Source organism: Vigna unguiculata, chromosome 5, assembly GCF_004118075.2.
Source record: "Vigna unguiculata cultivar IT97K-499-35 chromosome 5, ASM411807v1, whole genome shotgun sequence".
Lineage (NCBI taxonomy): Eukaryota > Viridiplantae > Streptophyta > Magnoliopsida > Fabales > Fabaceae > Vigna > Vigna unguiculata.
In genome coordinates, this window is record NC_040283.1 from 822,847 (window position 1) to 926,208 (window position 103,362).

Below are 103,362 nucleotides of genomic sequence, written 5' to 3' on the forward strand. Positions count from 1 at the left end.
CTTTCTCCTTTTACTTTGAGGCTTTCTTGTCCGAGATACCAATGAGGAAATTCCCATGAGGAATAAAAATATTAAACCATCAGCCGAAGGTGTTTATAGAATGGTTCTTGAAGTTTAGAATTACAAGGTTGAAGCTTTGAAGTATAAGAAGGTTAAAGCACAAGTGCATCAGTTCTTCGCTTTTCCCCCAAGAAAAACATTGGAAATTTGGCATTATAAAGAGCCTGTTTTCGTTTGAATTATTTTAAGGAGCTTATTTGAATCTATTATGGCCAAAATTTCACCACACAAAAAAAAAAGCACCATCAAATATTGTACTAGGAGACTAACACTCAAAGCAGTGATACAAATCTTTTAAATTTCAAACTAATCTTTATATCTAAAGATTAATACGGAAATGTGTTTTTAAAATGTAAAAATATTTTAGTAATAAACCATAAATTTAACATGGAAAGGTGTTTTTAAAATGTAAAAATATTTTAGTAATAAACCATAAATTTAATATATCAATGCTAGGCTTATCTCATTTATAAAAAAAACTAACTAGTTTTTAGATCCAACATTTCATTAATATTTGATAAATTGATTATTTATTCTTCAAAATTTAGAAAACTTAAGTACCTTTATGAGTAACATTCATTTTTTGCATGTGTGTTTGCTAACTTTTAAAAAAAATAGACTTATAACTCAAATTAAGTTTCTATAATGCTTAACCTATCTATTTTTCTCATGTGACATATTTTGAGTAAGAGTTTCAAAACGGAGTCATCTCGGTTTATAATGATTGATTTATTATCGGGTGAGTTAAAAGTGAATTAGTTCAATCCATTTTATTTTATAGTGAGTTAAAAATTTTGTATTCTAGTTTAATCCATCATGGTTTAATAGGTTAGTAGGTTGACTCACTTGATAATATTTTGTAATTTCAAATCATTCTATATATTTATTATAATGCAATCAAAGTGAATTGATTTGACTTATTATTTTATAAATTATTTATAGCATTACAGTTAAAGTCTTCATCTATTTTATTAAACATTATTACAAAGATACTGGTTGAAAATTAAAATATTAACTTACATAACTTGATAAACAAATAAATTAAAGGCTTAAATACCTTTTTTGTCCTCATTTTCGTAGTGTTTGTCTTCATTTTCACATAATGTTTAAATGGTCCTCATTTTTACTGAATGTTTAGAATGGTCCTCATTTTCGCAATTCGTGTTTTATCTGGTCCTTTTTTTGTAACGCCGTGTACAGGTGGCACGGTTTGTATTAGGGTGTGTTACGTGTACTGTACAGGTGGCTAATTAACGTTAATTTTTTAATTGAGGGGAAACTTTGCAATTAGGGAAATTTCTTTATCTTCGTCTTTCTTGAGTTCTTGTCATCCTCAAAGCAGCCATCTCTCTGCAACTACAAATCGGGGTTAATTCGTTTCTCGTTGAACCACCAATAATGCACGAAGTGATACAACACGGTTGCCTCCAACGATTACAACCAGAGGTAAAGGAAGAAGGAAGAAGATTGAGACCGTAACATACCTATATAATGGGATTGCAGGAAGAAGAAGATTGCAGCAATACCAATTGGGAATGGAGGAACAAGATTGTCAAAACTCACCAACTGCCCAAACATTCCCTACCAAAACCCTAGCTCACTTATTTATCCCCAAATATCTAATTAAGTCACCTGTACAGTACACGTAATACACCCTAATACAAATCGTGCCACATGTACAATGCTTCGTTAATGATTTAAACGACGTTACAGAAAAGGACCAAATAAAACACAAATTGCGAAAATGATGACCATTCTAAACATTCGGTAAAAATGAGGACCATTTTAAACATTATGTAAAAAATGAGGACCATTCGCAACAAACACTATGAAAACGAGGACCAAAAGGTATTTAAGCCTAAATTAAACATATAATTATTCAAACATTATTAAACATCATTCTAATATTTAAAAAGATTAAATTGTCAACCTAAACAATTAAAAATAGTAAATAGTTAAAAACTTGTGAAAATGGTAACAAAATTAATAAAGTATTATTGTTGGTGGGGTTGTGAGTCAACCCATATTCAATCTAGTTCAAATTTAAAATTAAACGACCTTCTCTAATTTGACTTATATTTTAAAAAATTAATTATTTTTTCAACCCAATATAAATTGAATCCGTAATAAATCACTTTAACTCACGAATTTGAATTCAAACTTTAATAAATGATAAGTTAAACTTAAAAAACTATAATATGTAAGAAATATAACTTCAATTTTACAAACCTGATATTCCTCAACCTATTTCCATTAAAAGTAAAATCCTATCTACATAAATTAGTTTGAAAAGTATATGTAAATTAAAAGAATAAATAGCATACGTAGTGTCGATATATAATTTTTTGGTTATATTTAATCTCAAACTTATCATATATTAAAATTTTACTTTCATAATATTATCTTAAAAATCGTTTCAAACAAAGTTTTTATTTTACCAAGTAAAAAGTATCAGGCTAACACTAATAAAAAATAAATAAATAGTTATCGAGGTACAAAAAGTAGTTTCTTTATTATTTCTTAATGTAAAATATGACTTTTAATAAAAGAAAAGTTTTAATTTGTCAAGGTGTGTGATCTTACTACACATACACATGCATAATAAACTCTAATCAGTAAAGGTGAAAAAGGAGGGTAAAGAAAAGTAAGTAGGCATGGGCATGCTTTGTTGGTATGTGCAATTGGAGTTGATGGAGACTTGGATCCGAAAACCCGTACCCGGTGATTACGTGACAAACTCATTCAGTCACACTCCGTCTCTCGCACACAACGGGTGCTGCGTTATGCAGTGGAAGTAATAGAAAGTGGTCAGCACCAACAAACAAACGCATTTCGTTACATATACATATTACAGACGATTCAGAGCGCGATTCCAAATTCCTTTCTCTCTCTCTCTTCAATGGCAGGAATCCGCTTGCAACCGGAGGACTCCGACGTCTCCCAACAGTCTCGAGCGGTGGCTGTCGCCGCCTCCGATCTGGTCTCCGACGACGACCGCTCCGTAGCCGCCGATTCCTGGTCAATCAAGAGCGAGTACGGAAGCACTCTGGACGATGACCAGCGCCACGCCGACGCTGCCGAAGCTCTCTCCAACGCCAACCTTCGACCTAACTCTGATTACAGGTTTTCCTCTCTCTTTCTCTCTCTCACTCACGCTCGCGCCTTGCTCTGAACTTTTAATGAACACGAGATTGTATCGAATTAATTGCAATTTGTGTTTTGTAAAGTGCTGCTCTGTGGACTGGACTGTGTCGGAGTTGATTTATAATTCATTGTTTGCATTACTTCTTCGGTACTTGTTATGCTTTGAGATTGCAAGTTCTTGAATACGCATAAGGTGAAACTAAAACACGTTGTTTAGCTCTAACCGAAATAATTTGAATTAATGTTAGGAGGAAGAGGACGTTAGTGAAGTAGAATGTTAAGATCTGGTTAGTTTGGTTTTTGGCATTTGATTTTAGGGGAGTGGCGGTGGTTTATATTTGATGTCCGCTGATAGTTTATGGATCGGATCTGAATCTTTGTAACCGTGTGGATTTTTGGAATTTGAGATTTTCTTTGAGGATTTACGGTTGGGAAATCGTGTTTGTATGATTGAATCGTCATTCTGGATTCACCGATACAGACGGCCTTTTCTTATTCCCTGTTCATTTTTCTGCGTGCAGTTCTGATAAGGATGAACCCGATTCTGAAGCGGTCTCATCCATGCTTGGATTTCAGAGTTATTGGGATGCTGCATATGCGGACGAGCTTACAAATTTTCGTGAACATGGTCATACTGGTGAAGTCTGGTAAATAAAACTTCGATTGCATAACGTGCTTTGCTGGTCTACATGACTTCGGTGTAGATGTTAACTATGCTTTTGAGTGGTGGAGAATTATAGTGATTTTTAATCTGATTTTGGATCACCAAGATTACATGTATTCTGATTTTATTTTTGTGTCTGAAAAGACGGATGAGCATTTTTAGGAACTTATGTATGGTAACAGAATTAGTTAGAAATATTATATAGCATCATTTACACACCTTGAATTTGATTCTCTGCTTCCCCTCAGTGAGGAAGAAATTTGTTTGTTCGGATCACTGCTTCATATTTTTCCAGTCTGGCCTATAATTCTGAGATTCTATACCTGTATTCCTTAATAATAAAGAACCGTGGCTTCCCTTTTGCTTTCTATTAAAGTTTATTTGAACTTGTCAACTTCTAGACACTGATGCATTTATATGCAATTTGTTGGAAGTGATGTATTCTCTGGGTTTTCATAGCAATAATGTTTAGTTATGTTTTTTTGTCCTTGTTTTTTCCATTTATGTAGGTTTGGAGTTGATGTGATGGAAGTTGTTGCATCTTGGACAAAAGCCTTGTGTGTTGAAATTTCTCAAGGTCGCATACCAAATGATGTTGATGCTGTTAAGGCTGAAGCTAGTGAACTAGATGATAAACTTTTGTCTAGTTGGAGCGTGTTAGATATTGGAACTGGCAATGGTTTACTTCTTCAAGAATTAGCTAAACAAGGGTATGGTTTCATGTTTGGCCATATTTTGGTGACAACTATACTAATATATGTGTGTGTAAATAAATGAAAATATATATTTCTAAATAACCACAAAGACCATTGTCTTTCTCTTTAATTTTGCAACAATATTTTACCATCCATCTTCTCTTCTATCGACAAAAATGTCTCAGCGCCTTGTTCTAATTGATGGACAGCAGAAGGGTTTACTATTTGTACCAAATAAATATGTGAACACTTTTTTAATGATAATTTCTCGGCGGCAAAGGTAATAAATGGTTTATATTAAGTAATTTATAAAAATATATGAAAATTTAATTAAATACTTGAATCAAATCAATCCATGTAATATAAGCTCATGATCTTGCATGCCATTGAAGCTATAAGGATGAGATTTTTCTATACCAAACTCGTTTAAAAATAATCTTATGTGTTTCATGATTATCTTTTTAAAGGAAATAAATTAAATGATTAAAAATGAAAATTTAGTTCGAAACCGTACTGGTTAGAAGAAAGTTTCTTGGAATGAAACCAAATCTTGCCTTCTTTTCAGGTTCTCTGATTTAACTGGAACTGATTATAGTGAGAGGGCTGTCAACCTTGCCCAAAGCCTTGCTGATCGTGATGGATTTTCCAACATCAAATTTTTGGTATGTTCTAGTTTTAGTGTTTATATGCATCTCTGAATGCACAGTTCTGCTTAATTGTTTCCTTGTGTATCCCAAAGGTAGTAGATTACTAGTATCTGAGATTGTCTGTTTAGCATGCTAAACATACTGCTGTACTGTTGATAAGTGAACATTACCCTATCCGGTTATTCCCCTTGATTCTCAATCCTAATACTGCGAGTATTTTTCAGCAAACTTATAAATGATGATATGCAATCCTTTAGTTTCACACAGGTTGAACCAGTAGTGTCTGATTTTAGCTTGCCATTTTTCCGATAATCTGACGGGTCTTCATGGGCTTTTGTAATGATTAACTTCCAACCTATTATTAGTATCCGTCTGTAGTTGACAGTCGCTGGCCTTCCATTTATAGACAGTAAATATAACGTGTTTAGTGGAAAATCAATACAGAGCTGACATAATAGGAGCTACTACTGTAAACCAAGTGCATGAGAAATATGAACCAGGTGGAAGAATTTATGTTACTAAACACGTTATCATCTAGTTCCAATATATTCTAATATATTCGTAACACTTTTATCACATTTCATTATGTTTTCTTGTATTTGATAAATTGCATTTGTGGTTGACCTTCCAAGTTGTATCTTGGCATCCCTGTTTTGCATACAAACTATCATATCATTACATTCTTGAAATGTCTTGTGCATAATGCATTGGGTTTAACTATTTTAAGGTTGACGATGTCCTTGAGACTAAGTTAGAACAAGAGTTTCAGCTTGTAATGGATAAAGGGACGCTCGATGCTATTGGATTGCATCCTGATGGTCCTGTCAAGAGGTAAAGAAAATAGTTAGTTCTGTTTTCCATGATTCTATCATAAGTCTATTGGAATGATGTTATTTTGCTTTATCAACCTGTGTTTAACATTTCTTTCTTGCTCGTACTTATTCGTTCTCCGAAAAAGAGTCTACTTTACATGGTACCGTGGAATTATATTATTGCTTTCTTAATTTCAGGATGATGTATTGGGATTCTGTTTCGAAGTTGGTTGCTCCTGGTGGAATCCTTGTAAGCACTTAAAAAATCATTCAAATCTGATATTGAATGTTTAAATTTACTACCAAGTTTTGTGGGTCATGGCATGGACTGTACCTGTTATTAAGTGGGATTATTTTTATTCATTAAACTATTATTGATCTTGATCTCTGTTTGTTCACTCACTATCTTTCTCCCAAATTCCTGTGTTCGTGATATAGTTGCAGCAGCTCTTGCTACTTAATAATACTTTCTGCTTGTTTGTTGTAAGGTGATCACATCATGTAACAGTACAAAGGATGAGTTGATACAAGAAGTGGAAAGTTTCAACCAACGAAAAATTTCTACTGCTCAAGAAATTGAGGCAAGCAAGGACGAGGAATCGTGCAGAGAGCCCCCATTTCAGTATGTTAGTCATGTACGCACATATCCGACATTCATGTTTGGTGGATCCGTAGGCTCCCGTGTTGCTACCGTGGCATTCCTTAGGAAATGAATAAGCCTGTCATTTTCACTTATGATTTAGGACTCTTGTCAAATGGATTTGAAGTTGTGTGTGCGTAATAGGTAGATGCATGTTCCTAACTTGTTTTTTGTCGAGGGGTAAATAGTTTTATAAGAATTATGTGAAGTTTACCTTGTTCCTTTCTTTTGGGTGGATAGTTGTTATCGTTCGGAGTTATACTTTTACATTAGAAAGGGGAAATACAACTGGTTCAGCGTGGCAAAATGTTATGTTACTGTGGTTCTTTGTTACTTAATTACAATGAGGTCGATGGAACAATATATAACGAAAAGTTCAAAAAACCCCCTAAATCATTTTACTGATTTTCTCGTTTCTAAAGCATTAATTGAATTCAATTTTTGTTTAACTCTTTTTTATTCAAAGAAGTAGGATTTGTAGAAAGATTGGTTAGAAAATATAGTATTTAGTTTTATTCAATGGGAGAGTTGTACTTCGCACCAATAAATTTGCAACAACTTATTTACAATCTTCAATTAGTTAAGCGTCAATTAATTAAGCCAGACTTTTTGAAAGAAGGTACGCCATTAATTGCAGAAGGATTTTATCTTTATGATGATTCATTTGGACAAGTTTCTTTGAAAGTGTCTATTTGAAAAAAAAAAAAACGTTGTTCTTCAATAAAAAAACTAGCTTCTATATGTAAATTAAAAGAAACTTTTTTAAAGAAGTCAAATCACTTTAACTTTGCATATATTGAAATAGTAATATCATTAAGTTTTGAGTTTTTTCTTAGATATTTTTAATTGATCTTTTAAAAAAAATATATTGAAATTTAAAACTTTTACATTCTTTTATTAAATTTTTGTTGTCTGATAAAAGAAATTATTATTAATTTTTTTAATAGTATTTAATTATAATTTTATTTATTTGTTCACACATGAAAATGTGAGAAAAAGGAATTAAAAAGAAGCAAGAACCGGAGCCTAATGAGAGGCAATAAACCTTAGGACGTATTCTCCTCCACTCACCACAACTCAATCTCAAAACCCAATTCATTCACTTCCCTCGACGCTTCTACATTCCTCTGTTATTTTATGGTTATGGCATCAATTTTGTCCTTATCTCTCACATCTCTTTCCCTCCCCAATTCTCAATCTCTGGTACGCTATTTCTTCATTCCTTTTCTAAATCTAACTCTGTTTTCTTTTTCCATTACCATACTCACCAACCATTGCGGTTTTTCCCAGGATCCCAAGAAAATCTCCGATTCTTCTTCCTCTGGTGCGCTCAGTTTCGTTACAGTTATTAAGATACTTTACTGTTCTCTACTCTCTCATTTATGCTACCTTTTCAGCAGGGAGAATCAACAGCAGGACTGAAAGTTGTTCTTGTGTGCCATCGTTCGAACGAAGAAAGATGCTTCTCTCTTCCGTCGCCATTGTTGCCGGAGCCTTGTGCAGCACTTCAGTTCGCCAAATCGCTTTGGCCGCTGAATTTGTCGATAGTAATAACGCTATAAAACTCAACCTACGTCTCAATTTTCAGTTTTGAATATGATGATGATATTTACTATTGCACGTTATGTTGTTGATGTTGCAATAATAGTAATAATAAGGTTAGACATATAATTTATTTGTATCAGCGAATTCTCCATTTGTCTCTATCCATACATAGACCTTTAGGAAACTGCTGTATTTGTAGAAACCAAATTGGGAATGTGCTATTCTAAAAATGTATGTGTATATAGGGACACTAAACAAAGAAAGCATAAAGTAACGGTGACCATAACCAAATCGATCATATTTTACACGAATCCTATTTAGTAAGTTTTAAGCAAAGAGACCAAATGGAGAGCTTGCTGTATTTTTAACCAAATAATAAATATGACATGTGCTGTGCTGAGCTACAAATTGATTTAGAAAGTGTAAAATAAGAACTATCAAGGCTACGAAGACTTGCAATGTGATCCAGAATTTGTGAATACAGTGCCAGCTCTTCGAGGGAAGGATTATGGCAAGACAAAAATGCGATACCCAGACTACACAGAAACTGAATCAGGACTCCAATATAAGGTGATGTAGTGGTAGTAGTAGTTGTATATACATTACTGGTTAATTAAGATGTTTTCTATTATTAATGTTTTTATTAATTTATGTACATTAAGAATACAGGACTTGCGACCGGGGAATGGCCCCAAACCCAAGATGGGAGAGACAGTAGTGGTAAGGCACTGAGACGTTCGGCATTTTTTTGTTTTAATTTTTTGTTGTAGTTGTTGGTTAGAAATTAGAAGTCTGATATAGCCTTTTATGAAAAAGTTAAAACTCTCTCAACATCAAAATTTCTTTGGTACTCTAGAGTCTAGTTAGCAAACTTTCTTGGTTCACTGAAATGATTTTGTTTGTATGGTATGGCTTTATGTCAGATTTGGCAACTTAAAGAAAATTAGAATGGCCTTGATTTCTTCGACTGTAGTTTGCGCACTTGTAAACCCTTAAAAAATTATTGGGTTCAATAAAATATGGGTAGAAAAAATGAAAATAGTGTTGATTAGTTTTGAATGGAAAGATTTACAACAGAACACCCTGCAATTATTTTTACAACTGCAAGGTATCTACATCATGTTCTAAAGAATTATTCTCCCTTCTGATTGAAATAATTGAAACAACTTTGGCTTTCTAACTCCATTCAGGTTGACTGGGATGGCTACACCATAGGTTATTATGGCCGCATATTTGAAGCACGGAATAAAACCAAGGGCGGTTCCTTTGAGGTATGAAATTTGCATTTTGTAAATCAATACTGTAGGTGTGATTGATTATTAGACACATTCTGCTATTTTTCTATCATGCAGGGTGATGACAAAGACTTCTTCAGATTCAAAATAGGTTATAATGAGGTGAGAGACATTATCATTTAATGATTAAACTGGTTCCTTGCAACTTGAATAGGATTTTTTTTATACATTTTGAATATTATTTCATGAACAATGTTTAGGCTTTTTGCTTCTAGGATATGGACCAAGTGATACAGGATGTGATAGGGTCATAATTAAACTGCTATTTCTTTTGTTAAATAGTTTATACTTTACATTCTTTTTAGTAATTTCGTATTTCCACAATTGGAAATAGTGGGGTTTAGGATTTTCTCCCAAGTAACTGCTAATGCAAAAGAAATATATTTATTGAAAACCCCTTTGTGCAAGTAAGTATCAGCTCCTTGTGTTTCTGGTGTTTTGGTACTCTTTTATGCATGCATTACGCTTGTACACCATCCTGTAATGCCATTGTTTGGTTCCACTCTTATAACAAAATTATGAGTAATATAATATGCTTTTTCAACAGACTGCAAGGTGTTCCCTTGCCGTTTGACTGTGGGACTAAATCCTTGTTGGGCATTGTCCACTAGATGCTTCCTGCGAGTGACATGCAACTTGTTTATGTATACTTGTTGAATGTTCAGGTGATACCTGCTTTTGAAGAGGCTGTTTCGGGCATGGCTCTTGGGGGCATTAGAAGGTGCTGCATCTATATTGCTAGAAATATTTGATGCATTCTATAGGCTTTTTATGAGCAAGTTCTTTCCTGCCATCACAATAGCCTGATCTTTATTTCTTTTGCAAAGAATAATATTTTGAAGTACATCTAATTGAAAAGTAGCGCCATGCATATCACGCCTATAATTAGCAGTTGCAAGTTCATGAAGTGTAATCTTATTTTATTAAATTGCAACTTTGTGAATTCTAACTCTAAATTTGTGGAACATCCTGACTTTCATTTTTTTAATTGAAATTATGAGTTAGTGGGACTGTTGAGTTTAAAATCTTCTATTTAAATCATTTTAGTCCATAAAAGATCTGAATACGAAAGAAAATGTTGCAAAAGTATTTTGGGTTCATTTTTGCGGAAAGAAACGTACAGGTAGAGAGATGCAAATTTCATTATGTTTGTCAACGATGTAGGATAATTGTGCCCCCGGAACTTGGATATCCTGAGAATGATTTCAACAAGGGTGCCCCAAGACCAACAACATTCTCGGTAAGAAGTGAATGTCTATGTTCATCCACTATCTGAATGGATTATGAAGAAGATGCAATGCAAATATATTTTACAGGGCCAACGAGCCTTGGCTTTTGTGTTGAGGAATCAAGGGCTGATAGACAAGACTCTCTTGTTTGATATTGAGCTGTTGAAGATTATTCCGAATTGATTGTCCGGATTATAAAATGACTCTCAAAATTCATCTTCAGAACATCGAGGTTAGATTCCCTTTCTTAAGCATAAAGATACACAATTGACTTAAATTTTTAAAGCCTTAGGCTATTTTTAGTAACTTGTGCTTTTATTGTAGGTCTACCTATTTAGAGAGGATGCATGCAAACAACTGTTCTGTCCTTTGGAAATTTTGTTAATATTGATACTTTATGCTTGTGTCAATTTGCCTCGGGAATAGATGTTGAGTTGTAAATATATATTATGGTCTTCCTTGTTGGTCTTCCTTGTTGGTCTCCCCAGCAACAGTAACATATGAAGCATCCAAACCAATTCTTCCCCCAAATATTGCAAACTTGAATCTACCGGATGGGACTGTAAGTACATGGGATGGATCATCATATGATCAAATAGAAATCAAAGAAAGGATTGCGTCACTGCAACATAATAGCTGTCGTGATAGCTCTTACAACTTCTATTTATATCCATTCTGCAATGCTTTCAAAAGCAGCAATAGTCATCCGAACCAAACACTATCCAATTATCACCATTTTTTCTCCTTGTTTTGGTCCTATACAACACTCTTTTTTATAGTTATTGTGCACTCTCATGTTGTGTGGTTGAGAAGAAGAATAGGATGAATGAAAATATGTAAAATAATAAATAAAGTGAAATTCACCGATGTGTTTGGAACAATAAAAGTAATCAGAAAGGACGATGGAAGTTTGTGGAAGAGAGTGAATTCCATCTGTTTGTTAACAATTAAAAAAGGTTAGGCTAAAGCTTCCTGCACTCTATCAAATTTCATCTTCTATCCCATCAAAAGTTTCCTAAAAATGTTTTTCTTAAAAGAGGGGGTGATTGATTTCAGGAAAAAAAAAAAAACTCTGGAATTGTTTATTGTATTCTTGAAATTAAATTCTGGAAGTGATAAGAGAAGTGATAGAGTGTAGAAAAAAAAATGATAGGTAGCATAAAGTAATTGCCAAAGGATTATTGCAAGATAAAATCACATGAAATTGGACTAGATTGTGTAGACCTGATAAAGTAATTTTAAAAAAAGTGATCAAAACAAGTGACTTTTGCAAAATTGGAATTAAAATATTTGGTTACCATTATGAAAGCTTTTCTTTTTAAGTAGAAAATTGTTCCATTATCTTGTTAAAATCAATAAATTTTATTATATTCTTTTATTCGTGTAACCTTAAAAGATACATAAAAGTAAATGATAGAATACACCCATGCTGAATTTGATTGCACTGCACTAAAAACATATATTCATATACTAATAGAAAAAAAAATGTAATTAATCTTTTCATATCATTTTTCCACAATACAACAACAAAAGTTGCAACTTAATTACAACTTAATAATAACTATAAGATCATATAAACAATAGTTGAAGATATTTTAAGTCATGGTAAATCACATAAATTTAATGTTTATTATTTTAATTATTGTTATTATTATTAAATCGGTTATTATTAACATATAATTAAAACATGTAAAAATAACTCGTCATAATTAGTCTAATTTTGAATTCAATTTATGAAAAAAAGAGTAAAAATTATAAGGATTCGGTAAGATCGAGAATGGGAATGAAGGGATGGATACATATAAAAACATGATAAACAGATTGAAGGATAATATTATTTATTTTTTTATTTGGAGGATAATATTTTTAATTTACTAAAGCATAGCTCCAAAATTTACGCGGTTCTGCTCGTGCACAATAACGTTAACCAATTCGTCTTTTTCAACAAATTCTGGATTAACTATTCAAAACCGACGCTGATCAGAAAAAAAAATAACTATTCAAAAACGACATGGGATTTGGATTTTGTGATAGAATTTGGTGAATCTACATCTCATAACAGATCTATCCCAAAATATATTTAAACAAAGTGATTGGACAATGTTTTGAAAACTAATAAAATCATAATTTTTTTATCCTTCTTTAAATAAATTAGGGTTTGAGAACTCATATGGATCAAAATAATTCCTTAAACTCCATAAATATTTGGAAAAATATTTTACAAACTCTATTCTTCTCTGTGAATCTATAACTTTTGTCTTTCCTAACGCTGTTTTCGTCACTGTTAACAAGAGCAAAATGACAAGAATACATTAACTTATTATTTTTTATGCATCATACTGACAAAGTTTAGATTTATAAATCTTATATAAACTATCAAAAAATTTCATTGCTAAATCGATCCTACTATATATCAAAATACATGAACTAAATAGTACATAATGATGAAATTATGTAATTTATTTATTCTTTTTTATTCACCTATAGTAAAGACATGAGGGCTTGGAATTAATCTGAAGTTGCCTATTGTTTTAAATGAGAACATTTATATATACATTATCATTTCAATGCAAGTTAGACTTTTCTCTAAAAAAAAAACATAATTTTGAGGAAATACATACTCAGATTTATTCCGACAGTGAATAATTTTAAAACAAAAATTTCTTGTACTATAAGATTTCTCTAATAATATATATTTTTTCAAATAAAAAGACTCACCTTACTGTGTGGAAAAAGAATAGAATTAAAATAAAATCTAGTTTTGGAGCAATCAAAGTTTTGTGATTGTGTTTGAGATATATAATGCATTATACGAACAAATGATGATCATAAATGGCTTAAATTTCGAAATGGCCAGTTGTTGGAGCCTAATAATTGGTTCGAATATTATGCAGTTATGTGTGGTGCATCAAGTGAAGACACCATAGTCACTTTTTTAAGGGAATTAGGGGCTTAAACTTCAAAGACAGCAAAGAACAAGAAATTATGAAACAAATATAATGTTTCGTCAACTTCAACAATTGGATTCGCGTTTGGTTAATATTGGTTGCTGCATGCAGCTAGGTACCAAGTGTGTCTGTCATCTTCAGACAAAACATCTTAGGCATAACAGTTGTTATTCTCATCTCATTCTCTACTGTTGCTAACTGTCATCGTATTATTATTTCATAGTTCACACCTACTTACACAAATATCTCTTATTATAAATGCCAAATACCTTAAACATTCATGAAAAAACTAATAATTAATCATATTATTTTTCTAAGTATTGATTTGGTCCCTACCAATGCATCTGTCATGTGAAATGAAAAAAAAAATCATATGTTTTTTAATTAGTCGAACTCTATATATTTTTATTTTAAAATCTTTAACTATTTTTAGATTTAGTTTTTGCAGCTTTTAAAGAAAGTTACTATTATTATTATTCCGAAAATGATAGTTTTCACTTTATAACAATCTTAATAACAAAGCTTGAAGAGAAAATAAGAGACATCGTAGGTTTCTTCCAAAAAATATGTGAAAACTATAAAGTTGAATTTATAACAAAATATTAATTTGACTAAATTATTAAGATTCATTTATAAGTCTGAAAATTGTATTTTATATAAAATAAAATGTGTTATCACTTCTGACTTGAAATTTTAAGATATTAAATTTATTAGTTTTTTTTTTTTAACTTTTTCATCGGTACAAAATGTATAATGGCGGATCTTAGAAAAAATAGATGAACCTTCTCCTCTTCTCACTTTAAAATTTTTAATATATATATATATATATATATATATATATAAAAGATATATTATATGAAAAGTGAAAGATGAAGAGATTTGATGTATGATAGAACGTAAAAGAAACAAAGAAAAAAAGATGAAAAATAGTGCTATGGAAGAAAGAAAATATGAAAAACCAAAACCCTAATTCCCATAAAGAATATAGCTAAAGTTACATTCGGTTGAGTATCTATTTCTTTGATTCTATCATATTCTCAACGTTAAGGTGATGCATGGAAATCTTCTTCCTTTTTTTTCTTTAATTTCTATGTCTTGTTAATTGGCAAGGGGTGATTAAAGAAGGGAACATTGTCGTTTATGTTGGGAGTAGCTACAATAAAAATAACACAAAATTGTCGTTTATATATGGCCATATATGTAAGTAAGCAAGAGCATTGCCTCCTCAAAGGAAAAGGGAAAAAGCTTCATTTGCATGATGCACGTTTTAAATTATGGCGTCTTTTCAAACTCGATTCACTTAATCTTCCAACTTTTGTCTTTAATTATACGTCATAGTATTAACTATATGTTTCGAGATACATAGGTTTTTTTTTTTTTAAATATAATAATTTCCTTTTTGAAGAAAACAAATCTCGTATTTTTGGTAAAACAAGATCATTCGAAAAGTTGAACATAACGTGAGGGGAAAACTGCTAAAAATATAAATTAATTATGGTTTGAGGGAGATAGTATTGTTGGAAGTGGCCCTTATTTTCATGAGAATCTAAAATAATGACAATATAGAAGCATTAACAACATTTTTTTTTTATGATGTTAGTCATCGTGATGATGTTGTTTTAATTATTTACATCAATGACGTTATCATTGTCTTATGAAGATAAATTTAGTATGTTGACGTTGTTTTAAAAATAAGTGAAATTAATTATATATTCCTATTCATTTATTTGGTTATGTTATGTTAGAACTTAATTGGAAAAGTTCTTCTTAATTAACAAAGATTTTAAAAGCCATTTTTTCATGACTTTTGAGATTTAATAATCTTTTATATATATATTGGTTTGCTAGCCTGCATCAAACTTTTGTATTATACTTGTTTTTGCTTTGTAACTTTTTTATTTGAATTTGAATTGGTTTTTGTAAGTTGTGCAAAGCACCGGCGATTGCTATAGTTTAAAGCAAAAGCTTAAGGAGATGAGAAAGAACTCTATGGAAAGAGAAATTCTTTTTTAAAAGTGTTAAAGACACTTTATTTTCTAAGTACCATGTGTACACTTTATTGGCAAAATATTATTAAGAATTCTAAAATTACGAACAAAAATTAATAGATAAGCATTTTAACTTAAAAATTTTTAATTTAAAAGGTCATCCAATAATAATAAAATATTTTGAAAGATCTATATTTGTAAAAGTATATTTACTATAACCTTTTCTAAAAACAGATAAATAAAACTTTCAAGTAGCCAACTATCATGTTCTTGAACGCAATTTCTTGTTTGTTTTTTTTTTTTTTACTTTTTAAGCAAGTAAATTTAGATTAATTAATAACTTTTTAGAAGACCTATTATATTTTTCTTCATTCATATGATCATTTTAGGCCTCTTGAGTATTTGGTCTCTAAATTATTTTCTTTTTTTATTAAAAAGAGATTTAAACATAGGTTACTTTTTATAAAATCTTTGACTTTAGATTTTCAGCATAATTTCCTACATACACCCTTACTAGGTATATACATTTGTGTATTAAACTAGATATTTGTGGGTATATCAACCTGGAAATGACACAATAAGTCTATATTAGTCAGATTTTGCTTTTTACCTCGCCTTATATGTCTCGGTTGACCAGGAACCGAAGCATATAATGGCACGGTGACACTTTTGCAATTTCAGACAATTTTTATGCCTCGGTTCAGCTAAAACCCGAAGCAAAAAAGGTTATATGCTTTGGTTCAAAAAAAACCGGTGTCAAAAGTGGCTCATATGCTTCGGTTGCACAAACCCGAAGCCAAAAACGTGGCTGGTTATTTCAAAAATGCAGTAGCCGTAACATCTTTGGCCTCAGGTGGCACTGAACCGAGGCCAAATAGGGCTATATGCCTCGGTTATTAATTGAATCGAGGCCATATAGTTTAATTAGGGCACAAAACTCGCGAGCCCCTTTTCTCCTTCCCTGCGCTGCGCATTTCTCCTCTCTCTTTCTCTCTGCAAGCTGCTGCGCGAAAACGAAGACGATGACGCCTCCACAGTGCGAAAACGAGAACCACCACTGGCGAGTTGCAGCAAATGCGAAGTGAGGATCCCAATGAAAATGAGGACAGAGGTGGAGGAAGTAAAGAGCGATACTGCATCTGCTATGATAAACAAAGTGAATATCTGGTCACGCAAGAAGATGGGTTCCCCGTCTTGGTTGTTTCCACCGGGAACAGTGAAAGTCGTTGCGAACATGATGGTGATTATAAGAGTACCCACGAGAGTGAATGAACTAGCAGTGTCTTTGGCCCATTTTTCACCAGCTTTCACCATCTCCACATGGCTTTCACTGAATATCTCACGGGGCTTCTAACCCAACCGTTGGAGTTGCAGCTCGAGCAGATGGAGACACTTCCATGGAGGCGAAAGAACAACACCTCCTCGTGCTGTAGGCACCATGACAGATCTGCAAAGAAAACCAAACTAGAACCTGGCACCGCTGTGACGCATTGTCGTTCCAGGCGCAAAAAGAAAACGACTCTATGGCCTCGGGTCCCACTACAACCGAGGCAGAAAACGACTCTATGGCCTCGGGTGATAACCGGGGCCAAAAGGTCTCCCATTTTGGCCTCACCCCAATATGTCTCCGTTCTAAAACTGAAACAGAATTACGAAAATAACCGGGGCCAAAAGTCCTTATTACACTAGTGCTATCAAGTCTCACTAAGATATACTTTGACATCACATAAAAAAATAAGTTAATTCATCTTTACAAAAGCAACTAATAAGATGATGATTGTCCATTCATATGTGTTTTAATTTGACCTCTTTTTTAGTTGATTATGAATCTTGATCGAGTCCAGATTCTCTATTGGTTTCTTAGATGTTGCTATCTAATGAGCATTAAAAAAATATTGTATTGGTACTTTAAAATATCTTTTTAATATATTTTAAAACGTTAAAATTAGTGATAATTAATTCATGTATTATAGAGGCACAATAGAAAAACAACACAGAAAGATCTAGTATAGAATCCAAATTCATCTTTACCATATTTTAAATAAGTATTTTCAAATCTCACTTCCGAAAGAAAATTACATAGTAAATATGATTATATAAAATCACAATAATGAACAACTCATGCATGAAAATTGTCACATATTTATATTATTACCGATATAATTTTACTTATAATAAAGTAAAGTAGCCTTATTTTCAATTAAATTTCATTCACATTATTAAGCATTTAACTCAAGGAATTAGGGATAAATCCTTATTATACAATACAATATTATTTATGTAGAGAGACAAAGCAATAATAAACTTTCAACTACATCTATAACTTCCTATCTTATATCAATGGTTTAATAATAAAATAAAATACAAATGATCAATACAAGAAATTATTTAATTACCAATGCAATTTTATCGTTGATAAAACATAATTTTTTGATAAATTTTATCGATAGAAATAAATATGCCAATAAAACTGGTCGATAAATTTAAATTAATGAAAGAATTATTTGTTGATAAATTTTGTCAGAATTCGTAGTAAAATTGTAAGTGTTGAATTTTTTGGTTGATAAAATGATATTACATTTTTTGGTAAATTTGTTTGTAATTTAATTTCTTAAAATTTGTTGATAAATGGAATACTAAATTTTTCTTCCAATACTGTGAAATATGTTTATAAATTAATTAAATATGTGTAAGAAAAATAAAAAATAAAAAAGTAAAAGGAGGAAAAATAGGAGAAGAAGGTGGAAAAGGAAAAGAAGAACAAGAAGAGTCAGAGCCAATGCGACGATGAAGAGGGGCTAGCGATGCAACAACGATTGCAACAGAGTGACATGGCAACAAAATGACAATGATGAAGGTGATGGTGGCAACAAAGGAGAAAAGGAAAGAGTTAGAGAAGAAGGAGAAAAAGGGGTGAGAGGAGCCAAGAGTGACCATAGCTAATAATAAGAGGAGGAGACGAAGAAAAAGGAAAAGAGCAAAAAATTTAAAAGTACAAAAAAAAAAGTAAGAAAGAGAGAGGAAGAAAAAAAGTAATATTTATCAATAAATTGTACTGATAAGAAAAATTCATCCGTTTTTACTTATGGACATTTTCTAATAAATTTTTTTCTCTGATAATTACCTATACAAAATTACCGATAGGTTTTAGGCATAAATAATATCAATTTTTATTATAGTGATTATTGATAACACCAAATAGATTAATCGGTCAATTGTTCGAATATTATTTCAATTTAGTTATAGTGTTATTACTTTTAATCTTTAAGTATGAAGTTGTCTTTTAATATATATATATATATATATATATATATATATATATATATTACTTTCTTTTACGAATAAATAAGAGCCTCGAGGCTGCATGGTTGTCCATCAATGAAAACCAGCGATACTTACGGATACTTACACTTCAATCAAATTTAAAAGGAAAATATTTGTTAACTACTAAATTTTGAACTTTCTCTTATAATCTTAGATGTCATCTTTTAATTGGTTTTTCATTTTTTTATCTTTTTCATTTTTAATATTTTAAAATTATTTAAAAGATGACACCTCGTATTATAAAATAAGGTTATCAAAATTTAATAGTCAAAATATCATTGCCAAATTTAAAATTCATTAAATAGGGTACCAATGACTAAAACAATTGTAATCCCCTCACAGTTTCCATCGCACGAAACAATCGATGGATGAAAGAAAAAACCAAAATATTGTTAAGCTCTGTACATTTACATATGATGGGGAAAAAAGAATAGTTGGAGATGAAGAAGTAGTGAAAGAAGGCAAATGAAGAATGTTCCAGCAAAGCAAGTGAGACCAAGAGTGCCACAAACCAAACCAATCAACTCAACTATGTTTAACTCTTTGTTTCCTCTGATTTTGTCGTTACACAGTGGGACATAATTCCAACCATGTTGAGATCTGCAACACCTTTCCAATCTCTCCTTCACCCTCACCATCTCTATCCTCTTCTTCAGAACATTCAAATCCCCATCTATGCTCGTCCATCTCTCTGTTCATTCATCATTCCAAATCATTAATCACAACAATGCAACAAAACTTCAAAGAGAGTACTGTGAGATCAGTATCGTAAATCTCACGTCGACCAGAAATAAGTCAATTTTATAATATATAAATGAGGTGTAATTCTCTATTGATTTTTCTCTGTGGTGTTTATCTGCTATGCTTTCAAAATACATTTATGGACACTCATTTCGATGTTTTACAATATATTAAAAGTACCAACAAGAGCACAACAAATGACAACACAAGAAAAACCAGTAGAGAATATGGATTCATGTAAATCTCATCTTACAAGTTGATTTTGTAAAATTGAGTTAGACTTAAACTGTTACCTTCATCTTGAAAATTCTGAACTTTGATTAGACGTGTATTGCTTCTCTTAAGATATGGCCTTCTTGGTCGAACGAAAAAGAAAGAAGGAAGAGAAGCAGCCATGGCAGTTTTTTGTTGCAGCAATAGCATTATCACTCACTCGCCAGTGTTGGAACGAAATGTAGGAGAAGGGTGTTTGTATAAGTATTGGTGTAGCTTAAATTGCGGAATATATTTAAGGGTTTGTTAGGGTTGTAGGTACCCTTTGAGTTCTCTTATACGACACTAGAAAAGGGTGTTTTAGGGGTCAAGAATATCATGATGCAAATGCCATGCTTTGAAGAGATAAATAAAAAATAAATAAAATTGATAACGCGTACGTGAAGAGGAAAGGGTGTGGGAAAAGTCATGGTTGCAATTAATAAATGGTTAGCACCCTCACTTTGGTGTTATCTATTCATGGATTACTTCAAGTGACCGGCTTAATTAACTAACTAATCATTTTTGTTTTCTTCTCTAAACTACATATTATCCCATAAACATACTTCATGCATGCACAATACTTTTTTTTAAATATATTTTTAATTTCTAATTTTTAACGTTAAATTAGAGTTAATATCTGTTTGGAACTTTAATATAATTAATTTTGTGTCGAAATTTAAAAAAAAAATGAATAGATATAATTTTTCAAACATTATCTTAAATTTGTATCACGTTTAAAGTTGAGATTTGAGATCATTTAACACATTTTAACTCGATATCAATCTCAATCTCAAAGACAGTTTACGATACATTGTTGGCAAGCTGTATTTCTTGCAAAGAAAATACTTTAATTACAATTTGTCTATGTTTTCTTTTTTATCTATTTGTCTGTCATATTTGAATTGGCATTGGTTTTACCAGGTCCAATTTGTACCACGTTGTCTATAATAAAAAAAAATGTATACCATTTACTAAGGTAGTACTCATCTAATCCATTCGCAACATTTTTTTTTTTCCTTTTAAAAAACAAACTTGTTTTCTTAAAAAAAAGTCAGCGTGTGTCGTTTTTGTCTTTATCAGCAACAAGATTCGTTGACATTATATTTTCCATCCTTTCCACTTTTTTTTTTATTCTTGAGAAAAGATATAATTGTTTTGATATTCTTTTGGATAGCAACCAAGGATCACACTATTAATTAATTAATTCAAACAGGTAATCTTCAAAATAATTCTTATTAAAAAATAAATTTATAAAATTAGTGATTTAAATTTAGACAGTATCATGAAATAAATTTATATTGTCAGTTAATTTAATGCTTATTCATGATTTATATCGATGTTGTGATAATAATCTATTGTGCTTCTGTTTCTAACTGTTGAAAATCAGTAGAATGAGAATGGGCCTTATTCAATTATCGGGTCAGGCCCAATTAATTCAAAATGATTTGCTGATGGAGAACATTTGTTGGGCTAACCCAAGCCCAGCCAAGTCATATTTAACTTGCTTCAACAGTTACGTTTATGACTTTCATGTTTTTTTAAGACAAATTCTTAATTCACCTCTATATTTTCGTTCTGCATCCCCTGAATATAAAAATTCTCATTTTTCTGTTTTTTAAATTGTGAAATCTGAAAATAAAAAATTATTTTCGAATTATATAATTTAGAAAGCTTTCAAATTATACAATGTAAAAGTTATTTTTTATTTTTAGATTACACGATCAAAATAAATAATAAATTTCAAATTATATGTTAAAAATGACTTTAAAAAAAGTTGAAGAGACTTAAGAACAGATAATTTCCAAAATATACAACCTATACATTTTTTTAATAATCTGAAAGTTATTTATAAGTTATAAATTGTATAATTTTTTCTTTCATTTTTAACGTCTAGATTACCTGGTTAAAAAAGATAAAAGAGTAATTTTAATATTCATGGTTGTAGAACAAAAATTATGGATTTGAAAATTATAGGCCGAACAAGTAGATGAACAAGTACAAAACCCATTATGATTTTTTTGAATATCGATCCCAAACAAATTTGAATTTAAACGTTGCAGATTATCTAAACCTATATCATACTTTACTTTGCTTTATTATTACAATAACAACAATAAATAATTATAACAATGAAAAAATAAGTTTCTAGTATATCTAAAATCCATCAATTTTGACTTTGGTCTTTATAACTTCTACTCATTATTTTACATTTATGCATTTTGAAATTGTTATTTATAGTTTTCACAAAATGCTTGAATTTCTTAGATGCTAAAATGGTATGTAATAAATATTACTACGTATCAATTAATATAATCACTTAACTTTTGTTGAACACATTATTAACCAGAGTCATTAGGATAAAAGTAGAACTTTTAATTTTAGATAAATATAAAATACTTTTGTAAAAATATCAAAATCAAAACTGTTAAAAGAAATATATAAGTGGACGGTGTTTGAAATATACTCTTGTAGGTTATGGTAATGTGATAAGAGAGAGAAGAAAACAAACTAATAATATTTTTCACGTATTTCTCTATTTTTATATTCAATCATTCAATTTTTTTCGCTGTACCAATAAATATTTTTGTATCCAAATTACAATACTATTTATTACAGGTTTGCTTATTTTTTTATTAATTTTAAATCCATTATCACGTCTTGTGTTTTATTTACACATTATTGTATATTTATAAGTAATTTAATAAAAGAACTTGTACGAAAGAGATAAAGATGACGCGTATTAGGTTTTTATGTTAAATTTATTTTCCAACATATGTTAACCTATTTTCGTTTAATATATATTTTCTTTTAACCGACGTAGTAATTTGGATGGGTGCGATGAGTTGTGATGAATGGCTACAAGTGGAGGTGCGCGAAAATCGTTGAAGAAGTTAACATGATGAAGGGCCAGGATTGAACCCTAGTGAAGATTATTGATGTGGTAACTTGGGTACCACAAAATATAAACCGGATCATAGCGCAACAACCAAACAGCACTGTATTTTAATTTTCATGTTATAAATATTAGAGAGAACAGAACACAGAAGGCACAGCGCCGCCTCAAGCTCTATCCCTAATCCCTATCTTATTCTCTCTGTGCTCGCAACACGCTCCTGCATCCGACCTAAGGTACATCGTTTCTCGATCTTTATTGTTGTGGTTGTTTCTTCTGATTCACTTGCATCTACATATGTTTTTTGTTTCATCATCGTGATTGTAATGTTAATCCAGATAGTAATGTTAGTAATAATCGACACTCATCGATCATGGCGCCACGCGTATTCTTTGTGGGGATTTCCATCGGAAGCACCACACATGTGATGACTCTTTTCCTTCTCGAATGTTCGAATGTTATTGTTGTGGCACTTCGATGTGTGTTTTCTAGGTTTCCGATGATTCTGTTATGTTTTTTATGATATTACGATAACGCTCAATAATTTGATTAAATTATTTTGCGTTTTAGGGTTAGGATGCTCATCTTTAGATAGATGTATGAAAACTTTGGGAATAATGATTTATGTTCTTGGTTTTTCATTGGCCTTGTATATGATTTGGTTGTTCGTGATGGGTTCTGGCTAGGTATTTGTTGTTGGTTTTCAATATATTGTTATTTATGATTAGGACTTGCCTTGAGTTTCGATGTTGTAATTTTAACAGTTGTTTTTTTTTTCTCGATTTGAATTTTAGGTGTTCTTGAAGGTTCATTTTGTTGGCTTGGTATCCGTGCAAGTTCTGCGGTGGCAGATTCCAAGGTGAAGGCGTGACGTCAAAGTTTCTTTCATGTTTGAACAGGCTACTATCCATTTGGGAGCAACTGAGCTGCTTGGAGAGTATTTTTCTTCTTCTAGAAAAAATTATAGACCCTCATCACCGCAGAGAGTTATCTGTATGCATCGCGAGACATACCAGAAATTCACTCAGTTTTGTGGTAGCGGTTGGCCACCTTCCATTATCCCTGAAGGAGATTCTTCCAGGCTACAAGCTACTTTAGAGGCCGAAGTTGCTGCTGCGTATAACTTGAATTCTTGTGTTTGCTGCCACTGAACATCTCTGAGACTTTGTCCGTCAACATGGCTTTACAGAACATTGGTGCTGCAAACAGCGATGATGCCTTCTATAGGTACAAGATGCCTAGGATGATTACCAAAATTGAGGGCAGAGGTAATGGCATCAAAACTAATGTCGTCAATATGGTTGATATTGCAAAGGCATTGGCAAGGCCAGCGTCTTACACGACAAAGTATTTTGGTTGTGAACTTGGGGCCCAGTCTAAGTTTGATGAGAAGACTGGGACTTCTCACGTCAATGGAGCCCATGATACTGCAAAGCTTGCTGGCCTTCTTGAGAATTTCATCAAGAAGTATGTCCAGTGTTATGGTTGTGGAAACCCTGAAACTGATATCCTAATTACCAAGAACCAGATGATCCAGCTGAAATGTGCTGCTTGTGGTTTTGTGTCTGATGTTGATATGAGAGACAAGCTGACTACCTTCATCGTTAAGAATCCTCCAGAAGTAAAGAAAGGTTCCAAAGACAAGAAGGCCATGCGGAGAGCTGAGAAGGAGAGACTCAAGGAAGGAGAAGCGGCTGATGAGGAACAGAAGAAAGTGAAAAAAGATGTCAAGAAGAAAGGTTCTTCATCTGCAAAGGATGGCACTGCAAAATCCACCATTTCAAAGAAGAAAGGAAGTGGCTCTGACGAAGACCGCACATCGCCTACTCACAGACAAATTGAAGAGAAAGAGGATGCTCATGACGAAGATGATGAGGATGATGGCGTGCAATGGCTGACAGATACGTCACTTGATGCTGCTCGTCAACGTATCCAAGAACAGTTAAGCGCTGTGACAGCCGATATGGTTATGCTTTCTACAGATGAACCAGAGAAGAAGAAAAAAGCAGCAAGTAATGAAAATGGTGGTTCTCAGAATGGTAACTCAATGAACTACGGGACTGTAGTCGCTGAAGTGAAAGCAAATTTGAAGAAAGGTCTTGGAGCAACCGAATTGCTTTCTCGTCTTGCAGCACTTTCTGCACCTGCTCAAGAAAAGATGAGTGCTCTGGTTGAAGCTCTGTTCGAGGGAACAGAGAAAGGTTTTGGTAAAGAAACTCTTAAGAAGAAGAACTATTTTGCTGCCTCTGTTACAGAGGAGGGATCCCAGATTTTATTGCTTAATGCTATTGAGGAATTCTGTTGCAAGTCTAATTCCAATGCTTTGAAGGAGGTTGCCCTGGTTCTGAAGACACTGTACGATGCTGATGTCTTGGAGGAAGAGCACATAGTTATGTGGTATCAAAAGGGACTGAAAGGCGATAACAAGAGCTCCAAGATTTGGAAGAATGCTCAACCTTTCATTGACTGGCTTCAGAACGCAGAATCGGAATCGGATGAAGAATAACATGTGATCATTATGTATCATGGAGGAAGAAAAACTCTTGGATTTTCCAGTACTTATGTTTGCTTGCTTGTGTCATGTCCTTTATTTCCAATAAAGGGTCTTGTTGGCCCCCTCTGTTGAACTGCTATGATCTTTCAAACTTGTTGCGAAGGGTGCATGCCTGTCTGGTCTTTTAGTATGTACGCGTCAGTGTTTGGTTCTTGAGTATTTTGGCTTTTTATGTTAATGTTTTGTGCTTATAATAAAACGTGGTGTTTTCTGTTGTGTCTAATGTTTTTATGTTAATGTTTTAATATGATGGTGTTTTCTTTACCCTTTTTACTTTTAGTTTTTGGTGGATTATTTGGGAAAGGTTTTGATTGGGGGAGGCTAGAACAACTCTTTTTATCATAATCGATCGAGTATATTTGAGTCAAACTGTATGTCATCTTAAAATATTTTGTTCTTTATCCATTTTAGCTTTGTTGGATAGTTGGGGGAGGTCTTTGTTGAGATGCTTCCGACAATATCTTCTTCTGTTATTGTGATTATCAATCGAGTAATCATATTCTAGGAAATCTGCATGTAATTGTATAATTTTAGTTTTCTTGGCTTGTTGGGTGAGGTTTTGATAGAGGATGAGTATGAATTGGGTAAGGTATATTTTGGGCCAATTGCGTGTGGTTCTTATTCAGATACTAATTCCTCTATTTCCGTATACCGGGATGCGGGGTGTGCTTGGTATATGGGCTCAAATCTAGCACTTCTCACGTAAACTTCATTTCAATACGAAAAAAAATGTAGTTGAACTTCTATTATTCTATAAGCTATCTATTATTTTATAAACAATGATATACATACTTTTTCATTTCATATATATTAAATATTTTTTTTCTTTTTTATTATATCATGTATCGTATAAATTTATCATTTCTATCTCCCCTTTCCGATTTATATATTTTTTTTTAATTTTATTATGAGAGCTTATAACTTATTTGAATCTGTTCAAAGTTATTTTTAAATGTTTTTTGAAAGTTAAAATTTGTGTGCTTTTAAGATGGATTTTAAAACTTTAATTTTATTTTAAAATTTATGTTTAAAATTTATACAGTTTTTTGTAATGATATATATTATGAATTTTTTTTACTTAATGATTAATGGTTTATAATTATTTGCATTAATATTATTTATTTTAAAATTTATATGATCAAATCTATCTTAATCTTACTTTTGCATTTTATTATTTAATTATACCATTAAGATACGATCGTAGGTTAAGAATTTCTGCTTGCTTCAACATTTTCGATATAAGGTTACGAAATAAAAAGAAAAAAAGTATTAACGTGTATAATAATATATAAAAATATCACAAATGAATAAATTGTATTTTAATATTTTCAGTTATGTATTTTCTTTTCTTTAATTCTTTACATTATATTATGTTTGTAACATAAATTTTCTGACTAAAAATGGATGGGTCAAGGATTTTACAGAATCCAAGAGATTAGTTTTTCTTTTTACATCTTGTCTTTCATGTCTCGCATCCTTATTTGTTCTCCTTCCAAAAATGAAGCTCTAATTTCAAAGAACAACAATTCAATTCAACCTTGTTTCTGTTTTACATCTTTACCTCTGAAGAATTACTCTACCAAAGAGTTTGTTTATAAAGTTTAATCGATTATTTTATTTTTGTTTTTTTATTATAGGAGATTATTTAGGTAATTTTATTAGGAAAATATATTTAATTTTTGTTAGCTTTTTTCTTCTCATTTTATTTAAATATTGAAAGAGGTATAGTGTAACCCTAATATTTTAAGGTTGATCTTAATCTATTGGGCTTAAGGGGCTGGCCCATAGGGTGCTAAAGCCCCTAAAGCTATTAGAGTCTCTCATTCAGCCTTCACTCTTGCAAATAATTCCTCAACCGTTGCCTTTCTTCTTTCCAGAGCTCTGCTAGGGTTAGCCGTCAACTCCCTCTAAGCAAACTCAAGCTCTTCCACTCCATGTAAGTGGCTTTTGAGCTCGTAGTAATCCTCCTCTAGTTTTATTTTAGCAGTTCCTCGAGGCTCATCCCAATGACCTCGTTCTGTTCTGTTCCGCTATTTTTTTCCAGCGTTTTATTTTGTTCCTAGAGTTTTTGCACTCCATTGTTCGGTGTCGAGGTCGCGTCGGGACATTCTGCTAGCTTATCTCCAGGTATAGGGAAGTTAGGGTTTACTGTTTTATTTTGTGTTCTCACATGCTTTGATTTTGTTTCATGAGTTGATGTTTGGTTGCCATCAAAAATGGCTTGGGAGCTGTTAAAAGCATGTTTTGGTCAGATTGGATGTATGTGTCTGCGCAAACAGTGACGAGTTCTAGTTTTCTCGCCCAAGCAAGTGTGTCTCGCCTAGGCGAGATTAATAGCAACTCGCCCAGGCTGCTTGCACGAGATGTCGCCTAGGCGACGAGCTCCTGTTTTGAGCGAGAGCCCATCTCACTCAAGCGAGGAGGTCTCGCCTAAGCGAGAGGGCGCGACAGTGCCACTGTTCCTAATTCGAGCCCTCGCCTGAGCGAGACTCTTTTGCCTGAACGAGAGGCTGAGCGAGGAACATGTTTGCTTTTTGGTTTCTTTGTTTTGGGATATTGAACACATGTTTGGACCGATTATGCCTTTTAAAGTATGAACTGAGTGACTTTGTGTGAATATAATGAATTATGGTTTGGAACTTATGAGCTTAACATGAGTTGTGAACGATGAAGTTGGATAATTCTTAACATGTAATGAACATGAAATGGTTGGTTATGAAAGTGGCATGATATTGATATGGGATATAATTCTATATTCATGGTTTGGGAAGGATGTGTTGGTATGGATTTCACATGTGATGCGAATGAGGATGGATTGTAAAGGTTGGCATGAGATTTATACATGCATGATAAACATTACTTGTTTGATTATGATTGGTTTGTAGTCAGTGCGTAATTCCTTGAAATCTCTAGGTGAGATTTCAGAGTCGTGCTTCAGTGGTCGGGGACGTAATTCCATGACCCCTGATAGTGGGAACTCATGGTGGTGCCTCATTTATATAGTCTGGTAAGGATTCAGTTGCATCCTGACACTCTAAGGAGTCAGTTAGTCTCACTTATAGCGGACTGACTTTTGTGGTGAGAGTAGCATGATGCCCGAAACTCATTAAGGGCTAACCTTGTGTGTGGGGATTGAGACATTGTAACACTTGTAACACTTAGCTCGGGGGTGGATCCGACTAGATTATATGTATCCGGATGAGTCGAGTCAGATTCTAGTGTATTGTTTGAGAAGTCATAACATGTTTGAATGAGATATACTGTTAGGATTGTGTAATGGCATGTGACTGCTTGATGAACTGTTTCTACTCTAGCTTATCATGTTTGCTTGTTTGGTTGTCTTGTATGTGGTTCTTCTCCTTTTGCGATGATCATCAATTTATTGATGTGAGCAGATGTGAGAGGTTCTAGCGGTCAACAGGGGAATGGTGACTCCGCTACTTAGCCCGTCTAGGCTGGATCCCGCTTAGTGGATTTTCTTTAGGACCACGGCCCATGTATTGACTGTCCTTTTAAACTCCCAATTTTATTACTGTTAATATTTGTATATGGTTCAGCTTGACATCGTTACGTACCTTGGATAATTGTATGAAATTACCTTTAAACTCTGAGACTACGCTACGATGTTATTTTAGTGTGATGCTTCCTTTAATTACGTTTATTAATTAAATGGAGTGTTAGTTTGGTAAATTAAAAGTAATAAATTGTACAATATTATGTACCACTAAATGTGTAGTTTAAGATGATTATTTTATGGGTTATTTTGTCTAATGGTCTAGAATTTTTAAACAAACTACTGACTATTGTTAAACCAAAGCTGAATTCCCAACTATACTTTGTAATATTTTATTTTTTATTTTATATTTTTGACCTAGATTAAAGTGTTTTTACTATATATTATTATGTCCTAATTTTCAACCCTAAGTATAAAAGGGAGTTTTTGACGTTTAATTCGAAATATACTCAATACCTTTGTTTTTTCTATTGTCGATAAAGTTAACAAAACCAAATTTTTCTAAAGACGTTTTAGAATAAAAAATTAACAATTTTCAAGTTAAAATTTATTTATACAAAAATTAATTTACATAATTTCTTTTCTAAATTTTTAATTTTATTTAAACATTAGTTTTAGCTTATATTTAATGTACATATATGACCTAATATCATTTATAGGCCTAAAAATAATAGTAGATCACTATTATAATGCTCCTTAAATTATTGAGAAATATTGTTATTATTTAAAAGATATGCATATTTCAATTATCATATAATCAGTTAATATGTAGATCCAAAAGATCAATAAATATAGCATCTTACCATATATAATATTCATTCAACACTTAATTATACTATCTATTCTCATACTATTCATTTATTGTTATTTTTATTGACTTAAACGTTAGATAATTTTTGAAAGTGGACTTTTCCTATCATTAAGTATCACACATATTTTTCTTCTAAAAAGAAATACAATTTATTGGAAATTCTACATTTAATATTCATTATTATTTTTCTTATACGTATGTTTATTTGATTTTTTTTATTAATTCTCATAAATTATAATTCGTCTGCTTTCACCATTCTTCCAAAAAGAATTATTGAAATGATTTATAATTAGTTTTGTATGGTCGATTTATTATTAATTGCTCGTGAATATTTTTCATTCATAATAGATGGATACTAAAATTAGAAAAAGCATAAAATAATTCACAAACTCAAGCTGCTAAAATGACCTAAAGAAAATGAAATAAACAGAAATAGCGAGGGAAAGAAAAGAATGGTCTAGACCTCATTAAAATATTACGTAAAAAAAGAAAAATAGAAGAGTAGTTTGAAGTTTACACATAATGAGGGCTTTCATTGGTTGGTATATATATAGACGTAAGGGCATTGGTTTTGCCCAGCCTCGTCTCCTTCACAAACTCTGAAGAGCCGCACCTTCTAATCACTTTCCTCTCTTTCGCTTCGCTCCGATTCTTCTTGCCTTCTGTTCCCTTCAACAACTTCTGCAGGTATCATCACCTCCATTCATCGTCTTTTGGTTTTTGTTTTTTGTTTTTTTGTCTCTTGACTTATCGGTTCCTTTTACATGATTATTTATTCTTTGTTTATATAATCGTTTATTTTCATTTCAAGTTTCACCTGGAAAAACCTAGATCCGTAATAACTTTTGTTTTAGCTATTTCTGTTATCGATGTAATTCATTTATTTATTGGCGATTTGTTGTTGTTGCTGCTGCTGCTGCTGCTGTTCTTCTTTTGTTAAGATTTTGATGCGATTAAGATCTGATAATTTGTTGACGGTAATTTTGTGCCGTGTGTAACGGTGCTCCGTCGTACGCTAGCATTTGGCTCTAAATATTTCCACGCTTGCTGTGTTATCGTCAAAATTATCTGTTATTATTGATGATTGATTGTTAAGATTGTGAATGTTTTATATTGTTTTGATTCATACTTAGAGTTTTTTTACTTTCTGTTTGGATTAACTGTTTTTGTTTTATCTTGATTAGAAAATTATTTGTATTGTGATGATTATTTGTTAGGATTGAATTTAATTTGTGTTATAATTTTGATATTAGGGTTTTCAGCTGCATGTATTATCCCGTTCTGGAATAATTATACCATTGTTTAAGGATGGTGTTGATATAACAATAGTGATTATTTCTGTAAAATATGTTGATGAAACCTACATGCCAAAGCCTGTTGGCTGTGCCTGAAATTTGTTTTAATTTGGATTTGTCTGCGTTGGATTTCGAATAGAGCCAAATAGATTCCATTAATCGATTTTACATATTCTTCTGCATTGGATTGGGCTTGATTTTGGTTGTTGTCGTTGTTCTTTCGCCCGATCTACTTGATGTTAGATAGAATTCTTCTCCATTATTTAAGTCATTTTGTAAGTTGTTTTTTTTTGGAGATTGACTTCAGGTATGTGAAATATGCAGAGTATGATTGCTACTATTTTTTATGCGGTGTGGTGGATTTAATTTTTTATTTTTATATTTTCCAATTGTAATTAATATGTCTTCCTTGTGTCTATGTTGTTATTTGATTTTGCGACTTATCCTGCGGTTATGTTGTCAAAGTTATGTACCTTTTACCTTTATAATATTGGCCCCTTTACAAAGTGCTTGAAGCTAGTGTTTCAGAATTGTAATTGAAATAATGTAGCTTGTAGTTTTTGACCCAGGTGTCCTGCAAGCAGATTTCAAGGTGAAGGTGTCACGTTGAAGTTTCTTTCATGTTTGAACGGGCTATTATCCATTTGGGAGCAATTGAGTTGCTTGGAGAGTGTTTTTCGTCTTCTAGAAAAAAGAACAGGCTGGTGCCGAGGAGGCTCGGCTGTATGCATCGTGCGCCTTACCAGGAACACACTGAGCTTTGTAGTTGCTGTTTGCAGCCCACGATTTCTCTAGGAGGATCTTTGTGATAACAATCTACTGATCAACATCATTATTGCTTCTGCGTTAACTTTGAATTTCAGTATCAGCCACCTGTGTCGTCTAGCGTGTTTCTTTGAGAATTTCAGGATTTGTGTCATCATGGCCTTACAAAACATTGGTGCTAGTAACAGTGATGATGCCTTCTATAGGTACAAGATGCCAAGAATGATCACCAAAATCGAGGGCAGAGGTAATGGCATCAAAACAAATATTGTCAATATGGTTGATATTGCGAAAGCCTTGGCAAGGCCAGCTGCCTACACAACAAAGTATTTCGGATGTGAGCTTGGAGCTCAATCAAAGTTTGATGAGAAAACTGGAACTTCCCATGTTAATGGCGCACATGATACTCCAAAACTTGCTGGCCTTCTTGAAATCTTCATCAAGAAATATGTCCAGTGTTATGGTTGTGGAAATCCTGAAACTGATATCTTAATTACTAAGAGCCAAATGATCCAGCTGAAATGTGCTGCTTGTGGGTTTGTGTCTGACGTTGACATGAGAGACAAGCTAACTACATTCATCATTAAGAACCCTCCAGAAGTTAAAAAGGGATCCAAAGACAAGAAGGCCATGAGGAGAGCTGAGAAAGAGAGACTGAAGGAAGGTGAAATGGCTGATGAGGAGCAGAAAAAACTGAAGAAAGAGGTTATTAAGAAGAAAGGAACTTCATCTTCTAAGGATGGTGCTCCGAAATCTACCTCTTCAAGGAAAAAGGCAAATGGCTCCGATGAAGACCGTGCATCACCTCCCCGCAGTCAAATTGATGAGAAGGATGAGGCTCGTGACAAGGAAGATGTGGATGACGATATAGAATGGCAAACCGATACATCACTGGAGGCTGCTCGTCAACGAATTCAGGAACAGCTGAGTGCTGTGACAGCTGATATGGTCATGCTCTCCACAGATGAACCAGAGAAGGAGGAGAAAGCCAGAACTAAGGTAAGTGCTAATTCTGAGAATGGTAACTCTTTGACCTATAGGACACTGGTTGCAGAAGTCAAAGCAAATTTGAATAAAGGTGTCAAGGCAAAGGAGTTGGTGTCCCATCTAGCAGCACTTCCGGCATCTGCTCAGGAGAAGATGAGTGCTCTGTATGAAGCCCTGTTTGAGGGCATTGAGAAAGGTTTTGCAAAAGAAGCAATTAAGAAGAAGAACTACCTTGCTGCCGCAGTTGCTGAGGAAGAGGGTTTGCAGTTGTTACTGCTGTGTGCAATTGAGGAATTTTCTTGCAAGTCTACTTCCAATGCGTTGAAGGAAGTTGCCCTGGTTCTGAAGGCACTCTACGACGCTGATGTGTTGGAGGAAGAACACATAGTGAAGTGGTATCAAAAGGGACTGAAGGGTGATAACAAGAACTCTCAGATTTGGAAGAATGCTCAGCCGTTCATTGAATGGCTTCAGAATGCAGAATCAGAATCGGATGAAGAATGAGACTGTGTGTGGAGTTTGTTACTTATGTTGCTGCTTTGCTTCTTTTATTTTTTGAATAAAGGGTCTGTTTTGCCCTTCAGGTTATTATTCGTTGTTTTAAAACTAGACATTATGATGTTTGCTTTTGTTTCGGGACTCTGTTACATTAACGAGGATGAGACTCTTAGTGTTGTTATATTTGTCTTTGGTTTTTTAGCTTGAGCTCTTCCGTCCACATTGGAAGAGCATTTGAAAACAAAGATCCACGTTCTGTTATGTCCTTGACTTTGCCTAATAAATGGTGATCGTGATAAAATGATTTTGAAAATGCTTTACCAAATATACGTTTTTCTTTTCCAAATTTAACCTTGATCTATACATTTGAAAGGTCATTTTTTTGGGTGGCCTTTAATTTAATATAAAGAGCATTCGTACGACTACTGTAGCCTTTGCTGTATTGAGAAGATTTATCTTTAGGTTTACGGATTTCACACTAACTAGGAATTTAGAAGTGAAATAATTCTAGGCTTTTAAAAGGGTATTGCACAGAACCTTTTTTTTTATTGGTACAATGGAAAATGATATATATATATATATATATATATATATATATATATATAAAATATTTGTTTATTTTTCATCATTTTAAATTTGCATTTTTTTAATCAATAGACTTTATTTTCACAAAATTTTATTTATAATCATTTTATTTTATATTTTGTTAAATTTTGAATTTAATACTCACTTATGAAATTTTAAAAGGCATATTAAAATATTAATAGGAATCATAATATAATTACAATATAAAATATTATAATAAAATATAAGAGATATAATATATGGTACAAAAGAAAATTGTTATTTTATTTTATTCTTATACTTTATTTATATATATATATATATATATATATATATATATATATATATATATATATATATTTTAAGAAAATCATTAAAAAATTGCAAATACCCTACCTAAACAAAATAAATAAAATATATGTGATGGGATTCGATTTGATTTAGTTTTAATTTAACATGAAATAGTATTAAAAAAATTCCAAATACCCTACCTAAACAAAATAAATAAAATATATGTGATGGGATTCGATTTGATTTAGTTTTAATTTAACATGAAATAGTATTAAAGTAAATAGTTTATATTTTAACGACAACTAGTAGTTAAAAGGCAATTTATTTTTATATAAAACTTAATAACTTGGATGTTATTATTATTGTAACTTATTTTACCATATTTAATTGATAACATTTATACCCTAAGTTTCAACAATTTTGTTAGTACAAAATAGTTTAGCATTTTTTATAATTTCGCAGTGTTTTGTAATAAAAACTTGTTGACCTATAATATTTTTAGTTATTATATTATTTATAATTTCAATGTTTTTAGTAATATGACCTATACTACTATTTTATAATTTCAATGTTTTTAGTAATAAGACCTATTTCAATGTTTTAATTTTAATTTTGAACTAAATTCTTTCGTTATAGAAAAGAAAATCAGAAAAAAGAAAAATAGATTATTTATTTTTTAAACAGGGCTTCACTTCTTTTTGACTATCTTTGAAACCCCGCTCAAAATAAAATTTATATCGCATTCTAAACATGAAAGCAATATGAGAATAACTTATAAGATTGATTCACGATGGTACATTAGACATGAAGCTGAATGCACTGTATAACAAACTAAATACAACTAAGATATTTTTTTGATATCTTAAGTTATGATTGTTTCTCATCCTGAAGTTACCATTTTATTTTTTTTTATAAAAATTGCTTAATTATTTGATATCAAATACAAATTACTTATTTTTCAGTGTACAAAGTGATCCTAAATCAATGGTGATGAGTAGTAAATGAAAAAAAAAATGTAAAAAAAAATGTAAATTAAAATTCAACCCATTTTATTTTGCTAGAAGCAATTGGTCATGGAACCATAATGTATAGTGTAGTACGTCTCTGCTTACCCATGTTTATGATCTTTCTCAACATTTTCCTTTTCCAGTAAAAGGGGTTATATATCGTATATACAACAACATCTAATTACACTAATGGCACTTCCAAAGGTTTTTTCTTCAATTTGTTCTGTTTTTTCCCTTAATTTTACATTAAAGATATCATTACTCCACTCTAAAGTTTACCACTGAATCATTTATATTGTTTTCCTAGTGTGCTTGCATAGGAGATTGCTCATGACCCTGTACAAAACAAGAAAAAAAAAAAAAACTAAGTACTTTGGAACTCTCATATAACTTGGTGAGAATGATGAAGAACAAGAATTGAGATTGCTAACCTGGTATTGAAACTGTTGGATTGAAATAATAGCTTTAACCATTATATAAAATGGTACAATCATTCCAATGTTTCTCAACACCACTGACTGCAAAGCATTGAAGAAAATAAATTTTCTTAGCTCACAAAATAGTCACTTCGTGTTACTATGTACACACACATATATGTGTTTTCTTACCATAAACACTGTGAATGAATGTGCTCTTGCTCCTCTGAGTATAAATATGATTGGAAGAGTATGGCGTAGAAGAAGAAGACCAATAAACTGAAATTGAAATTATTGCATCTCTAAGCTACAAGAATTAGATAATAATTCCTCACCTTATCAAACTCTTCTCATTTTTTAATTGCAAAACATACATGTTCAGAGAGAAAAAGGAAATTACAATAATGGTAACAATGCGGCAAAATATCAAGCTTCTTGTAGAGGGTGCTGCTGCATATTCAAAATCTAGGTCTAGGAATTCATGAAATGCTGTGAACTGATGGTTATGAAGTTCCCTTCTTGAAATCTCCCAGTTCCCTCTGACAATAATCTTGTATCATCATTTCATCACAGAAAGAGGAAATATATATATATATATATATATATAAAATTAGTGTTAAATATGTTTTTGTCCCTCAACTTTCAATGAAAATTGGAATTAGTCTCTCTTCGAAATTTTGGTCCAATTTAGTCTCTCAACTTCAGAATTGTATGAATTTAGTTCTTTTAAGCAAATTTTTGTTAAGTTTATTTAACGTTCAAACGTATTTCATGATAGCATTTAATATGTTTACACCGTTTGACACATTTTTTGCTTCAATATTAGCTAAGAAATTATTATGAAACACGTTTGAAACGTCAAATAAACTTAACAAAATTTGGTTAAAAGGACTAAAGCCACACAATTTTAAAGTTGAGAAACTAAATTAGACCAAAATTTTGAAGAGGAATATTTTCAATTTTTAGTGAAAGTTGAAAGATCAAGAACATATTTAAATCATAAAATTATGACCATGAATTCAATGACTATTTAACACGTACCCAAAATTTATTGGAGAAGAACCATAGTGTAATAGAGGAGGCAGTGGAGGTACAGTATACCCAGGCTTGAGTTGCTGCAGTTACCAAAGTGGGAAAAAACTCAAACACTTTCTCATTGAGTATGAATGAATTATGAGAAACACCAATGTATGAATAATAGTATTTTAGAACAAACCTGTTGGCAAATTTCACATGTAGTATCACCCTTCTCATTGCACCATCTTTGAACACAGTTTTGGTGTGCATACTACAATGATAAAAAGAAAAGGTGCCAAAAACTGAGTTCATTAAAAACAATCCAAACATCTGAACATCAATAACTATTGACAACCTTAAAGAAAATATCATGGTTTAGTAATAATCATTCTAATTTAAAAGCAATGAACAAGGTAAAATCTTACCTTCAATGTTCCACAGCAAGAACAGGGTGTGTCCATGTTTGAATCTTCATCCTCACTGTGACATATTCGACATTCCACCAATCTATTAGGAGATGACATAATATCTTCATCCATCTAAATCTAAATCTATCTCATGTGTCAACTAAGACCGTTCTTATTATAAAATCAACTTGTAAAATGAAATTTGTAGTATAATACTAACGTGTTCTCTGTATTCAGAAATTACAAGCACGTTATGAATCAGTTTCATGTATCTTTTGATGCAGTTCATTCTTATAATTATGAACATACAATTTTTTGTCTTCCAAGATTTCTGTGGTTTGCTTAAGGTGGTACGTTTGAGAAGAGATGAAATGAGAGAAGAAAAGAACTTCCACATACACACGGAAGGTATACTGTTAACAATCTGCAAAACAAACAAAATATTAATCTCAGACAAGTATATATGAATCTTGACATTGCTTACCAAACATGAACATTGGCGTTAGAAGATCAAGTTTTTTATATAGATGCTTCTCCAAATATGTTTTATTGCTCAAAAACCGTTCTCTCACTTTTCCTTCGCCTTTCTCCCTTCTAGGTATGTGTGAGAATATTTTTTTTATTATTAGTTTAATTATTTTACTCTTCTAAGAGGAAAATCAAGTCACCAAGATTTGACCACAGCTTATGAATTAAATTACTCAAATGATAGAAGGACATGAGTATGATAATAAATAAATTAAAGAAATAAAAACAAATGTATCAAAACAACAAAAAGTAATAAAATAAATTCAAGAAATTCAAGAACCATACATAAGAAAGTTGGTAATCATGTTTTTTGATGTTTAAAATGTAGGGTGACAAAAAAGATACTTGTTTCCCACTTGTCACCACTTGTGTCTTAAAAGAAGGGACAGAGTGGGGTACTAATATTTACAGTAATGTGAGAATTTCACTGTTAAATTTGTTTTAGAATTATTTTATATGTTTGATGTTGTTGGACACTTTCTATAATGCAAATTCATGTGTAGTAATTTTGAATGATCTTTGTGGCGGACAATTTTGAGGTGATTACAAAGTCAACTCTATTTTGTTTTATTTCATATTTTACAATTTATTTGTTGTTTTTGTTATCTATTTTTTGCTGGGTTAAGATGAGTTTTCTTTCTCTTCTTTAAATAACCACGACTTTATAATCTTTAAAACATGTTTTATTTCAAATCTCTCTTAGAAAAAAATGTTTATGAAAACAATGTTAAACACAAAGATAATCAGATAAATTGGATATTTCACTGTTCATAAAACGTCGAGAATAATAAATTCTTATTATTTATTATATTTACTAATATATATATATATATATATATATATATGAATTGCTGTGGTGTGTTTTGTTAGGTTTAACAAGTACACCACAATAATTAAAACCAACAAATTAAAGATAATTAGTATGGATATTAATTCATTTATATGAATTAGGTTTATGGGAATTCATTTTGTGACGTGATACACAAAAATGTTTTTTCTCCAACCAAATTGAGATAGAAAATTTTCTCTCAACAATTTTAGTAGAAAACTAAATTTGTAATGTAGTCAACCTGACATCAGTGAATTCAATTATTCAATTTTTGAAACGTTTCATCCAACAAATTAACATATTAATTTAAGTTTGAAGTTATATTTGAATCCGTAAATCAATTCAGTAAACTTTTAGGAATTAAGAAAAGTAATTCATGAATTAATTAATCATGTGTATTTTTTTTTTGTTAAAAATATCTTTGTATTTATTAAGCACATTTATATAGGAAATTGTACTTTTGTTTATTATTTTGTATTATAACTTTTTGTCATAATATTTGTTAACATTGTCAATAACTATTATATATGCATATTACTTATAAATTAATTTTAATTTCTCGGATTAAACAAATGGCTATTGATTTTAAAATAAAGTTCTATCTCATCTATCTTTTATAAAAATCGTTTTCTAATCTTCATGTCATTAACAAGTTTAAATTAAACTCTTGCACATAAATTAGAAAAATTTAAGTAGTATTTTCATTCTTATTTATACACACACACAGACACAATATATTTAATATTTCCAATGACTTAAAAATAATAATAAATATAGATTTCATTAAATGCTATTTAGACAAGTACATTTAAACACACTTGCAAGCATACTATTTATCAAAATTGTATAATTATTTTTAAATAGTTTTAGTTTAAAATAATAAAAATAATTAAATAAAACATGCACTAGTTTTCTTCAAAGAAAAAAAAAACCAAGCCACAGGAATTCCAGAAAATTTATCTCAAAGTTTTAAAGATTAAGTTGACTTTTGCAACCAAAAATGAAAAGTGGACTACTAATGTCGAGATACATTGGTTTTACCTATAGTTAGTGAAAAGACTTTTAAATATATTGAGAAATATGAGAATGTTAAAAACTTTAGTTGGGTGATTAATTTTGGGGGTTGAAATGGGAACGAACATGTAGGCCCATTTTTCAAGTTGAACATAAAATAAAATATAAAATAAAAGTGAAGTTATGAATACATCGTATGTAGGCCATTACAAATCTAACTTTTCCATTACAAGTCTTTTCAAAATTCACGATAAAGAGAAAACTAGAAATGGATCTCAATTAAATTTGTCATAAAAAAATTATGTCAGGATGTTGAAAACAAATAAATAACAAAAAAATTATTTTAATCAGTGAATGTTCAAATTAGCTAAAGGTAAAACTAATTTATAATATATAAATATAAATAACTTTTAACTTAATTTAGTATAGGGTTCATTTAGAGTATGAGATTCTTTTAGAGTTTATCATAATTAAGTTTTTGAAATTATTATATCATTTTTATCTGATCCTGATATATTATCCACAAAATACTAACAATCAAGTTATATTATAATGTAAATGGCGAAGTTCAATCTTATAAATTTAATTTTACGAAATTGAATTAGATCAGAATTCACTTCCTAATACTAATTTAATTAATTTTTAATTTTAAAAATAATTTCTTTCATAACACAAGTATATAGTTTTCTCTATCATGCTTAGGAATTTTTAATCTATTTAATCAATGATATATATTTATATATTATAAATTTAATTTGATTACCAATAGTTTTTAGAACCTATCAGTATGCTATATTAGGATTGAATTCGACATCAAACTAATATTAGGTAAAAAACATAAAATTAGATCAAATGACTTTGTTTCTAAAATTAATAATAGAAAACCGGTGTGGTTTTTGCCAGTTTTGTGTCGCTAATATGAAGTTTTTCGTTCAACAGTAATATTGATACGTTAATATAATTATCACGAGTTATTTTTATTAAGTTATATATATATATATATATATATATATATATATATATATATATATATTATCATTGTTTAAAATAATAAAATAATCTGGCCATAGAATTCTTATACAACAAGTTATTATCAAAGTGTGAAAATAAAAAGAGAGATGGATTGAAAAATGAATTTTAGAGAATAAATAGATCGAATAAAATATATTCTTACAAAATTTCATAAATCAGTATTCTAATATAATTTATATATGATGTATCTTAGATTTATAACTATCTCATTAAGATATTTCTTTCAAATTAAGTTTTTTTTAAATTAATATAAATCCTATTTATGATTTTAGAGATTTTTTGAATGAAATTAGTATAAATCTAATTATATTTTTCTTTAATATAATCCTACATTATAAAATGTTAAGATTTTGTATTTTTTGTTATATAAAACAAATTAGTTGAATAATTTTTAATTATAAAAATAATTAAAATCTAAAAAGTGTGAATTGGTGTACAAGTAAAAGATAAAAAAAGTTTTTTTTAAATGAAAAAGTTATATATAAAAAATGTAAATTGGCATTCTCCATTTTTGTTCCAAAGACATATATAAATGCCACGAATTTAAGAAATAAAAGGGAAGCAAACTGTTATATATGAGCTTTAAAGTTTTGGATTCTGCGTTTTGCTTGGGCTAATATTATTTTGTGATGCCGACAAAATTTAACATTGGCACTGCATGAGTTAAGAAAACACGTCTCAGAGTTGCAAGGCTCAGAACAAAGAAAGTTGTTTATAAATAGCTTAAACTGATATAAAAACTGTATAATTGTAATAATTGTTCATCACTTGATCTTCTCTTAATCTGTAATAATTGTAAACAAGTAATATATAGTGAAAGATTTCTCTTAGCCAAAGATAGAAAAGATGGTCTTTCCAATTTTGAAGGCAGAAAACAAAAGGGTTGCAGAAGAAATTGGAAGACTCAAAGCTACGAGTGTCACCATCCCTAATGCAAAACTGGGTCTTGTCTCCATCAAAAAACTCTGCAACAACCCAATTGCATTACAAACATCTTCATCATAGTGATCATAACACTGCTTCTCCCAATTCATCCACGTAGCAGGTGCCTCTCGATTCATCTCTAACATCTTCATCTTCTTTATACGCAGTCTCAGCACTATCATGCTCTCATCCACTACTTTACCCTCTTCGTTTCTTCCATAACTTCCTCTCACAACTCTAATTTTATGACCCTTTCTTCTGCTCTGAACAATGCCCTTGGGAAGAGTGGGTCTCAAAGATGAGAGATACGAAGAAGCCTCCATTTTTAGTTTCTTCCACAACTGGTTTTTTGTGTTGTTTTGGGATGTTCTATGAGAAATAATAAAGAAGAAAGGGTGATACTTATAGCTTATAAGAGATGTGCATTGTAACTGTTTGTAATAACGCCAACGATTAACATATTTTTCATGTTCTCCAAACTCGGAACAACGGCGCGCATGCGTTCATATACATGAAGCAAAGGAAGAAAGTTTTTTTTAACTTAAGGTGCCGTTTTTTCAATTAAATACGAATATAGACTGATTTTAAAAAATTATAAAAGGACAATGATACAATAACTTCCATTTTTTTACTCTCATCATTTATGTTTTGACATGATTTAATATAGATCATTATTAATGTATCATTAGTTGTTCTTTAAAGAATTAATTATCTATATTAAGTCACGTCAAGTCACGTCAGAAAATACATGTCAGAAAATACATGATGAAAGTAAAAAATAAAATCAAAGTATAATTTTTCTAAAAAATAAGTCATGCATCCAAAAACATTTTCATATACTAGAACTTGTGCCAAAGTTAGAAACTCCAGAACAAAAGTCGTCTAAGATTTGAAATCTTCGATCTTAAACGACTTTTGTAACGGGTCTTTATCCTCCAAAGATTTTTAATGCGTCACACTTTTACAAAGTCGTTTAAAGTTACAAAATTTGATAGGAAGTCGATAATTCTTGTATCCCTTAAAATTTTGTACTTATTCCTATTTAACTGGAAAAACGGATCCTTGAATAAAAAGTCCAGGGAGAAAGATTAAAAGCAAAAGTGTCATTGTTTTCGAATTTATGCCATATTGTGTATCTTTTAAAGAAAATTTCTGTGTATCGGTGTCTTTAATTTTTATTCCTCCTATTGTTTTCATTTTTGTTAGATAAATTTTGAAGCTTTACTTAGTAAAAACAAGGTTAAATAAAAGTAGATGGAACTGTGGAAATAAATAAGAAATAATAGAAATGGTAAATTCTGAAATTTTATTTTTTACCATGTTTTCAAATTCATTATTTTTTATATATCGAAATGGACGCTTCCATCATTTATAATTGAAAAGAATATTTATAAGAGGTTTTTGTAACATATCTTTATCTTTTTTTTTCTTTTTTTAGAAATTTTATTGCTTTGTTTACTTTCTAATACTAATAGTTTTTTATTAAAAAAGGGGAGAGGTGTTCTTCCTAAATAATATAAACAGGTAACAAATAAGAAAACAGCAAAGATTTTAAACATATAATTTCTAAATTCTGACAGAATGTCTTTTTTTGATTTTTGATTGAATACGGACATTAAATTTAATCCAATTATTTTGCTGTATGCAGATTAATAAAAATTCAATCCATTTTATAAAAAAAGTATGATCTATTATCCAACCAATAAAACTACTTGTTAAAAATAGTTTGAAAAGGAAAAAAAGAACGCCGTTGAGAAAAAAACGTGTTTGAAATGGTGTTGAAACATGAAATGAGGGAGTGTTAATAAGTTGTTTCCCGATTGGGAAAGTGTGCATCGAAACACACCAGAATTGGTATGTGTGGATGTATGAAGAAGAAAAACCAAAGCAACTTTGTCTGTCAATTCATTTTAGCGTTTTAAATCATTTTCTCTAAACTTACTCAATAACGTGAGGTGTAGCTTCTTTGACTTACTCTATTTCTTTAACAACAAAATTTAGTATTCGATTCTTATAATAGGCATAAATTTGTCGAAAACACAACCATTAGAGTACATAAGTTGTTAATATTATTTTTTTAATAGATAAACATTTTATTGTATCTCCAAATAATTAGAAAAGATAAAGTTTAATTAATTGATAACTAATGTTAGAACCTAATTTAAACTGATTTGTAAATCAATTATAATATTTTATTAATAATATATATTATTTTAAATATCAACAATTTTTAGTTTATAAAATAATATTTTAGTGAATATAATGAATAGTTATTTTTTCATCAAAATTTGATTGATATTTAATAATTTTCTTATAACTTTAATCTTCTAGAGACTATAAAACGATTCATTATTATCGTTTCAATATAAGTTAATTAATTTTTTGCTTTTAAATTATAATGAAAAGTTATATTGTGCATATATTTTCTTAAAGTCATATAAAACATCTTTTACAAGAAGTTGTATTATAATCTAATGTGAAATCTTATTTACCATATGAAAAACACTTCAAAATATCATTTGTTGAAAAAAAAATAATTATATTTGATGAAAACACATATTTTTATCGTCTCAACAAATTCCACCAAAATTTCATTATCATTAAAATAGACACATCTTTATTGTCTTCCACCATAATAGAGTATATTCATTTGGAATAAAATCATCTCAAGAATTTTCATGCACCCTACATTAGTGTTAACTAATGTCCATGTATAATTATCACACACCTTGCATCAATATTAGACGATGCTCATACATACAATTACCGTTAGAAAACTCTTCCTAACACTCACAGTTTGTCCAACCAGGAGTTACCACGTTTATAATAGCCCTCTACTTTCAAATCTGGCCAACCAGGATCTATCATGTCATCTCCTTCTTCCTCAATCAAATATGCAACATAACCAACATTATTCACCACACAGCCAACGCAAGAACAACACAAGACCCTGCAACAGTAGCCTTTGCTGGAGAACCAACCACCATCGCACTGCCATGCAACATTCTGCCAACCATGTAGCATTGGCACGCAAGCCATGAAATATCGTTTTTGCATTGGACCTCCATCACATCACGCATGAGTACACTGGTTCATATATCAAAATTTTTTCTAACAAGGATTCCGAGTAAGTGTGTCTCATAAAAAAGAATAACAGTACAAAAAAGGACATTCCTGATTGAAAATATTTTCGGTGAAGGAAAAGTGTATCAATGTAAAAGAAACTAGTTAAAAAATACTTCACCCAACATTTTATCGTAATTTAAAATGCAAACCCATAAATGTATGGCTTGGCTACTTTAAATAACATCACTTTTCCCAGATTCATCTCAACTAGTATTGGCAAAAGGACGGCAAGTTTAGGAAAAAAGAAAATTGAACATGTAAAGATGTAATCTAAAACATTGACGAATAGCATTTTCAATGCGTTACGCTTTTCCAAGGAAAAAGCATGTCTGTAAGGGAAAAGAGATTTGGTGGGTGCCAGACTTTGATACCCTGTGTTTATTCTAATTCTAATTATTTACTATTTATCATTAATTATTTACTATAATTATTTATTCATGTTTTATCAGTTGATTCTTAATTATAAGTTATTAATTAGTTATTATTTATTATTAACTAATAATTATGAAGAAAGTAAAGTCGCATACGGCGGAGCAACATTTTACTGTAAAATGACATCATAACTTGTTTTCATTAACATTGACGATTCGTTTTGCTTAGAAAGCAAAATGAAGAAAAGGAGCAAAGTGTTATATTTCAACACAAATTCTTCTTCTAACACGGGATCCTGTCCTACCTTACAATCTTTAACTATTATTTTAATATATAGTGTGATTGCTCAACAAAAAAAAAAAAAAAGTAAAAAAATATAATTGTTTTAGTCTTTTCAAAAACATGTGTTTCACTTCATTTTTTCCTTTCATGCTTTAATCAAACAAAAAACTTATTAATGTTTTATTTAATATAAATAAAATAGTTATATATATATATATATATATATATATATATATATATATATATATATATATATTTCAACTAATAATTTTCTTTCTAACATTATGTTTTTATCAAAATAGACATTTATACTTTATTTTTTTATTAATAAAATTATGGTAACAAAGTTATTAAAAATTTATTTTTCATCAAATTTTTTTAAGTGTATCTGTTATTTGCTTTTGTGTTTTCTTAATCTCAACATACGATACATACGATGATGAGCGAGAGATTTCATATTTATTATAAATAAGATTAATTTACATTATATAAATAAAGATAGTAATATTTTATGAAGTTTAATTAAACTTAAATTCAAGTAATTTTTTTTTAAGTCTATTATGTTACTTGCTTTTGTGTTTTCTTAATCTCTACGTATCGTATCATCATGTGAGTAAGATAAGATTAATTTATGAAGTTTGTTTAATTAAACTTAAATTCAAGTATATTGGTGTTTATGCCTAATAAATTTTGATATTACAAATTTGATTGTAAAATTATTTATTTTCTATTATATCGTAAATAATATTTTTCTAAAGATAAAAAACTTATGTAATTAAAATTAATCTAATTGTTTCAATTAATATTTTATATTTTTGGTACTAAATTAATTGCACCTAATAACAAAGAATGAAAATAAGTACAAAAAGTAAAAGTAGGTAAGATGATATTTACAGAAATTTAAAATGTATTTAAGACAGTTATTTGATATTAATTCCAAACTGTGTGAGGATAAAGAAAATAGAACAAGAAGAGAAAACTAATTATTTTTTATATTACATATAATGGTAATGAATTATAATTATTAATTCTAGATTATAAAACATAATTTATTCTTATTAGTTTTATTTAGACACAAAGTTCGTGGTTATCATATATTTAAAAAAAATTTTACAATTATTGAATATCATAATACCAAAATTAATGTATAATGAATAAGAAATAATAACTTCGATGAAACAAAATTGTTTTAAATAAAAATTCAATTTCAAATGAAAACAAAAATAATGCGTATGCATGTAATTTAAATATATTATATATTATATATCTGGAAATATGATTATTGTAATTTAAAATATTATATATTATAGCATTAAGTTAACTAATTGATAATAAAGACGGAAAGATAACGTACGAAATGTTATTAATTTAAAACTAATGCTAACGGAGTCGTATTTAAATATAATTTTGTTAATAAATACACAAACGATCTCGTGATCTCTTGTTTCTCTATTGATTCTTATATTTGACGGTGAAATGCATTAGTGTTATATTGTAAAAGTGGTTATATATTAAAGGTTAATAATTATGACTAATGATGTGATTATGGTCAAAAACGGAGGCTAATCAATCATTTTTGTTCTCTCAAATATAAGTTGGCGGCGAATCAAAATACCTCTAATCACATTAATTCTAAATATTCCTCATAGACAACGATAGAATTTAGAAAGGTTCAAGTAATGCCTTCATCTATTTAAATAACAGAGAGAAATTCTGTAAGAAATTCTCCAAGACACATTTTAAGCATTTCTTTTATTATTATTATTTTTAATTTTACATAAATAGTGTGAAAATGAATTTTTATTTGTGCTCTTCCTAATTTTGATAAAATTTGACAATACAAAAAATATTATTAACACTTCTTTTTGAAATTAATGTACAAATAAAAACAACTTTCTTATTCCATTTGATGAAATTGGCTAGATAGATCAGAGCCTCAAAATCAACCATTTTTTGTAGAGGGATATCACATATTTGTATTAATATTCATACGTTTTTGTCTCTATCTTTTTAAAATCTATGTTGAACATGAGAGGGTTCACATTACGATTTTATTTCATTTTTAGTTAAAAAAGTCGCTCAAATAAAATATTAAAAAATTATGGATCAAATAAATCCAATCTTTTACCCTTTAATTTCGACTGTTGAGCGATTTGTAATTCTTACGCAACTTTCAAAATTAATTTTAATTTCACAAGTAATGAAATGAATTGACTTAATATAGAATGTAGTAATTGAAAATGAGATCATGCTAAATTATAAGGGTTAGAACTACATATATCCCAAACATGTAGCTGATTGAAACGAAATATAAATTTCATAATATACTTATGATCTACAATAAAATAAAAAAAGTTCAAATAACATATAAAATGATATACTATATACATTGTTATCAAAGTTGAATTGTGGGTTAAATGTTAATGAGAAATTATTGTAAGAGAGTATAAAAGAAAAATTATAAAAAGTATAATTCCAAGTTTTGAATTGTTTATTTTTTTCATAATAGGAATCAAAACCCAAAAAAAAAAAAAACCCGTGACTTTTCAATTTTCAATTTGACAATTTTTAGTAGTTTTGTTATTCATATGTGATGATGTATTGTTCAAAAAAAAATGCTTAATTAGAATTTTTCATGCAAACTTTCATCTTATATATAAAGTTTTGTATATCACAATGCATACTAGAAAGAAAATACATAGTTTTACAACCCTAAAGTGCATGCAAACAATTATATGACAACCCCTTCCACAAATCGTCTATATAACCTAACACAAAGGAGTATATGAAATTCAACTTTCTAGGTTTATTATTTAGTTGAAACTACTAATCTTTTCAAGATGTTCTATATCTCGGGTTCACCATGATGAACCAAAGCAAGATACGAGGTTGTTTGGTGCGTGGAGGGCAAGACATAAGCCAAACCCAGAAAACATGAACAACATGGCTAATGCCACACTTGGTCTCAGACCAATAAAATAAGACTGCAACACTTCCGTTGCATGAAGAACATGGTGGTTATAATCAGCACAATACTGTTCCTCCCCCACCCATCACTGGATTCACACCTTCTTCTAACCATACGCTTCTGTGTTCCTTTCTTCTTACAAACTCAACCTGCACCATCCAAGATGATCAAAAAAACTTTCTTAATATTATTTATTTTACACAAATCACAAGTTGAAACCAGATAAAGGAAAATATTTGAACTTAAACCATGCAGTGGAATCTTAAACCTAATACACACGTTAATGTTAATGTTGTTGGAAATAATATGTTTGATGATGATCGAGTAAAACGTGCATGTTTTGTATACTGTGCTGATATACGCGGATGCACCGCGTGTGTTCTTCTTATTGTTAGTATTCAGTGCTTAGCAGAGTGGGAGTTTGAAGTCAAAAGAGATGTGGACAACAACAGTTTGATGATGATAATGATGATGATGAAAACACCAGATTTCAACACAACAGATAATATACTTTTCAAAATGTTGAAATTTTGAGTTTGTTTTACTGCGCCTAATTGCAGTTAAAGTACTAAATTCTGCTTGTTCAGTTTAGTGGACCCGAATCATTCATTTCATTTTACGATTACCAGAAACATTAATTAATTATATAACATTAATTAATTATATGGTCTATGTTATCGAGTAGAGATAAGGTCAATTCGTGATATATAAATTGTTTTGTGGGATTGAGTTAAACTTAAAGTTTATTTGCTATCAGAATCAAGTTAAAGTCTATCGTAATGAACTTTCTTGAATTTATTCCATCCGATCGGCCGGCTAAGAGAACAGCCCTTGAATCAGATGAATGAGAATTATTACACATGTAGTTGCCGAAACCTTAACCTGAAATTACCGGCACCGACCAACGACACCATATTCAAGAACAAAACAGTGGATTTTGAGCATATATTCTAGTATAGTTAGAAGCATCTTTGTTCTAAGTATTTCGTAATAATAGTTATCGTCGGAAAGAATTCAAGTATCACATTAAATAAAAATACTTAAGTTAAACACTACTGTATAAAAAAATCCTAAATTTAGTGTCGTTGATATTGGTACGGTATATTTATATGAATTTAGGTAATTTACGGATAATTTGCCACTGCTTAGTGTTTAGAATTTTAACTTTACGCGTATATTTTAAAGAATTTATATATTAAATTAGTAATTGTATTTTAATTTAAATATGAACAATATAATTTTTATATAGTAATTACTATGAATAACTGATTTGATTAATTACAAAATTTAATATAGAATGATAACAAATTCATGTCAAACGTATAATGAAAACGTAACAGCTGTACTTTTTGATGTCAATGACTAATTTTATAGGATGCTTACTAGTTAAATTTTTAGTTGGAAACTGAGAACAATCTAGGGATTAAGTCTTAAATTAGTTTTTTCTTCATTAATGTAATGAATCAATTTAAAGAAATAAAAAAAATGGTAAGGCAAGATTAAAACAGTTTGTTATTATATTTAAATGGATTTCCAACCAGAAAAGAAATAATTTTTTTTCACAAATATACTTTTAAAATTAAGATTAACTTATATATAAAATAAAGGTAACTTAAAAAGAGTAATAAGAAAACATTTTTTTTATTTAATTTGTTGAGAAGTTAGTTTTGACAAACCTCTTCCCATCCTCAACTTTACCCATAATATCAAGTTATAAAAATATTATGTCATTTTTTTGTTGACATTAATATACGTTTACAAATCCTTATAATTATTGTTACTTGATAGAATCAACTCTGTAAATAGAATATCATTATATTACTCTCAAGCTTCCTTTTTTTCTTTCCTCCTCTTCTGATTACTTGATTACTGAGTAGAATGGACTCCAATGTGATAAATTTTAAGTCTTCATACAGAACAACAGCACTACAAGAAAATTATACCCTTTGGGTGCCAGATTATTAGATATGTAGTCACAAACTTTGTTTTGCATCTGAGCAACATTTAAATTTTCCAAAATTATTCAGGGAATCTAAAATTTATACAAGAGTTTAGAATATTCCATATATAGCTACAAGAAAAATAAATGGAAGAAGTGAATTTGATTCATGGATGACGATGATGAATCAATCATCATATGAGGTATGAGGAGAAGATGTGCAACCAGGATCAAATGGATCTTCAGAACCACAGCAATGCCAATACTGAAAAACTTTGCCAGAGTCAGGTGTACTCATGGTGCCCCCTTCATACACACTCTCAAACTTTCTCTTAGTTTCTCCTGCGCTAGAGACATGAATCATTAAATCCAAACACTAATGCAAATGAATAACATACATAATATTGAAATCTGGAATGCACAATTTTTCATCAATGTAATGGTTAGACCAAATTCCTAAGGTTAACATTTTGCCCCAATTAGGATTACACAAGATTTGCTTCCCCTTTGGACTCACTAGCTAAACCTTTCATTAAAATTTGAGGTTCCTTTAACTACATCTTGTTCCTTCTGATTAGTGAATGGTTCTAATGTATCAAGGACCTCAACGCTAAGAATGGTTTTGAACTCTATGTTCTTCATATCTATTTGTTTGTTCCCTCTTACATCACGAAAAATGTTCTAAAGACACCCAAATTATTGTCAAGTTCTCATAAGAAACAGAATTATGTTCATGGTACGAGTTTCATCATCTCCTCAGTAAATTGATTAAGACCGCAGAGAGTAAATATCTAAAATTTAGGAACACATCTCTCAACAATAATTTGGGGGCATGTCGATACAATATTCCCTTTTCTTTTCAAACCATAAATTTCACAAGTAAAACCTAAAGTTAGAGAAGCAAATAAGCATGAAGTTGGTGAGAAACGAAGTGGGTACCTCCAAAATGGGCAGTGTGAAATCGACAAGCAAGAGGGTGATTGAGAGAAGGGTCGAATTGGGTTTTGCAGTTCTTGCAAGTTCTGAGGTTGATGCTGCTTTTTTGGTTCAAACTTGAGCAACACCGAATAGAAGGGTACGTGAATATGTTTGCGTTGTTGGGGTTTGATGAAGTGATGCATTGAAATTGCAGAGTAAAAGGTGTTTTGTTTCCATGGAGAAGAGCGTGGTGAGAAAAGGAAAGAGCCATGAATGAACCAATCACAAAACACAGATAAGAAATGTATGCTACTACGTTTCACTCGATTAGGTTTTGATTCTCTGAACACTGTCTTCAACATTTTCGTTTGTATTACCTTAAACTATTTTTTTGTCGGTGTCTTTCTGAAAAAAAAAAAAAAAAAACAACCAAAGAACAAATAATTTATTTAATCGCTAAAAAAATTATTCAATGAACTGAAATAATTTATCTTGCTCTATTTCTTTTATCATTCAGAATTTATCACATAAAAAAGTTTACAATTTTAAAACGGATTTAATTCTATGAATAGGTCTGAAAAAACAGTAAAACGAATTACGGAAATAACAACCAATTAAGTAGTGAACTGACACCTCTATTTATAAAAGCATATATTTTATTTATCCAAATTACGTATATAAATTTGGTTATAGAAAAATAGAACACTTTAAACTTCATGGTCATTGTGCATTTCAATTTCAAATGAAAATAAGATATTCAATAGCTTGGGAATGAATTTTCTTACACTTTTTTTTTTTAAACTTTAAATTTGCTAAATACTTTTATGATAAGAAAATTAAAAAAAATGTAAAATTTATGCATGAGTTAAAAGTTAAATATAAATATTATATTTCAACATGATAGTATGAGAAGTGCGGAAAATAGATTTTTGAGAAAACAATTTAAAAACTAATTTCCCAAATACAGGGAAATGTGAAAAAGAAAGAATCTGGAAATAATTGGGCCGGAAGAGGAAGAATGTAGCCCAAATCTAGGCCCAAATCAACATGTACCAAAAACAAAATAAAAATAAGGGGGAGAGGGAGTGAAGAGAAGAGAAGAGAAAAGAAAGAAAAAGAAGAGAAGAAGATGGAATTGAGTTTATCTTCAACATCGTGTATACCCATAAGCTCCAAGCTGAAGCATAAGCATGTCCTTTTCCACTCTCAATTTCCCACTTCCACAGCTTCAACCAAAACCAGAAAAACCAAACCTTTGTTTATCGTTAACGCCTCCAGACCAACCCTGTCCTCTAACTGGCTCGTTTCTCCAGACGATTTATCTGCATCCACCGCTTCCCCATGGCTTCCCAGAATCGAAGAGCTCGATACCACAAACATGCTTCTCCGTCAAAGAATTATCTTTCTGGGTTCTCAGGTTCTCTCTCTACGTATAAATATTTGGGGGTGGATTTTGTTGTTTCCTTATTTTTTTGAATACCCTTTGTCTCTCTGATTATGTTTTTAAGGGAAATTTGCGAACTTGTTCATGTGGGTTTATTCTAAAGGACGCTCACTATAACGTAAGAATGAACAGACTTTAGAGAGAGAGAGAGAGAGAGAGAGAGAGAGAGAGAGAGTGCAAACGGGAAAATTGACATGATAGTGTCAAATTGGTGAAGAGATGTTGTTTTGTGTTCTGTTAATTTGCGAGAAAATTTTGACGTGTTAACGTGAGTTCATCCTGAACTGGGGTGCCCCAATGTAACAAAATAAAAATAAAGCACAGAAGGTAATGCAACTGAAGAGAGTGAGACAGTATTTGATGGAGTGTTTTTGAATTGCTTTGCTTGATCAGGTGGATGATATGACTGCAGATTTTATCATTAGCCAGCTTTTGCTTTTGGACGCTGAAGACTCAAAGAAAGACATCAAGTTATTTATAAATTCACCCGGTGGTTCTGTGACTGCTGGTATGTGTGTTTTTTACGTGTTTATTTTTATCCACCAGAGACTAACGGATGCAAATGACTCGTGAGCTCAATTTTGTGATTAGATGTTAAATTTCTTAGTCCCTGGTACGAGCTATCATGTCTTAATAGCTCAGTTTAGTGTTTTGCTGCTTGCGTTAACATAAACAGACATTTGGCTTAGAGAGAATTGACTGCATCATTCTTATATATCTGCTGATATAATATAACTCAGAAACTACTGAGTTGTTGGTCTTTTTGCACCCTGCTTTAAGACAAGAAGTTTACCGTGCTGATTCACAAGTCAACTTGTATCTATGAAATTTTGAATCTTGTTAGTGAAGACAAAAGATTGAATGTATTGAAGGAACCTTCTGTTGATGAAGTTTGTGTTTTGTTAAGTATAATGATTGTACTTCAGTGTAATGAATCTGAAATATGTATGTGGTATGGTAATTGTTCTTTGTTTATCGTTTCATGCAGGGATGGGAATTTATGATGCCATGAAGTTGTGCAAAGCAGATGTGTCAACTGTTTGCCTTGGGCTTGCTGCGTCCATGGGTGCATTTATCCTTGCTTCTGGTACAAAAGGGAAGAGGTATTGTATGCCGAATTCAAGAGTTATGATCCATCAGCCACTTGGAACTGCTGGTGGAAAAGTAAGATTTGCCCTCTTGTATCTTTTGGCTTTGATGATTGTCAATATGAAGTAGGTCTGAAGTTTTTCATTATTATCTTCATTTTTCTTAAAATGATCATGTTAAAAGTAAAGCTAATTTAGATTTCAAGCATGTTAGAGAAGTGTAGGATGTGGAAGGAATACAATTCCCTTTACTGCAATTATCTATGTTAACTCAATTCCAAGTTAATATGGGTAAAAAAACCTGTTTTTAAAAGCAAGCTTAAATATAACTATGAAACTTATTAGCTGACATTATTTGATTTGTGTTTATGCTGATAACAAACTTTTTTCTCGCATGCTCTATCAAGTAAATGAGACAAGTGGTTTATTACAAATAAATTTCAGTCACCAAACATGCTAATGATAAGCTATTTGTCATTCTGAACTAACAACTGGTTTCTGTTTTTTTGATGCGGGTCATGAATTGTTTCATGTTTTTGTTTTGTGCTATTCTTATAAAAGGGTTAAGAATATGTTTTCTAATTTCAACCACATATTACATATCATATAATGTGGTACAGAAACGATACATAACTCTTAAAATGCATATTAAGTTCTTCTCTTAATGTCTTTGAGCAAAACTTTATTGATATATGATGAAATCTACTTGTAGGCTACTGATATGAGCATTCGTATAAGAGAAATGGCATACCACAAGATTAAGATCAACAAGATACTATCAAGAATTACAGGGAAGCCTGAAGAGCAGGTTAGATATTTAGATGCATCCCCTTTTATCTAAATATTTCACATTAGTTTGCTAAGCAATATAATGCATACTATTTACCTCTTCAATTTATTTTATTCAGATTGATCTGGACACTGATCGCGACAATTTTATGAATCCATGGGAAGCCAAGGAGTATGGTTTAGTTGATGGCGTTATTGATGATGGAAAACCAGGATTAGTTGCACCAGTTGTAGATGCAACACCACCACCAAAAACTCGTGTGTGGGATCTATGGAAAATTGAAGGAAGCAGAAAAGCGAAGAAAAATCTGCCCTCAGAGCACAAGCTTTTGCAGAAAGTTTCTAAAGGAAGTGATGGTGATAAAGGCAGTGGAAAAGAAGGAGAAGCGCCCGTTGCAGTATGAGTTAGGGGAAGAGTGATTGTTTTTGCTTCTTTCTATACTCAGGAGATCTGTTTATTTTAATTTGTTAATCATAAAAAAGATGTTTTTTTTTTTCTCACTTAGACATATAGGGTCGTATTTCTACGTAATATTCATACTGTATATTAGTTATCTTAAATTTCTTTAAATGCTTCGAGTATTTGATGAATATAATGTTTTCTCCTCCATGGAATAGTAGAAATGGAAAGATTGAACAAATTTGAAAATAAATAAGCTTCACATGATTTTCTTACAAGTTGGCGACAGAATGAGTCAATTGCAACTAAAAATGCATCGTGGATTGCTATTTTTCAAGCGTTATAACAATAAGTCTTGTCCTCGTGTAATATTGTGAAAGTTCTAATGTCATCTACCCAACTGATATGTGATCAAATATCAATTCATCTGATCATACAAAACAAAAATAATTAGTTTTAGATTTTCTTATCCTTGAAAGTTTTGATAAAGGGTCTTGCATACACAATCATCCATAACCCCAGTGTTCGGCAACGGGAATACATTAATTTTTCCCGGAAGATCGTAAGTAAAGTGCTCTGTTAAGAAACATACAAACAGATTTCTTGAGGAAAATAGATACGGAAAATAGAGAATACAGATTCCTGAAGGGTTGGCTATGGCTCGTAATGTAGTGTATATTCACTGCATAAATTAAATAATACATCTGTCTCAGTTGCTGTAAACGGACGTAAAACATCTATACATCATCAAAAATTGAGATCAAACACAGCTAAGTTGTAAACTCTGAGCATTTTGATGCTCATCTTAAGACAACATTCAATTTGTTCTGCACTTGTTCTCTTACTTTCCACTGCATTGACAAGGGGGAAACGAGTGTTGGTAGCTTTCAAAATAAAATATCACAAACCAAGATCTTGTTGCACTAGTATTTTAATTATATTTAATACCTGCAGATTGTTAATTTCCTCGTCAGTAAGAGAACGTTCCATAGACCTATATGCAATCCTATAACAGTGGCTGGTCATTCCTTTCTTGTTGGTAAAATTGTCTATTAATTGCACCTGCAATTTGAGAAGTGAAACAGAAAAATGGACCAAACTTAGTACAGACTCATAGGGGAAAAGTATACTATAGCCATGTTAAGATAGCTAAATGATTAATCTAAGAAAAAGAGGAGAAAAGAATGAATACGAGGTAAACAGTTGCAAAGCCAAGTAAGGAAAAGAAAACAAAAGCCCACTTTTTGCTCAAGATTTTCTTACTGGTAATAATATTACAGAGAACCTCAAACAACAATGGCCAGCCACGAATATTGACATGTGTGTCCACGTGAAAAACAATGGAATGTGTATGGTGGTTCCATCAGATCCATCTGAGGACTCACTGAAGGATTATTGTATGAAGCAAAAAGACTAAAACACAGGTGGATAGGTTATAGTATTACAGATTGGCAAAGTTTACTTTAAATAAATGTTCTAAGCAACCAGATGCCAGTCCAGAAGTAGAATATTGAGCTATGACCTTAAAAATGGATCTAGTTTGTTGTAATCAAGCAGCAATGCATATTGTCTCTACAATGAACTTTTCCATTACAAACTTTCTGGATGCATTGCTATTGGAATGTTGAATCAACAAACTCATGGACATATTCACTAAGTCTTTTAGAATGTGTTTGGGAGGGAGATTTACTAGTTTTGCAGGGCAGGGGAAGGGAGGAACATTTATGAAGATAAACAAAATATTATGACATGAAGTTTATGCTAATCTATCATTTTCTTCCGTTGAGTTTACAAAATTAGCAGATTAGAGAATATTTACAAGAATCGAAAAATCCATCCTCCCTCCCTTTTCCTCCAAAATCCAGCTCCCAAACATGCCCCTCGATATTCTCAGATTCACTATATAGCAACCTTGTTACATAGAACATCTATGATGTTCCAATCTAAGGAGAAGTTTTAATATTCTACATGGTAATGCACATTAGCTTCAGCTTCAATAATCACTATACAGTAGTATAATCCTCTTAATAAAACTATACAGTAGTATAATGAATGTCCAAATCACTTTGGTTATTCCACTTGTAAGATTCCGAGTTAAAACCAATTGTCATCAAGTAAAGTAGGTCGACAGATATGTAAGTAAAAATCAATATTTTTCCTACAATTTACACTATTTTAAGTAGAATGGGTATCCAACGTACAACAATACCTGCTAGCCAAAACTTCTGGTATCCGTTCTTTTATCAAGCACCATAGTGAAATATAAGTTTGCTGCTTAATTTAATGATTCAGAAAAATTTTATACATTCCATTATGAAAACAATTCCAAGATCTATTTCTCTGCTCGCAACGTAATTGAGACTAGGAGTAGGAACTAATATCCAACATACCCAAGCCTATTCAAAACGTGATCTTAAAATAATGAACGTCAACTACCTGCGCAGAAAGGAATTATGTTCTACGTGCCTCTATATTCAGTTGCTTCCTTTAAGACAGGAGGAATCTATTTTACAGATCACATGAGATCAAGCATATGAACTTAGATTAATAGTAAACATAAGGAATAATAAAAAGAAGAAAAACAAAATTCGTAATTTATATTAAAATGCAAAAAGGGACAAAGCTCTCAGACAAGAACAACAAGAGCTATACTCCTCAAAAAGGAATAATCCTCTCTGCCCATCCATGAGGATTCTAACTGAAAAGATACGTAATAATCCTCCCCACTCCTTCACCCTCTCCCTATAATCATTCTTAAATGCCACATCAGCAGCTCCTTAATTATCTTCCTTCTTCTTTCTTTTTTTGCTTAAGGCCTACTAAGGAATCTCCATCCGATCCAGCAGTATAGCCGCTGCCGCTATGTAATTTATCATCGAATTAAGATACATGTTATGGCCTTTGTCCGTCAAGATGTTGATTGCACAGGCCATTTCTAGTGTTTTGATTTGGCAACTTATTCCCTAGAGCAGAACTCGGTTTTTCCTTTTCAGATTAAATTTCGGCCAATAAAATAGTGTGGCAAGTGAAGTTTTAATCTTCTGGTTGAATGATTTTAGTAGGTTTATAAGATGGGTATGGTAATTTGATGATTTATTGCAAAGCCAAAAATGCAGCGTTCAAAAATATTGTCAACACTGCTCAACGACACTAGATCAGCTAATTTCATACGCACTTTGTTGCCATTGAACACAAAGAAAGCCGTTAATTACAAATGCAAACAAATGTTTTAATGTCGCTAAGAAGTTCTGCCAAATTATTCAAAAGATGTACCTCCTCTACGAGATCCCCTGCTATCCCTCTGACCACTTCACACAGATTGTTTTCGGTAAATGATTCACTGATCCAGAAACTCATGTCCTTGTAACAAGGAGGATACTTCAAAGATAAACATAAAAGAATTAGAATGTTCTCACAAGATTTTAGCAAGGTGTCCATTGAAATAAAAATATAAATTCTTCAACACTAAAGTTAAAAATCAAGACAGTCAGACATGCTGAGAACATAAATGACAAGATCTTGAAAGATTACTTAGTTAAATGCCTTATTGGCTGAGTTTTACATAGAAGATGGGTATCATTTCACGACAATAAATTTGTTAGTATAAACTAACTAACTATCCAAATTTAATCATTACAAGGCTTTTAACCATTACAGCTAACTGTAGACCATCTTAACTTTCAATCACACGAATATTTCTCATCTAGCTTTCAAGTTTCAATTGCAGGACACATTAAGGACTAAGAATAAGAGATATTCCTAGACGTGAACATACTCAGAAAAAAGTTATTACAAATGAGCCTAGGCAGGCATTTAGACATATAGCTGTTACCTTTGAAAATGGCTTAAATTTGACTCCCAATTGACCCTTGGAAAACTGTATATAGAAAAAATAAAAAAGCAAACAATACATTAGAGACGAGATTACAAAAAGAACTAAACAAATAACATTGTGAATCTCAAGATGACTACATCATAAATTTGTGTGGTCACAGCACATGGTAACCAGGAAAAAGAATAGACAACATTAAAGGATGCCTGTTGAACATATCCGTGAAATACCTGGGAAGTAAATCGTTCATCATTTGACCAAAACAGACGAATATCAGGTATGTCAAACAGAACCATAGCCAATCTCTCCAACCCTAGGCCGAAAGCCCAAGCAACATTATTAGGTTTCCCATTTCTTTTCAGAATCTCTTGTTCTGTCACTCCACAACCCAAAACTTCCAACCAGTTTTCCTGCAATAAAAGATATATTAAACTAGAATAAGAATCGAGTGCAAAAAAGAGAAATAAGTACAGAATGCGTAGGAATAGATAACTTATAGTGTATCATACAGGTGTAACAAACACCTGCTTTTGAAAGCATAACTTTAATTGGCGTCATGATTAGTAACAGGAATCATATAAACACGTTATTTGAAGAGACAAAAATGCATAGCATACCTTGAAATATATTTCAAGTTCAAACGATGGATTAGTAAATGGGAAATAAGTATCCACCCAGCGCATTTCCACAGCACCTGAAACAGGAAAGGGGAAAAAGTATTAATAAGCAGTTATACTCGGCTTCAAAAGAATATCACAAACTCATAACTAGGCCCCTCGTGTACATAATTTATTGTAAAAACAACTTAAGCACTTCAGCATCAAAATGAGAAAATCATCATAAAATACTCCTCCGTCCTATTTACAAGAAACAAATTATTAAATCATCAAAAAACCAATAAAAACAGTTAGATTTGTTAGTCATAAATTTATTCAAAAAATACTCTTAAATAGTTTTAATGAACAGATAGTGGCTCTTTTAAATTAGATTAATTGTGATTCTAAGTATCTGAAAAATTTAATTGAAAGCAAATGGTAAAATTGAAGTAATAAAATCCTAGAGATCATCTTTTTCCCACCAAAAATGCACTAAATGGAAAAATTAATCTAGTCAAGAATGTGTATCAATTTATTTTAGTATCCTAATGCAAGTAAATTTTTCTTTAAATAAAAAGAATAGCAAGGTTGATCCATGCCTCCACTTCCATGGGAAACTATTATTTGTCTTGTAAATAGATTTTGCAATAAATAAAAGGTACAAAAATAATTTAATAATTAATGTAGGCAATTATTTCTTATATTCAGGACCAAGCAAACAACCGCGTTTCTTTCTAGTAAATAGGAATGGAGGGAGTATTAATATTCCCACTATCCTGTTACATAGCTTTTATTTTTATCAAGACTCATGCAAAATAATTCCAATTTCATAATAACTTGCAGTTGAAGGATTGCAAACTCCTGCAATTTAATGAGTTCAACCACAAGTTTGATAACCATACCTCTAAACATTGCTTTAAGTGTAAAGAATCTATTTAAAAAAAACAATCATTTACATAATGTTTGGTTAGAAGGAGATGAAGGGGAGGCGGCTAAAATCTCCCCTCCTTCAATTTTGGCTACCCACAAAATTGGAGAATGTGGAAGGGAGAGAAAGTTTTAGTCAAATTAGAACAAATTACTCTTAAACTAATAGCTTCATTTGACTCTTCTATGTATATACTAGTAAAATTTCTTCACTAACACACTCATGCTTTCCATTAGAATCCCTCTTCTCCTGCCCTTTGTATCCAAATACTGCACTAGAGAAGACTACAAATTATGCACATGTATTTTTGTTTTGTATATTATCGTACACAATTTTTAATACATTTTGGGACAGGTTAAAACATAAAGGGAAGCTCAGAACTCCTATCAATGTCAGGTCTAGAGAGGTCAAACATATACAACCTTACCCTGGAAGTGAATGTTTCCAGAACTTGAGTCCATCACCACTAAGTCAAAAGTCAAATATCTACACTAAAGATGAAGTATCTACAAGATTTAAAATGATTAGTTTCTTCGCTTTAACTAATTCATCTTACAAAGCCTCGCTAATATTAAAATGCAGCAACTAATAATGAAGTATGTCTACCGGCCATTTCAAAATACCAAATAAATGACTTGCTAGGCCCTCAAGGCATTTCTTTAAGTCTGTTGCTGCAAATAATGTGGCATCCATTCCTGATGCCTCCCAATCTTCTGGAGAAAAAACCCGAAAGCCTTCCATCTGCATGACAAAAAGGAGGAAATTATATTAAGTTCATTTTTATTAGATTAAACTGGTTACTGCACATGGAGACATACTTGATGGAACACAGGATAATGAGTTGAATCAATTGAATCCCTACGATAAACATCTCCTGTAACAAGGAAATGAGTGTGACCACTTCTCAATAATTTTGCCTGATGAGCACTTGTGTGGCATCTTAAAACAGTCTGAGGGTCTACATAGTAAGTGTCATTATAGCTCCTACTTACATGGTCTTCAGGAACCAAAACATCATCAAAATTCTGCAACAAGAAAAAGATCTAAGTAGCCTAGACCTCATTAAAATTCTGCAACAAGAAGATTGAAATAAAGAAACCCAACCACATACTTCAAAACACTGTGTCAACCATAACAAGCAATACGATAATCAATAAAAAAACAATGGTAAGAAGTACCATTTTAGCAGTGCTGAGGAGGCACATTTACTTGTGCTGAAAATGTAACATTGACATAGCAGATGTAATATTGAAAATGTACGAGGTTTCAATGATTAATTTTATGAGTTGAAATGGATATGATTGTGAAACCTATATATATATATATATATATGGTAGATGCATCACAAACAAAGTAAAATTATACTCAAAAGCTACCATTAATATTTCTTTCATACATGCAGTCTTCTACAAACAATGTTACCATAGTCACCTTTTTTAATAGCATTGTTTCTTTAATCCCCTTTTCCCTCAATTTTATACAACCTTCCAAAATGAAAGGATTGAAGAATCTGCAGATACCGGTTAAATAGAATCATAAAAACAACTGAAGAATGAAGTCATTTGATCAAAGGCAAAACCACGTACAAGAAAATACAGAAAAATGCTACAAGCCACCAAAAGCAGTGTCATGAAAGGGACGGAAGAGTCATTTGATCAAAGGCCCCCAAGCATGTTACAAGCCAGACAAACCCAAACAACAGCTGCAACATGTTTTAAACAAGCGTTGCAAAAAAACGAAAAAAAATACAAGGTAAATGACTCGATCATTTGTGAATAGACCATCCACTAATGCCAATGTAAAAGCATTGTTTCCTTTACTGGTCAGCTTTGTAAGTTCATATCGCAGAAATAATATATAATATGAATTATAAACAAACGTAATTCATAAAAAAAATCCAAAACTAAAATAGTATGAATTACTTTCGAAGTACTTTTTTCTCCTTTTTTTAGAGGCCTTTTTGAGGATTTAAACTCAAGTATACTGATCTTAAAAACTGAAATTTATAATCTGATAATCTACGAATAATTTTTACATACAGAAGAAAATCAACTTGCGAATACTCAAATAACATCAGATAACAAACAGAGAACTTCAATGGTATGAAATACTCAAAATAAAAATCAGCATATATCTAGAAGGAACTAAATGCAGAAGTAGCAAATAGTGTGTTAACAATCGTGAAACAAAGAAACAGTTAATAATATAAATGCATCATATAGGAGAAATGGACAACTAATTCCTTAATTTATTTTTCATACCTCCTTCACTGAAACAATAGGGCAAAGATCATCAAACTTTTCAAACTTATTTGAATAATTTGTGTCAAAATACTCATATATTGCATTCTTCAATATCCCTAGAGGGTGTTCATCCCTCCTGTGAAGCTGCACTCCAAGTTTTGAAAATATATTGTCTGGCACATTATTTGTAGGATCATCCCTCACCACATCTAGAAGACCACAAATCAGAAATTATGAGATTTTAATATTGTATGAACCAAAGAACAATTTTCAACTAAAGCAGAGCAGCAGCACAAATGTTAAGGCATGTAGAAAGTAAAAATGTAAAGAAATAAACCAAGTTATACACAGCACAAAATATGCCAGTCACTTAAACGGCAGCAGTTATATCCAATTGTGAAAATTAAATAAAATGACTTCAATGTCATTGACCAGCAGAAAGTGTGCAAATAGGTAAACAGTCAAGGACATTCTCCTTAAAAATTACCACACAATTAGTGATTCAAAACAATGAAAAAAAAGGGAATATTAGTGCGTAAATCAAGTTTGAAGGTTTTCTGTGGATCATACTATGTGATTACAACTCAAATAAGCATTATGAGACAGTAAATATTCAAATATAAAACAAAACCAAAAGGAAATACCCAAAGTACCTTCTCTGCTTATCTTGACTCCACCGACATCCAACACTGACAACACTGGCTGCCTCCATTTCTTCTGTGAATGATTGTGAGTGGAAACGGAAGCAGCTGAAGATGAGAAAGGTAAACACGATCTAAAGCTTCTTAGGCCATTACTTTGGCAAAAGAAAGAGGCCCTAGCAAATAATGTGGCATGAACAGAAGAGATCGCCATTGCCATGTGCTTTAGAATCTTAACCAGCGATATTTGAAGCACTTGACAGTAGACAGAAACAGATTTTATGAGGAAGCTCCTATCTTGATAAGCTCTTATCCTCCAGAATCCGGTGCCTCACTGGAGGCAGGCTAAGTAGAGAAAACTGAGTTCAGCCAAAAATAAATCAAGATGGACAATATAGTCACTTGGCTATACCACAATTTAAGAGAAAAACGGCCACAACTCAACCTCTTTTCTATTGAAAACTGACCACTGTTGTTTTCTGAGAGATTAGCAACAAATAGAGACCATAGACCAACAACCCCAACATTATGCCATCAACATGTATGCTTTCCGAATAAATAGAATGAAAAGAAATCACCCAATAACACAGTATAGCACAAAGCACAGCAATTAATTTTAATCCCATAAACTCAAATGGTGTTCATCTTTATAATGGTATTTGGTCCAGAACATCTTCAAAACGTATAGATAAGCATCAACTTTATCACACACAATGCACTGTAAACAAACTAAAATTGCTCAGATATTAGAATTGACACTAACTGAAACACTTAAAAAAAACAAAAAGCAATTATAAATATCTTAATGAAAGAAAACAAAAAGTTAATAATGATTCAACTTTATTTGCGTTTTTCACTTGGGGCCTGATCAATTTCAGGAAACTTCTGTTAGAAATTCAAGTTAAAACCCTTCTACTTTTTATTCTGTAATAATTATTTCAAGTTATCCTTTGACACATCATCAAAGAAAGGTTCTCTCCTTTCGCTAAACATCTACGATACATGAACGGCTTTAGTCCTCCATTCAACTTCCTTTTATTAGCTATAAAAAACAAAACAACCAACCAAGCAAAATCTACATTTCAGAAATATTTGAAAAATTGCAACAAACCGCATTACCCATTTTAGGATAAGGATAAATATTAACATGCCCAACCCGTTTCTTACACAATACAATACAACGAGCACACAAAGGTATAAATACCTAATCAAAGAGTTAAAACCTCACCAGCAATGAATTGTGTTTTGCAGGTTCGAGAAAGACGAATAGAGGATATGCCGGAGAGGACTGCGGCTGCGCCTGTTTGTTCAATTGATTGAGAGTTAGGGTTCCACTGAACATCTATTCTTTATATGAATACAATAATTTGTGACAAAATGTCGCAAAAATCGACTTCTGAATGAAAAACTTTGATGACGTGAAGCTACTGAGTAGACGTTTGGTTTGGGAGTAGAATCGGTTTAGACGAAATTATATTTTGAGCATAAAACAGATAAGAGCGTAACGTTGAAGAGGAAAAGCGCCGGAAAACTCACCTCACCGTTGAAATGGTGGTCGTTGAGCAAAGTGGCAAGTGCAGTGTGTAATGTAAGAGTAGTTATGGTTCAGAGCTCAGGACCCGTTTTTTTATCGGGTCTTCTTTGCCCCCACCCACTTCTCTTATTTTCGGATAAATTGGCTATTTTATTTATTTATTTTATCCACACACTCCTAACTCTCTGTGTCTCTTTCTCTCTCAGCCTTTCCTGTTTAATTTGCTGTTGTAATTTTCATAAATTATCTGATATTTGATTTAGAAATATTAAATGAAAAAATCATGTTTAACATTTCAACAAATTAAATGGAAATTATAACAGCAAAAAAGGGAAATTTATAATAGAAAATGTTTTGATAAAGAATTTTTTATTACCAATATTTATATCAAGTTTGATTAATTAGGGTAACGAACTAAACAAATTATTTTTAAATAGACATATCAAAAGGGGAAAAAATCATAGATGAATGATTTGAATTTGGAATAAATATATCATTAAAGGAATGACTGTGATGAGATTAACAAAAAATTACGCAAAAACAAGAATAGCAAAAATGCATTACTTAGATGAGTAAAAAACATAAATAAAAGAAATACATAAATAATATACCAAAACCTTTTACGATAATAGAAAAAAAAAATCATACATTCTACTACTATATATGTTCAAAATAAAAGTATATATTTTACTGTATCCTTTTAATATTATATTAATGTTATTTAATACAAAAGAAGTGCTTCTGTATGGAAAGGGAAAATGACTGTCATATAAATTATTCTTTTTCCAACAATAACAACAAGAAAATTAAGAAAAAAATATTAATAATTTTATTTTGTATATTTTATTAAAAAAAGAAAAGAAATGCACATGTATGGAGAGGGAAAAGGAGTGATGAAAATTGAAAATTTGGAAGGAATGAATGTGAGAGAAGAACAACGAAAAGCAGAAAAGTGTTCCAAGTGAATATAATGCTTTTCTTCTTTTTGCCCTATTTTTTTAGGGTTTGAAAGGTAAAGCCACTTTGCACTTTAGGTTGGTCAATTATTCTTCTCTTCCATTGGAGGAAAAATAATATAACTAACTTTGGCAATTTAATTTTTACTCGATATACAATTTTAATACAATGTATATTACATTCCAATAATATAGTGTCTCTATCACATCTATCATCCAATTTACACACATGTAAGTTTTGTTATCGAAATTTGTTGTTAAGTATGTGTGCTATCGAAAAAATTTCTTTAATTAATTATGTAATATATATATATATATATATTTATTATAAAGCATATTTAGAGTATATATATGATTGTTGTAAGATTATTATGTCTTTATCTTCTTCAACAATAATAAGAAAAAGGGTTAGGGTTAAATACGTTTTTGTCCTTCAATTTTTAGTGAAAATTAAAATTAATCTCTTTTAGAAATCATGAACCAATTTAGTTCCTCAATTATGTAAATGTGTGGATTTAATCTTTTAATAAAATTTTATTAAATTTATTTCATGTTTTAAACACATTTTATTATAATATTTTAGTTTGTTTATACTGTTTGACACATTTTTGTTTCGATGTTAGCTGAGAAACGCGTTTTTGAAACGTCAAATAAACTTAAAGAAAAGATTTAAAAGAATAAATCCACAACTTTTACATATGAGAGATTAAATTGTTTCAAGATTTTTAAGAAAGATTAATTTCAATTTTCACTAAAAATTTAAGGATCATAACCATACTTAACTCGTAATAAGGTAGTGTTGGACATATTATTTGATTTGTTTTTAGCAACTTTTTTTCTCTTTATGATAAATACTTTTTATCTTTCTCATAAGAGTTGTCATGGAGAGCATATTAAGAAAGGTACTTCGTTATATTTGTAATGGGAGGTGTGTCTTTTAAGACAACGAGTACTCAAGATATATATCCACATGTTTTACACCATTGCAAAGTATTATTTATAGTAATTTCATTAATTTTTAGAATAATCATTTAAAAATTATATTTACAATACTTTTTTTATGAAAATATAAAACATTTTACACTAATAATGTGAAACTAGTGTAACATAATCTTAAGACCATACCATTTATAGTTTTTTTTTATTGAATTTTCTTAGTAATGTGAAAAACTAACTAGTCGCTCGCACTTGAGTTGTCAACAGATACTTTAGTCTAAAAGTTATTTTTATTATAATAGATATATTTATTATTATTTTAATATTTTAGGATGCGTTGCGAAAAAAAAAATGGCAACGTATAAGTTAGAATGGATGTATGGAATGTTGGAAAGCAAGGCATTGTTATCATTGAGAGAAAAGGAAGATAGCCAAAAATCACTTTTTATAATTCTGCGTAGATTTTAAACAAGTGTTTTATATTTTTCCAATGGAACATGGCACCACAACACCAATTTTAAAGCATATTTCTTCCATGTTCTTATAAACCACTAATCTACCTTTATGAGCACCGATGTCCACTACATTATTTTTTTTTTGTTATTATAATAATTTAATGTTCTAAACACTGTTTTCGAAGTTCAACCTTCTCTTTGTTATCTGAATTTAGATTCTTTCCTGATTTTTTTGTGTATTATTTATTTACTGTACTTTCATAATATACTGATTACCATTAATTTTAATGTTTTAAAATATATTAAAAAGATATTTAAAATATCAATACAATGTATTTTTAATACCCGACTGAAGACAACACAAAAAAATCAATAAAAAATATGGACTCGGTCTCTATAGCTGTGAATCTTTAGCTTCCTATATAAACACCACAGCCTCATCTTTGATTTGTGCATGTCTTCTCTCTCACTCATATTCTCTCACTCACTCTCACCATCTTTGCCCTTTACTTTCTCTTTTGGAAAGGAAAAAATGGGTGCACTTACTTACATCATCTCAAACTTTTGCACAGTTCCAGCCTCAAAGACCAAAACAATACAGGTAGGAACTTCTTTCATTTTCACATGCCACAACACCATTTTCCTTTACACTCTCTTCTTCCCACCACACTTTTCTAACTTTCATTCCTCTAACCTTAGCAGCTACTCATATATGTGTTGGTTTTCGTTTTAGACAGTTGAGATCAAAGTCAAAATGGATTGTGATGGCTGTGAACGAAAAGTCAGAAATGCAGTAGCCACAATGAAAGGTTCTAACTTCTAACCCAACTTTTGTCATACCTTCAATAGTCCTACATCGCTAAGAAGTCATATTCAATAACCGTTTATATACTTCTTCTTCCTCTGATCTTCTTAGATACATTTTAAAGATAAAATCATAATGAAATTTCAGACTGATGTTATCTCATTAAACTTGAAATTGGATCATTAAGACGATTTTCCTTAATCTTCACCGAGAGATGAACGCTCATTTTTCTTAGACCTCGACTAGAAGCTTATGCTACCGCATGTTAAAACATGCATTATGCAAGACAAATATGACTAGAAGGTTAATGATTGTGTGTGGAAGTGTTGCAGGAGTAAAATCTGTGGAGATAAACCGAAAGCAAAGCAGGGTGATCGTGAACGGTTGTGTTGATCCAAACAAGGTGTTGAATAGGGTAAAAAGAACTGGGAAAAAAAGAGCTGAATTTTGGCCCTATGTTCCACAACATGTGGTGACATACCCTCATGCCTCCGGCATCTATGACAAAAGGGCACCCTCCGGCTATGTTCGAAACGCGCAAACATTCACACCTTCTGCTGAGACAGAAGAGAAATTCATGTCCCTTTTCAGTGAAGACAACGTAAATGCATGTTCCATCATGTAAAACATATAATGTAAGCAACATAAAAGAGAAACTATATTAGATGATGTTATGATTTTATATTATAATTTTATTACATATAAAAATTTATGATCTCACACGGCTCTTGTAGTGGAAGAAGATCTAGCAGCTTTTTCTTGTGGTGCTTCGAAGTGTGATGGAGAAGGGTCAATGAATGTGTATCTATATATCCTTTTTTCTACTTTTTGTTGATGTGTTTCGGGACAAAACTCTGAATTGTCATAGCGTCAATTATTGAAACTTCGTGAAAACTGAAAAACGCTGAAGCGCAATCAAACTTTAAAAGGTATAAATAAATAAAATAGCAGAAATCATTTTCGAAAGGTGTTGAAGGGAATTTGATTCTTTCTGCCTACCACAGACAAATCGAATAACGTAAAGGACCATTGTTACTCCTAACTCCTTCGTTAACCCAATGTGTATTCAGTTAAACTATAATTAACTCTCTTTTTTTACAACACTGTATATAAAGCATCATCGATAACATAACATGTCAGGTAAAGAACGATTATAAGGGACTTGTATCAACAAACATGGATTGGTCATTCGACACTAAAAATGTATTACGTCTGCGATTTTATGTCTGAACAACCAGAATCACACATAAAAAATGACCGATAACAAACTTGTAATGAAATTATTAATTGTTTAAGTCTGACGTCTAAAGGTTAGACATAAATTTACGTTGACTACAATGCGTCATACGTAAATGTTGAAACTTAAATTCCTAACATTTTTCTCCGCATCGCAATTTTTTTTATGTTAGTGGTTATATATTAGTATTATTGTACCATGCTTTTGGAATAAGACAACATTTAACTTTTATGAAAAATAAAAAACAGATATTTATTTCACTTTTTTGTAGCGACTTACATGCTGCCCGTACTCGAAATATGTATTTTCTTACATTATATTTCATATACACTACATATTTTTATTTGCTTTTTACTTGGTTTTTATGTTTCACATATACACTGTTCATAATTACTGTATAAAAGATATTACTCATTACTCTCTATGTTTTAGTATGGTGTTTTTTTAATGATTGTTGTAGACTATTACATGTTCCTACGGTTTTGTACATAACAATCATTGTTGTTTTTTGCAATGCATATCTTGTAGTGATAAAGTTGTTATCATGTTGTAATTTGCAAAAATGTTTGCAAGTGGACTTATTCTATGTTTTGGGATCACTTTATTCGTTGAATCACAGAAGGTTTCTTTTCTCTTTCACTTTCTTTTTTTCCCAGCTATCAACACCTTAATTATTCTCCTTTCTCTCCAAAAGTCTTTTTTTTTTCAGGGATGATTAACTTTTGAGCATAAAACAGATAAGAGCGTAACGTTGAAGAGAAAAAGCGCCGGAAAACTCACCTCACCGTTGAAATGGTGGTCGTTGAGCAAAGTGGCAAGTGCAGTGTGTAATGTAAGAGTAGTTATGGTTCAGAGCTCAGGACCCGTTTTTTTAATCGGGTCTTCTTTGCCCCCACCCACTTCTCTTATTTTCGGATAAATTAGCGATTTTGATGTTTTAAAATATATTATAAAAATATTTAAAATTAAATATTTTTATAATATATTTTAAAACATCAAAATCAGTAATACTCAGTATTATAAAGAAACAAAAGAACAACAAAAAGAAAAACAGCAAAGAATCCAAATTCCTCCTAACTCTCCGTGTGTCTCTTTTTCTCTCGGCCTTTCCTGTTTAATTTGCTTTTGTAATTTTTATAAATTATCTGATATTTGATTTAGAAATATTAAATGAAAAAATCATGTTTAACATTTCAACAAATTAAATGGAAACTATAACAGCAAAAAAGGGAAATTTATAATAGAAAATATTTTGATAAAGAATTTTTTATTACCAATATTTATATCAAGTTTGATTAATTAGGGTAACGAACTAAACAAAGTATTTTTTAAATAGACATATCAAAAGGGGGAAAAAATCATAGATGAATGATTGGAATTTGGAATAAATATATCATTAAAGGAATGACTGTGATGAGATTAACAAAAAATTACGCAAAAACAAGAAGAACAAAAATGCATTACTTAGATGAGTAAAAAACATAAATAAAAGAAATACATAAATAATATACCAAAACCTTTTACGATAATAGAAAAAAAAATCATACATTCTACTACTATATATGTTCAAAATAAAAGTATATATTTTACTTTATCCTTTTAATATTATATAAATGTTATTTAATACAAAAGAAATGCTTGTGTATGGAAAGGGAAAATGACTGTCATATAAATTATTCTTTTTCCAACAATAACAACAAGAAAATTAAGAAAAAATATTAATAATTTTATTTTGAATATTTTATTAAAAAAAAAAAGAAATGCACATGTATGGAGAGGGAAAAAGAGTGATGAAAATTGAAAATTTGGAAGGAATGAATGTGAGAGAAGAACAACGAAAAGCAGAAAAGTGTTCCAAGTGAGCAGAGAATTTTGATCCTTGGGCGGTGGTTTTGTTCTGTTAAGTATGTGGGGTTGAATATAATGCTTTTCTTCTTTTTCCCTATTTTTTTAGGGTTTGAAAGGTAAAGCCACTTTGCACCTTAGGTTGGTCAATTATTCTTCTCTTCCATTGGAGGAAAAATAATATAACTAACTTTGGCAATTTAATTTTGACTCAATATACAATTTTAATACAATGTATATTACATTCCAATAATATTGTGTCTCTATCACATCTATCATCCAATTTACACACATGTAAGTTTTGTTATCGAAATTTGTTGTTAAGTATGTGTGTTATTGAAATTTATTTTTAATTAATTATGTTATATATATATATATATATATATATATATATATATATGATTGTTGTAAGATTATTGTTTTTATCTTCTTCAACAATAATAATAAAACGAGATTGTTTTTGTAAAAATTAGAATTAATCTCTCTTATAAATCATGAACCAATTTAGTCCATCAATCATGTAAATGCGTAGATTTAGTCATTTTAACAAAATTTTATTAAGTTTATTTAATGTTTCAAACATATTTCATTATAGTATTTCAGTTTGTTTATACTGTTTGACACATTTTCGCTTCGATGTTAGCTAAGAAACACGTTTGAAACGTCAAATAAACTTAAAAAAATTAATTTAAAGGACTAAATTCACACATTTCAGAAACTAAATTGTTTTAAAAATTTTAAAAGAGACTAATTTTAATTTTCACTGAAAATTGAAGGATAAAAACACACTTAATTCATAATAAAAATATTTAGTGTTGGACATATTATTTGATATGTTTTTAGCAACTTTTTTTTTGCTTTATGATAAATACTTTTTATCATCGTTTTCTCATACCAGTTGTCATGGAGAACATACTTATGTTAAGGTACTTCGTTGTACTTGTATGGAAGGTGTGTCTTTTAAAACAACGAGTACTCAGGATATGTATCCACATGTAACACACTTTTACACTAATAATGTGAAACTAGTGTAACATAATCTTAAGACCATACCACTTATAGTTCTATTTATTGAATTTTCTTAGTAATGTGAAAAACTAACTTGTCAACAAATACTTTAGTCTAAAAGTTATATTTATTACAATACATATATTTATTATTATTTTAATATTTTAGGATGCGTTGCGAAAAAAAATGGCAACGTATAAGTTTGAATGGATGTATGGAATGTTGGAAAGCAAGGCATTGTTATCATTGAGAAAAAAGGAAGACAGCCAAAAATCACTTTTTATAATTCTGCGTAGATTTTAAACAAGTGTTTTATATTTTTCCAATGGAACATGGCACCACAACACCAATTTTAAAGCATATTTCTTCCATGTTCTTATAAACCACTAATCTACCTTTACGAGCACCAATGTCCACTACATTATTATTTTTTGTTTATTATAATAATTTAATGTTCTAGACACCATTTTCGAAATTCAACCTTCTCTCTATCTAGATGTGAATCTTAGCTTTCTATATAAACACCACGCCTTCATCTTTGATTTGTGCGTGTCTTCTCTCTCACTCATATTCACTCTCACCATCTTTACCCTTTAGTTTCTTCTGGAAAGGAAAAAATGGGTGCACTTACCTACATCATCTCAAACTTTTGCACACTTCCAGCCTCAAAGACCAAAACAATGCAGGTAGGAACTTCTTTCATTTACACATGCCACAACACCATTTTCCTTTACACTCTTTTCTTCCCACCTCACTTTTCTAACTTTCATTCCTCCAACCATAGCAGCTTCTCATATATGTGTTGGTTTTCGTTTTAGACAGTTGAGATCAAAGTCAAAATGGACTGTGATGGCTGTGAACGAAAAGTCAGAAATGCAGTAGCCACGATGAAAGGTTCTAACTTCTAACCCAACTTTTATTACACGTTCAATAATTATACATCGCTGAGAAGTCATACTCCACGACACATTAAATACTTCCTCCTCCTCTAATCTTCTTAGATATTTTTTAAAGACAAAATCATAACGAAATTTCAGACTCCGAGCAATACTTCTATAATGATGGTATCTCATTGAACTTGAAATCGGATCATTAAACTGTATGTACAGAAAACGTTCATTTAGATCTCGACTAGAAGCTTATGTTAAAACATGCATTATGCAAGATAAATATGACTAGAAGGTTAATGATTGTGTGTGGAAGTGTTGCAGGAGTAAAATCTGTGGAGATAAACCGAAAGCAAAGCAGGGTGACAGTGAACGGTTGTGTTGATCCAAACAAGGTGTTGAATAGGGTAAAAGGAACTGGGAAAAAAAGAGCTGAATTTTGGCCCTATGTTCCACAACATGTGGTGAGCTATCCTCATGCCTCCGGTGTCTATGACAAAAGGGCACCCTCCGGCTATGTTCGAAACGCGCAAACATTCACACCTTCTGTTGAGACAGAAGAGAAATTTATGTCCCTTTTCAGTGAAGACAACGTAAATGCATGTTCCATCATGTAAAACATATAATGTAAGCAACATAAAGTAGAAACTATGTTAATTAGATGATGTTATGATTTTATTACATATAAAAATTTCTGATCTCACACGACTCTTGAAGTGGAAGAAGATTTAGCAGCTTTTTCTTGTGGTGCTTCGAAGTGTGATGGGGAAGGGTCAATGAATGTATATAGTACACATATATCTATATATCTTTTTTTTCTACTTTTTGTTAATGTGCTTCGGGACAAAACTCTGAATTAACATAGCGTCAATTATTGAAACTTCGTGAAAACTAAAAAACGCTGGAGTGCAATCAAATTTTAGAAGATATAAATAAATAAAATAGCAGAAATCATTTTCAAAAGGTATTAAGTGGAATTTGATTCTTTCTGCCTACCACAGACAAATCGAATAACGCAAAAGACCATTGTTACTCCTAACTCTATTCACTTAAACTATAATTAACTCTCTTTTTTTACAACAATGTATATAAAAGCATCATCAATAACATGTCGGGTAAATAACGATTATGAGGGACTTGTATCAACAAATAGAGATCGGTCATTCACTTATATATATTAATATTATTGTACCATGCTTTTGGAATAAGACAACATTTAACTTTTATGAAAAATAAAAAAGACAGATTTTTATTTCACTTCTTTGTAGGGACTTGCATGCTGCCCTTACTCGAAATATGTATTTTCGTACATTATATATTTCATATACAATATATATTTTTATTTGCTTTTTACTTGGTTTTTATGTTTCATATATAATTACTGTACAAAAGATATTACTCTCTTTGTTTTAGTATTTTTACTTTTTGTTTTAGTATCGTGTTTTTTTAATGATTGTTGTAGACTATATTACATGTTCCTACGGTCTTGTACAGAACAATCATTGTTGTTTTTTGCAATGCATATCTTGCAGTGATAAAGTTGTTATCATGTTGTAATTTGCAATATGTTTTGGGATCACTTTATCCGTTGAATCACAGAAGGTTCCTTTTCTCTTTCACTTTCTTTTTTTTTTCCCAGCTATCAACACCTTAATTATTCTCCTTTCTCTCCAAAAGTCTTTTTTTTTTCAGGGATGATTAACTTTGCCCTGATTTAATTAAAATATTTTCACTTTATTACTATCCTTTTCAGCACATAACGCATATATATTAACTTTTAAAATAGCACTAAATATTCATGACTTAAAGACTCTGAGCAAGTAAAAATTTATATATAGAAGTTTGCGAAGGTGTAAGTTTTTGTTTAATTACTTCCGCAATAAAACTACTTAAAACATACTTATGATGGATAACTCAATTATTTAATTTATTTAATATAATGAACATTATTATTTTTGTTGTTGTAAGTAGAAATATTTTAAAATAAGCATGACAAATATGAATTTACTACTTAAGGTATCACTGGCATGATTTCTGATTTTTTAGAGTTTTTCTCTCTAGCACAAGGTAAATGACTTTGTCAAATGGTTATAATAAATTGTCTTACTAAGATTTGTGTAATCTAAAATGTAGACAATTAAATAATTATTAAGGAGTTATTTATTTTCAAGTAAACATCAATGCTTTTTTCATAAAAATACTACGGAATATGCGGTCACACTATACCTTAGAGTTTATATGTTAGGTATTACTTAGTTACGTAGGTAAGAAGTATGTTGCATGTTCGGGAAAGAGAATATTGTAGAAATAATCCATTTTTAATGTTATAAAAATTGAAAAAAAAAAACTATCGACTCCTACACAAATTAATGCAAAAGTGGCTGAGCATGTTCTAGAGAATCGTTTTTTCTAGAAAATAGAAAATCATTTTAGATAGAAAAGGTTTAAAAGCATTGATAGAGGCTACGTGATATGTATTATATTAATTAAGTAAATAGGTTTAAGCTTTAAATTTTCTTCCTATTCCTCATGACAATTATATAGGATCTACACCAGAATTAGGAAATATAGTAACTGTATGAATTCTAATCACTTATCAAATTAGGAAAAGAGAATGAATAATGAAATTGGTATTAATATAACATCATTTATATTTGACAATATTGAAACTGATGCACAGTTCCAGAAGAAACTAGAAGAAACAAGATTGATCTAATATACTGTAACTTACTGTGCCAAACCAATGATTCACATCCATTCCTTGCAGCTCACACCTGAAGTAGATAGTTTTATGTACTCTAATAAATAATCTTATATCTCACAATATTGTAGAACACAGATCCCTCTATGATTGAAATTTTACTTTAATGATACTGGAATATGAGTTAGATAATTTTTTTTAATCTTCTGGTATCTTCCATTTCAATTTTACGACACCAATAAGACATGAGTCTAATCCACATGATAATATCTGGTATTTTCCTTTTCAATTTTACGATACCAATGCGATTTGAGACTAATCTACACATAAGGTATTGGCACTACTTTTAATCCAAAATTTCAAGACGATCAGTTTATGAGTCTTTATTTTTATATGGTGTTCAACTCTTTTATTTTTACTCAATGTGAGACTTAAACTTACACTTAAATTCCTAATAGTGCAGAGACATAAATAAAAAGAGTACTGTAGTTGAATGTAATGGTAATCTTATCTTATGGGGGCATTTAATTGATAAGGACCAGCCAAATGCAAAAGAGAAGGTAAAGAAAGCTTTATTTAATGCTTTGCTTTGGTAGCTACTAAGCAAATATATTCGAGCTTTTTTATACATATAGCATTGGCACAATCAACCAAAGCCGCTGAGCATGACCATAAATATATATTCCAACTTAATCACTCTCCCTTTTGACCATTTTTTGTTCTCTCTACCGTATCCCCTCTTGCATTATTGCATCATAATAAAGAGCCACGCATGATTTTTATTCATAAGTAATGCCAAAAGGTAACTCATCATAAAATGCTCAACCCTTCAAAATGGAGGCATTTTTCCAAAAGAACCTTCTTCTGCATGCTAAAAGAACCTCTTCTACTGCACTTTTCCATAACATGTTTTTATTGACGTATAAGTTAGACTTAAAATCCAGCTTTTGACATAATATATATTAGAACTTTGTGTCGGAGCCTATCATAATAAAACTTTGTTGGATTCATTATTGCACTCATTATTGGACCGTTATTTGATCATTTGTTAATATCTAGTCTTACGTTCGATATGTATATACCTCGTCGTGAAAGAGTGTGTTGGAATCCTCGTCGGTGTTTTATCGAAAGACAGTGTATTTGAAAGTGATACAAGTGATGTATATACATAGACAAGAAGAAAAGTGTTCCTTGCTATTTGTGGGAACACTGTTACATTGTGATATGACAGGGAACATATAGAAATCAGTGATTGGAGCAAATCCTTGACTGGTTCTTGTAATATAGAGTTGGAGCATAAGAATTGGGACTTAGACAGAATAATAAGCTGTAGTCTCCTTCAAGCTGCACTTGTGATAACAGACAAAGATTGCGTATTTAAACTGATATTCTTTGCCTCCCTCAAACTGATAAATTTTGCATTAATTTGTTCTAAAATAATCATGGCTAGTACTTTTGGTGGAAACATTAATTGCTAATTATGGATGATGTGAAGAAATTAACATTTGATTTAGAATCTTGAGTTGAAACTTATAATGCATGGACAAAATGATGACTTTGTGTTTTTGGTTGTTAAATGATGAAAAGCTTCATTGATTTTGAAACTGTTGAAAACTTATCCTAATTTCAAACTGAAAAATTTTAAGAACTTGTTCTTTTAGAAAACAGTTTCGCAGAATAGCGATGCAGTCAAGTTCACGTAACCTCGTAAAGATTTGCTTCTTTTATTAGAATGGAGAAAGAATAACCGTAAATAAAGAAAGGGATTCAGTAAACAATTAAACCAAGTAAAACAAGAATAAAAATAATAATCATAACAAAAAAATATTAAAATTAAATTATGAGACATTTAAACTATTTAGATGTATTTATAGCCTCTAATATAATTTCTCCTTACATTTTTTTTTAATAATTAACGGCATCTCCAGCAGTTGTATCGAGTTGCTTGCAAGTAATTTTACCATTAAAACTGTTGTTAACGATAAATGTTTTACGAAATTTAAACTCCATAAATTTTATTAGAATAAATAATGATATTATATTAAAGAGTAATTTTAAGTCTATAACTCGTCTTATTTTAAGATAACAAATATTATAAATTGATCTTATTTTTAATAATAATAAAATCTCCAACATTAAGAGAATAAAATATTGCCAAAGCTGAATATTATCATGCACAATAATTAAATATAAATTAAAAAAGTATGCACTTCCAAATATTTATTTCCACATCTTATACATAAAAAAAAAATTGTTCTTTATGAATTGAACAATTTGAAAATCAAATTACACATGAAAGTAAAAAATAATTTCTGAATTATATAATTTATAAGTCATTTTTTCCTTAAAAAAATAGATTACATAGTCTGAAAATAAATAATAACTTTAAATTACATAATTCAAAAGTTATAAATTACATTAATGTAATTCAGAATTCAAATTACTTATGATTATCCCATGTGGAAAGTAGTCATTTTTCACTTTTAGATCGGCTAATGGAAAGTCAATTTTGTCAAAATGAAGAATTTTTTATATGAGGGTGCTAGAAGAAACTTGTGAAGGTGCAGGAAGAAGCTGCCTGATATGGGCTTTTTTCTTCCAGGCCCATAGGTAACTCTTGATCCAGGTGATTTTATGACAGTTTTTGGACCCTCGTCTTATTTAGTATGTGGGCTTTTGGCTTCAACTCATATGGGCTGGGACTGAGGGAGTAAGCTAGGCTGTATTAACAGCTCCCGGTCCGTATTACATCAAATTTATGTAAACAATTGAATTTCTCTAATGTTTTACTATTTTTCTATTTTTGCTCATATTATTTTAATACAAATTTATTTTATCTATCCTTAATTCAAAAATAAAAAATTTCACACACTACTGTAAATAGCCAAAAATAAAGTTGTATCACAATGAGTATTATTCATTCTAAATTCAAAAATATAAAAAAAAAGGTATTTCTTTATCATCAATTTAAATTATAACACAATTTATGTATTAAAATTGAATATTATAAATTTTCAATTATACAAAAATAATATTCAATACATAAATTAAAATAATATTTATGTTTGAGATGTTCTACTTGTACTCTTATGTAACTATCACATTGAATATTTGATTTGTTGAACATGCATGCTGTCATGAATCTATGTAGCAGGTGTTGTTGTGTTTGTTTTAACTTATAATATAACAATAATTTCTTATCACCTGTTCAACATTTGACATAACATGCTTATGTGTGTTCCATGAAAATATACTCTATTCTTAAACCTCTGCTAATTATTTTATTAATCATACTGTACTAAGGGGTTGTGTTTGTTATATGCGGACAAGTCCACACTGTGTCAGAAGTTTCATGTTGACAAAAAATAAAATTATTTTATAATATATAAAGCCTAATTTTATGAAATTAAATTAGATTTAAAATTTACTTCTCGATAGAAACACATTTTATATATTGTGTTTATACATATAATATATTAGAAGTCTCACATTAACAAGAGATAAAATCAATTTATAATATATAAGTAAGTTTTGTGAAATTAAATTAGATTTAAAGTTCATTTCTTAACACAATCACATTAGTACGTTGAGACTACCCTGTTAGGTTTGATCGGTGAAGACAATTCGGTGAAGACAATGTTGATGTTGTTTTATTAGGTGTGAAGGGAAAAGTTGGAATCTTTGAGAAGTGGTCCAAGTGTTGTATATCTGCCAAGTGTCCTTTGTTGCTTCCACAAGGATCTGTCATGCTTATAAATACATGCTCCAATTTACACAGTTCATGGGAGAGACAGTGAGGATTCATACCAAGAAGATGCTTTGTGTCCCCAACCTATAGGGTAGGTCCTTCAATTCTTCATCAACTATTAATGATAAGCCAATGAATATGGTGGTGCCTAAACACATGTGATGTGTCTTTATGGCCACTCTATATGTCTTCTTTAAATCATTTCTTAATGTCATCTTTCATAATTGTTATTCTTCTTATGTCCAAATTTTTAACTATTTTAGTATATGTATTAATTATATAGTGTTTACATAAGAAAAAAAAAAAACCATTTACTGTACGAGTATGCAGAAATAGGTTTTATCAGCAGATTATTTGGGTTATTTGCAATCCACGTTGTTTGGTCTAAAATATATTTTCTTTGTCTACATATAATAAATTTACATGATACAAATAAATGTTAAAAAAAAATATAAATATATCTTTGTGGGTGTCATTCGATTCTTATAAAATATCAATGATATGAATGATTTTTTTTTTTTCATAATATGAGGTTATAAAATATTTTTATACTTCAGATTGCCTATAGTGTCATTCTTAATCACATTTCCTTTGACAACTCTCACTCAAAATATTACTTTAAGAAAGATTGGGATTCAGAACCACTCATACTAATAATTTATAGTAAAAATATATTTAAGTTGGAATTTTATTAATGAGACAAATATGAACATGAATAATTTTCAATGGAAGTGATAAAACAAAAATTCTTTAAGTTTTCAAGGACAGGACAAAGAATAATGAAAAATGATGATTTTGATTTGAAGAATTGTTACATTGTTGCTTTTGCATGTACTATTGTCTTCACTAAATTCCAACCATAAACTTTAATTTCATTCTTTATATATATATATATATATATATATATATATATATATATATATATATATATATATATATATATATATATATCCCACTTAATGCATTCCCTTCCTCTTCACCTATATTCTTTATTTGTCACTCTAAATGTAAAATTTTAATTCTTGTTACTTAATTTTTATCCAATTTTTTGTTCGTAATTTCTATTACGTCAATTTGATCCTTCAAGATCTTAATTATTATGAAATATTTTCCTACTTTTGTTATAATTTTATATTTTATTTAAACAAATAAATTTGACCCCGGATTAAATGTTAAAAATATATAGAGTGATTTAAGAAAAAAATGAGAATATAAATTGAAAATCTTAAAACACAAGTTCTCTTAAGTGTATATAAGGTTATTTTTGTTTCAAATCATGAATTTGATGAAAGCTGAATCGATGGATGTGAAAGAGTAGAAATAGAATTATAGTGTTATTTGTTTTAAAAGAAAAAAAAAGTAAAGACGAAAAGATTTAAAAGAAAAAGTTATAAATAATTTAATAAATGTAATAGATAAAAAGATATTTTAAAAAATTAAATAAAATATAATTATTTTGAACAACCCACATCTTCAACAACCTTCTTTCACACCTCCATATCCACCCACAACTACCTACCACCCCACACTTTGTTTAGTTTCTTGATTTTCAACCACTTTCACCACCAGAACTCGTTTGGAAGTGAATTAGTTCTCAATTCATATTCTCATATTGTAATTTTCTATTTTCATGCATGAGATAAAAGAAACCATCATTTCTTCAAATCTACATAATTTGATAGAAAGAAACAAGCTAACCCATTTTTTTCTTCCTCGCCAATAATATTTATTTAGGAAAAAATATATATATTACTACTAAAAAAATTCATATTTCTTGTCAATTTTGTTTTAATTTTTTTTTTAGAAAATACTTACACATTTTATTGAGAAAAAAGTTTACAAAAAAATTGCTACTAATTTTCTTGCAAAATATTTTCTATAAAACACTTTTCGTAATAAATTTTGTAAAAAATATTTGAAAATTTTATAATTTTGTTGAAATTGATTACCTACGAAAGAATTACCTGCCAATTAAAATTATTAAAAAAGTTGCAGAAAAATATTTTTTTTACAAAATTTTTTTTAACAAATTTATAAAAAAAATCTCATGTAATATAAGAATTTTTAGTAATTTATATATATATATATATATATATATATATATATATATATATATATATATATATATATATATATATATATATATAATCATTCTTACCTAACTGCTTAACTTTTATTTATTTGAAATATCAAACATGCATTACAAGAAAATGTCTTGTTAGTAACTTATTTTAGTGATCAAAAGTGTTAGTCACTATAATAATTAATTTTGATATCAATTTATAAAATAAAAAATTATTGGTTACTAAAATAGTTCTTATTATGTGAAGAGAAAAGAAATGCATTAAGTGGGATATATATATATATATATATATATATATATATATATATATATATATATATATATATATATAATATTTGAACGATTTTTTTCTTTTTGGTGTGCACATCTCTTTTACTTTTATTCTTTAAATACTTATTTTTAAATTAAAATGATTGATTTACTGATTTTATTCTTTAGGTAACCATTTTTTAAATTTAATTATTTTTTATTTGATTTTTTAAATTTAACCATTTTTTTAAACTAAACTAACTTTCTAAAATAAATTTATGAAAATTATTTATATTTAATTTTATAATTACAATAATAATAAAATGGACACACAAAACATGTATTTTTATTAGTATCTCTACTTATATATTTATAAGTGAATTCCATTTTTAGTGTTCACATTTATTTTTTAGTTTTTCGCTTTAAATAATTTTTTTATCTTTTAATTGATTATTTATTTAAATTTAATATTTTTTTATTTAACATTTTTAATCATTAAATTATTTATGAAATAAATAAAAATTACTTATAGTAAAATCACAAAAAATATTTTAATTTTGTAATTATAATAATATTAACTTTATTATTTTTTATTGTCATAAGAAATAAAAAATGTGAATACATGTACCGTTTTCACTTGTATTATTAAAATAAATCGTCATTGCTTGTGATTTTATTATTATAATAAAATGGTATTATTGATAAAACTAATATTTGAAAAAAAAAACATAAAGCACGTTTCACATTAATTTATATTAATAATTATATATCAATAAATATTCATTCAATTATTGTAGTTTACGTCTATTTTAATTCATTATATAAAGAAATGTTTATACATATAATTTTGGTTACAAACCTAAGGTATTTCTTAATAGTACAAACTTTTTTCAACTCCTAAGTACATAAAATAATTTCTTTTATATACTTCCACTACTTAACATAAATATTTCCCATAATTATCCAGAAACATAAGGTAGAAAAAATGGGTTATGAATAGTGATATAACTGATTTTTTTTACTATAATATCTCTATCCAAACTTTATTAAAATATAATTAAGTCATCTTTCCCTACCATTTTAATTTAATTTTCATTATAAAAATATAGTTAGATGTGTTTTTGATTTAGTTCAGTTTTAATTTAATATAAAATTTGAACCAAACCAATATTTTTTTTTTTGGTTTTAGTTAGATTAGTTGTTTTAAATTTATGTCATTTAAACAATATTATGTTTTACTGTAATAAACATTTGAAAGTAACATTAAATTTTTATTAATTTTATTTAAAAATAAACATCGTTCAAAATAGGTATAAAAACATATTAATAGTCAATAATATTTATAATAATTTTATTATTATTTTAATTAATTATAATAAAAATTATATTCACTGTATTCATAAATAAATTTAAAGCATTGTATTTTGTTAATAACGGCTTTTAATGATATGTTATGACGTGTTACATATATTAGAAATTATTTATTTATTATTAAAAATACAAAACTTAATCTAATACAAAATGAAAATAAAAATATTTCAGAAATAATTTAATACTTTTCATTGATACAAATTTAAAATGATCTATATTCATTACTAATATTATTATAAAATAGCGAAAACTATCACCAAACTATGTTATTCTATTTTATTTGATCTCATATAATAAATAAACAAAATTTTACAAGCTCCTGTACAACTTACAATTGCCTTTTTTTTATTGTTAATTTACATTTGGATTTAATTTATACCTATATAAAAATATATAAAAAGAGATTTATCTTTTTATGTTCATATTTATATTTATTTTTACTTTTAATTGTTTTTTAAATTAAAATAAATATTTTATTAATTTTAAATTTAAGTGAATGTTTATTTTAATTTAATAATTTTTTCGATTTTATTTTTTGAAATTTAACTACTTTTTTAATTATAAAACCACTTACAAGATTACTAAAATAAATCGTCATAGCATATCATTTTATTATTAGTAATAAAATGGTATTATTGATAAAATTAATATTTGAAAACAATAATAAAACACGTTTTACATTAATTTAAATCTCCTAAAACATCATAGTTTTCCATCCCAAAAATTTAAATATATTTTCTAAATCAATGATAATAAAAAAATATATAAAATATGCAGGAATAACTTTCGTAACGAAACGTAAAAACGTTTTATTCATTTTTTATTTCTTTAAAAATTATATATTTATAGTAATATTTTTCTAAATACAATATATACAATATATAATGATATATAATGATGGGTATGCAACAGCCCGAACAAGAATCTTAGTTTAGCTATATTTTTTAATGTCAAAAACTCGTGTAAATTATGATGGTGATTGATTATTAAATTCAAAATAAAAAAGTTGTATCAACACACTCATTATACTCAATTAAGTTATAGTTTTTTTTTTTTCTAAAAGAAAAGTATATTTTTATTTTAGGTGTTCCTTCTTATGTCACATATAAAGTTGAATATCCTTAAACATAAATAAATATAAGAATGCATGGTTGGCATAGCAGACGTAGTTGATTTTTGGGTGCTGTCCTAACATATTTTTTAAACGTTTACGTGTTTTCTCACATGATTATATAATTAAACACAATTCTTTTTTATTTATTTTTTTATAATAATTTAGTTACTGGAAGTTGACAAAGTCAACTCTTTGGGTTGAACAAGAACCATGACTTTTACTTTGACAAAAAGTGATTGTGTACTTTAGCCGCGTAGGTTCGCTTTAAGATAATTCCTGTACCTAAATGTATTAATGTTAATGTTGGTTATCATAATTATTTTAATGTTAACAAAAAGATATGTGAATTAATCACATGTGTAAATGTTGATCAACATGATAAAATTAATTACTTCCTCCTTTGAAATATATTATTATTATTATTATTACTAATAATAATATTTTTGCAATATAAGATTTATTTTTATATTGCATAGACTAAAATACTAGATAGCATCCCTTAAGCATGAAAGTTGTGACTAAAGAAAATTTTATGGGTTTTAAAAAAATATTTTTTACAGTTTACGGGTTCTCCTTTTACTAGTTTATTAACTAGGATGTGTGATTAATTCTTTTTTGTATAATTAATTGTTTATAATATTACACCATCAACATATAAAAAACAAAATATTCAATCTACCGTTTAATATAGTTAATATATATGAAGTCATTTTAAAAATTTGAATTAAAAAAACACGTTTGGTCGTAATATAATAATTATATAACTTATATCATAGTAATTTACAAGTAACGAATGTTTTTAAAAATAATATAATTTCATATTTTTGGCAGTGTACGTTTTTTGTTTTAATTTAATAGTTTGATTATCATTTTGGTATATTTGAAAAATATACAATTTTGGCTTTCCATGGTTTTAATTGTCCAATTTTCTATTCACATATTATAAAAATGGACAATTTGGTATTCCACAAATTTAATAATTCCATTTTTGTTTATATATTTTAAATATGGACAATTATAATTTTACTATTAAACTATCACAAAGTTGTGAATATTTGAACGATGGTCAATTTAATTTGCTAATTGCTTCAAATTATTAGATAATGTTTTACATAATTTAACTTTTAAAGTATTCATAATTTATTTATATTTAATGAATAAAAAAAATAATGTCACCTAGATATTTATAATCATTTTGCATCATCACCTCACTTTTTTTTTAATATGTAGACTAAGTCAAAGAGTTAAAAAAATAAAGACTAACAATATTTTTTAGACGCATAGAGTAAAATTGAATAATTACAACTATATGAAAAAATTAACCACCTACCAAAACTATAATTAAAAATTTTATATTTAAATTTTACATGATATCAATACAAAAAATATTTCTATTGTATAAAAAGACATCTAAAGCAGTAATTATTTTATTACATCATCTCATTATCGGTATATATAAATTAAAGTATCTTTCTTAATTTTTGTAATTTTATAAAGTTAGTTGATTAAGATTCAAGTTGCAGTATTTTATTTATTTTGACATATGAAAAGTACAGTTAAAGAAACTAATTACAATATTAAGAATTGATCAATTTGATGTGTGAAATAAACTAAGCATTATTTAATTAAATTTTGTGATACGAAAGAAACAGAAACAATAAACGTAACCTCCCTCTCCAAGTCACATCGAAAGGGGCAAAATGGTCATTCGATGTCAGCTACGCCTTTTATATCGTCTTCTTTCTCCGACGAACTCGCCTTCCAATCTTTTGGGTTTTCATTTGCAAAGGAAGAATCTTCCATTTGCCAATCGACTTTGTTCATCCCTTCAGATCGAAAGGCCAATTTCTTTTATTTTTATTTTTTTATTTATATTTCTTCTCATTCCGATTCTTCAAAATTCTTGGAGAGTTAAAACACGAAATCAAACATTTAGCAATTTTTGATCGACATTCGTTTCTTAATAAAGGAAAGAAAACGCAAAAGAAATCGAAATTTTGATCCGTTTTAGCGAATTGGACCTCGTGTTCAATTGGATTGTGAAATTAAAGGTACAGAAATTGTGAATTTAGGACGAATTTTGATTCTGTGTTTTGTTGTTGTGCCTCGGTGGTGATTGTCTGAAACGGTGTCGTTTTCGGACTTAAGTGGTCTGAACGACGTCGCTGACATCGGATGGACTGCAGGGTTTGTATGGCCCCCGACTCCGATTTGTGGGCTAGAGTTGGCGGAGGCGACAGCGAGATTGAAGGTGGTTTCAGCCACGAGAGTGAACACGATTTGGCGCTTATGGTTAGTGATTTCTTAGAGAATGGAAGTAGTGGCGCTGAGTCTTGGTGTAGCAGTGACAGCGATTCAGGTCTCTCTGATTTTGCTCAACTCGCTGAGAGGATTCAGGTAATTGCCAAGAACCTCTCGCTATTGAGTAATGATAGTGCAGAATCATTTTGTCTGTGTTTGAGGGACAGTAATTAAATACAAAATTACACTGTTAGCATGATTGTATTTGCATTACAAAAGCTCTGTTTCTCAATTGAAACTCAACAAATTGATACATAACATAGCAATTTGATGATGTCAATTGATTTATGCTCTATTTTTTTTACTATGTGTTAGTGATGATAAATCTGTTAGCTAATTTCAACTTTTAATTACTTATCTATCATCTGAATTTTTATTGAATTTGATTGGAGGGTCTTCATAAGCATTGGTGTGTTAAAAATCTTTGGTAGTTTTTTCTTGATTGGATGTGATATCGTACACAGGATTTTATTTAATTTTCATGGATTATATAAATAGCTGAATGAAGCTATGATTAAGTGAGAACTTATTGATTAGCTTAATTGTGAAAGTTTGTGAAATAAGCTAAAAAGAAAGTATTGGAGGGCCATGGGTCACTTACATAGGCTCTTTCAGAGCTTTATAAGAACACTTAAGTATTGTCGTTGGACCATGTCATACGTGAACCCAACAAGAGACAAGTATTCATGATCAATGTTTCTTGAAAAGTGTGAAGCAGCTTAAGCAAACACATCCTAAAGCACTATGGCTTTAGTTTGGACATGCATTTCAAATCTCTGATTTTCATTTTAGTTTTGGGTTTTTGATTAAGAAATTGCCACGCGTAATATCTTATTTTCCATGGGTAGGGTTGGAAACAGTTTCTAGTCCTTTCTCAATAACTTGAAACTCGAGCATTGCCAAATTGGATTTTTACATGGAAACAGAATAAAGAAAAAACAGAAATAGGTACAAAAGAAATAGAATGGCCATTTTATAGTTTACTCTACAAGTAAATGTTTTCCTACCAATGTACTTTGGATAAAAGATATGGTTGAAAATAATGACATTTTATGTACTTGGAAATAATATGTTGAGGTATCTCACGTTTCAGTGTATTTATGGTATGTTTGTTTGAGAAGATGAGAAAGGATGGAATTAATTTAAGTTGTTTGGTAGGAGAGAAACAAAGGATAAATAATTCTAGAAATGCTGAGATCCACTGCACTAATTCTCATGTATTTTTACTCTTTTTTTTTTTTCTATATCTCTTTTCATATCTTCTATTTCTCTTGAACTAAACATATTTAACTTTTACTTCTTTTTTTCACTTCCAGTTATTCAATTTATTTTCATCCTACTTATTCTTACTCTTTCGTGTGTATTAGTTTGTAGGCAGTTGAATCGCCTTTTATTATTATCTTAGGGAATAATCTCTGCTAAATCTATCAAGATTCTATACACATGGAGAGTCTATACATATGGATGATAATCAGAACCTATTACCTATGTTCTACAGATTCTATAGAATTATGCATTCTTGTTCTCTAAAATATTCTGCTTTATCTTCCCCTAAATCCCCCTTTTTAAAATCAACAGATATTCTGACAACTTCCCTGACTATCTTTCATGTCTATGAAACAGATCTGTAAGCTATCGGTGGCCCAACATGAGAGTGAGCTGCTTTCAGTTGTACATTCCTTCATACGGTCAATGAATGAGACCAACCTTAAAGTTATGAATTCTGGTCCATGTTATGCTAGCTGTATCAGGTTTTATCTGGTGAACTTGATGAGACTTTCTGGCTATGATGCTGGAGTTTGTGCATCTAAATGGCCGGGTAGAGGCAAGGTCCCTGGAGGTATACCATAGTGTGTGTAACATTTCACCAAAATTACAATTCTACTTTTGCTTCATGCATATCCATTGCTAAGCTGCTACCATTGGCTTGCTTGTGGTAGTATATATGAAATTTCATGTATTGTTTGCATCAAGTGCTTTTTACCATGTTAGGACAGTAAAATGGCATATTCTATCATACCATAGTATCTCAAATGTTGTGTTGTTCCATGATTCTACTTGCTTAATATGCACATGTTTTTGCATATGCTTTAATTCCAGCTGATGTTCATTTGCTGAAACTTGTGGCACAGGTGATCATGAATATATCGATGTTGTGGTTGACGATCATTCGGGAAGCATAGAACGATTGATTGTTGATATTGATTTCCGAAGCCACTTTGAAATAGCTAGAGCTGTTGATTCGTATGATAGGATACTGCATTCGCTTCCTGCTATCTATGTGGGTTCCTTTGCAAGGCTGAAGCAGTTTCTTGGAATAATGGAGGAAGCTAGTAGATCTTCTTTAAAACAGAACTCCATGCCACTTCCTCCATGGAGATCCTTAGCATACTTGCAAGCCAAGTGGCAGTCACCATGCGAAAGATACGTGCATGGAGGCAGTAACATTGACGACGACCATTGCTTTGACCACAAGCAATGCCGTGGACATCTGAAGAGACTACAATCTTGTATTCAATCAGGAATGGAAATAGAGAGAATGTTGAAGCCCAGAAACGGTGACAGTAACTGGCGGATCAAGCCTGAGAGATGGAGACACGCCATGTTCAGACCAATTTGAGGACATGTACAGGTTTTGGCTCTGAAATTGTGAAGAGACTGAAAGAAAATGAATACATAATTTTGCGGCTATTTTCCTTGCTCAATGAAATCTTCATCTTTTGCTACCTAATAAGTCTGATCAACAAACAAGAGATTCATATAGGCAGCAGTCTTAGAAACAACAATAAGCCATTTTTCAATACGATGGTTCTTTGTTACTTGTCCATGTTTGAGGTGTCGCAATTTCAGAATCAAAGGTTTTGGTCGGTGTCCAGTGACAATCACAATTCTGTCTCATAAAACTTCCTTGCCTCGTTTATTTGTTGGGTCTGGGAATTTTTGGTACCATACTCTCTTTTACCATCTTTCAATACAAATATATATAGTATTGTTATGATTATTCTTTAGTGATCAACAATAGTAGTCTTTAGAATTTCATATATCTTCATTTACAGAGTGGTAGGTTTTGGATCTAAGTCTCTTAAGATTTTACTTGACCATATTAACATAACATAAAATTTAATATTTTTTATTTTAAATAAGACTCTAAGCTATCAAAGAAACATTTTTTCTTCTAAAAAGTTGAAAAAAAGTATATTATTAAAAGTGAAGGTTTTAAAAAATTCTTGTACCAGATTAAAAGGCTATCATTGGATTCTAAAAGTAATGTAGTATAATGAGATTGAATAAAGATTTATACAATGACTATTGTAGTGAGGATGATGAAACTATCTATCTGGATATAATGATTGATTTTGAATTTTGATTTAGCTTGGAATATGGAAGCAACACAATTATGGAACTTGCCACATGTGCACTAACTTCTGAACTTATGTGCTTGAATATTGATTTAAAGGTTGTTCCTTTCAATTTCTTTAGGAGTATATTTATGATATATTTAGTGAAAATTTATAATAGGATAAAAAGAAGGTAGGAATGAACAATAGACAATTTTTTTATTCTATTCAATTTTACTCCATTTTTTTAATTCTATACTGAATACTTTGCACTTGATTTACCTTTTATACAGTAATCATTATGAATCTTTTAATTATTAGTTTATTTTTTAAAGTGGAGATATTAATGAATTTAATATTTTACTTTAATATTCATTTTGTCTTCATAGTAATAATGACTAACTATAAACTCGATGCCCATCTTCCTTTATGATAAAAAAAAAAAAAACTTTGTTAGATTGGTTTTGATAAACCCATTGGGCTTTTGAGTCTTCGCACGATCCAGTTATTTTTTATCTTATGTCAAATTTTCTATTCAATACATGTTAAATTTATCAGACTTTAAAGCTAGTTGATAAATAATTTGAATCATTGATATAAAAAAATTATTGCAAGGCTTTCGATGGTTTCTAGAATTTATTAAAATTTAAATTAGTTTACCTAGGACGGTTTGTAGAAAGACATAAAGAAAGAGTTTGAACTAAAAAAATGTGGGATTTTTATTCGAGTGAAACAATCTGATGACTTGACTAATCAAATTAAATAAATTAAATCGTTTTTACTTTTTAAACCCGAATGAATTCAATTTAAACTCGATTATAATAGGTTTAATATTTGGGTTTGTGTTTTCCAAAACTATAGAATTTGTTTTTTTTTTCTGCATAAAAAATAAACTTTTATTGCTATTAAACATAGGGATTGTAATTAGTTTTCTACAATATTTTATTAATTTTATGACATTTATGATTTATTTCATATTTTTTTGAATTAGATATATAATATATTTATATTTTCTAGTCTTTATATATTTAAAAATATATATATTAAAACCTTAGCTGTTATACCAAAGATTAATTTGGTATTATGAACAAACTTTTATTATAAGTTGCTACGAGTTTTTGTGATATCTCTAAAACATACACATAATATACAATTTTTAATTCTCTTTAGTTGTTTTTTTTTTCAAGAAAAATTACACTTATGACTCAATTTTAGAATAGACATTAATTATTTGATATTTTAATAAAATAACATTTATGCCTTATAATTTTTTAATATACATCCACATTTCTTATGTTTTTAATACATAACAGTCATTTTCTTATATATATATATATATATATATATATATATATATATATATATATATATATATATATATATATATATATACACATCAGTAGACATACCCACTGTCTTGTGTTGTTCATGAATCATCTCATTATGGTTTGGAACAAATTTTTTTAGTCTGTTCAGTTGGAATATCCACACTATTACAAAGAAAAAAAAAACAATTTATTAAATTTTATTTTCAATATGTATAGTTCATTATCAAATAGTTAATTTATATTTATTATAAACTTGAAAACTTTATTAAATAACAAACAAGGTCTTTAAAATATGTCAAATAGTATATAATTATTATTTTGTTATTGTAATTACAACTGAAGCCGAGATGAAAGCTATGAAAAGAAAAGAAATAAAAATGATAGAGTTAAGAGATAAATTAATTAAATATAACATATGATTAATTACCAAATGAATATAAACAAAAATCTAACAGAAGTGGAAGTAATTTTCACTACAAAGAATTTTCGATTACACGAAATTTTTGTTGTAAATTTGTTTAAAATATTTATGAAAAAAGACTCTTTTTTTTTACTATTTTTTCTAAAAATTTTAATTAACAAGTAATTCTTTCGTGAATAATTATTTTCTACAAAATTATAAAATTTACAAGTATTTTTTATAAAATTTGTTACAAAAAATGTTTTATACAAAATATTTTACAAAAAAATTGGTAATAATTTTCTACAATTTTTTTCATAACAAAATTTATAATTATTTCTTGCAAAAATAATTTCAAAATAAAATTGACAAAAAATATGAGTTTTTTTAATATATTCATTTAAATGATCAAATGAAAGAAAAAAAATATATAAATGAAGATATAACTAATATTTTGTATCGGTTACAAATTATTTAAATCGTTGTTTTATTCTTTCTTATCATAAAATTATTCATTTTTACTGTTGATGTGTTACATTTTATTATTTCTATTCATTTCTAAACATAGGACAAAAGTGTTTTAAAATTTCGTACTTAAACAAATTTTAAATTGGTATCAAAATTTATCGCTAAAATCAAAATTAAAAAAAAAAAACTCCTCCTTCTTATATTTTTTTGATATTTTTTATTTTACTTCTCCAAGTGTAACGTTCACTTATAATTATGGAGACTCTTTATTTCCATGCTAATTGATTTAACTTATTTTTAAAGGAGTAAGTTATAACGCAAATGATTAATAATTTCAAACCTTTCTTGGCAATAGAAAGCAACTAAACCTATCATCATCGTCTCAAGTTATTGTAATACCTTTCTATTTTCTAAAAATATATTAATGTTTTTTTTTTCTCAGCAATATTAAAGTAATACGTTTTAACAATACAAAAGTTTAAATTTCTTTTCACTTACCAGTCACAAGACATTTCACACAAAACCCTCTTATTAAAACACACAAATTCAGTTATGGTATTCAAAATTTTCTCCAACAATTCCATTTTCACGCCAGAAAAATAATTCAAGACTCAATCTATTCCACTTTCAAAGTATATTAATTTTTAATATATTTTAAAATATTATATCTTATAAACATCATTAAAGAATGCAAAATCAAATTCTATTATTATTAGCATAAATACATACGTTATCGCATCTGTGTACGCATATTTTAAAAATGTGTGATATTATATTAGTAGATGATGATATTATAATGTTATTGAGTTAATAAATAAAATAAAATTATATTTATTAAAATTAAAGTAAAATATATGAGAAAAAATGAGAGAATAACCGATAATAAATAAAAAAAAAAGAAATAGAAATAGAAAATTTTATAAAAAATTTGTAAAATAATAGTCAATTTTAAAATTTAAAGATTAAAATTAATATTTTAAAATGTGGATACAAAGATAATCTTCTTTATCTTTATTTATCTTTATATTGTTATAGATTTTTGTGCGTAAATTAATTGTAACTGCAAGTCTTAGAGTTTATTTTAATAACTTTTTCATTCTTATTCAACGTTAACTTCGTTGCAAACTTGATCAAACTTTTCTCCCCAAATTGGGCATGCATTTATAAATGAAGGAAGAAGAACCCAAAATAGCAAAACAGAAACACTGTTTTCTTGTACCATCTTTCAATCAGCTTCAAACACACCTTTTGTCGGTTCAATTTTCAGTTACAACTTCGATATTTGTTTAAGTTAATATATTTTTAGTCTTTAAAGTTAGATTTAAATTAAAATTTGTTATTTTTATAATTTTTATATATTTTGGTTGTCAAATGAAAAATAATAAATATAATTTTTTTAACTTATTTGTGTTAGTTTATTTTTTTGTTTATTAAATGGTGTTTGTGATACATTTAAGTTGAAATATGTAAAATAAGTTTAAATAATCATCACAATAAGAAAATACTTTATTAATAATTAATTTTAGTGAGTTAACATGACCAATTTAGATACTAATTTATAAAATTAAAAATTATTGATTATAAAAATAGTCATTGTTATAGATAAAAAGTTATAATTGGTAACTAATTAATTAAAGACTAATTTAATAACTAAGTCTTTTTAGTAGGCAAAACTTAGGTAGCTAATTTGTAGTGACTAATTTCTTTTGATAGCAAAGATCATGATAACTAATTTTAAAAACCAATTTAGTAACCAATTATATTTTTTTATTCATAATAAGGACTATTTAGTAACCAATAATTTTTTATTTTATAAGTTGATATCAAAATTAATCACTATAGTGACTAACAACTTTTGATCATTAAAATAGATTATTAATGATGCATTTTCTTGTAGTACGTGTTTGATATTTCAAATAAATAAAAGTTAAGCAGTTAAATAAAAAGGATTATATATATATATATATATATATATATATATATATATTATTATTAAAGTTTGATGACTCTATCAAAGTTTGGGACATCAAAGTTTAATTTTACGTCAAAATTTAGGAACAAAATCACACTTAACGGTATTTTTTTTTTCTTACTTCTACTTTTCTTTATTCTTTATCTATATTTCCTTAAGTGTCTCCCTTATAATTTTGTTGTAGTTCAAACATTTAGTGTGTTTGAATATACCCAATCTGTTTGAATATATCCAAAATAATTAATAGTATTCTAATTAAGATTTAACTTTCTTTAGTCACTAAATCTCTTTGAATTGGGAAACTAATGCAATATAGTTTGTTACTAAATCTTTGTTTTTTAGATTTAGTGTATAAGGGTTTACTCGGAATTAAATATGTACTAATGTAATGTGTGTAATAGATTTACGTAATTGAACACATATAAGAAAATAATATACTATTACTATTTTTATATAAGAAAAATTTACGTTCTCACTATTAATAATAGTAAGTAAACAAACACAAGGGCAACAAGTGTAAACAATGTTAAGAAAAAAATGAAGTCATGATTTTGTAACTTCTAATAAATTTCAAAGAATATGTTCAGCCCATATAAAAATAAAAGATTACTTTTACAAAAATATTGTAGTTGAAAGTGTGAGATGAGAAGTTTATATATGAGAGTTCTAGTTTGATAGTTAATTATTTTTGTTATAACAATACAATATTTTTTAAAAGTAAAATATATTAGAATTATAATATTATTTTGGGTTATATATGTTTTTTATTTCTAAATTATCATAAAAAATTTTATCTCTAAACTAAATTATAAAATATTTAACTTTTACATTTTGTAAAATTTTGTGAAAATTATTAAAATATTATTTCCAACAAATAATATGTGGAAGTTATATGACTTTTACAAAGTGCAGGAACTAAATACTTTTTAATTTAGTTGAGGGACAAAACACAATTTTGTATGATCGTTTGAGACAAAAGACATATTTAAACATTTTTTTAATGTTATGTAAGAGAAAAATTAAGAGAAGAAAAAACATCTCATTCTTTAATAGCTATATCTTTTTATTTATATAAAGGATGTTATTTTTTTTCTTATCAAACTTACAAAAGAGATGTTTTAACTATCATTCGCTTAATAAGATTACAAAATTGTTTATTATCAATTTTCTTTCTCACTTTGTTTGTATTTTTAGTCGTGTGTCATTAAGTTGTTATTTTAGTATCTAACAATGATACAAGAGTTTGGTCGTTGACAATATTATGTCACTTTGGTTGTGGAATAATGAGGTAGAAAAATGTTACTATGTTTTGTGATTATGATTAGCATAACTTTCACATAAAAAAAAGAACTATTTGTATTATTGAATACACAATGTAGGATTATAAAAGTGCATGATTAGGAAGATATAGACAAATGAAAGACTTAATAATAATAATAATAATAATAATAATAATAATAATAATAATAATAATAATAATAATGTTATTACAAATCTATTTACAAATGACAAAGATGCAATATTAAGTGACTTTATATATTCTTAAAGATAAAATTTAACTTTTTTTAAGTAGGTGATTTCACATCAATGAAAAATCATGTAAATAACTTAAATACTTTATTTTATTAATCTTTAACAACAAATTTCAATGTACAAGAAAGTAAGCATGTAGAGATTCTATGTTAGAGTTTACCTTATTCATATAATCAAGTCAATATCCATGTAAAAAAATTAATAATATTGATACATATTAATTCTTTGAGGATGATAACAAAGTTATGCTTTAAGAAGTCGGTAGAACATTAAGTTATAAAAATAATGGAAAGTTCAAAGCATATAGAAACTTTATTGATGATGAGAGTTAGGTCAAGAAAATGTGACTTTAGAGGAAGTAAAAATTATGGTAGATTAAAGTCTCACATATGGAAGAATTTTAAATGCAACCATTGTGGTATTATAGAGAATTGAGCATTCATTAAAGTAAAGTAGATAATGGAAAATGTATCTATTATTTTGGGAGATATACATGCAGGATACTATTGCATTAGTTATTGCAACAAGTTAAGAAGTAGCGATAAAATGTAATCTTACTAAAAATTAAAGGGATTAGTTTACCTTTATGTGGATATTTTGGAATAAGCAAGCAAAATAAATTAAAGTTCGTTAGAATTATTACTAGAAAAGAAACATATTGGACTTTATTCATTACGCTAGGTAGGAATTTTAACATCCCTGGCCTAGCCAGCAGCATGTCAGGTCTGCAGCCCAATACACCCCAACCCTTCATCCCGGGATTCCCTCATTGTAGGTGCGCAACTGGTGACATCTTTGGTTTGGCCAGGATGTTAAAGGTCAGGTTTGGGGTTCGATTCCCACTGACAACAACCCACCTGCGATGAGGGAATCCCGGGGTGAGGGGTTGGGGTGTATTGGGTTGCAGACCTGACATGCTGTTGGCTAGGCCAGGGAAGAGCGTAACTCTTCTTGATAGAGGAAAAGTGTTATGTGTCAAAAATAAATTATCGTCAATTACAATTGGTTTGAAGTCACCAAAGGAGATATAAAAAAATAAACTACTTAATTATTTTCCTTGCATGTTTGGTTGTCAAATGTACATGATATGTAACTCCCGTCAATTACAATTTGTTTGAAGTCACCAAAGGAGATATAGAAAGATAAACTACTTAATTATTTTTCCTTCCATGTTTGGTTGTCAAGTGTACATGATATATAACTTCCGGTAAAGAACTAAGTTGGACCTAAAATCTAGTAAACATATATTATTGGGTTATGATGACAAAATGATTGAGTATTGTTCATAGATCTCACATCGACAAGGTTGTTAACATAGATGTAGTCTTTGTAGAAAATGGATCATAAGAAAGAAAATCTTTCAACTTTTCATGAGGATAAAAATGATTCATATTCTTCTTTGTGGATGACAACGATACATAAAAAATTGAGATCTCTTCGTAGAAACAAACCATGAAAATTTGTTGAACTTCTAGAAGGTAAAAAACTAATGGTTACAAATGGGATTATAAGATCAGGTGCAAGAACCAATTGGAACAAAAAATATGTTGTATATTATCACAATTATAGTGCTTTACATGTTACAAAAAGTCTTGTATTTCATTTGAGGACAAAACATATAAGTATGCAAAAGATTTACATTAGTAATAAGAGGGAGTCAATACAATTTTGGGTTTTGTTTGTAATTTTTGAGGTTAAATATGTTTTTGATCCCTTAACTTTCAGTGAATTTTGAAATTAGTCTATTTTAAAACTTTGGACCAATTTAGTCCTTCATCTTTCGAAATACGTGGATTTAGTTTTTTTAATCAAATTTTATTAAGTTTATTTGACATTTTAAGTGTGTTTCATAATAGTATTTGACTTAACATTAAAACAAAAATGTGTCAAACAGTATAAACAACTCAAGTACAATCTTGAAATGTTCAAAGTTTTAAAATTGACTAATTCTAGAATTTACTGAAAATTAAGGGACAAAAACATATTTAACCCGATTTTTATTATGTTTTTAATTATGATGTTGAATAGTCATGCGGGAAGACAAAAGTTATAAGATGAATCATTCATGTTCTCATGATGAGAAATAATGATGTATTTAGTGAGAATTAAAGGTAGCATTAGTGGTCATTAAAGACCACTCTTAGTAAGAATTTATGTGAAATTTAAAGAGTTTTACATAATTTTCTTATAAAAAACAATCTACTTGTAAGAATCCCAAATTTGATTTACCATACATGTGACAATCAACTTTATAACTTATTACTCACTTTATTTTTTTTAGTGTGGTTATAACAAAGTTAATATCAACAAATTTATATTAGATTTATTCTATTATGACCTATTGAAATGATCAAGAATAAAACATGACATGAAAATAATGTGAGAAAAAAAGTCTCATATCAAGAAAACTTTACTCTAATATTTACTTTTTTTTATTATAAAAGAGGTATGCTATTTTCTTCGAAAAACACACAAGTTTTATAATTACTTTATTTTTTAAATCAATTGTATTTTCTTATTTCTAATAAAGGGCGTTGTTATTTTCAAAAAAAAAAGTTTTGATTTTCTTAACCTAAATCGTTGAAGAGATACAACACTAATGAAACACAAGTCTAATCCACACATGAGAATAACATTACTTTTAACCCAAAACCTTAGAGAAATAGTGTTTAACTTTCTCATTCTTTACTTACTGTAAAACTTAGACTCACAATTAAATTTTTAACTTTCGTTATTCTTATTAATTAATAACAAAAACATTTAAACATTTTTCCCGATAAAAAAGCAAAAAACAAAAACATTTTTCTCCATAAAAAAGCAAAAAACGAAACATTTTTTTAAACAGACTTCTCTATACATAATTTTGTCACCCTCTATCATTCAAAAGACAAGAGGGCCACTAACACAAAAAAGTCTTTTAACGTCCGATATTTTCGACCTTTGACGTCTGCCCAAACACCGACGTCGTACTGGGTGACGTTAAAATAACGTCGGAAAACAAAGCAGACGTCACTTAACGTCGGGGCAAAAGGGGTCCGACGTTATCCAACGTCGGGGCCAAAAGCAGCAGACGTCAATTTTCGCGCTAAATGGAACCAAAAAACAGAGCAATTTGACTTCTGTTGGACTCTGACAGACGTTAAATAACGTCGGCCACAGTAAGCTCAGACGTTAAATAACGTCTGTCAGAGCACCACCAGACGTCAATCTGCTCTGTTTTTTTTTTAATTTGGTTGTTTTTACAACATTTCCACACCTGAAAATCAGCAAATTCCCAGAACAGTTTCATAATAATTTTAGCACAATTATGGAGTTACAGTTATATCTAATAACACTTAAGTTTCAACATATATTCTAAACTAATATACACAATTCCCATTAATCTTCTTGCTTGTTACACTAAACATTACAAATAAAATAAACACATATCAAAGTCATAAGTTGACATACAAAAATTAATAACTTTAAACTAAATGAGTTCTAACCTTTGAATATAATACTTTAAGTTGTTGGCCTCTGGGCTTACTCACAATTCTAATGAAATTTTGGAAACATAAAACATATGTTAGTTTTTATAACTAAGTAGATACATAAGTTATTGAAAAAAATTAATACTTACTCTTGTAACATATTTTTCAAAGCAGATGGAATCTTCCTATGGCATAAATAAAACCATACAACCGTGCATTGTCTTGGAATGATGACACATAGTTGCCAATGATACCTACCGTCAATCACAAGTACTTAGCAGAAATAATTAATAATACTTCATAAAATATTACTAGAAAAAAAACATACGCATCAATGTATGGCGCAAAGTAGATCTCTCTATTTGACTCAACCATCCATGTTTGCAAATAAAATTTGATTTGGTCATATGAGTTTCCCGAAGGTTGAATGGTTTGAGGTTCAATGAATCCATATACGGCAGATCGACCTTGGTCCACAATGAATCTATAATAAATCTACATACATAAAATACAAATTAATGCAACAATAATATTAAAAAATCAAATACAATTAGTCCAATTTTACAAATAACAATAAATATAATTTTATTTCGTAATTTTACAAATATTATTATAAAAATTCAATTAAAAAAAGAAATAGGCCAAAAAAACTAAAAAAAAATAGTCTAAGATAAAAATTATAATTGCAAATAAAAAAATACAACAAATTACATACATACAATGAAAAAGAGATAACAAGCAAAATAATCTCAAAACGATGCAAATGTGGATGAAAACGCATAATATTCTGTTGAAAACGCTTAAAATCAATCCACAATCAAATACCAACTAGTTTGGTGGTGAAAAATGTTCGAAACTCACCTAGAGGAGGTCGGAATAATGGTCATCGACGGGAAGGATCGCAAAACACTGCAAATGAGGATGAAAACGGAAAATATTCGGTTCAAAACGCCTAAAATCAATCCATAATCAAATCCCAACAAGTTTGGTGGTGAAAAACGTTCAAAAATTACCTGGAGGAGCTCGGAATGGTGGTTGCCGACGAAGAAGCTTCGCGAAAAATTGGTGGCGCGACGAAACAATTAGGGTTTATGCGTTTCGCGTAGAGAAAACCCAAAAATTGACGTCGGGGCTGCGTGGTCAGACGTTACTTAACGTCGGTGCAGAGGGGGTCATACGTTAAATTAAGTCGGGGCAGAGTGGGTCAGACGTTAAATTAAGTCAGGGCAGAGTGGGTCAAACGTTAAATTAAGTCAGGGGCAGAGAGCTCAGACGTTAATTTTTACATAACGTCGGGGTACTGTGGGTCAGACGTTAAATTACGTCTGTGTTGGAATGGGCAACGTTAAAAAAGTCAAATAATTTACAAAAATGCCACTGGTCATTTTTAACGTGGGACTTTTTCTAGACAGATGTTATATGGGTGACGTTATAGGGCTTTTCTAAATCGTTGAAGAGATACAACACTAATGAAACACAAGTCTAATCCACACATGAGAATAACATTACTTTTAACCCAAAACCTTAGAGAAATAGTGTTTAACTTTCTCCTTCTTTACTTACTGTAAAACTTAGACTCACAATTAAATTTTTAACTTTCGTTATTCTTATTAATTAATAACAAAAACATTTAAACATTTTTCCCGATAAAAAAGCAAAAAACAAAAACATTTTTCTCCATAAAAAAGCAAAAAACGAAACATTTTTTTAAACAGACTTCTCTATACATAATTTTGTCACCCTCTATCACTCTATCATTCAAAAGACAAGAGGGCCTTTGTTGTATTTTGAAATCACAAATATACTTGAACAGATACAACATGTCGACAAAGAAGTGTAGTGTTGAATTGAATGCAATTAAAAGAAGCGTTCATCAACCAATCTCGTCTAAAGGATTGTTTCATAATCAATTATTTTATCTTTTATAATTTTTTGGGTCCATTGTTATTTATTAGGAAGTGAACCTTTTATTTATATATATATATATATATATATATATATATATATATATATATATATATATATATAAATATAAAGATAAGTATGTTTTTATTTCCTAAACTTTGATCTAAAATTGGAATTTGTCTCTGTCCAAAACTCCAATATATTATAATTCTTAAACTTTAGAAATGAATGAAAATAGTTATTTTAATCTAATTACATTTACTTTTTCTTACGTGTCAGGATGTGTTTCATGTTAGTATTGGAGTTGTTTATATTATTTGAGACATTCCCGATTCAATATCTGTTGAGAGATGTGTTTAACACGTAAAAAAAAAGTTAACGTATTTGGGTTAAAAGAACTATATTCATTTATTTTTAAAGTTTAGAGACCAAAATGTATCGAAGTTTTGGACATGAACAAGTTCCAATTTTAGATCAAAATTTGGAGACTAAAAACATACTTAACTCGTATATATTATCATCATCATATCGGTGCGATGGGATCCTTAGTGTATGAAAGGGGAAAAATTAAGTACGCAAGGAAATTAAAGAACATAAACTGAGAGAAAATTACGAAGGAATTGAGAAAATAGCCATTAACATTGAAGAACAATGAGCACAAAACAACGAAAAAAACAAGAACAACAACAAACGAAGACATTATTAATTTAAACTAAAGGGTCCCCGTCCGAGTCTGGCTTGCCACAACAAGTACTCCTAAGAGTGCAACACAAAGATCTGCGAAAAAAACAAAAAGGGAATTTCGTCAACGCAAGATCTTAAGATCAAAAGCGCGATCTACGTGCATGCAGAAAAATCATAAAGCAAAAGCAGTTCAACCTCTGAGATCTAAGTGTCAAGAACGATTATTCCCCATAATCGCTCCAGGAACTCCAACACCTTTTGTTGGCTCTCGTAAAACGATCCATTCGGGTCGTAGTAGTACTGCATGCACAAAATTCAACAAAATTACAATTTAACGAAGCAACAACAGTGACAGAAAATAACCCTTATGAGTGAAAGTAGAATAAGAAGAAGAAGGAAGTTTACCCTGTAGATTCTTCCACTCTGGACTCGGCGTTCCTCGGCTACCCAACCCGGAAGAAGCCAGCCGTAACCTGCGGCGGTGCAGTCATGGTAGGTCACGGTTGTGCCGTGGCGGAGACGCTCTCGCGCGTTTGAAAAGTGGATTTTGTTGATGGTGGCATGGGTCATTGCTTCGATTTGTTCTAAGGATAGCTTCCTGGAAGAACGCTCCATTGATGAACCAAGAAAAGCAGAAGAATGCAAAAAAATGCAGTTACTTGTTCGCACACTCACTCCCTCACAGTGCACCCTTATTTATTGAAGAGGTGAATTTGTCCTTATCTGAAACAGTACAACACCTATACGCAAGCCATTTATTCGTCACAACTCGCTCCTCCGTTACTTGTAACATATGTTTCCAGAAAAGAAAATTATAATAATTAATTATCATATCACCTTCGCTCCTCCGTTATTTTTTCTCTCACATTTTCGGTCATCAATTTAATTACATTGTTCTATTTAAATCGAACTGACACGTTTATTTAAAAAACGTCTATATATACTTATTGTAATTATTGAAAATTTTAAATTTCAATTATTTGGAATGGATTGAGTGAAGTGAAATGGAGGGAACACGAATTTCTAAACATTAAAAATAAAACGGGGTTTAATGCACATTTATTGTTTATTTTAAAGATAGTGAGTTTAATGATGTCATAGAGGAGCCTTTAAATTATTGCATTCAATTAATTACTCATTACTTATTCATTTATTATATCTTTAATTACTTTTTTTTCATATATTTTAGAAAGAATTGATTGATAATTTGTACAAGACATTCCATAAATTGTATATTTTTTTCATATATGTTTCCATTAAATATTATGAGTATAAAATTTTTTATCAGTAAAATGTAAAAAGAATAATTTTAGAAGTCATTGTGTAATTTTTTTATCTTTATTACTCAAACAGACGCACACGCACACACACGTTAAAAAAAATCATAAAATTATTATTATACAACTCCTTATATATTATTTACAACATCATATACTTTTATATAAAAAATGGATCATAGTATTTTAAAATCAATCATGTTGAATTATTTTTAATTGAATTACAACTTAATACTTTCAACCAAAAATACAATAATTCTGAAATAAAATGTTAATTTTTATATCCTTTTAAAAAACGTATTTATAATTGTTTTTTACCTTGTACCGAAATTTTGCTATGGATTTGGTCTACTCTAACATACTTTATTTTTATTTTTTTTACTTTTATTTATTTTAATAAACATTCAAGAGATGATAAATAATTGAAGAATTTTGAAATATTTGCATAATTGAAACGACAAAATTCACAATAATATCTAATCTTATTTGGAAAGGAAGAGAATATCATGATCTTTTATTATAAAAGAGATTTAAAGTTAACATTTTTCTATTAAATTTTATTAAAAGAGTTATTTATTGATTTTTTTAATTAAATGATGTGAGTATTACCTTAATAATTAATGCAAATGAATTATAATAATAAAACCTATCTGTTAAACTTGAATATCTCTTTGCAATAATTATAAAACATTACATAAAAATAAATAAATAAATACAGGGACGAGATAATAACCAATCTAAACAACGAAAAAAATTAAACTATAAAAATCAATTTTAAAAAATACTTTTTTAAATACTTGAAACTTAATTAAATTAAAAAAAAAACAAAACATATATCATAAGTTGCAAAACATAAAA

At 29.6% G+C, this 103,362-nt stretch overlaps 12 protein-coding genes and 1 long non-coding RNA gene across 26 annotated transcripts; 8 read left to right on the forward strand and 5 right to left on the reverse strand.

Moving 5' to 3' along the window:
• The first annotated feature begins 2,821 nt into the window (after positions 1 to 2,821).
• Positions 2,822 to 7,055, forward strand: LOC114182963 (EEF1A lysine methyltransferase 2). The gene is made up of 7 exons (XM_028069774.1): positions 2,822 to 3,183; positions 3,726 to 3,851; positions 4,378 to 4,578; positions 5,129 to 5,225; positions 5,938 to 6,041; positions 6,221 to 6,272; positions 6,511 to 7,055. The coding sequence occupies exons 1-7, from the start codon at positions 2,960 to 2,962 to the stop codon at positions 6,733 to 6,735; spliced, it is 1,029 nt and encodes a 342-aa protein (XP_027925575.1). The 5' UTR covers positions 2,822 to 2,959; the 3' UTR covers positions 6,736 to 7,055.
• A 626-nt stretch (positions 7,056 to 7,681) lies between these two features.
• Positions 7,682 to 11,477, forward strand: LOC114183677 (peptidyl-prolyl cis-trans isomerase FKBP19, chloroplastic). Of its 2 annotated transcripts, none has more exons than XM_028070780.1 (11): positions 7,682 to 7,865; positions 7,953 to 7,986; positions 8,060 to 8,209; positions 8,692 to 8,777; positions 8,877 to 8,927; positions 9,398 to 9,478; positions 9,560 to 9,604; positions 10,168 to 10,223; positions 10,667 to 10,742; positions 10,819 to 10,963; positions 11,056 to 11,477. In XM_028070780.1, exons 1-10 carry the CDS (start codon positions 7,800 to 7,802, stop codon positions 10,912 to 10,914), a joined length of 741 nt encoding a protein of 246 aa, XP_027926581.1. In that variant the 5' UTR covers positions 7,682 to 7,799; the 3' UTR covers positions 10,915 to 10,963; positions 11,056 to 11,477. The 2 variants fall into 2 exon arrangements, with proteins under 2 accessions (XP_027926581.1, XP_027926582.1); XM_028070781.1 differs by having other exon boundaries at positions 8,063 to 8,209.
• A 7,789-nt stretch (positions 11,478 to 19,266) lies between these two features.
• Positions 19,267 to 20,271, reverse strand: LOC114185910. The gene is made up of 2 exons (XM_028073861.1): positions 20,026 to 20,271; positions 19,267 to 19,682 (listed from the first exon to the last, which is right to left on the reverse strand). Exons 1-2 carry the CDS (start codon positions 20,153 to 20,155, stop codon positions 19,399 to 19,401), a joined length of 414 nt encoding a protein of 137 aa, XP_027929662.1. The 5' UTR covers positions 20,156 to 20,271; the 3' UTR covers positions 19,267 to 19,398.
• A 2,693-nt stretch (positions 20,272 to 22,964) lies between these two features.
• LOC114184210 (eukaryotic translation initiation factor 5) lies at positions 22,965 to 25,657 on the forward strand. Of its 2 annotated transcripts, XM_028071490.1 has the most exons (3): positions 22,988 to 23,116; positions 23,219 to 23,304; positions 23,675 to 25,657. In XM_028071490.1, exon 3 carries the CDS (start codon positions 24,058 to 24,060, stop codon positions 25,384 to 25,386), a length of 1,329 nt encoding a protein of 442 aa, XP_027927291.1. In that variant the 5' UTR covers positions 22,988 to 23,116; positions 23,219 to 23,304; positions 23,675 to 24,057; the 3' UTR covers positions 25,387 to 25,657. The 2 variants fall into 2 exon arrangements, with proteins under 2 accessions (XP_027927290.1, XP_027927291.1); XM_028071489.1 differs by lacking the exon at positions 23,219 to 23,304 and having other exon boundaries at positions 22,965 to 23,116.
• Positions 25,658 to 30,276: 4,619 nt separating this feature from the next.
• Positions 30,277 to 33,549, forward strand: LOC114184846 (eukaryotic translation initiation factor 5-like). Of its 3 annotated transcripts, none has more exons than XM_028072184.1 (2): positions 30,277 to 30,446; positions 31,612 to 33,549. In XM_028072184.1, the coding sequence occupies exon 2, from the start codon at positions 31,976 to 31,978 to the stop codon at positions 33,308 to 33,310; it is 1,335 nt and encodes a 444-aa protein (XP_027927985.1). In that variant the 5' UTR covers positions 30,277 to 30,446; positions 31,612 to 31,975; the 3' UTR covers positions 33,311 to 33,549. The 3 variants fall into 3 exon arrangements, with proteins under 3 accessions (XP_027927985.1, XP_027927986.1, XP_027927987.1); XM_028072185.1 differs by having other exon boundaries at positions 30,306 to 30,446; positions 31,624 to 33,549; XM_028072186.1 differs by having other exon boundaries at positions 30,323 to 30,446; positions 31,605 to 33,549.
• Positions 33,550 to 35,187: 1,638 nt separating this feature from the next.
• Positions 35,188 to 37,457, reverse strand: LOC114186117. Of its 3 annotated transcripts, none has more exons than XM_028074145.1 (8): positions 37,316 to 37,457; positions 37,025 to 37,079; positions 36,799 to 36,870; positions 36,624 to 36,697; positions 35,983 to 36,121; positions 35,775 to 35,861; positions 35,598 to 35,684; positions 35,188 to 35,502 (listed from the first exon to the last, which is right to left on the reverse strand). In XM_028074145.1, the coding sequence occupies exons 2-8, from the start codon at positions 37,058 to 37,060 to the stop codon at positions 35,470 to 35,472; spliced, it is 528 nt and encodes a 175-aa protein (XP_027929946.1). In that variant the 5' UTR covers positions 37,061 to 37,079; positions 37,316 to 37,457; the 3' UTR covers positions 35,188 to 35,469. The 3 variants fall into 3 exon arrangements, with proteins under 3 accessions (XP_027929946.1, XP_027929945.1, XP_027929944.1); XM_028074144.1 differs by lacking the exon at positions 37,316 to 37,457 and adding an exon at positions 37,227 to 37,308; XM_028074143.1 differs by lacking the exon at positions 37,316 to 37,457 and having other exon boundaries at positions 37,025 to 37,302.
• A 12,551-nt stretch (positions 37,458 to 50,008) lies between these two features.
• Positions 50,009 to 51,287, reverse strand: LOC114185650. 2 transcript variants are annotated; one of them, XM_028073510.1, is made up of 2 exons: positions 50,960 to 51,287; positions 50,009 to 50,362 (listed from the first exon to the last, which is right to left on the reverse strand). In XM_028073510.1, exons 1-2 carry the CDS (start codon positions 51,207 to 51,209, stop codon positions 50,208 to 50,210), a joined length of 405 nt encoding a protein of 134 aa, XP_027929311.1. In that variant the 5' UTR covers positions 51,210 to 51,287; the 3' UTR covers positions 50,009 to 50,207. The 2 variants fall into 2 exon arrangements, with proteins under 2 accessions (XP_027929311.1, XP_027929312.1); XM_028073511.1 differs by having other exon boundaries at positions 50,009 to 50,367; positions 50,960 to 51,202.
• A 729-nt stretch (positions 51,288 to 52,016) lies between these two features.
• LOC114186081 (ATP-dependent Clp protease proteolytic subunit 3, chloroplastic) lies at positions 52,017 to 54,883 on the forward strand. Its single transcript, XM_028074095.1, has 5 exons — positions 52,017 to 52,355; positions 52,776 to 52,890; positions 53,371 to 53,546; positions 54,183 to 54,278; positions 54,379 to 54,883. The coding sequence occupies exons 1-5, from the start codon at positions 52,068 to 52,070 to the stop codon at positions 54,661 to 54,663; spliced, it is 960 nt and encodes a 319-aa protein (XP_027929896.1). The 5' UTR covers positions 52,017 to 52,067; the 3' UTR covers positions 54,664 to 54,883.
• Positions 54,884 to 55,183: 300 nt separating this feature from the next.
• On the reverse strand, positions 55,184 to 64,560 carry LOC114185017 (phenylalanine--tRNA ligase, chloroplastic/mitochondrial). 2 transcript variants are annotated; one of them, XM_028072493.1, is made up of 12 exons: positions 64,436 to 64,560; positions 64,128 to 64,199; positions 62,912 to 63,244; positions 62,277 to 62,467; positions 60,834 to 61,040; positions 60,639 to 60,756; positions 59,109 to 59,185; positions 58,722 to 58,901; positions 58,492 to 58,536; positions 57,933 to 58,037; positions 55,608 to 55,721; positions 55,184 to 55,510 (listed from the first exon to the last, which is right to left on the reverse strand). In XM_028072493.1, exons 3-12 carry the CDS (start codon positions 63,117 to 63,119, stop codon positions 55,460 to 55,462), a joined length of 1,296 nt encoding a protein of 431 aa, XP_027928294.1. In that variant the 5' UTR covers positions 63,120 to 63,244; positions 64,128 to 64,199; positions 64,436 to 64,560; the 3' UTR covers positions 55,184 to 55,459. The 2 variants fall into 2 exon arrangements, with proteins under 2 accessions (XP_027928294.1, XP_027928296.1); XM_028072495.1 differs by having other exon boundaries at positions 62,912 to 63,258.
• Positions 64,561 to 67,240: 2,680 nt separating this feature from the next.
• LOC114185018 (heavy metal-associated isoprenylated plant protein 21-like) lies at positions 67,241 to 68,992 on the forward strand. 3 transcript variants are annotated; one of them, XM_028072497.1, is made up of 4 exons: positions 67,241 to 67,381; positions 67,514 to 67,589; positions 67,918 to 68,220; positions 68,320 to 68,552. In XM_028072497.1, the coding sequence occupies exons 1-3, from the start codon at positions 67,313 to 67,315 to the stop codon at positions 68,208 to 68,210; spliced, it is 438 nt and encodes a 145-aa protein (XP_027928298.1). In that variant the 5' UTR covers positions 67,241 to 67,312; the 3' UTR covers positions 68,211 to 68,220; positions 68,320 to 68,552. The 3 variants fall into 3 exon arrangements, with proteins under 3 accessions (XP_027928298.1, XP_027928297.1, XP_027928299.1); XM_028072496.1 differs by having other exon boundaries at positions 67,918 to 68,985; XM_028072498.1 differs by having other exon boundaries at positions 67,247 to 67,381; positions 67,518 to 67,589; positions 67,918 to 68,992.
• A 3,204-nt stretch (positions 68,993 to 72,196) lies between these two features.
• Positions 72,197 to 73,381, forward strand: LOC114185783 (heavy metal-associated isoprenylated plant protein 21-like). Of its 2 annotated transcripts, none has more exons than XM_028073696.1 (3): positions 72,197 to 72,361; positions 72,494 to 72,569; positions 72,887 to 73,381. In XM_028073696.1, the coding sequence occupies exons 1-3, from the start codon at positions 72,293 to 72,295 to the stop codon at positions 73,177 to 73,179; spliced, it is 438 nt and encodes a 145-aa protein (XP_027929497.1). In that variant the 5' UTR covers positions 72,197 to 72,292; the 3' UTR covers positions 73,180 to 73,381. The 2 variants fall into 2 exon arrangements, with proteins under 2 accessions (XP_027929497.1, XP_027929498.1); XM_028073697.1 differs by having other exon boundaries at positions 72,211 to 72,361; positions 72,498 to 72,569.
• Positions 73,382 to 85,573: 12,192 nt separating this feature from the next.
• Positions 85,574 to 88,863, forward strand: LOC114185358. 3 transcript variants are annotated; one of them, XM_028073032.1, is made up of 4 exons: positions 85,574 to 85,879; positions 86,015 to 86,225; positions 87,753 to 87,969; positions 88,262 to 88,863. In XM_028073032.1, the coding sequence occupies exons 2-4, from the start codon at positions 86,022 to 86,024 to the stop codon at positions 88,747 to 88,749; spliced, it is 909 nt and encodes a 302-aa protein (XP_027928833.1). In that variant the 5' UTR covers positions 85,574 to 85,879; positions 86,015 to 86,021; the 3' UTR covers positions 88,750 to 88,863. The 3 variants fall into 3 exon arrangements, with proteins under 3 accessions (XP_027928833.1, XP_027928832.1, XP_027928830.1); XM_028073031.1 differs by having other exon boundaries at positions 85,575 to 85,879; positions 85,977 to 86,225; XM_028073029.1 differs by having other exon boundaries at positions 85,575 to 86,225.
• A 12,289-nt stretch (positions 88,864 to 101,152) lies between these two features.
• LOC114183034 lies at positions 101,153 to 101,904 on the reverse strand. Its single transcript, XR_003604283.1, has 3 exons — positions 101,633 to 101,904; positions 101,423 to 101,527; positions 101,153 to 101,320 (listed from the first exon to the last, which is right to left on the reverse strand). It is a non-coding gene; the product is annotated as an uncharacterized LOC114183034 (long non-coding RNA).
• Positions 101,905 to 103,362: the final 1,458 nt, after the last annotated feature.

What these genes read in the sequence shown, in the direction of transcription:
- LOC114185650 (XM_028073510.1), bottom strand. Translation starts at nt 51,209, where the DNA reads ATGGCTCTTTCCTTTTCTCACCACGCTCTTCTCCATGGAAACAAAACA. An exon ending in TCACACTGCCCATTTTGGAG is followed by an intron (nt 50,363 to 50,959) that starts GTACCCACTTCG and finishes TCTCTAGCGCAG; the next exon opens with GAGAAACTAAGAGAAAGTTT.
- LOC114185018 (XM_028072496.1), top strand. Translation starts at nt 67,313, where the DNA reads ATGGGTGCACTTACTTACATCATCTCAAACTTTTGCACAGTTCCAGCC. An exon ending in CAAAGACCAAAACAATACAG is followed by an intron (nt 67,382 to 67,513) that starts GTAGGAACTTCT and finishes TTTTCGTTTTAG; the next exon opens with ACAGTTGAGATCAAAGTCAA. An exon ending in TGCAGTAGCCACAATGAAAG is followed by an intron (nt 67,590 to 67,917) that starts GTTCTAACTTCT and finishes GAAGTGTTGCAG; the next exon opens with GAGTAAAATCTGTGGAGATA.
- LOC114182963 (XM_028069774.1), top strand. Translation starts at nt 2,960, where the DNA reads ATGGCAGGAATCCGCTTGCAACCGGAGGACTCCGACGTCTCCCAACAG. An exon ending in CGACCTAACTCTGATTACAG is followed by an intron (nt 3,184 to 3,725) that starts GTTTTCCTCTCT and finishes TTCTGCGTGCAG; the next exon opens with TTCTGATAAGGATGAACCCG. An exon ending in CAAGAATTAGCTAAACAAGG is followed by an intron (nt 4,579 to 5,128) that starts GTATGGTTTCAT and finishes CCTTCTTTTCAG; the next exon opens with GTTCTCTGATTTAACTGGAA.
- LOC114184846 (XM_028072184.1), top strand. Translation starts at nt 31,976, where the DNA reads ATGGCCTTACAAAACATTGGTGCTAGTAACAGTGATGATGCCTTCTAT.
- LOC114185017 (XM_028072493.1), bottom strand. Translation starts at nt 63,119, where the DNA reads ATGGCAATGGCGATCTCTTCTGTTCATGCCACATTATTTGCTAGGGCC. An exon ending in ATTATCCTGTGTTCCATCAA is followed by an intron (nt 60,757 to 60,833) that starts GTATGTCTCCAT and finishes TTTGTCATGCAG; the next exon opens with ATGGAAGGCTTTCGGGTTTT. An exon ending in ATGAACGATTTACTTCCCAG is followed by an intron (nt 58,537 to 58,721) that starts GTATTTCACGGA and finishes TTCTATATACAG; the next exon opens with TTTTCCAAGGGTCAATTGGG.
- LOC114185783 (XM_028073696.1), top strand. Translation starts at nt 72,293, where the DNA reads ATGGGTGCACTTACCTACATCATCTCAAACTTTTGCACACTTCCAGCC. An exon ending in CAAAGACCAAAACAATGCAG is followed by an intron (nt 72,362 to 72,493) that starts GTAGGAACTTCT and finishes TTTTCGTTTTAG; the next exon opens with ACAGTTGAGATCAAAGTCAA. An exon ending in TGCAGTAGCCACGATGAAAG is followed by an intron (nt 72,570 to 72,886) that starts GTTCTAACTTCT and finishes GAAGTGTTGCAG; the next exon opens with GAGTAAAATCTGTGGAGATA.
- LOC114185910 (XM_028073861.1), bottom strand. Translation starts at nt 20,155, where the DNA reads ATGCTATTGCTGCAACAAAAAACTGCCATGGCTGCTTCTCTTCCTTCT. An exon ending in TCAGAATTTTCAAGATGAAG is followed by an intron (nt 19,683 to 20,025) that starts GTAACAGTTTAA and finishes ATGAATGAACAG; the next exon opens with AGAGATGGACGAGCATAGAT.
- LOC114186081 (XM_028074095.1), top strand. Translation starts at nt 52,068, where the DNA reads ATGGAATTGAGTTTATCTTCAACATCGTGTATACCCATAAGCTCCAAG. An exon ending in TTATCTTTCTGGGTTCTCAG is followed by an intron (nt 52,356 to 52,775) that starts GTTCTCTCTCTA and finishes TTGCTTGATCAG; the next exon opens with GTGGATGATATGACTGCAGA. An exon ending in CGGTGGTTCTGTGACTGCTG is followed by an intron (nt 52,891 to 53,370) that starts GTATGTGTGTTT and finishes CGTTTCATGCAG; the next exon opens with GGATGGGAATTTATGATGCC.
- LOC114186117 (XM_028074143.1), bottom strand. Translation starts at nt 37,138, where the DNA reads ATGGATGAAGATATTATGTCATCTCCTAATAGATTGGTGGAATGTCGA. An exon ending in CATGTGAAATTTGCCAACAG is followed by an intron (nt 36,698 to 36,798) that starts GTTTGTTCTAAA and finishes TGGTAACTGCAG; the next exon opens with CAACTCAAGCCTGGGTATAC. An exon ending in TCTTCTCCAATAAATTTTGG is followed by an intron (nt 36,122 to 36,623) that starts GTACGTGTTAAA and finishes GATTATTGTCAG; the next exon opens with AGGGAACTGGGAGATTTCAA.
- LOC114183677 (XM_028070780.1), top strand. Translation starts at nt 7,800, where the DNA reads ATGGTTATGGCATCAATTTTGTCCTTATCTCTCACATCTCTTTCCCTC. An exon ending in TCCCCAATTCTCAATCTCTG is followed by an intron (nt 7,866 to 7,952) that starts GTACGCTATTTC and finishes GGTTTTTCCCAG; the next exon opens with GATCCCAAGAAAATCTCCGA. An exon ending in GCTCTTGGGGGCATTAGAAG is followed by an intron (nt 10,224 to 10,666) that starts GTGCTGCATCTA and finishes TCAACGATGTAG; the next exon opens with GATAATTGTGCCCCCGGAAC.
- LOC114184210 (XM_028071489.1), top strand. Translation starts at nt 24,058, where the DNA reads ATGGCTTTACAGAACATTGGTGCTGCAAACAGCGATGATGCCTTCTAT.
- LOC114185358 (XM_028073029.1), top strand. Translation starts at nt 86,004, where the DNA reads ATGGACTGCAGGGTTTGTATGGCCCCCGACTCCGATTTGTGGGCTAGA. An exon ending in AACTCGCTGAGAGGATTCAG is followed by an intron (nt 86,226 to 87,752) that starts GTAATTGCCAAG and finishes TCTATGAAACAG; the next exon opens with ATCTGTAAGCTATCGGTGGC. An exon ending in TAGAGGCAAGGTCCCTGGAG is followed by an intron (nt 87,970 to 88,261) that starts GTATACCATAGT and finishes CTTGTGGCACAG; the next exon opens with GTGATCATGAATATATCGAT.